This window comes from Nuphar pumila, chromosome 5, assembly GCF_984573655.1.
Source record: "Nuphar pumila chromosome 5, dmNupPumi1.hap1.1, whole genome shotgun sequence".
Lineage (NCBI taxonomy): Eukaryota > Viridiplantae > Streptophyta > Magnoliopsida > Nymphaeales > Nymphaeaceae > Nuphar > Nuphar pumila.
In genome coordinates, this window is record NC_143253.1 from 112,476,192 (window position 1) to 112,620,370 (window position 144,179).

Below are 144,179 nucleotides of genomic sequence, written 5' to 3' on the forward strand. Positions count from 1 at the left end.
ATATATGTGATTCGATCATGCTCGTATGTGTGCTAAGGCAGTAAAAAAATTGAATATGTGAATATAGCATGCTCATATGTGCTCTAAGGCAGGCAAAGCCAAAAATTTTATATGTGATTCTATCATAAATGATATATAACATGTTCATATGTGTTCTAAGGCAGTTAAAAAACTCTATATGTTATTATAGCATGCTCATATGTGTGCTAAGGCAGTCAAAAAACAGAATATGTGATTATAATATGCTCATATGTGTTCTTAGGCAGTAAAAAAACTGAATATGTAATTATAGCATGCTTATGTGTTCTAATGCAATAAAAAAAACTTTATATGTGATTCTATCATGCTCATATGTGCTCTAAGACAGACAAAAAGTTAAATATATATATATATATGTGATTCTATCATGCTCATATGTGTGCTAAGGCAGTCAAAAAATTGAATATGTGATTATAGCATGTTCATATGTGTTCTAAGGCATATAAAAAAACTCTATATGTGATTCTACCATGCTCAGATGTGCTTTAAGGCAGGCAAAAAACTATATATGTGATTCGATCATGCTCGTATGTGTGCTAAGGCAGTAAAAAAATTGAATATGTGAATATAGCATGCTCATATGTGCTCTAAGGCAGGCAAAGCAACTTTATATGTGATTCTATCATGCTCATATGTGTGCTAAGGCAGTAAAAAAATTGAATATGTGATTATAGTATGTTCATATATGTTCTAAGGCATCTAGAAAAACTCTATATGTGATTCTACCATACTCATATGTGCTTTAAGACAGTCAAAAAAACTATATATGTGATTATACCTGAGAGGGACCTGGAATCGAAGATCCCCTATCCTGAACAGCGGCCTTGATCTCATTTCGGAGAAAGGGGGCGACGGTGTATTGGAAGTAGTTATTCAGTGATTCATTAATGATCTCGCATACATCATCACCGGAAAGAATAGTCGGCTGCTTGGAGCTTATGTCGGCGCAAGAAGTCGGTGAGCCGTAACTGGAAGAACCAATAACTGGTGAAGTGTTCATATTACTCCCAAACCCGAACATGCGACCTTTTTTGGGTTCACCTGCTGCAGTCACCCATGCTGTAGGATCAAATGATGGATGCTGAGTAGCGTCTTCGCCATATCGCTCTACCATCTGTTGCTCATATGCCTCCTACAAAATAATGTTTAAAGTATTCATTAATAATTAATGATAACATTATGATAACTTGCATATATATATATATTGCAATGATTATTAATAGAATTAATACATACCGTTGTCGTTCTCGCCTTCTCTGATACGAAGACTCCCGTGGTCTTCCGTTTATGTGTTTCTACAAACACATCCTTATATGGTACACTGCCTCCTTTTTCTGCTTCCTGCGAAGTTAAATGACAAAAGATTTAGTACACAAATTTGCAACAATACTTATAAATACTGGCCAGCATGAGTATGGAGTTGATCTACCCTCAAATGGATTAAATCCATCTGTACATAGACCGAGTCTAACATTTCGCACTTCCATTGCGAAGTTCTGATGAGTACGATCAAAGTGCTTCCAAGCTTCAGCGTCAACAGGATGCGTGATCTTGTTTTCATCGTGTCGAACTTTATTTGCATGCCATCTCATGTGTTTAGCTGTCTTTGAAGACATATACAATCGCTGCAATCTAGTAGTGATAGGAAAGTAGCGGAGCGACTTATATGAAACTTCCTTTGATCTCGTGCTACCATTGCCTCTTGTCTTTGGCTTGAACCGAGGATGCCCACATGACGGGCATGATATGTCGTTTTCTTGCTCCTTGAAATACAACATGCAGTGATTTGGACAAGCATCAATCTTTTTGTAACCCATACCTAGAGCGTTGACCATAACTTTCGCACGATAGAAATTTTGTGGCAATTTCTCATCTTTAGGCAACATACTCTTCACAATCATGCACAAACGATCAAAACATGATTGACTCAAATTATACTCGGACTTCAAATTCATTAGTTGAAGAACTGCAGACAAGATAGTGTGACTCTCACAACCGTTCCAAAGTGGCTCATCAGCATCTTTAAGTAAATCATAAAATCTACTAGCTGCATCGTTTGGTGATTCTTCATCTACGGCAGTTCTTACATCACTAGAACTCATAGCAGAACCCAGTTCTGTTCCTGCAGCATCAAATATCAAATTCGTATATGGATTATCGTGCACCACATTTACCCGTGCATCAAAATCGTTTCTAAATTCTTCTCCATGAAACGTCCAGTTCTGATAATCACTCACAAAACCCTTCCTGTATAGGTGATGTCTAACGCCATGAGGTTCTACAAATCGATTATTCTTACAAATCTTGCAGGGACACCTAATCCGACCTGTGGGATCTACCGTACCGACACTCGCCGTTGCAAATTCAATAAAACTATCGACACCATCCATATATTCATGCGATAACTCATTGTCCACTATCCTACGGTACATTCATTCACGGTTTGCAGTCATTCTGTCGTATGATGTTACGAATAGTATCCTAACGAATTAAGAAAAAAACAATCAGAATGCTACGATGAAGAAAATATCAAATTTATCATGCAATATACTATGTCAAACAATAACAAGAATTTTGATGCATGCATTGATAACTTAATATTTTCATGTGCAAACTATTAATGACATGATACAATCATTTGAAGCATGCTTTTATTATAAAATTTCACATGGAAGTCAAAATCAAATTGAAAGTAACTACATGCAAGCATGGATACAATTACATCAAACATTGCAATACATCATAATCATTCATATCAAATAAATGGCAAACATGTACCTGCAGCAAACACACTTCAATATCTCACTAACTACTACCATGCTTAGCATGGACTCCGTACTCCAAAAATAAGAACACTTCCATATTTCTACATTAAAATCATGCTCAGCATGATCTCCGAACTCCAACAAAGCAGTCCTAGATATCAACAACTAAGTGAGTGTGTGAACAATAAAGTGCTGCTGCATTCAATAAATTAAATAACATGTGATACGTTTGCATCACTTACTCACCACGGGTATTTACCCGATTTGCATTGTTTTTGTCATTTACTTACCACAGGTGGCCGAGCACGAGTTGGTTCCGTTGAAAAATCTGCACAAAAACAAAACAAATTAAGTAACAAACTAACTAATCATGAAACAAGATGAAACACTAACTAAAAAACATTAAAACAAATTAAAACAACTCTAACTAATTGAAAGAAGAGAAAAGAAAAATAGTATATATGTTAAGCCAAATCTAACTAGATGATGCTAATTTAACAAACCAGCTATAACATGTTGAACCAGTCGACTAACATAAAGTCATAGACAATTTCTAATCTGAACTACTTAGCAAAGGAATAGTAAATCAATCAATTAGTTTACTAGAAAAGATGTGAACTCCGTTTAACCACCACTATCATAAAGAATTCAAATAGCTTTAATCTAACTAACTGATTGTGAGAACATTAAATACCAATCTATCTAAGAAAAATATAATTATAAAAGACTAATAGATTGAAATACTCTAACTAACCAGATTTCAAGAAAACAAATTGAAGTAAAACTAACTACCAGTGGACATTAACAAACTAACAAATTGAACAACATGGACAACTTGTATATATACATTACAAAACAAAATTCAACTTAAAATCCATATGGACAACATATATGCAAACTACACTTAAAACCATATGGACATCTTATATACACATATTACAAATTTTTTTTCAAGCTAATCACATGGACAACATAGGGATCACATAATAACTTTTTTTTTTTTAAAAAGAGATCACATGGGCAGCATAGGTATCCATAACAAAAATTCTTTTCAAAACAGATCACATAGGCAACGTAGGTATCTCATAACAATTTTTTTTTCTTCAAACAAACACATAGGCAACATAGTATTCCTACTAAAGATTTTTTTTTTCAAACTGATTTACATAGGCAGCATATGCATTAAAAAACAGATTTTTTTGAAACCAATTCACATAGACAACATAATATATCTCATAACAGATTGTTTTTTTCAAAAGCAATACACATCGGCAGCATGTTATTCCTACTACAGATTTTATTTTTCAAACGATTCATATAGGCAGCATAGGCATTCAAAAACAGATTTTTTTTTTGACAAGTCACTTAGGCAGCATAACGCAGGGGGTCGACCCCCCCTGCCGGAAAGCACGGCAGGGGGTTAAACCCCCTGCCTTTCCGGCAGGGAAGGGGGTTAAACCCCCTGCCGGAAAGGCAGTTCCGGCATGGGGGGTTGACCCCCTGCTGTGCCTTTACGGCAGGGGGGTCGACCCCCTGCGTTTCCGGCAGGGGGTCGACCCCCCATGCCTTTCCGGCAGGGGGTCGACCCCCCCTGCCGGAAAGCACGGCAGGGGGTTAAACCCTCTGCGTTTCTGGCAGGGAAGGGGCGTACCCTCTGCGTTTAGAAGAAGAAGAAGAAGAAGAAGAAGAAGAAGAAGAATATTACCTGCGCGTCGCCGAACGGTGGTGGGAGATTGACGGGGAGCGGCAGCTGGCGAGCGCCGGCTGGCGAGCGGTGGACGGGAAGCGGCGGCGGCGGCCGGACGGTGGCGAGAGCCGACGGGCGGCGGGAGGGAGCAATACAGCGAAACAGGGAAAAGAGAAAGAGGGATGGGATTAGGGATTTACGCGACATTTTGCGACGGCTTAGCGACGGAAAAATTCCGTCGCTAAGCCATCGCGAAACCAAAATACCAAAAAAGCGACGGAATATATTCTGTCGCTACTCCGTCGCTAATTAGCGACGACAGAGTTCCCTCTCTAAATCCGTCGCTAAAATGGTGTTCTTGTAATAAAAAGTAGCGACAAAAATATGTAGTCGCTAATCTGTCGCTAAGTAGCGACATATTAGCGATAAAAGTCATTTCCTCGCTAATCCGTCGTGAATTAGCGACAGATTCTATCTCTAGCTAATCTGTCGCTATGTAGCGACGGGAAAAATCCGTCGCTAATTTCCGTCGCTAATTAACAATTTTCTTGTAGTGAGCGGTCTTCACGTCCATTTGATGGACCGAGAGATCATAAATGGAAGCCAGTGCAATAAGCACTCTAACAGTGGTCATCCGGGTAACCGGAGAATAAGTATCAAAATAGTCTATTCCCTCCTTTTGTTTGAACCCCTTGGCAACCAGTCTCGCCTTGTACTTGTCAATGGATCCATCTGGTTTCAACTTCTTCTTAAAGATCCACTTGCATCCAATTGTGGAACTACCACGAGGGAGGTCAACCAGTTCCTAAGTACCATTAGAGATAATGGAGTCCATTTCACTTTTGATGGCATCTTTTCAATGCTTTGCTTCAGGTGAAGCCATTGCATCTCGGAAAGTGGGAGGATCATCTTCGATAAGGTAAGTGATAAAGTCACTTCCCAAATCCTTGGTAATCCTTGGTTTCTTGCTCCTTCTAGGTTCAACCACTTCCTCAGACTCACTGGGTCTAGGATGGGAACAAGATGGTTCTACCCCAACATCTGTCATCCTTTCTACATGTTCGGGAATGGAACCAGAAGTTGAAGGTATATCTAAAGAAGACAGATTCTGAGATACACCAACTTTCATGGGAAATACATCCTCAAAGAATGTAGTTTCTCGAAGCTCTACAATAGAGTTAACATCTATGCCAGATATCTCAGACTTAATTACTAAGAACTTGTAGGCATAGTTGTTCTCTACATAACCCAAAAAGACAGCATCTACTGTTTTAGGACCCAGCTTCTTCCTATTGTGCTCTGGGACAAGTACCTTAGCAAGGCACCCCCACACTTTAAGGTATTTTAAGCTAGCTTTCCTATTTCTCCAGAGTTCGAAAGAGCTACTATCCTTATGCTTCTAAGGTACTCTATTCAGAATATGGCAAGCCGTATTCAGAGCATCCCCCCACATATAGGTAGGCAATCCAGAACTCCCAAGTAGAGTATTTATCATGTCAGTTAGGGTTCTATTCTTTCTTTCTGCAATCTCATTGGATTGAGGAGAATATGGAGCAGTAAACTCATGAACTATTCCAACAGATTTGCAATATTCATTGAGTTTATTAGAGGTATATTCTCCTCCTCTATCAGACCTCAATCTTTTAAGTTTTCTACCAGTTTGTGTTTCTGCTTCATTCTTAAAGTTAAGAAACTTATCAAAAGCTTCATCTTTTGATTTTAGCAGATACACATAACAGTATTTAGTGCCATCATCTATAAAAGTGATAAAATACTTTTTATGATTTCTAGTTAACACTCCATTAAACTCACAGATATCTGTATGCACCAGATCTAATATTTCAGAATCTCTAACAATCGTATGGAATGGTTTCCTACATTGTTTTGCTTGCACACAAATTTCACATTTTTTAGTTTTATCAATGGAATGCTCAGGAATCATTTTCAAGTTCATCATGCGTTTCACAGAGTTGAAATTCACATGACCTAATCTATTATGCCATAAGTCAGATGATTCTATGTTATAAGCAACATTAGACAATGAGTCAAAAGAAACATCATTTTCTAATTTATCACTGCAAACATGTTCAACACGAATTTTAAATAAACCATCATCTAAATACCCCTTGCCAATAACAGTTCCAGAATATAAAATAACAACTTTATTACATTTAAAGTTAAATTCATAACCCTCTCTAACAAGACATGAACCACTAAGAATGTTCCTTCTAACTACAGGCACATGGTGCACTCTGTGTAAAGATAGAACTCGTCCTGAAGGAAACTTCAGATCCACGCGTCCAATCCCTAACACCTTTGCAGCCGTTGAATTGCCCATAGTCACGGATCTGCCTGCAGCAGCCTGGTATGAGACAAAGACAGACTTATCAGCACAAACGTGCACATTAGCCCCAGTGTCAACCAGCCACTCAGTTGGCTCATAAACGTGATATATTTGTGGGTTAACAGAAACATACCCAGTACTGGTCCCAACGACCTCAGTCACCATGTTGACTTGAGGCGTTCCTTCTGTGGTCCCATGAGCTTTGGTCTTCTTGGAAGGACATTCCTTAGCCCAGTGCCCAACCTGCACACAGTTCCAGCAAGGTTTGTTCTTTGCCTTTTTCTGGATTTTGGCCTTAGGTTTAAACTGGTTTTTCACTGCAGTTCTTGATTTTTGTCCTTTGCCCTTAAAAGCTCCGGTCATCATGTTCACCTTAGGCGGTTCAGTTGGCATTACGATCTGTTTCTGGCTCCTATGCTCCTCTTCAATGGCAATGGCTACCATAAGATCATCTAGAGAAATTTTTCCTCTACGGTGCTTGAGAGACATACCGAAGTCTACCCAAGATTTAGGAAATTTCTCTACGATGGTCATAACCTGAAACTTCTCAGGAAGTTTCATTTCAGCCTCAACCAAACTATGGAGCAGTAGCAGAAACTCGTGTGCCTGCTCAGTGACCGACTTGCCTTCTACCATCTGATATTTCAGAAACTTGGCAACGAAGTACTTTTCAAGACCTTGGTCTTCGGTATTGTAGTTCTTGTCAAGTTGATCCCATAAACCCTTAGCAGTGGTAGACGAAGAACAATACACATTTGAACAATGTGTTGTACAGACCTTTTCTTTCCACTCTACAGCCGCAGTAACTGCAGCAGGGTCAGGGTTAGTATCAGACACCGAAGGGCAGTCGACTTTCAGAACATTCAACAGCCCGGCAACTAGTTATCCGTTACCGAATCCAAAGAAACTTTGGGTAAAAAGTTACTTGTCTTGATTGGATATGGCCCTAAAGGGCCAATTACCCGACCCGACCCGGCACGGCGGGCGGGCGCGCGCATGTGTGTGGTGATCATCCCACTCCCTTGTTCTCAGGAACAAGTGTATGAGTTCACTAGTTGCTTATAAAGCCCTAAGAATACTCAAGCAAAAGCAATATGGGACTATTCCACCTCATCAAGACCTCTATCTCTAAACAACTCATTTTTTTTTTGAATTTCTCTCCCTTCTTTCTTACACCTAACAAGATATAGGAGGGTTTACTGGAGATTGGGTTGGAGAAGGTTTAGTTGAAGACTTGAAGTTTAATTGAAGTCTGGGTAATGGATTTTAAAATGAATTTGGATGGATCCAATAGATTGGATTCTTCGGCCTCTTTAAGAGATTTTGGATTCAAATCTAAAACAACTGGATTTAGTCATTTGAAAGGTTTTGGAGAGGGTTCATTTGGGCTAGCTTCTAACATGTCATTAACTGAGTTGAGGTACCTTTTCAATCCAAAGTGAAAGGTGGTGGTTTTTCAAACTTGACCCGCAACAATTGCTTCATCTCAATCCAGTTTGGCAGACCTTCACTCCCATTAGTATTAGTGGCTTGCACGTCCATCCACCACCATATAGATACTTCTCAAAAAGTAATGATGGCTATGAGAACTTTTTGATGCTATGGGATTTGGTGTTGCTGAAAGTTTCGCTCCATTACAAGAATCCAATCAAAGAATGTATCTCGGCCATGAGTCATGACCTGTGAACTCAAAAACCAAATTATTACTAAACCCAGCATAAATTCAATACTCTAACCATTACTCTCTACTTTTTGGTCAAGGCTTGGATCTTGGGACTTGTACATGTTTTGGGTGCTTGGTTATAGTCTAGGTTCGGTCTTGACATGGATTGGATTGGATTAGGGTTGAGGTCAAATCATGGGTTTGGTTGGAATTGTGATCATGGTTTGGCTTAAGACTCGGATTTTAAGTCATGTCGGTTCTGATTTATAGGGTTTTGAGGCTGATTTGGAGTGTTTTAGGTAGTACAGGGTTTGATAGAGTTGGGTACGGGAGAGTCAGGTTTGGATTCAAGTCAAATATGGTGTTGAGAGTGTTATTTGGGCTTGGAACCGGTTTTGGATGTATGAACCAGTTCTAGAACCACAACCAGGTGAACCGGTTCAGCACAAAACCTGTTCACTTCACCCCCCACGACAATCAACAATGTGTCATTGTTGGGAGGTAAAGGGTTGAGGTTAGGGTTGACGAGCCACCCACCTCCACCGGAGAGGGAGAGGCCGGTGGGAGTTTCCCGACCGGCCGATGGGGCTTCCGCCAGTAAGAAGTGGCCAGCGGCATGTCGCTGATCACAACCAGAGGGGGTAGAAAGGGTGAAGGAAGGTGGTGGAGTGATGGTGATGGTGGTGGACAGAGGAGGAGGGTCGGGTGATGGGGAAGACGATGGCCATTGTGAAATAGGGATGCACCTTTCCATGGGTGGCTGGGTAAGAAGGGAACAAAGAGGAGGAGAAAGTCGGGTCAAAAGGTGTGATAGGTGGTGGTGGAAAAAAAGGCAGAGTTGTTGGGCATATCAGAGGGGTTGGGGAGGAAAGGAGAGGTGAAACGAAAGTTGGGGTGAGCCTGGGAGGGCGGCTGCCGTTGACCGGGGATGTCGTTGAACATGGCCGGCCGACGGGTCCTCACTATACCCAACCCAACCTCCAAATGACCAAGTGGTGGACATTTACTGAGTCTGATCAAGGATGGGGTTTCAAAGGGTGTGCAAGGTTGGTAGGATGAGGAGAAATCGGTGGGTGATAAGTCAGGGGAAACTCCGGCCGGTTGCCTGGGATGCCCCCAGTCAGTGACGATCGAAGCGAACTCACCTGCCTCATTTTGGTTGACACTTGACAGTCACACTTCGTTGTGTCATCGATGACGAAAGAAGGGAGAAACGTTGGAGTATCGGATGCTTGCATGGACTTCTGCCGCTGGCATGAGAAATCCGTGACTAAAAAAATAGGATAAATATTAAATACAATAGAATAATAACATAAAAAGGAAAAAGGGATAAACACACCAGATATATAGTTGATTCAACCTACCTTCATTAAAAAAAACTCTTACACTGTTTCTTTTTCATTTATTTAATTCCTCGAGTTAGATATTTATATAGATTCAATATCTAAATAAGAAACTTTGTCTACAACTCATATATAATAACTAATTAAAATAAGATAACGATAGATTAAAGTTTCTCTAATTCATTAAATCTTAGGAAAGATGCAAGTGCAAATCTTTTTAAAATTTTGGATAAAACTTTCTATATCAATACAGATTACAACACACTCCCTTAAGTTGGATAAGTTGGAGGGTGAATAAAGAGAACTTCTAACTTGAAACTTGAAAATGAATGCTAAAATTGATGCAGGTTGAAGGCATCAATGTTTCAACAATGAAAGGGCAATGACGAAGTATCGGGATACAATCTTAATCAAAGTCGCTAGAAAATGCACAATGTGTCAATTGTAGTATAAACTTGTCGATGAAAAAAAAATTGTTGCCTTCAAGTTGGTGAAGATATGTGGAAGTCTCTCTCATGTATCATGTTGAAAAATAAAATAAGAATTGAATACAAATAAAATCTTAATATAAGAAGAAAATGATAAACACACTAAATATATGTGGTTCGACCAAAGGCCTACATCCACAAAAAAAAAACTCACACCTTATTTTTTTCTCATTTATTCAATACCACAAGTTACATATTTATACAATTTCAAGATTTAAATAAGAAACTTTATCTACAACTCGTATGGTAACTAATTAAGATAAGATAATGATAGATTAAAATTCATCTAATCCATCAAATCTTGAGAAAGTTGTAACTACAAATCTTCATATTTAGACAAAACCTTCTATCGTTATAGATTCCAACACCTTCATTCATGAGAATATTGTACCACCTAGGCGAACCATGGTTAACTGGCTCTCCGGGTTGATCATTTCACAATTTATTCAAACTAATTGAGGGATAGAACTTGTTATAATACCAACTGATGTAGATCCAATCTCAGATTTAGAGGAAAATTCTACCAAGTACAATATTATCTAAGATAGCAAAAAATATAAAGAAAATTACAAAAAGTGACTTATAATTAAAGAAATAACAAGAAATTAGTAAAAAACTAAAAATAATTAATTCAATATTTTTCAATCAACTGCTATATTACAAAATCTCTCACCTATAAATAAATAAAAAATTCTTTATTTTGAATTAAACAGACTATCTAATCCATTAACCTTCAATAAAAAGATAAAATTTATCCTAACAATATGGATTAGACATAATGATTCAATATCGATCAAAAAATAAAAAACTAAAATGAATTGAAATGGACCTAGTCTGCGTTCCTCCACTCCTACATCACTATGGCACAAACAAATTTGTATACCTTTGATCCGCATATAGTTGCCAAATAAGAAAACAATACAAGAAGTGGAAGCAGAAGTAATGTTATTGAAAGAAGATAAATAAAAAGTGTAAAAATTATTGAACAATTTAAAAAGAAGGAAGAAAATCACAGAAATTTCCAAGCTAAGCAAAAGCTTCTTGCGACCCAAAGAGGTTTGGTGCAGTGGGATGGGGCCTAGGATGCTAGGTTGGCGGTATAAGTTCAAATCCCATGAGCATCACTCCTTGCGCAAGCTTTACGTTGTCAGATCGTAAGTATGGCAGGCAGAGCCAACACGGCTAGGTGAATGATCCTGGGACGGTTTCTGTGTAAATATAAAAAAAAAATGGCGTTTCTTGCTTAGAGAGGCTATATATGAAATAATTATCAATTATTTTTTTCAAATGACTAACTTATTGAATTTCTATAGTTCTGAAATTGCATAGTGCTTATATGCTTTAGGAACTTTAAGCACAACTTAGTCCTATATTCGCCCTACCAGTTAGTATATCTATTTTGTTTATTTGTCGCCTTAGTGATGCTTTTGATTTTTATAGTTTTGAGCAGTGTTGTGAGAGGCGTACGCCTCAATACCTTAAGCGTACGCCTCATAGGCGAAGCGCACGCTCAAGGTATTGAGGCGTTGCATTGAGACGTTTCAGGCTTGAAACGCACGCTTCACTCATGTGAAGCGCAGGCCTCAAGTTGAAATGTGCTTCGCTTCTAAAGAGTACACATCTGTGTAGTCCCTACAAACCGCCCCTTTCCTGCCAAAATCCGCCACCGGGGACAGTGACGAGCAGGTTGGCGCCATTGTCAATGGGCTCGGACCACTTGCAGGAGAGCCGAGGTCAAGTTCGTAGAAGGTAAGATGCTTCTGAGCGTCGATGCAGCATGGCCGGAGGGGTCCTGGTTGGCTTCGGAGTAGTCGAGCTTGATGGTGGCAAAGATGGAGTTGTTGCAGTTGACGATGGAGTAGACGAGGGTGTGGGACTTGTGAGCCTCGAGAGGGGTGGAGATGGGGAGGCGGGCAGCAGTGTCGCGGTTGAGGGCGTAGACGAGCTTCTGCTTCTCGCAGGCGCCGATCATGACGACACGACCCTTGGGGTCGACGGCGAGGAACATACCCGGGACGATTTGGCGGTAACCGAACTTGCCGAAGGTCTCCTGATGGAACTTGTCGAGGGCGTTGCGCTCCTTGTTGTACTCGAGGATGCTACTGCAGTCGGAGTCCTTTTGAGAGCCGGTGAGGCAGAACTGGGCGAGGGAGGGGACGGTGCAGAAGACCTTGAGAGAGAGAGAGAGAGAGCTGTGTGCGGCCTGGAGTCTTCCTTCTCAGGATTGGTACTATATCTCTGATTCTATGATTTTTTTTATGCTTGGGGTGGTGGCTTTGAAATGGATTTTGACAAGACCAGATCCCTCAGATTTGACATTGAGCTGACGCCTTGACCGTAAGGAAACTGTTCATCTAAAATGAGGTCACTAGACCGGCTACCAGCTTGTATCTTATTCTTTAAGTGATGACAATACATTAACAGAAATTAAAATAGTCTGAAGTAGGCTTTTTTTAGCTACAATTAGGAGATATCATGCATAACAAGTAAATTTTGGTATCCTTTAATTACCTTGGTGATCTATGGTTGAGTGATGTCTCACATGGATTCATTAGGTAGATCAAGATCAAGGTTTTTCCTGGAGCACCTTTTCCAAATTTGAGGGATGATAAGAGGAAAGATATCCATTTGATGGAAGTCCACTGGCATTTGTCTTTTTAGATAGTCCTGGCTTTGAGTCTTAAAGTAAAGCTCGGTGATATAATATTCTATGTTTGATTACCAGCTAGGATTTGAGATCCATTTTTTCATATCTGCACATTTAGATTTTGTTAGCAATATAATATTGTCAAATATATATCTGAACCAGGGGATCATGAAGCTTACGCTCCAACACCTTGAGGCTTACGCCTCGCTTCATAACATGCTGAACGCCTCGCTTCGCCTCAGCGCATTTAACAACCTTGGTTTTGAGAATAAAAACAAGAATATTGTGAAGAGAAGAGTAAGTGCAACAAATCTCAGGTGGGTATGAAGAAAGGTGAACATTTTGAATGATGCAAAACTACTTTAGGAATATGTATCTTTTCTTTTCATACTTGTAAGTTTTTACATTCCAATTGGCCCTTAACTAAATAATACTCATGCACTCATAATTGCCTCTAAGTTTCAGTACAATTTCTAGATAGGCTACTAGACTAGGAGCTATGACCTGTGCACAAGATTTTGGAGCCAACGAGAGCAGATCAGGTCATATAGCATATTACCAATTATTCTGTTTTATTTTTTTTCTGTACCACTCCTAAGCGGAGTCATGTTCAATACCCACCGTGCATCTCACTTGATGTAGATTTGCACGGTCCCCCACTTTGCAGTAAGTGAGACGTGCATTGGAGATTGATGTCACTATTGATTGATTATGTGCATGATTAGGGGCATCAACGGGCCGGTTTACCTGCCGGGACCAAACCCTATAGGGTCTGGATATGGTGACAAATAAGAAGACCAAATTAAGAACTGGGTCCGGACCGGAATTTCCGATTAATACATGGACCAGGGTATAGTTGATCTGACCTGAGTTCTGATTAAGACCCGCAATTTGTCAATGTAAAAATGATAATAAAAAAAATTATTTTACCAGGTATATATGGTTCGGGTCTGGTTCATGTAGTTCTTATTAGGTCTGGGTATGGTTTTTCTTATAGTAAACCCTATTAGACCCAGGTCCAGACCTAATACCATACCCAAAAGTCTGATTTCACCTGGGTCCTAAACCAAACCCCACTGGTTGACACCCCCTACGCATACAGTGAATCCATTCCCTTTAATTATGAGGTGTAGTTTAAAAGGGGGCAGTACGCTGATTCCTCCCTTTTTAATAGGGGGGCATCCCCTTTTAATAAGGGGGCAGCCACCACGTGACTCCCTCTAGTTGGGCAGAACACCTTACAAGGTGTTTTGGGCCCAACACTGGATCTACTTTGTTAATTATGATGGCATGCGATATGAAGTGGGAGGAAGGAAATGATAGCCTTATTCCAATCCTTTTATCATGAATGCAAGGTATGCGTTTATGTGCAATGCACATGCATGAATTTTTTACTTTGTATTTTTTTTTTAAGATGAGGAATCCTCTCCAAGAACCGGATCACTTAATGGGCCGGCCGACCCACCCCGCAAAGTAAACCCTAAGTTGTTTGTAAGACTATAGCTGTTTGCTCATAATTTTATTCAAAGAAATAGCATAATGAATTGGATGCCACAAAAAAGTACATCCCTTCTTCCCAAAATAAAAATAAATAGTCACACACACTATGGTGTTGTTTATGCTAGCAGCATAACGAATCTTCTATATCAATGTGGATTGAATTGGTGAACCTCCTAGCTTTCATTTTTTGCAGTCATGTCTGCCCTCATATCATCGATGGCGCATTCAAGTAATGCTGCATATACAAAAAAAAAAAGTCCAGTCCTTCCTAAATTTGTTTTTGACCGGTGAGCTAGATCCCAAAAAATCTCATTTAATATCATGAGAAACCAATTTATTCAAACTTCCCTAAAAAAGAGAGAGAGAAATCACTTTATTGAAACAAATGATACAAAAGTGTTCTTAGGTGCTAAATAGATAAAAGATGATTCCATTATGCTCGAGATGTGATTAGATATAATAAATATGGGGGAAAATGGTACTTTTCTTTGGGAGGAATAGGGGTTAGATGATGTTTGAAGGCATCAATTTCAAAATCTTTAGGTATCATTTGTTGATGTACATAAACTACATTAACGTCATGTACTCTCACTCTCTTTGAGATGCCTTTGTCAATGGAATTGTGGGGTTTTCATTTTTTATTTCATGCCGAGGAAAAAGGAAATAATGTGAATAGCACTGTAATCCAGTCAAGATTTTTTGGGGCATTTTTTTTAAATTTCTTTAAAAAAGGTGCAAGTAGGGGCTCTTTTTAGGGCATTCTTTTCAAAACTTTTCTAAGGGCTCTTTGTTGGGCATTCTCCTTTTTGGAATTCCTAACAAAGGGTTGCACTATCAAAAAAATTGTTAATTTTTTTTTTTTTTTTAGCTTAAGCTCGGCGGCATCGCTTCAGCTTGATTGACCAGGCCTGGACTTCAAGTGGTGATGGCAAAGGTTCCAGCCAAAATAAGATAAGTTCTCCTTTTGCTTCTTCTCTTCCTGCATTCCGGCTCCAAATAGTATTTAATACTGTCTTGGAACCAAATTGAATTTGAAAAACTATGCCCAGTTTAATTAAACCCCTTCTCATCTCTTGCAATTTTGATGGCTCTAAGCCAAAACCCAAGGAGTTTATTGTTAAGGATGACAAGAGCACTTTGTTGGATTGAAGACTTCATATGAAGTTTGGAAAACATTGACAGACTTATATGCATCACATTCACATGCAACTAAAAGAACAAATCCAGTGCCTAAAAAAAAGACAAACAAAAAAAATATATGATTAAATTCAGCTGAGTTAATTAAGTTGATAGCTCACCAACTTGCCATGGTGGGCAAGCCCATTCAAGATGATGATCCGATTGTGCTTTATGTCCTTAGAGGACTTGTTGTTGAAGTCTATATATTTCTACTCGTGATGGTCAGCCTTCTCTTAGCTCATCTAGGAGATTATGTGCATTAAGCTAATTTTGTTCGTGTAGTGTAAGCTAATTTTGCTCCAAGGAATATATAGTCAAGGATACAATGGTGAGGAAATTTATTTAGGCTGAAATTGAACTTTCTCAATCTGTTTCTTTTTAAGAACCAAAAAGATTTGTGCCAGATGCTAAGAAGAACAAAAGGTCTTGAATATGCAATGGATCTTGAAGTACTATTTCCAACTACACAAGTTTAAAAAATAACTTATAATAATAATTATGTTATTTATATAATCCTATCATTTGAAATAGGATGGGTTTCGTGATACATTCAATCTTTGATTGGATGGCTAGGATTGATCCCATCCTATTTCAAATGATGGGATCCATGTTCATCCGGCTCCTATGATGATCTATCCAATCCTATTACTCCCTTACAGCAGGACCATAAAATATAAGATCTTTTCACCTTTAGTTTTCCTTTTAATAAGATTCCCAGAGAGAGAAAATAAATATTTAAAAAGATGAAGCAATAAAAGTTTCACTCTTCATTTTGTCCTGATGAGACAAAAAACTTGAAAAAGGACGATAAAACAAATCTGTCTCTCTCTCTCTCTCTCTCTCTCTCCTATCGTCGTCGTCATCAATAGAGGAAATGATTCACAAGTTAGGGCAGCGATCGTCGCGAATTCCGTTCTTCTCCTTCGTTTTCTTTCTGCAATTTCTCCTAGGTAAGTTCCCCTCGATTCTTTTTCCTTTAATTTCTTGCTATTTTTGTAATATTCTTTGTGGATTGTTCTTCCATGTGAATTTTAGATCTGTGTGAAACTTCTCTTCTTTTCCTAAAGTTAATTTCTATCCTCCGCTTCGTTTGAATTGACTAATTGCTAGATCTCGTTTGGGAGTTTGCATGGTCAATTAACGATTTTCTTGCCCTTTGCGTGATTTTGTTCTCGAAATTCTTTTGATTGTTGGATCTCGTTTGTGGAGATTTGGACTGCCTTGTTATATGCATTTTTTTTTTCATTTCGATTCTTTTTTTTTTAACGTTTTTTGCTCCATGATCCTATGTATACCAGAGCAAATGGTAGTAGGGGAGATCTTCCCTGTATGATTTAGGGTTACTAGCTCGTCAATTAAGGGATGATGAACGTAATAACATGCCTTGTTGTCGAAGACCAATTCCTTATTAGAAAAGTTTGGGATTTTTGGTTTTGATTAGTCCAATGCAGTTCCCGGTTTAATCTTTTGGGTTTTCGACAATGGAGATATTCATGGTGTTCACAATGAACTTTTTATTATCGTCATCATCATTATTACTTATTATTGTTCATAGTATTATCATTGTAGTGGTCCATTTATTAAACTTACCACCATCGTTTTTTCCATGGTACATTCCTTTGAATGGCACATCCAAGCTTAGAGATTGTGTCATGGTCTGTATGTGATCTATGGGCAGGCTGATTCTTATGTCTGTCTCCTTTTTGCTGTTAAACGTTGTTGCTTCTTTACATGCATTTCTTAATGGGAGAAACTTGGTTGAGGGAATTAAATTCTCACTATTAAGTTTGAGATGACAGCTTTTTCTTGAAATTACCATGGATGGCAACATAATGTGACTGCTTTAAGAAATAACTTTGTATACTGTTGCATGCTGTTACCAAGTCTTAGGGAATGCTGAAGGCACCTCTTACCAGATATGTGGTTTTGCTATGGTATCCCTGTGGGCTTCCTCACTTAAGATGGTGTTTCAGTCACAATACTTGTCACGCCCCAAAATTTCAAACTTTCAAACCTTTCAGAAAATAGGCAAGAGACTAAAAAAAATTTATTTCCTTTCATAGTTTGTTTATGTAATCAGCGGAAGATAATTCTTTTGTTGAATTTAGAAAGAAACGTCCAAGACGCGAGCTAAGAGCAAAAAAAAGAAATCTTGAAGTCATCTTGCAATCGCGCCATCGCCCGTGGTGTACCTAATCATTACCTGTACCCATGGTTTTAAAACTCGCCGAGTCAACTCGTTGACTCGGCTCGGCTCGGCCCTCCAACGAGTCAACCCGGCAAGGCAAACTCGGCTTGCCAAGACTCGGGCTTGACTCGGGCCTGACTCGGCTTGACTCGGGCGAGTTCTGGGATATTTGAAATTTGATTTTTTATTTGAGTTGAAACAAACATGGGACGAAGTACGATTGTTACAGACAGAACACATGTTTTGTCTGTTATGTTCTAAGGGTCTGTCCAATCTTGGACAAACAATCAGATAGACCCTTAGGGTCTCTTGTGAGTGTGTCCTTAGTTGTCCTTGTGTTGGCTGATTTGGTGGACTGATGTGCTCATTGGATTTGTGGTATGTGTGCTCTTGGATCTTCCCTGTGTGTGTGTTAACTTTGTAACAAGTACTAGGTATCACTATCATAGCATAATCAACTATAATATTCATCATGTATTATCAGAAGCATAAAATTAAGGAACTAAGTATATGTTGGAAACTGGTAATTGGCCTTGTGGTAGCCAGTAGCTAGAAGTCACTCAAGAGAGGATTCATAACGTTTCCATAAATTTCTACCAATAAGACAAATGCCAACAGAGCTTCACATAAGTTCTTGATTGCTTGACAATGCACAGAACCATCAAAATACAAAAATCCAGTTAATTCATAAGAAACAACATTAGGAGCTAGTGTTCTGTTTGGGAGTGAACAACCAGGATTTTATATGCTGCATCTCTTTCGAGAATTTTTGTCATGCCACTTAATTTCATATTTTTCAACTTACACCATCGTTATTCTTCAACTTACTCCATAGTCCTTTGTCTAAAAAAGAAATTTGAAGGCTATTTAGCAGGCTATCCTAGAGTTTGTTGCTACAACATTAGTTGCTTTTAATGACCTTTGTTCATTTGTCAAGAATGTACATTTATATATGGTCACATGGACAACAAAAAGGACACATGGCATGCCATTGTTCAATTTTTCATTAAGAATAATGTATAAGGGGGCATGACAACAAGGGTAACTGGTAAGTTGAGAATATTCCTGTGAGATAGTCTGGCAGCGATCAACCTATGCATTTTTCAATGCTAATGCTCTCTATGAATGGTTTAACTAGAAAATGACAAACCCAGGAAGTAATACAAGCAAAAACCAAGCTAATTTAGTCGATGCCAATTGTTATCAGTTCAAAAGCAACCTAAGAAAGAGTCACATCTCTCTCCCAGTTTCAGTGATTACATGCCTTAACACAACCCAAGGATCTCTTGTTTACTGAAAAACATGGTTTGAGACAAATTATAAATTGTTTTTCTTTTAAAATCAAAAGTTAACAAAACCCGGTCCGAGTCACCGAGTTGACCCGCCGAGTCACGAGTCAATAAAGAACGAGTCGAGTCCCGAGTCACGGGTTTTAAAACCTTGCCTGTACCTATAGAATGGGTTAGTTTCGCGAAAAACTAGTAGGTGCACAAGAGAGACTACAGGGAACTGAATTGAGCATTTAATTCAGCATGCTAAGCAGTTTAAAGCAGATCAGCAGTTCAAAGTAGGTAAGCAGTTCAAAGCAAGTAAGCAGTGCAACTGTCAAATGCGACATGACAATTCATTTGATCGTAAGCTGTGAACTACCCCGCAACTAAAAAGTCTTATGACCCATCAACCAGTGTGAACAGACTTATGTTTCGATATTATTGGCTTGTGGGTACGCGCAAAAGTGAATCGTAAAGACAACTGAGACTAGTTCGGGCGTCTGTTATTCTATGTATTTTCAATAACCCGAATAGCTAGTTGAGTCCACTCCTAAAGGGATGACTTTTAGTCGAGAGAAGATTCCCCAAAGGCAGTTACGTGGCAACGGATGCATCCAACTTCTGCAGAAGTCCATGAGATCTACCACCTAGGATAATGTCTGGTAGTCCCTTCTCCTAACTCCAATGACTGGGGAAGCCGGATCCTTTGCCCGTGGGGTGATTGTTAACAACCTGTCTATTGGAGTTTTTGTACTGATCAATTCTCTCCTTTGACTGAAACAAAGGGCGAATGAGTGCGTTAGGTGTTGCTTAACTAATGACTCATTCTACATGCTCTGGTCTTTCAATCGCTCGAGCATCTTGCCTGTGAAGGCGATCAATCACCATTTTATGTGATTATAACATTGTGTATTTAGCACTGTTCGAGGTCGCACGACCGTCTCATCCGATCATCGCAGTACTAGCATGCAGTGCATGACTACAAGTACTCTAGGATGAAAGGGATATAGTTCCTCAATAGGAGTCTCAACAAAAATAATTGCAAAGATGTAATGTTTCTCAAACTTTACTTTTGACATTCTTTATCTTTTGAAACAGCCAGCAGCTTGTGCTAACATTTGGCATGCGAGTTTTCAGAATCTCATCTGCTATCGTAGTATCTATATGTCTCGCATGACTCGATACTGGCCTCGATAAACGAGATATGGGTTTCTCAATAGAACTACGTTAAGAAGTTTGTTCAAGCCCCAATTCGGGGTTACCCAAGATATGTCGGATAGACGAACAGAACCAATCAATCACAGCCTTACAAATACTTTGATTTGGGCAGTCTTTGATGTTTTTGCGCAACTCCCTAATTTCTCAAGTCTACTTTGCAGGACTGCTCACTCGAAAAGCCAAGATCCTTGCTAGGGATCCCTCTCCTTAGACGAGGATGTATCGTTAAGCCCCCGACTCAACTCTAATCGCAAGAGGGAAAGCAGTAAATGCCCCTTGCATCCTCCACGAGGATGCCTTTTATAGAACATGCAATGAGCGAAAACTTGAGAGTCACCTGCAATGGCAAGGCAATAACGAAACATTTGCAAAAGCAGGACCCTAGGCGCAAAGCGCGACGACAAAGGAAAGATATGATGGAAAGTAAAGGACAAGGATCATAAAATCGCGTCCTTGAGTTAAATGTGTAGTCGTATAAATATATATATGCATATATATTTATTTAAATGTCATTTTTAGTTAATTGAACTCAATTCAATTGTCCAAGTCCTCTGTGCAATCTTCCCCTACCTCGGGGAGTTGCGAGCTTGTTGGCGTCTGCGGGCATAAGAGATTAATGGCTCGGGTTGCAGGGCGCGAGCAGAATTCACCGTACGAGCTGCAAAAGTGACATCCTTAGCAAGCAAACACCAAAATAGAAGGACAGGGGCACTGCCACTGTCTTGACGTGAAGGAAGCAGAGGCAGGGGCTTCGCGCCTCTGCGCACCTGCTATCAGCGCAAGAAGCAGGGGTTGCTGACCTGCTGTCAGCAAACAACGGGGATGCAGGGTGTTGCACCCCTGCCTGCCGATTGTTCAGACAGAGGCAGGGGTTGCGCCCCTGCCTGACGAAGGCAACGAGAGAGGGTGCAGGGAGGGGGCTCAGTCCCTCCCCTAACTCCAAACCAAGGGAGGAAGGGGTCTCGGCCCCTTCCCAGCAAAACAAGGAAGGAGCCGACCCCTTCCCTGCGCAATAGACAAAGGAGGGGCTCGACCCCTCCCCTAACATCAAGGGACCAAGGAGGGGGCTCGACCCCCTACTCCAGCGTACTACGAAGGTAGGGAGGGTCGAACCCTCCCCTGCATAGCACGTAGGCAGGGAGGGCTCGAGCCATTCCGCGCAACAAACAGAGGCAGGGAGGGTCGAACCCTCCCCTGCGCAACAAAAAGGAGACAGGGAGGGCTCGACCCTCCCTGTGAAAAAGAAGAGACTGGGAGGGGTCTCGACCCTCCCTGTGAAAACAAGAGGGCAGGCAGGGCCCCCAAAACCCCCTACCAGAACCCTTCTCACAGGCGGTAGGGGTTTTACCCCTGCCGACCTGTCGGCAAAGTGGTAGGGGCTAAAGCCCTTGCTGTAAAAGATCGACAGGTAGGGGCTTTTGCCCCTGTCGGTCGACGGAAGGAAGAAGAAAAGAAAAGGAGAAGAGAAGGCGGCAAAGAGGTGCGCACCTGGGCTGCCGACCTTGGGTTTCCGGAAGGGAGCTCGGCCTGTGCCGATCCCATCAACAGGAGAAGACAAGAGAGGTGAGGGGTGGTCACCTGAGGGTTGTCGTACGGGAGGTTGCCGATGGCGGTGGGTTGTCGCGGGGTATCTGGCGAACAGAAACAAGAGGGGGTTGGGGAGAGAGAAAGTGCAGAGAGAGAGAGAACGGGAGAGCAGAGGGGAAGGAGGTTTCGAGAGACCCCCCCCCCCCCTCTGCCGCTGCGTGCTTTTATAAGCACGCAGCCGACTAACCACCCTGACGGATCTGGGTCGGGTCCGGATCTGGCCCGGGTCCAAATTTTTTTTCTCTCGAGGGTTTTACAATACTAGTAATGGAAACTATTAAGACATTCAATCACACACACATGCACATGCACACATGCATTCTTACATGCATACATACATGCAAATATATGCACATAAAGTTCTATGAGGGATTTGGCAGCATCCCTTTTCTTGAGATGTTGGTTTAGTGCATGGTTTCCAGAAGTTCAAGCTGGACATTAGCCTGATTTCTCTCAGAAGAGAGTCCTTATGTATGACAGTGCCAAGAGTAGATATACTATGGGTCCTTTCATTTGTTCTACGAATTACTTGTTGAAGGCTTGAAGCTAATCTGCTATATCCTCCAGCAATGTTCCAAATTGCACAAGCAATTTTAGTGTTTGAATTCAGTGAAACAGTAAACTTTTGATCATTGAACATCATCACTCTAGATGGGACCCCAGGGATTGTCATAATACAATGCCACAGCCAACATTTCAATAGAATCCAAGTATTTTCATCCCATTGCAACTTTAGACAGTTTCCATAGCAAGCTGGCCATAATCTTACATTGAGTTCTTCCTATAAGGTAGGCTTCATCATCATGGCATAACTTGTTTTTAGTGGGCCTGACTTTTCATTACTACAATATGCAATACCTAGTCCTAGCACTACCTGATGCATCACCAAGGGAAGGGGATGGTGAACCACCACTTAACCTCCTGGATGAGAAGCTTCCAAGGATCATGTCTCCTGCCAAACCTATATATGATTTTCTACTGTACATTAGCTAGGGTGAACGAGTTCTTTCGCGAATCTAATAGGAATGAGTGTTCGAGAATCCTTTTTATGATTGAATTCATTACACTGCCTTTTCAAGCAAGCTGGTCCTTATTATGACTCAACAACATGCAGTTTGGGCAGTCCCAATTAGGAAGTATACTAGCTTCTGTAGTTTTTGTTTCTCTAGACAACCTCTACGATGGTAAAATGTAGATCATGTCAGATTAGTCTGTAGCTGATACCATCCAAAGTATTATCATTGTCTTGATAGAACCACAAATCGATGAAAATTTTGATAGTTCCTCCATCACCCAACCTCCAATATACTTGATGAGAGATATTGTGCCAATCCCACAGCATGTCTTTTCATGTTGGCAAGCTCCAGTTGAAGGCACAAAAGGACCAAAGACTTGTTAATATCATAAAATCTGACTTCTCCCTCCAATTTAGGCCAGCAGAGAGTCTCCTATTCCACTAGATGCATGTGTGATCTATTCTCTCCACCATTTCGTAGAAAGTTTTACAAACAACAATCTAGAATTTTGAGTATAGTATAAGGCAACTTATCATGAAAGTCAAGCAACTGTAAAGCTTGTCAAAGTAATTTACTCGATTATACCCTTTAGTGAGGTCCGTTTAAGGCATACTATGGGAACCATGTAAGATATGAGCGAATGTAATAGCTCATGTGCAAGCAACTTACTTTCCTTTATATTTTGATCTTTAAGAAATGCTCCTTGGTTAGATGAGATAATGTGCAGATGGATATCATGTATTATTGACCATCACTTTTGAAATGATTTTGTACAGGAATTTGCATTAATAGATAGGTCTAAGATCATAGAGTCCTAGTGTTCATCCAGTTAATAAAAACTATTATATTGATAGCATTCACCTTCTTGACTATCTTGCCTTTAGAAAAAATTCCTTGATTTCATCTTTCCCTACAACATCTTTAGTAGCTTTGTTAAAACTTAAAAGTATATTAAGAAACCGTTAGTATCATGTGCTTTGTTGCTATTAGATTGAAACATTGGTTTCCTGATTTCTTTCTCACCTACTAGAGAAGGAATGAATTTATCATCTTGACAGCCAAATTTAGCCCCAACCACTAGATGTTGAAACTTACCTCTACTTGGTTGGTCGTTAGTGTGAAGGTTCTTGAAAACAGCTTGAATTTTCTCAGTCATGTGGGCCCTCCATCATCTTCAAATGAATGGTATTTCTCTGTCGGCTACCCCACATTGTAGCATCAAAGGAGGTATTGGATCTCCATCACTTAACCAGGTTACTTTGGATTCTTGCTTCCAGTGTGGTTCTTATTTCTTAATGCCCAAAAATAGAGATTTCTTGAGCCCCATCTTGAAACTAATTGCCTAAAGATTTCCTAGTTTAGTGTCTTTTTGAATAGCTTCCAACTCACCTTTAATGGATTCTACCTTTGGTTTAACATTTTCAAAGAAATTTTTATTTCATAAATGATGGTTACGTTGGACTTTATATTAGCTCTTGGAGAACCCATTTCATAGAGTAGTCTTGGCATGAGATTCACCAACTATTTGTGATGATACCTCTACATTCTTGGTGAAGCATCAGCATCTTGCAATTGGACTAAAAGTTAGCCTTCAGGATAACAAATTTCTTTCATCTACGATGACTTGAGGAAGAAATTTGGTTGATGTGTTTCAGTCTCATAGTGGCAAAGCATTTAGTTGGTCCTAATGGATTTCTCACGTCTTTACAAAGATGGACATTGTGAGGAATGATGTCACCAGGGCTATTAAGGAATTGTTTGCAAAGTGCAAGATCACTTGAGAGGTAAATGCTACCAACATAGTCTTGATTCATAAAATGTCTAAGATTTGCAATCTATCTAAATTTCGAGCTATTTTTTTATGTAAATTCTTGTATAAAATTATTTTCAAGGTGATGGTCAATCTGATGCATGGTATTCTCATTATAAATTATTTCCTCTAACCAAGGAGCTTTTCTCTGAGGCTAGGATACAAAAGAAAGTATTTTGCTTGATCATAAGTTATAAGTTCAATCATATGCTCTATGGACCCATCGGTATGGTTTGAATGAACCTTGGTATGGCATATGTCAACTTGATTGAGATTTTGATAAGGCTTATAATTGTTTGGTTTCCATGTGGAGTTAGTAAGAAGATATTGCTTTGTGTGTCCATTCTTTTCTATGCTCATTAATAGATTCTCCTAGGAGGTGATTCAATAGTTCGTGCAACATTCAACAAGATGATCTGATATCTCCTTATTTATTTTTTATTGTTATGGAGATAGCCAGGAGGATTCTGAAATTATGACTCCCTACATTCCCTGCTGTAGACAGGCTCTAGATTCTTTTTTCTTTTCTAATGATACACTGTTTTTCTGTGATCCTAGTGCCTTTTCTGTTGCCAAGCTACAGGATGTATTCACACTGAATGGTATGCAGGTATGAGACTAATAAATCCTTTCAAATGTCTTTTCATTCTCATTAATGTTTCCTAAGACCAAGCTCAGAGCTTAGGCACTTCGATGGGTTGGACCCACCCATGGCTCATTTCCTTTCAAATAACTGGGTCTCATTCTATTTCATGGAAAGATAAAAGTCAACCTATGGAAGGATTTTTACTCAAAGTCAATTTTCATCTGCAGAGTTGAAAATCCAAGTTGTTATCCTATACTGGTCGATTGTGCTTAACTAAGCATGTTTTATCATGTGTACCACTTCATTAGCCTATTTCTTTAAGTTATCTCATGTCATTCTCAAAGCTCTAGAGTGTTGTTTTTCGTTTGTAGGATAGTGGTGAGGATCAGTCACTTGTGCATTTAGTGAAATGGGAAACTCTTTGCCAACCTAAATTGGAGGGAGTTGCTGGCCTTCTCAGCCTTGAAGGTTTACAAAGGCTAATCTTGTTAGAAAACAACGGGTTCGATAATGAACCCATAAATGCACACTAAAGGTGCAAATACACAAACCCACTAAGGGGCAACCAAAAGCACATAAAGTGCTAAACCCATAAACCCACAAAGGGGTTAAGCCAAAAGGCTGAAAGAATATCTTTTTATTATGAAAAATAAGGTAAAAACCCTTTTACAATGGAGTTAAAGTTCCCTCAAGAATATCGAATTACAAGGGGGAGACCCTTATTTATAATACAAGAGAGGAGCCACATAGGGGGCTCCCAAAGGAGTCGTTGGGAGCCCCCAACGACTCTTTTGGGGAGCCTCCCTAGGTAGCGCAAACCACAAAAATAAAAAAGGAAAAATAAAAAATAAAAAGAAGATTACAATCATATTCCAAATGGAATATGCATAAAAATAAGTGAAATGATTAAACTATCCCTACGGCTAATAATTGAGAAATATATATTTTATATATATAATTAGGAGGATACATATACATATATACCATATATGTATATGTATCATCCTTTATATATATAAAATATATATATATAATTACAATGATTGAAGAATACATTTTAACACCCCCCCTCAAACTTTGCGTGGGGGAACGAAAAGATTGAAGAATATAAGAGGAAGAAACTCAAGGCTCCAAGAGTCTTCAGTAAGGATGCCATTGAAATTTGCAAATGTCTTCCTCCAATTGTCTTTAATGGTGAGCACCTTTCATTATCTATCAAAGGTACTTCTTTTCATCTAATCTTCACAATCCTGTGGAACAAACCAAGAAAAGGTCCAAGTAAAAGATATATTTGCACTTTAATCAAGTGGAATATTCCAAACAAGATGAATCATCCAAGAAACAATGGTGCAAAAAGATATTCTATGCATAAATGAAAGCATAACTATTTTATTTAAAACACAGGATTCATCAGGACAAGATAATTACTTATGCATGCAACATGATTTTTGAAGACCAACTTTCAAAATCATATACTTAAAAAGTAATGAGAAAATTTTAAAGTGTACGCGAAAATGTATAATAAGAATGCTTAATGCATTCATACGATTCAATGACGAACAACCAAGACGCCACAATGAAGAATATTGAAATAGTTCATGAAGGGACAATATAAAGAGCCTTCAAAGAGCCAACTCATAAGAAAATATATGAATCTTAATCAAGTGAGAGCTTAAAAAGACATTATGAGCATATGCATATTGAATCAACACTTAAAAGAATTATTAATGAACATGCTCCAATTATACTTTAATCAAGTAATATTACTTGAGCTTACAAGATAGGAAAACAAGTGTTATTGATTTGAGCAATTTTCTTGAAGGCAATTTCACAAAGGAAATGCTCAAGAGCATCTGATAAAAGAGAGTGTATAAAACACAAGAGTTCAAAAGTTTTAAGTCTACTTATAAGACAAAACAATCAAAATATATTCTTTGATTTGAACAACATGTGCACATAGCAATTGTACTATAAAAAGAATATGAGTTAGAAAAACTCATATCAAAACCAAATTTCAAATTCCCATAAATATGAAATTTTGTAAATCTCAACAATAGCTTATCCACTACAAGCAACTACCTCATTAGTCATCCAAAACCCATAAATCAAGTGTATAAGCTACTAGAACAAGAACATAATCATAATGCCATTAAAGGCCAAAGACACACACAAAGGTGTATACAAAACACCTCTTGTCTACATGTAATAATACTTGAAATGAGTGTATCAGCGACTAGAACAAGAAAATAAATGCCAACATGGAATAAAAACATCTCTTGTCTACATAAAATAACACTAAAAAACAAGCATGTTTAGCTACTAGAACAAGAGTACCAAGTCAACCATGGGCTAAAACACACACGAAGATGTGACAATACATCTCTTGTCTACATAAAATGACACTTAGATAAGGGGCATAAAAGGAGAAGACACTTGAGACAATAAAGCTTGTAATGGAAATACAATTAAAGAACATCAATTTCTCAATATACCTTGAAACACAACTTTAGACATCCATCACAAGTATACATAATTAAAAGCATCCATAAAAACAACGACAAAAAAACAAATGAGTGACACACTCATAATTAGAAATCTCAAAACAAGTCATTTTAGAGTCAAACTACAAGTTGACAATCTAACATGACATAACACAAGGTGCCCATAACTCACCTCGATAAACATCTCTAATATAATAATAAGGCCAAAAAAGATTGATGCATTATATAACAACTTGTGATGGACAAAATAAATGCCATAAAAGGCAAAAATACTCTTTTAAAAACATAATGACATATAAAGAAATTCTTGGGATAATCAAGAGAAGAAAACCAAGCTTTACAAAGAAATCACAAGAACCATAACGATTCACAAAGAGAGCTTTAACACAATACTCAAAGAAAGAATATTCAAAAGTACTTGAAAATTTATAAAATTGAGATTAAATCCCATACAAGTTTTAATATTCTTTGATTGTGATGAGATATGCGGAAACATACAAAGTGCTATAAACACTTACAATGTCTTATAATGATTAAACAAAAGAGTCAATATCCAAGTCCATTACACTTTCACAAAAAGAAATGTACACAAAAGCTTCACAATGTAAAAATGTCTACTAAGAGACAATACACATACAAGCACAAAAAGCTTTACAAAAGATGTGCACGAAGGCACTCACACAACACTTGAATAAATACGCACAAAGGCGTAAACATAGCAAACATGCACTAAGGCATGTATTTCATATAAAAGAAATGCTTGAGACTCTCAAGCTTTAATTATGCAATTTAAGACAAAGGAGACCATATTACGGCCAACATAGGCATCCTTTAAAAGAAGGGATGCAATCAAGAGGTTTTGAAATCTTATGTGAAAAATACGAACAAACAAGTTTATAAACTTGCATCATTAGAAGAAAATCAAAACTAATGAAATCTTTTATACCAAAAGATGCAATAGACACACTATGCATATTAAGATTCTATATAGTGTGGGAAGTTCTTTTAAAAGATCTTTCTTAATGAACACAATGGTTCATACAACATATTTATCACAAAAAAAAATTCAAAATTCTTTAAATAAACCAAAAACATTGAAAGACCTTTAGGAGTTCTCACAAATAGTTATCATTAACAAGAACTACTTAGGATTTATAAAAAAATGAACAACAAAGATTTAGATGTGAGAAATTCTCATACAAGAATTATATCAATTTTTCACAAAAAATGCACTAAAATCCATAAACAAGAAAGGACCTCAAAACAAATTAGGCTTCATATGACGGTCAAGAGCCTTTTAAGCAAAAATCATTAATTTAGCAAGAAAACATATATAATTTTAGAAGTTAACTTATAGGTCAATCATGAAACAATTATGTAAAAAATCATAAATCTCACATAATTGAAGACAATTTTGAAAAACATAAATTACTATTATATGTGATGGGTAATCGATGAATGCGTAGAGAAGTATGTGAATTATCACAATCCTTCATATACAAAAAAATTCAATCTCATCCAAACTTTTTTTAAGAACTTATTACACATACAAAAGATTTTTATCACAACCATGTATGCTCATTTATATAAAAATCTCTAAAAAATATTCGTGTATAAACACAATGCTAAGAAGTGTGCACAAGGGCACAAGGAGAACTCTCACAAGTGCACAAAGGCACGGATACACATGCACAAAGACATGGAAAATATGAACTTCAAGCTTACATAATAGAAAACACCTAAAGCCATACGAGTTCAAGTAGGATTGACATCAAATTTTAAAATAATATACGACCCATTTTTGAGCAATCATATATTTGAAAAACAAACAAGTTTACCAAATTTAAAAGGAGATATTTTAAAACATGCGAACACGTGAAATGTGAAATGTGAAAAGAAAGGATTAACTATCATAAACACTAAATATACAAAATATATGCAAGAAAAATAGTTTCATAATGCATAATACTTTAAGAAAAGGAATACATACCGAATAACTTCAAAAAAGAGAAGAACAATGAATACTTCACCATTTCTTGAGTGACATGCTTTCCGATGCACCAAAAGACAACCCGATCGTAACCTTGCTTTGATACCATGTTAGAAAACAACGGGTTCGATAATGAACCCATAAATGCACACTAAAGGTGCAAATACACAAACCCACTAAGGGGCAACCAAAAGCACATAAAGTGTTAAACCCATAAACCCACAAAGGGGTTAAGCCAAAAGGCTAAAAGAATATCTCTTTATTATGAAAAATAGGTTAAAAACCCTTTTACAATGGAGCTAAAGCTCCCTCAAGAATATCGAATTACAAGGGGGAGACCCCTATTTATAATACAAGAGAGGAGCCACATAGGGGGCTCCCAAAGGAGTCATTGGGAGCCCCCAACGGTCACATTTGTGACCGTTGGGGGCTCCCCAACGACTCTTTTGGGGAGCCTCCCTAGGTGGCGCAAGCCACAAAAATAAAAAAGGAAAAATAAAAAATAAAAAGAAGATTACAATCATATTCCAAATGAAATATGCGTAAACATAAGTGAAATGACTAAACTACCCCTACGGCTAATAATAGAGAAATATATATTTTATATATATATAATTAGGAGGATACATATACATATATACCATATATGTATATGTATCATCCTTTATATATTTATAATATATATAATTACGATGATTGAAAAATACATTTTAACAAACCTATCATACCAAACGTTGGAAATCTTAGGTAAACACTCTTTGCGGACGTTATTGATGAAATAGAAGTACTTGAAGCATGAGTCTTATGACCTTGAGGAACTTGGACAGGGAAGGGTATGGTGTGGGAATGGAAACATATCTCTTATCATATATCTTGGAGATTGGGTAATGATCATGTAACCAAATTCTAGGTCAAGCAGCCCGTTATTGCTACCGTTGATGGTGGGAATTATGACCTGATCCAACAACAACCACACTTATAGTAACCAAGGCTCTCTAGTGATATGAAAGTCAAGGGAAGCTACTTAGTCTTTTTGCCTCTTTAGGAAGAATGCAATGTGGAGACATGGCATTAGCATATCTGGTGCAAGAACAACCTTCTTGGGGGTGCTTGGGTGTTTTTTCTACCCTACAAGACAAACACCCTACTCTAGACCAGAGTTACTAGAAGCGCCATAGGACTTGGGGAAACACGCTTCCCCGAAGCGCGTTTTGGAAGCGCTAAACGTGGCGCTTCCAAAACATGTTGGGAAGCTCCAAAAAAAATTGGGAAGCATGCTTCCCCATTAATGGGAAGCTCGCTTTCCCCTCGCTTTTCCTTCTTTTTTCCTTTTTTTTTTGTTTTTTCCTTCTTGTTTTTCTTTCTTTTTTCCCTTTTTTCACTTCCACCTCCCTTCCTAGGTCACTTCTGGTTCGCTTCTCTTCTCACTTCTGAGATGATTCCTGGTTCGCTTATAAGTCGTCCTGCACTTCTCGCTTCCTAAAATTTTGGAAGTACCTCGCTTCTCGCTCTTGCTTACAACTTTGCTCTAGACAGATTACAAAAATGGGTGTTCCATGGGACAGTCGTTCTCACCTCTGCCCATGAGCGGTGGAGACTAACCACCAGCTTGTTAAATTATGTAAATCAATATTGTAATTTCGTATATATATTTTATATATATAAGGTGATACATATACATATATTATATATATATATGTATATGTATCTACCTATTATATATATATATATATATATATATATATATATATATAAAGTATATATATTGCTAAGGGTAGTTTAGGCATTTTACACATTCATTTTCGTGAATATGTTTTGTATTTTTTCCTTTTCTTTTTCTTTAATTAATGCAACTTGTACTTGCCTTGGGAGGGGCCCAACCCACTAGTCGTTGGACCCCTCCAACGGTCACATTTGTGACCGTTGGAGGGGCTCCAACGACTATGTGGAGCCCCTTCCAAGGCCTCCTAAATGCCCTATAAATATGGGCAGCTCCTCTTGTATTTTCTCAAGGGTTTTGGGATTATAGCCCAACCTTTTATTTGTTTATGAATCTTATGAGTGCATTTGCACATTTGTGACTCCGTGTGTTGTTCTTGTTGTGCACAAGTGTTCTTGGTGTGTGTATGTATGTTCACACATTTATTCTCAAGGATATTGTGCTATCGATTATAGTATCTTGTTGAAGATATTTTTACATGGTATCAGAGCCTCGTTGAAGAAGAAGAATTGCGGTTCGCTTTCACTTGCATTCCTCGAAAAACGTGCCTTCAAGCTTTTTGAAATCAAAGTGGATCATCTTCTTCGGGCAATATTTTAGGAGCCTCTTTTGTCAAGAAAGACACGAAAAATAGTTGAGGTACGTATTATTTATTGTCTTCTTTCCTCTCTAATGGGCGAAAAAGACTCTCATTTCTCTCTTGGGTTTAAGCTTAATGGCTCAAACTATCATGTTTGGGCCGGTAATATGGAAGCTCATATTAAAGGAAAGGGCCTTTGGGGTTACATTCATGGATCCATACCGGAACCGGAACTGGAACCCAAAATCACCGTCGTTGAAGGAGAAGATATTAAGATCCTTGAAGGGGATGAAAGACAAAAGGCTCTTGAAGAGTATTCTAAAAAACATGATGATTGGGAAATGAAGAACTTCAAGATCTTATCTTGGATTTTCTCATCCGTTGAGACCAAGATAAATGCCAATATCATCAAATTTAAAAAAGCTTCCGAAGCTTGGGTGTATCTTTAGAAAATGTACACTTCAAGAGATCTATCCCACAAGTACTTTCTCCAAAAGAGGGCTTTGACCCTCCAACAAAATGGAATGACCATTCTGGAGTACTTTGCCGAATTATCCTCTATTTGGGACGAGCTCGCAATTCTTGAACCAAAATGGAGTGGAGAAGCAATCGAATTAAGGCACAAACAACTTGAGGAAGATCGGTTCTTCAATTTTATAAATGGCCTTAGACCCGAATTTGAACAAGTTCGGTCCTCTCTTCTCTCTGCTTTCACATCACCCTCACTTGAAGATGTTATCACCAAGCTAAGTGGTGAAGAAACCCGTATGGAAATTAGCAAGAATAATTCTAGCATTCTTGTTACCTCTTCTACTCAAGAAGATGGTGAAATGGTTAATGCCGTGTCAAGACCGGGGAATAACATGAAGACCTATAAACCTCCTCATTTCAAGAACCAAGGTCAAGGAGGAAATGATCGGTATGGCAAAAGAGACTATAGCAAATTGAATTGCTACTTTTGTAAAGAACCTGGACATATCAAATCTATGTGTCCTAAATGGAAGAAATTGATTGCAACGGCTATGACATCCCAAGCAGAAGAACGACCTTCATCATCAAGTGAGTCTCTTTCCCTTCAACAAATCGTAGAGGCATTACAACCTCTTCTCAAGGGAGGCACTTCCTGAGCCGCTATGTCATCCTCTTCCCCCGGTAAGACATCTTGGCTTTTAGATTCCGGGGCATCCTTTCACATGACCCCTAGCTCTTGCTCTCTTTCAAATTTTTCTAAAAATTCTTTTCCATCATTTGTCTCAACCGCGGACGGAACATCTCTTGAGATTAAAGGAATAGGTAATTTTGAAAGACAAGACTTCTTTGTTCCAAAAATTCGTTTTATCCCAAAACTTAATTTAAATCTTTTTTCCGTCTCTCAACTCTCAGACCATGGTTGCGATATAAAATTCTCTTCTAATAAATGTTGGATACAGGATCGTCAGTCCGAGAGATTGATTGGGGAAGGCTCTAGAAGAGGAGACCTCTACTACGTAGATTTTCTTCAAGTTCCCAAGAGTCAATTTTGCAACGTCGTCCAAAACAAAGATATTCATGTATGGCATAAGAGATTGGGTCATCCCAATATTGTTAAAATCTATTTTCCTTTTGCTAAACATCTTTGTAAAAGTGATTTTCTATGTAAGGAATGTATTCTTGGGAAAATGAAATGTTTGCCTTTTCCTCAAAGATCCATGTTTACGACAAAACCATTTGAAATTGTCCATTCCGATGTATGGGGTCCGGCTCCTGTAATGTCAAAAGGAGGATTTTCATATTATGTGATTTTTGTGGATGACTACACTAGGTTTTGTTGGATTTATTTTATTAAACATAAACATGAAGTTTTCTCAACTTTTAAAAGTTTTCACATGATGATTTCAAATCAATTCAATGGATGCCTAAAAATCTTTAGGTCCGACTCTGGAGGAGAATACCTCTCAAATGAATTCAAAGTTATCTTGAAAATTTTGGTATTCTTCACCAAAAATCTTGTCCGAAAACCCCTCAACAAAATGGGTTAGCCGAACGAAAGCACACGCACATCATTGAAACAACTAGGACTTTACTCATTTCACAAAACATTCCAAAGAATCTCTGGGCCGAGGCAGCCCTTACCTCTGTCTATCTCATAAACAGACTTCCATCGAAAAATTTAAACAAAATTTCTCCCTTTGAAAAACTATATGATAAGGAACCTGATTATAGCAGGTTAAGGGTCTTTGGGTGTAAATGTTTTGTTCTTACTGATAAGAATGACAAACTTTCTCCTAAAGCCATTCCTTGTGCCTTTCTTGGCTATTCTGAAACCCAAAAGGGTTTTCGTTGTTATGATGTCAAAAGTGATAAACTGTATGTTTCCAGAAATGTGAGTTTTTTGGAAAATCTTAGTGGATTCGAACGTTGTGACCCTCATAATGAAAATGTAGATTATTCCTTTTTATTTGATTTATTGAATAAAGACGATGATACTAGTGATGATGAGTCAGATCAAAGTAACCCAAATGAATTTGAAACTGAGGAAAACATCTCCTTGCTTCCTTCATCACATCAACATATTGATGAAGAATTACCTAGAGACCCTATCACCTATACTCATAGAGATCGAAACAACTTTAGGAGTGCTCTTGACAGATATGATGATGCTAGTCCCAGTGCCTCTCAGAATGAAGTGATCCCTCGTAGAACCGAAAGAAGTAGAAGGCCTCCTTCTAGGTTCATTTCCTATGACTCTTTTTCACCAAGATATAGAGTCTGCCTTAGTGCCATCCACTCCTATATAGAACCTAGAAATTTTGAAGAAGCACGTAAGTGCCCTGAATGGATTAGTGCAATGGACAATGAACTTGAGGCTCTGAGAAGAGCCAAAACTTGGGAGTTTCAAAATCTTCCTAAAGGTAAGAAAATAATAGGGTGCAGATGGGTTTTCAAAGTAAAAACTAAAAGTGATGGATCCCTTGAAAGGTATAAAGCTCGTTTGGTTGCGAAAGGATATAGTCAAGAATATGATATTGACTATGAAGAAACTTTTGCTCCTGTAGCTCGTATGGTCATTGTCCGATGTCTTATAACCGTTGCTTCTATCAACAAATGGAACATCTATCAAATGGATGTTAAAAATGCATTTTTAAATGGCGATTTAAGCGAAGAAGTTTATATGGGTGCTCCACCTGGAATGGAGACTCCTAAGGGAAAGGTGCTTCGTCTTCAAAAAACACTTTATGGTCTAAAACAAGCCCCCAAGGCTTGGTATGATAGGTTTAACTCTGTAATGATTGAAAATGGATTTTCCTCTTGCTTTACTGACACTGCTCTATTTGTTAGAAAATCCAATGCAGGAATTGTAATTTTACTATTATATGTTGATGACATGCTCATCACCGGGAGTGACTCTAACGGAGTTAAGAGTATAAAATCTATCTTAAAAGATAAATTTGAAATGTTTGATCTGGGTTTTCTAACTTATTTTTTGGGGATTGAAGTAGCATACTCCCTTAGAGGATATTTATTATCTCAAACTAAGCTTGCTTCTGAGATCATTGACAGGTCAGGTATTACAGATGAGAAGCTTTGTGAAACTCCTGCGGTAGTAGGGGCAAAAATGAAAATTGATGATGGGGTTCCCCTCTTGGATCCTACACCCTCGAGACAGCTTGTAGGATCATTGATGTATCTGAGTATTACCAGACCAGATATATCTCATGCAGTCCATACTGCAAGTCAGTTTCAGCATGCGCCTACATCAATTCACATGAGTGCCATCTTACGAGTCGTAAGATACATAAAGGGTACTCTAAATAAGAGAGTTTTTCTGTCTTCTTCTTCCGACTTAAAATTAATTGCTTATACTGACTCTGATTGGGAAGGTGACCCAAATAACCGTCACTCCACCACTGGTTTTTGTGTATTCTTAGGAGACTCACTGATTTCGTGGAGATGCAAGAAGCAACAAAAGGTGTCGCTCTCCTCAACCGAAGCTGAATATCGTGCTATGACAACTACTACCATGGAGATTGTTTGGATTCATCAATTGCTAGAAGACATGGGGATCACAATAGAAGGGCCCACTAAGCTATGTTGTGACAACAAGAGTGCAATCTACATTGCGAAAAATCACACCTTTCATGAGCGGACTAAACACATCGAAATGGACTGTCACTATGTTCGTGAAGCATATCTCAGAGGAGTCATTGATCTTCTTTATATCACGTCCGAATATCAGTTGGCAGACTTCTTTACTAAAGCCTTGTGCGCTCTGCAGTTCAACTTCCTTCTTGGCAAACTATCGGTCATCTTGCCCTAAGTTTGAGGGGGGGGTGTTAAATTATGTAAATCAATCTTGTAATTTCGTATATATATTTTATATATATAAGGTGATACATATACATATATTATGTATATGTATATGTATATGTATATGTATCTACCTATTATATATATATATATAAAGTATATATATTGCTAAGGGTAGTTTAGGCATTTTACACATATTCATTTTCGTGAATATGTTTTGTATTTTTTCCTTTTCTTTTTCTTTATTTCTTTTTCTTTAATTAATGCAACTTGTACTTGCCTTGGGAGGGGCCCAACCCATTAGTCGTTGGACCCCTCCAACGGTACCGTTGGAGGGGCTCCAACGACTATGTGGAGCCCCTTCCAAGGCCTCCTAAATGCCCTATAAATATGGGCAGCTCCTCTTGTATTTTCTCAAGGGTTTTGGGATTATAGCCCAACCTTTTATTTGTTTATGAATCTTATGAGTGCATTTGGACATTTGTGACTTCGTGTGTTGTTCTTGTTGTGAACAAGTGTTCCAAGTGTTCTTGGTGTGTGTATGTTCACACATTTATTCTCAAGGATATTGTGCTATCGATTATAGTATCTTGTTGAAGATATTTTTACACAGCTCTTTATATCGTGCCTTGTGGTTGCTAAGGCTTGGCAAGGCCTTATGCACAAGTTTGGCAAGTGATGTGCTCTATGGAAGCCTTTGTCCAAGAAATAAAGTGGTTGTTCAGTATCCCCGTCACTTGGAGATAGATTAAACAATCTTGAGACGAGGCATTGCACATTGTTATATGGAAAATCTAGTTCATTTGAAACAAAATATGCCATGAGGATCAGAAATATTCCATCGGTATATTTCTGCTTGAGATATGATTAAGCCTGTTTTGAGAACCTATTAAAGCTAAAAATGGGACGAATAAACTTGGCTGCCAGAGAAATGTTGACTGTAACATGTTATCCCAACTTCCTTGGAACCCATACCAGTCTAAGATTGGTAAAGCAATCCTACGGCCACACCGCCACCCATGTCACATGGGTGCGGGTGCGGGGGTGCAGCACTTTCAAAAAACTTGGGTGGGGGTGCGGCAAAAATATAAAAAATTATATATATAGTCGAAAAGTTGGACGTAAATGACCCTGGGTGCGTTGACTGCACCCAGGGTCAGGTTGACCACATCGGGTGCGGGTGTGGGTGCAACGCGGGTGCGGCACCTAGTTGAAGAGTCCCTGTGACATAGACCGCCACTATTCAGCATTGCAAAAATTGTAACCGCTCCAACATCTGAATAAAGAAGACTGGATCATTCTTCACCTTTCAAATTGTTACGATTATGATGAATTAAACAGTCTTTTCCATCAATACTAGATGCAATGAGCGTATTGTAATGCAACAGCTCTAACGGTGGCCTTGTTAGGTTGATGTGTTGTAGAGAGTGTTCGTGAAGTGGCAGCATCTGGTTATAGGAACTTCAGTGGGTCATGGATAGAATTGCAATTTTATTTCATAACTCTTGACAAAAGCTTGTTTTGATTGGCAAAGAGAAAAATTAGGTGTATTTTTAACAATTTTCAAGACTTAGGTGCATTTTTTAATTGCAATTTTATTTCATAACTCTGGACAAAATCTTGTTTTGATTGGCAAAGAGAAAAATTAGGTGTATTTTTAACATTTTTAAAAAAATTTAGGTGCATTTTTTAAATTCCCCCGCCCCCAAAAAAAGTTAAATGGGGAAGAATCCCATCCCCAATCTGTAAGATCATATCAGGCCCCTGGGTATTTTGATGCTTGACCAAGTTAGAACACCCCATCAATTACAACCATGAAGGTCAAGATGGATGATCCACTGTCCTCCAAAAACATGGTTGTTATGATCTTGTTTAATTCTTCCATGATGTAGAAAGAAGCCACAAGGCCTTTTAAGCCGCTCTTACCATTCTTGAGATTTTTTGTCTTCTTCCATTGTTTGCTAATAGTTATCTTGAGCTACACCTTTGGGTATTTGGTCTGACATCCCTCATGGGCATGTTAATGTAAGCTATTTTACAAGAACTGAAGATATATTTCACTCGTATTATGTTCTGTTTATTTCATTTCCCATGAGGCCATCCTTTTGATACTTGCTGTATCAAGTTAAACTTAGAAACCTATACTGTTGACATCCTTATGATTAGGTGATTTTTATAAACCTACAGATCAATGCATCCTGTACATCACTGGTTTGCTATTTCTTTCTTCTTCTTTTTTCATTCGTTCATTTTTATCCAACTCTCTTAATTGTCACTTGTATATCTATTTAATTCTGTATAGTTGACATCTTGATGTAGTCTTTTGATATTGTTGACATTCTTCCATATCGTGTGTATACATGCATGGCCATTTATATTCATGTGTGCATTATAAGCAGTTGCAATGTGTCAGATATTCATCATGATACATCATTTGATTACTATTTCTTGTGAACTGAAAGACAAGAACTGAAAATAAAAAGAAAAACCATCAAAGAGAGAAAAATCATGTTTTGTTGAAACTTTCCATTATTCTTCTTCTTTGGTCAAAGGAAGCCGGTAACATTTTAGTGTTGACAGTTGGATATTGGTCAAAATGAAACAGGTAAATTTTGAGTTTTCTTGAATGTTGGATGTTGGCTTTCTTGGTGGCACATGCAAGCTGTCACACAGACACTTCACTTAGCATGTGTATCTGTGTTGATACGACACCATACTCAGACATTTCATGGATACAGTTACACCAGTTCCACACAGCACAATCAACATTGCAACATTAACTTTATCTTCTTTTTTTATGATCTTGTTTACTTATTTTGTATTCGCTGTCGTTTTTCTTTCCTTCAAATTTGTTATCAATTGCATCATGTTTCATTTATTATCTGATGTTCCTAATTATAGTGATTTAAAATTGTCATATTATACACACATACATATATTTGTGTACATGGCCGTGTCTCCATGTCCTAATTTTTGAGAATTATCATATCATACCAAGTGTATTCGCATTGTGCCTTGTTCCCACATCTGTATCCATGTGGCACACCATGCAAGCAGTATTAAGCTGGTAGTTTCATGTATGCAATCAATGTTTTTGTTGTATCATTGTACGGATTATTCAGTTTTGATTTTCTACCTGCATTAAGGGCTTCAATTTTCCTGATCCACAGGTCTGGCTGGTGATCCATCAAGTTCCAAAAATGAAGTAAAATCAAAGACTCATGATGCTTTTAGTGGTGGTCCTGGTCTTAAGGTTTTTGTTATATGTTTCGGGGTGGTAGCGTTTGTGGCATTCTGTGTGTTCCTCTTCAAGAAATGGCAGAAGAAGAAGAGAGAGGAGCAGCATGCCCGTCTTTTGAGACTATTTGAAGAGGATGATGAACTTGAGCTTGAGCTTGGCTTGCGTGAGTGAAGCCATCCATCCTATCATCGTATAAGTGTAATATACTCTTGAGATTTTGCTGTGTGTATATAAACTCAATGCCTTTTTCCTTTTAATTTTCCTTATTTTTGCACTCCCATCTTTTTGGTTCTGTCAAGTGACACCTTTAAACACTATTTGTATTTTCAGACCAAGATGTTTTTATTGTCACGGTAGGAATAGAATGATCCTACTTATGTATATGGTTAGTGCACTGAAAAAGTAAAATTAGACATGCACGTTTTCATCTGCTCTAGAAAAGATTGGTTCATTCTGAGTGTTTTTTTCCTAAGATTTTGGCAGTCGCACGCACTTTGAGCTTGATAGGCCATACCCTAAAATAAAAGTGAAATAAAAAGGAATTCGTTTTTCTAGGAGAATTTCCTAGCATTCCACTGTAATATGTTTTGCTCCCATCATGTGTTGGCTTCAATTCCATGTTATATGTTCTTCAACAATCTATATGCTATCTCTTATTTTCCCAGAAAAAAACTTACAAGAAAATTGTAGTTGGTGATTTTGTTTTGCCTTTGAAGAATATGCAGTTAATATATTTTTATCAGTAAATGTTGCCATCACCGGAAATATTTTCTTTTAAGGTTGCCGTTGATGGCTTCACATAAAGAGTAAGAAACTACTACTCAAATTATCATTTAGTATAACATCCATTTTAAATATCAACTAGTGAATATTCATCATATATTGGATAAGTATTCCAAACATGTTAAGCATTCTCTATAAGAAATATCAGAGGCCATGAAGCATGCAACCTTCAGGGTGAGGATACTTCATAAAGATGCCCCATCCACACAATAGGTATGCAGGTAATCCTTGATCCATGTCATGAACATTAGTCAGAAAAAATTGACATGCATAATTGCATAGAGCTCCCAACACAGTGATTCACAACCAAATCCACATAAACATATCGAAACTTTGGAGTACTTGGTAGGTTGAAGTGCTCAGAGTTTGCGTTGGTGTGAGTCCAATCGTCCAATCTTGGACCTGGATCTATCGTAGGTCAGATGGACCCAGCTTGTGGCTGCACAAGTGGGTCCTACATCTAAAATCATTTGATACTTGAAAAATGCAGGTAAGGAATCGAACGAGTAGCAGTGTGAAAAAAACTAGTTTTGAGAAATGGTACTATAGATCTGTTGACTGAACATCATCGTGATTATATTTTGATAAGTAACTAGTAAATGATGTGTCTGTATTTTTAGTTAGACAAGCCTACCTGTATTATGTAGTAGAGTACTAAAACATTCCTAGATAAGGAGAGAGAATTCCAGAGACTAGCTAAAAAATTCCTAGGCTCATCTTTAGCTAGCCCCATGAAAATAAATGTGAAAAAGAAAGAAAGGGATGGTGATGATGCAGAGTTGTATCTGCAAATTAAATAAATGGAGTCGATTAGAAATAGGTGAATAATATGTTCTAATTGGCCTCATGAAGTTGACTTGATCTCCGTTGTGAACTTCCCTGATTTAACCTGGCTGGGTTGTGTCCAAGGAAAAACCATAGTTGCTAGCTTGCGAAGCAAGTACAGAAAAGAGGATAATTGAAGATATGGTCAGCATTGGTAGTTCTACCTTAATTTTTTTTTTGAAAGGAAAGCTGGGGTTAGGCAGACCGCTACCAGTTATACAACGATACCATGGAATTTGAACTTAGCAACGTCCCAACACAAGGAGACGTGCACTAGCTGCTCCTACCAAACAAGCCCCGTTGGTGGTAGTTCTACCTTAATTGATGGTATCTTTAACACACACACACACAGTAGCTTTTTCTTCTGAACTGCAATAGAGAAGACTCTCTGAAGGTAGGTGGAGAAAATTCTGACATATCTTTCCCATGCTTTATTGTTCACTTCTTTCCAAACAGGTTCATGGAATTGATTTAGATCCAAACGATTCCTAACTTCTGGTCCCGTCCCCAACTAGAACCTTTGCAAAGTTTAAGGGAGGAACCAGTCAGAAGCTTGTGAATTACCTGTCATAGTAACATGACATGGTTAGTTATGTGAGGCAACAATGTTATGGGAAGGGAAGGAGAACCTTGGACACAAGGCTGGGCCTTTGGAGCTGGTCTCTGGTTGGAACCCGTTCAGGCCCATTGAACCAGGGGAAGTACAAGGCCCAAGCCATGAGACTTTGCCTAGGTCTACTGCTTAAGCCCAAACTGGAGAGCCAGGGCCAGGCCAGAATGTTCCTGGCTGAATAGGAAACATTTTGAGCCCAGGCTTGAGGCCAGCAGGTCAGGTGTATTTGTTGGTCAACCAAGGTTTGGTTATCTAAAACCATCAGGTCACCCACCCAACCTGTCCTGCTTCCCTACTGGGGATGGAGTTCTCATCCAATGGATCTTGGAGCTTTCAGTAAAAAGAAGCCTGTTAACTAAATTAGGACAGGCCAGATCACTTTCACAATTTGATCTTCCTGTAGTGTAGGCAGTAATGACTAATGAGGCAGGCATCATATTAAAGAAAGCACCACCGAGGTGGTATCCCATGTGGTAAGTGGGGTCCTGTGTCAAGCTGAAGGCCCAAGATGGAATCCCTCTGTCACATGGGGTGGCTGTTGTTCTGATAGGGGTCTGCCTAACCCCAGCTTGCCTTTCAAAAAAAAAATCATATTAAAGAAAGGTACTGTATAGCTGCATACGTGATACGTGTAGCAGTTAGCTTATTGTCTTATTCATTAGAATATACCATTTATAGTCATGTTGTCAATGTGTGCAAGCAAATAGGCTGGGTTGGAAAGAAAAGGTTAAAGCTCCACTTTGGGGCTCAGCTTGGTTGCCTGGCCCAAGTAATCTTTTGGATCAGTTTTTCCCTTTGGTTAAGTTGGACTGAAGTGATGCCTACGCCTATGCTTGGTAAGACTGAGTTTAGTTTCTACACAATGAGCTGTTCAGAAAACAACCTGAAAAATCAATACTTTCCAGTTTGTGTGTGTGTGTGAGAGAGAGAGAGAGGGAGATTTCCTGTTCTTTGATTTTGATTCCAAAACTCTGAAAAACAGCGATGAAAGAACGGTTCTCTTCTATGAAGGTGAGATGGAAATGTGTCAAACTTCCACGAATCTTCCAACTTACTGGGTGATCTCACAGGGGAAGCTGTTGAAACCATCTTTGAATATATTGGGGGTTAAAAGAAATTATGTGCCGTGTGTGGTAAGTGATTAACTGACATGCGTCCTAAGGCACTCCACATGCATTTGCACCAAATATGGCATGCAGCCCTCCTGTGCAGCTCTGTTTCGACGTCAGCCAGATTTCAGATGGATTGCAGATACACAAACCTTTGCACCTTTACGTGTGGCAGAAGAATTTGGGACATTTGACTTCAGGACACAACAAACATTACCATGAAAACGTATTCAGATTTCAGGGGTGGCTACATCAGGAAAGATAATAGGCTTTTGTTTCTCATCTTTCTTTTAGGTCAATGAACTAGACAACTGTCCTGGTTGCTTAGTTTCTGAAATTCAGGAAGCCTATATAAAAGAATATAAAAAAAAATCAATAATCTCAAGATTCCTTGATTAAGATTTCATTTTTCTCTTTTTTATTTTTATTTTAGTTCTTTGATAGAGCCAATGTGGGGATTAAGCAGGCTGGGAACCTGCCAGTTCATTCAAACAAACAAAAAAAGCAAGCTTATAATCCAAAGTTCTTTGTTTCCTTAAATATATTTATTCTTTAAAACTAATTCTCCATCAAATTTCACAATTAGGCAGCCTAACTCTTTGCATCCAATTCTAGATGCTTCAAATCGAACCATTGAAGTTTGACGGTCTGACTCATAAAAGAGGTCGTTGGCAGTAAATCTTTTTTTTTTGGATTGTCCAAGGGGAAAACCCCTCCATCCCAGACCACACATTGGCTGGCCTCCCGTTGGTAAGTAAAACTAGGGGTGGCCATCAGGCCAGGCGAGCCCAGTACGGGCTCGTGTAGGATCAGATCGGAGGGCACCCGACCCAGTTAACCGGTTGGGCTTGTCAGGCCCTGTACATTTTGCACATGGGCCTGACCTGAATCGGGCGGGGCCCCGCCTGAGTTTAATCGGTCCCAATCTGCAAAATACAGTCTGAGCCTGACCTGATTCAACCGGGTACCCCACAGCCTGTCGGGCCGCCCGGCCCGATGGCCATCCCTAGGTAAAACCCTTGATATCCCTGCCCACTAGAGAGTACACCCAGCTTCAACCTTGCTCTCAAGGGACACCACCCGTGAGTTTCGAACTCGTGACTTTTAGTCAAGTTGGTAACATTCACAAGTCTCACCTATCAAATAAGTGGAGTGGGCCGTTGGCAATAAATATTTGTAAGTGGGCAATAATCACTTTTCACATCAAAGATTGATATGGTGATCAAGACTCAAGAGGTAGTTTTAATCACAACACACCTTGCCCACGGTGATTGCATTAATGGGGTTACTACTAACCTGAAAACCATCTGTATGATGTTGCCATTTGCTGATCAAACTTGACCCCTTGTTGTCTAGATTTTTTCCCCCATCACCATGTGGTAAGTTCCACTTGGTGTCTTCAAAACTAATAGATGCCTATGAATTTCCAGAATTTCCTTTGCTTCTTCAATGACCTAACATGACTTGGAACTTCAAAAGCCAAGAGTTCTGAAGTTAACATCCAAGTGTATGTTTTGTATGCATTGAGAATTTAGGAAACAGAATGCCAAAAATCAAGAACCTCTAGATTTCATGTGGCATCCAACCAACCAGGGAGGTGGCTGGAGGTTTGCATGCCCCAGTTATCACAAAATCCCCACAACTTCCTATCATTTTGAAAAAGGGCATCAAAATGATTCACTACAGTATTGCTGCACAGGCTGAGTCAAACTCTGGACTCATACTGGGTCAAGATTTGATATACAAACCCAGCTATGCTTGATCAACCTTCATTTATTACCACCATATACTCGATCCCATGACCAACTTCAATCTGCAACAAGATGACCCAATTCAACGAGCCGAACCAACTTCAATCTCTACAAGGTTAAAATTCAAGTCCAATTGTCGGCTTGTTTGGACCTGCTTTACCACTTACTGAGTCAACCTTCCACTGGATCTCAACCAAGATTGGTCCATACCCAACTGCTACCATGCAGAGATTTGACTTGGAAGCCATACTTTATTTTCACATCCTATCTTTGGTCCTCCTTCACTCCATCCACCATGGTGAACTACAAGTTCATCTCAAGTGAAACAAGTCAGGCCTAAGAAAATTGTCCATGTTGGACTGAATTATTAATCTAACTGGGCTAAGTCAACCTTCCTTGGCACTCAGCCAAGTTCATGATACAACCACCTTTTACCGGCACATAGTTGGATTGAGTCAAACCACTGAAGTGGTCTCGGAAACCATACTTTATAGGGCCGGAATCATGTCAAAGCTGCCCGCAGTGTGGCCTACGGCCATGTTGACCCCAGCCATCTCATACTTTTGACGGGATGGGTTCGACTGAACTCAGCCCATTGACAGTCTGGTCAGACCGTTTAGAAAACAGATCGAACCGGCCTGTTGCACACCCTTAAATTACTCTAGCTTCCCATAGTCACAGCCTTTAACTATTGTCCTCTTTTTACGCCACACCATTCAACATGGTGTGTCTGACTTTGGTGAAATAAGTCATCTCTTGGAAATGAATGAACTCTAAAGTTTTGGTGAATAATGGAGCATATTTCCCTATGTTTATGCGCTTCTTCATGTCTTTTGCAAGACAAAGGAAGTGCAAATCCATCCAAAGTTCCCACCCAGAGCTTTACCGTCACCTTCTCAAACTCGAGAAAAGACAAAGGGTGCGAAAAACTGAAGTAATTATACCGCTCCACCGTTGCACGTTACTTTCATGCATTTCATTCTCAGCCAACTGATGGCCCAACATAGGCTTCTAATGCGCCTGCCTCCTTCACACGGCAGCATGGTTTCTATGGTCTTCAGAGAAATATTTTTACATGTGACCAACTGTGTGTGCCCTCGTGAACAGTGGTCCAATTTTAAAAGCAAGCAGACATGTAGCATTTTCCCTTCATTTCTGCTGAAATTGGGGACACCCAAATTCATATTATTCCATGTCTTGGCTTTTCCCAATCACAAAGCTCAAGACCAACCAAAATCATGTGGGTACCTAAGAATAATTGCACATGTTTCATGTTAGAGTCTGTGAGTTTGGAATCTCTCTTGAGTGGTTGATTGGTATTTGGAGAGAGAGGGGTGGGGGTGTGGTGTGTTTTGGGGAGCAGAGGTGGGGAGTGTTTCTTGAGATGGGTAATCAGGCAACATGCATGCCTAAGAAGGATGAGAAGGATGTTGTTAGATCAGGGAGTACGAGGGTGGCGAGGTCTCAGAGGAAGATGGGTGCTTAGGAATAGGCTTTGCATAGGCAAGCGTTAGCAATGGCCATCCAGCATCACTCTCAGAGGTTTGATGGGTCCATGTCAAGGAGGATTTTGGGTGCCAATGGGAAGCAGAGCCTTCCTGGGGTGTCCAGCTCTAGGAGTATCCTGTCGGAGTCATTCGCACACGTCAAGTTGGTTAGTCCCGGAACGGTTCGCTTTTTTGTTTCATTTTGTTCTTATTGGAATTACTTTCTTCCAGGAGAATTGAACACGGTAAACATGAATATCTGTGCTTTTTGTGGTTGCGCTCAATAGCTTTCCGGTGTGTCTGTCTATCGTTCAATTTTGCTGCTTGGTTTTGGGGTTGGTAGCTTGGTTTTCACTTTAGATTATGGACCACCGGTTTTTCTTTGTTGTGTTATTTTCATGGTGGAATATATCGAAAGGTGTGCTAGGTTTTTGATATTTGTGTTTCTAAGTTCTGGTCCGTTCTTCTCTTCTGTATTTGCTTCAATTTTCAGTTTAAGTCTTTGGAAGCAATAGCATCATTATGAATGATGAATCTTTCTTCAAGAAAAAAAAAAGAAATATGACTCGATTCTCAAGCCTTAATGGACGCCTAGGTGAAGTGCCACTGGGTGTGGAATGCTACTAGTAAGACATGCATAGTTTGATTGTGAATTATACCAGTAGCATTCCAACTTCGCATACTTGTGAATATGGACTATAATTATCCAATGGCTTTGAAGCCATCTAAGTGGGTTTTTTTTTGGCATATTTGTTGTTTTACTTTGATCAACTTTTAGCTTTTAGAGTTCATTATGTGTTTACTGATTCTGGCTTGTTTACTTGCCTCAATCCACCGACTGTGATAGTATTTCATCTCATATTCATGTGTATGCATAAAGTATGTGCCTGTTTGGAACTTTTACTGTGCTCATATTTGTTCAATGTTGGAACCTCATAACAGTTTCTAGCTTATCATTGGTTAGGTGGTGATTCCATTTGAGGCAGTGTATTCTTTGTTACCAAAATGAAATGCGTAATCGTGAACTAGCAACATGTTGATCCACAACATGGGATCAATTGTCTGTTTAAGGTTGTGCTAAAGTCCAGCATCATCATGATCCTACATTGTCATCTTTAAGTTCCCAAACGTGTATCACACAACACAATTAAGCTATAAACAAGTCAACATTACCCATAAAAGAGCTGAAGTATGATAATGCTATAAATTATTTACGGGATATACATTCCAGACTCCATTAAATGATTATGAAGGGCCATGATGACAACAAACTTCCTCCTGTCCTTAAAGCACATAACTGTAGCATGAAGGTCGAACATGTGGGGCAGCATTATTTTGAAGTAGCAAGGACCAAACCAAGATATATCATGAAGTTGCTAAGCATTTGAATCCATCACAATTACCAAATAGCACTAACACTTTTGCATAGTCATAAAGCATGCATTTACTAGCAAGATGTTTGCACATTTCTGTAGATGCTCATCACACACAAGTGTCTTCAATTGAAGATTGGTTGGTGAAAGGATTTCACTATCTGGATGGTCCCAAAGTCCAGATAAATCTTTGAAGAGAAAATAGTTCATCAATGGCTGTATTAGAGTGCTCGCATCCCAATTTGACAAATAAAAAAGGAACCTTAGTCAACCAAGAGTGGAAAGTTCACTTGATGCATGCTTCTCTGTTGGGACCTAACATACTGGAGTAAACATCATTGTTAGGGATGGCAGTGGACCGGGGGGAAGCGGGGATCCGTCCAAACCTGCCCCATTTGGGGCGGGGATGGAGGACATGAAACGGGGAATGGATCGGGGATGGAGGTGAAAATAAAAAACCATGCGGGGATGGAATCCCCCATTAGTAAAATTACTAAAATACCCTTAGTTATTTTAATAAATTTACATATAACTCCTATATATTCCTAATACTAAATTTCTAACCTTAAGGCCTAAAATGACCCTTTCGGCTTCTTCAGTTCTTCTTCCTCTCCTTCTTCTGGTCACTGTTGTCGACCCTTTCAGCCTCCTCTCAAGGCTTCTCGTGCCACTCCGCATGACAACTCGACCCTCTCGGCGGCTCGGCCTCTCATTCTTCTCCTTCTAACGAACTCAACGGTAGGAGATGGGGATGGTAAATTTGGTGAGATGCGGGGACAGGACGAGGGTGGGGATAGAGACAAAGACGGTAAATTTGAGACGGGGCGGGGGTGGAGGGCCAAAGTCCCCCCATCACGGGGATGGAGGTCACTATTTTGAGATGGGGTGGGGATGGAGACCTTGTCCCCCACACCTGCCCCAGTCCACTGCCATCCCTAATCATTGTGTACTTCTGAATTACAATGACACATATACGACATGGTATGAGGTATTGTATATTACTGTTTCCAGAGTTTTCCATCTAACAGTTTGATGGAGACAAACTGTAAGTACAGTGGAATATCAACGTAGAATAGATTGACACTGTGATGTATATAGATATTGTGAATGCAAGTCTGTCTCTGTTTATTTTTTTCTGAAATTTTTGTTAGAAATATGGAGGTTTTGTGCACCAGACAGTTGATTGCCCCATTCTGTTCAAACAACAAGTGCTTTATGCATTGTGTTTTTGGTGGGTGCAAGCATGTTCACTGTACTTATGACACAATTATATTTAGCCACTTTGGTTTCTTTTTAAGATCTTTTTTTTTTTTGCTTCCACTGAACTGTCATGTTACAGCTGCTTTCTCCAATCAGAACAACAGAAGATTCCTTTGTTAATTAGCGTACAAGTTATGCACCATGTTTGATTGACAAAAGAATGTTTCTAATTACATGCCCTCACTGAACTTCTCTAGGCACCAGAGATTTTTGAGAATTTGGAAACAAAAAAAATTGTCCTAATTCATGGAGAAGGATTTGGAGCTTGGTGTTGGTACAAGTCAATTTCCTTGTTGGAGAAATCTGGATTTCTTCCCACTGCACTGGATCTCACTAGATCAGGTATCAACGAGACTGACACAAACAGTATAGCATCGTTAGCAGAGTATGCAAGGCCTTTGATGGATCATTTATGCAGCCTACCTGAAAATGAGAAGGTGAAATATGATAGGTTCTTGACTGTTGCTCCCATAATTTTTGGAACTTTTAGATTGCAGATTACCCTGCAGTTTATATATAAACCATGTGTCTATACAGGTTATTCTAGTTGGCCACAGTTGTGGAGGAGCTTGTATATCTTATGCCCTTGAGTTGTACCCAAAGAAGGTCTCCAAAGCAGTTTTTTTAAGTGCAACGATGGTATCAAATGGACAGAGGCCATTTGATGTGTTCTCTGAAGAGGTATGCTATCAATAACCTGCAGGTTATAACATTGTAGTGACTTTAGCCAATTACAAAACATTGAGGTATAGTTCAGAATTACTGCCTAGTTCAATTAATACCAACAGATATACTGTTTGTCCCAAGTTTGTTGACCATCCTAATTGGCTGCCAAGTTGTTTGGGTAACAAGCTCAAAGTCTAGGCAGATCAAGTCCACTAGATCCAAGTTTGCTAGTCTTTCATTATAATTGTGCATGTGTTACTTCTTATGTAGTGTTCTTTAATGGCAACCCTTCTTCCTCACATCTGGGATCTGCAGATATTTTTACACAGGAGTCACAAATGTTGATGTATGGGAATGGTAAGGACATGCCTCCTACAGGACTGAAGCTGGAAAATCACCAAATCAAGGAATTGTACTTTAATCAAAGCCCAGCTAAGGTATGATGGAATTTTTCAGCATTTCTTTTATGTTATTTATGGTATATTCATTCTGACATTTTGAAAGTATCACGATGCTGTCTTCATGAAACAATGTTAAAGACACTCTATCTTGCTTTCTGAAAATATCAGCATTTTTCATCATATCAAGATGTTTGGAAAAAAAAATTAGTGAAATATTTTCCATATTTTATAATCTAGAATCCTTATTTTTAGTTGTTGTTTTCCAGTTTCTTTTTCTAAAAGGTACTGAAATATTCTGAAGATTTCACCAAGGAAAAGATTATCCATAAAATAAAATTCTCTAACTAAGGAAATTGGCTCATCAAGAAGTTGCTGATACTGATATAGATGATTGTGTTTGCTGAATTCTTAGAATCCAACTTTGAAGCTACTCAGAGGTCCTTGCAAATAGGAGATTTAAAAGTTAAAAAGGAATTTCTTTGGATTTCTTTTTATTCTTCAAGTGCATGCATCATTGTTGTTAAAAACGCGCCTCAAGGCACAAAAGGCATGCCTCGATGTGAGGCGCTGTCTTTGGTGCCTTGAGGTGCATGCCTCATATTTTTCTTCTTTTTAAAAGAAAAAGAGGGAGGCCCCGTAGGTCTCTCTCTCTCTCTCTCTCTCTCTCTCTCTCTCTCTCTCTCTCTCTCTCTCTCTCTCTCTCTCGGCGGAGGAAGAATAAGATCGGCAGGTACGTACCCCTCTCTCTCTCCTTCATCTCTTCTTCTTCTTCTTCTTCCTTTGCCGATCTTCTCCTTCTTCGTCTCTTCTTCTTATGTTCTTTTGTTCTTCTCCTCCTCCTTCCTTTGTAGATTTTCTTCTTCTTCTCCTTATTCTCCTTTTTCTTCTTCCTTTGTCGATCTTCTTCTTCTTCTTCTTCTTCTTCTTCTTCTTCTTCTCCTCCTCCTTGCATTGTAGTCATTGTATGGAATTAGTTCTATAATTTAGTTTAGATTCTCCACTTAATATCCAATTATTCATTAATAGTACATAAATGATGTATCTTTATTTTTGTTTTTTTATTTGGTCAATTCTTTAATTTTTTTGTGAAGCTTATGCCTTAGGCCTTGCTTCATGAGTGGATCTTACGCCTCGCTATGCCTCAACGCTATTCACAATATTGGCATGCATATTTGGACATGGAAATCATTAAACAGATTAACGTTTATAACTGGAATTTATCCAGTCTTACTTCTATGTAAAAATGTAGGTAAACGGATCCAGATTACAATCTATTTATTGGCTGAGGCTGATCTACTGAAAAGCATTAAGTACTAGAATGTTCTTTAATGAAAAACAGAAGTATGATTCAGGAAAAGTGTGCAAACCATGGTTGCCAGTTGAGGAAGCGGGAGCGGGAAGCGAGGCACTTTCAAAATTTTAGGAAACGGGAAGCGTGGGACCACTTAGGAGCGAGTCGGGAATCATCTCGGAAGCGACCTAGGAAGCGAGGGGGAAGCAAAAAAATAAAAAAAATAAAAATACAAAAAAATTGAAAAAAAATTGAGGAAGCACGGGGGAAGCGTGCTTCCCATTTAAAAGTGACGCTTCCTCGCACGCTTCGCGCTTCCCCTTTTACCTAGGTGCTTTCGGCAACTCTGGTGCAAACAATCTGAATATCATAAAGCTATTCAAAAGGGAGAAGTTAATATTAGAATAGGGAAAACACTTGTATGTAAATCAATAATGCATCCAAGAAGAAAAAGGGCAGTGAACGATTTAATTTTTTTACATAATTGAATATGATTATTTTTCTTATTCCCTATATTTTTTCTACCCTTCAATAACTTCCATAAGTTCCTTTTATAATATTGTGAAGATATTTATCATAATCTTGTTTCTTATTTTTCCTTTTATTTTTTATATGTTTTCCAAAATATCAATATTTCCCAAGACTTTTAGGAAAACGTGTAATATTCCAAGAATTTTCCTCATGGAGATATTGATGAAGGATACTAGTGACCGGTGAGTATGCATTCAATGTTGACATTTTTGCTAACTTAGTGGGTCAGGTAACTGAGCTTGAACCAGGTATGCTCGGAGGCATGCGTATGCTATCTTTCAAGCGATAGTTGCTCCACTTAGGATCAAGTCCTCGGTACCGGTACAATGAGTACTTGTGCAACTATGCTCTCAGGATACAACTGAGCTTTCGCCTACTCGCAAAAAATTGGTTCACACCCTGCACTAGGTGAAATCAATAACCTTGATATGAACCACCTTGAATAGCCTCTTGACTATGATAGGAAGACCTAGGTTTGAATTGGGTATGGATCATGGGTTTGGATATGGGTATGGATCCAAATTGTGAGTATGGATCTAAATCTAAGTAATAGATCCAAACAACAACCAAATTTGGATAGCAACTGAATTTGAATCTAAATAGTAACTGGATCTGAACTGCAATAGGATTTGGATCTCAAAAATGGATCCAAACTCGAAACTTGAGAACCAAAAGTGGAGAGAGAGTTGAGCTCACGGAGGGAACACGAGAGAGAGAGAAAGAGAGAAAGAGAGAAATGGGAGATGGTTGGGGTTTATATAGGCCCCAGCCTGAGGCCACCCATAAAGGGTCTTTAAGAGGCCCAAACGGCCAGCTTAATGGGTCATCGCTTGCTAAAACGGCCAGCCATAAAGGCCCAAACCGTTATACAAAGATGGGTGCCAAAAATAGGACAAAACTGACCTTGAAAGGGTCAAGATCGACCTTGACTGAGTCAACAGGTCAACAGATCAACGGTCAAACCATGCTGAGGATAAGGGGCGGCTATAGACCATTTTTGGACTATTAAATCCCCATGCAAAATCATTGGGCTTGGTTCATACGGATCGAGGTTAGATCTAGGAAGATTCGAAGAGGTTTTAATATAAAGTCAAGGTCCATAAATTGGCTCGTCAAAGTCGGTTTTAGACTTGGGGATTAAATCCATTCCAAATACTAAAAAGAAAGTCAAAGCCAAGCCAAACCAAACTAGACCGATCGGACCGAACCGAATTCAAATTCAAGTCCAAAGTCAAAGGTTAGGGGTCAAGATCAAGATCCAAGATCCAAGGTCCAAGATCCAAGAATAAAGAGATGCACATGCCCAAGGTTTAATGCCCTTAAGGGCCTTGCCCTTTAAGACACCACCCATCTATATAAGGACAAGAGTTTTCCCAAAATCTTTTAATGTGGAACTAAACTTTTGTAGAGAACCCAACATCCACAAACTTAGGGGAAATGAAAAATAGAGGAAAAAACATAGGGATAGTTTTGAGCCAAAATCCAACAATCCTCCACGTTGATAGCTATGCGTTAGTGAAAAAACATAGGGTTGTTCGCGAAGATTCACCGCATAAGTGAAGGTACCTTTTGGGTTTGAATCCCTACGTTAGTGTTACTTAGTCTTAGTCAGTCTGGGACCTCAATAGTATTAGCTTTGAATTAAGAATCCTAATTGACCTTTCAAACACCATAACACACACTTTCACTTCAGGTGGTCATAATGTGTCTATCAATATATAAAAGCCGCACATTAAGGGTCTTGTGTTGTATCTCAGTTTCATGAGTGCTCTAGAAACAAAGTCCAAGTCCCATAGAAGGCAACCCTCATCTTCACACTCACATAAGTAAGTTCATCAAAGGTGTAAACCTTTTTTAAACACCCCAGCCATAAGACCTATGGATCTTATTAAGAGTTCAATTTGAACTCAACCTCCGTACACAGGTTTCAAGCACTTGACATTAGGAATGGAAAAATTATCAAGTGTTCAATCCAATCACTCAAAGACTTGTTCTTCTCATTGAACCACTAGATATGGTTTTACCCTTATCATGTGGTTAGGTTTTTGTCAATGGTGATTGCTTTTATAGACTTTAATCTCATTCTCCTTGATATCTTAAAGATGGTATCTCGAGAAAGTCTCTTTGTCAACGAATCCGCTAAGTTTTGATAATATTTCATATATTCAACTGAGATTACTTTTTGCTCTAGTAAACTATTCACATAATTGTGCTTTATACTGATATGTCTAGATTTTCTACCATAAATATTACTTCTCGCTTTGGATATAGTTGCTTGACTATCGCAACGCATAGCTATCAGGGGTACTGGTTTATCTCCTAACGGTATTTTCATTAAGAGATTCTTTAGCCACTCAGCTTCCATACTAGTTGATGTTAGTGCTATCAATTTTGCCTCCATTGTAGTGGGATTGAGTTATTACAGTTTGCTTTTTAAATCCCGAAGCAATTGTTTCAGATCCAAAGGTAAATATCCAACCATTTGTGGATAATGATTCATTAGAATTATAATTCCAGTTTGCATCATTGTACCCTTCAAGTACAGCAGATTCTCTCTCATAGAATATTTCATATTTTAAAGTTCCTCTCAAGTACTTCAGGACTCGATATATTGCATCCCAATGCTCTTGTCCTTGATTACTAGTATATCAACACAACTTGTTCATACTGAAAGTTATGTCTGGTCCAGTTTTATTCATAGCATACACGAGACTGCCAATAATACTTGCATACTCCAATTGGGATATACTTCTTCCAGTGTTAGTCGACAGTTTAACACTAGGATCAATAGAAGTAGTAATATGCTTACAATCATAATGATTATATTTTCTTAATATTTTGTCAATGTAGTGGGATTGAGTTAATGAATAATCATTCTCATGTCTAATCAATTTAATACCAAGTATAATATTAGCTAAATTCATATCTTTCATGTCAAATTTAGATTAAAGAAAACTTTTAGTATTATTTATGCATTCTACGTTATTACTCATGATTAGCATATTATCCACATAGAGACATAATTATAACATGACTACCTTCTATTTTGCTATATATGCATTTATCAAAGTCATGGATTCTAAAACCATATGAAATGATTACTTGATCAAATTTCTCATGTTATTGTTTAGGTGATTGTTTCAAATCGTTCAATGACTTCAACAGTTTACAAACTTTTGTTTCTTGACTTTGTGTTATATATATCCTTCAAATTGTTCCATATAAATTTCTTCTAAGACACCATTCAAAAAAACGGTTTTGACATCCATTTGATGAATTTTAAAATTGTAAACTGATGTCAAAGCAACTATGGTTCTAATAGATGCTCTCCTACTTACAGGAGAGGAGTATAGGTATCAAAATAATCAAGTCTAGGTTTTTGTTTAAAACATTTAGCTACAAGTCTAGCTTTAAATTTTTCAATAGTCATTAGTTTGATGTTTCCTTTTGAAAATCCATTTGCATTCCAAGGGTTTAAAACAAGGGGGTAAATCAACCAAAATCTAGGTTTTATTTTCTATAATAGAATCTAATTCTCTCTCTATAGCTTCTTTCCAAAAAGGAGTATCAGGAGAGGTCATAGCATCCGAAAAAGAAACATTGTCTCTATCTATCATGTTGAGATAAAAATCATGACCAAAATCTTTTGGTTTTCTTGATCATTTACTTTTTCAAATTTCAAGATTTTCAGGCTCACAAATTCTTTTCCTTGGATTGTTTTTAATAACTATTGGAGTTTTAAGTGATTTTAAAGTTAAATCTTCTCTAAATTTGGCTTGGATAGATTCTAAAATCACTTTTGTTTCAGTATTCATAAATATATGTCTTATTATTTTGAGAATATCCAATAAAGACACATGTTCTGGTTTTTTGACCAAGTTTGGTTAATTTTGGTTTAGTAAGCTTTACATAAGCAATACAACCCCAAACTTTTAAATAATTTAAATTTGGTTTTTTATCTTTTCAAGATTCATTTGGTATAGTGTTTGACTTAGAATATGAAATTTTATTTAAAATATAACATGAACTAAGCAACTCATCACCCTACAAATTATAATTTATACCAAAACTAATAAACATTGCATTAACCATATCATTCAGAGTCCTATTTTTACGTTCAGCTACACCATTATATTGTGTAGTATATGGACCAATATCTTGTCTATATATTCCATAAATCTCACAAAATTTAATGAACTCATTTGAAAGATATTCACAATCTCTATCTGATTTAAAAGACTATATTTTGCAATTATGAAAGTTTTCAACCTCAGCTTTGAAAATCTTAAAATTTTCAAATGATTCATCTTTTGTTTTCATGAGATAGACATAAGCATATTTTGAGAAATCATCAATAAGGTTATAAAATAATTGTTACCTCCATGAGACAGAGTATTTTTCGAATCACATATATCATTGTGTATTAAATCTAATAATTTAAAAGTTTTTTCAATACTCTAAAATTGTTTTTTCGCAAACTTTGATTGAATACAAACATCACATTTTTTAAGATGTTCAGTTTTGCATCTAAGAAAAAGTCATGAGTTACCCATGCTTCTCAAAAACTTATAATCAACATGTCCTAATCTAGTATGTCATAAATCATATGAGTCAAGTATATAAACATAAGCAAAATCAACTTTACTCGTCAGATTGAACTTGAACAACCAATTGATGGCCTAGCCTTTGCTTACAGACTTGTGATTCTTTGACAATATAATATTGTTAGATCCATTACAACTTTGAAACCATGAGTTGTAAGCAGATATGCAAGATTTTTCATGACGGTAAGTACGTGATACACATTTTTTAGTGTTAAACATTTTTCGAAGGTGAGATGAAGTTTCACACTCTCTTTTCCATGAACCTTAGCTTCATGTTTATCTCTCATATAAATCATATGGTCTTCTCTCATGGTTTCATATGTTTTAAACATACTTCTATCATTGCATAAATGGATCATTGATCCAGAATCCACGTACTACCCTTTATCCAAATTAATCATGAATACCTCACTAATTACAACCACCAGGTTGTCATCGGTTTACTAGCTTTATTGCCTTGAAATTTCTTTTTGTGTCAGCATTCTCTCGCATAGAGACCCGGTTTTCCATAAGTATAGTAGAAAACAATATTTTTCTTCTTAGCAATAAACTTGGATTTCTTATTCTTGTTCTTAAATCCGAGTTTGAAACTTGGTTTGCGTTCAATCATGTTTACTTTAGTACAAACTTCTTTTACCTCAACTTTCTTATCTCAAGATCAAGCTTCTTCTTCGATTCTAAGATGTTAAAGAAGTTGTTTTAAGGTAAACTCTTTATTCTTATGTTGTAATTCATTTATATAATCTTTCCAAGATGAGGTCAATCTACCAATGATTGCAACTACCTGGCTTTGATACCACTTGTCACAAGTTCAAACTTCAACCTTGAAATTTACCTTGTGCCGGCACGAGGGTCGCCGCGACCTCGTTCAGCCCCTTGGCAATTGAAGACTTTCTTTGACACAAGCCAAAGGTAAAGGACTCCAACATTTGTATTACTCGCACATATAATACAATTTCCTGGGTCTGGTTCGCTTTCTCGCAATGCTCAGACTTTACATATTTAAACTATACAAGGGTTGCACCCTCTCATGGCTTTGGCACTGGGCCTTCGACAGCTTTTTGTCGCATACCTTCGCAACGCGGGCGTCACCTCGCCGCGCGCTGCACAGTCTTCCGCACATTTGCCTTGCAACTGCACGTCACGCCCCTTAGCAAATGCAGGCGCCTCCTTGCCAAGCGTCGTGTCGAAACACCACACCGCATCACACTTGCTTTGCAACTGCATGTCGTGCCCATTGGCGAATGCGGGCATCTCCTCGTCGCGCGTCGTGCAGAAATGTCGCACCGCGTTTCGCACGCTTGCCTTGCAACCGCATGTCGTGCCCCTTGGCAAACGCAGGCGTCCCCTTGCCGCGTACCGCATCCCGCATTCGCGTGTCGTGTGTCGCGCCCTCTTGACTCACCTGCGTAGGTGCCTGAGAGTGTTGCCGCGCGACCCACTGCAGCCGAGTCGTGCCTCAGCCCATTGCTAAGTCGCTTTATTGAGGGTCTGACAAGCCTTCCCCACCAAATGAATCTGACATCCTCGTCAGGTTGATCTTCTTTAGGTAGGCCTGGATCAAATCCTCAAACTGTCATAGAGTAGTGTCTTTTTCCCAAGTTGCTTCCTCTATCAGGAGTCCTTTCCATTTGCCAGCAAGACAAGACGGAGAGGAAAAAAACTGCTAGATTGCTGGAACCCCTACCGACGCCAACCAGACCATGGGAAAGTATATCGATGGATTTCATTTCCGGATTACCCAAGGTGGATGGGTTTATATCTATTATTGTCGTGGTGGACAGGTTCTCAAAGTATGCAACGTTCATTCCTGCTCCAAAGGAATGCACAACGGAGATTATTGCACAATTGTTCCTAAAATATATTGTGAAGTATTGGGGATTGTCGCTAAACATTGTGAGTGATCGGGATGTTCGGTTCACGGGAAGGTTTTGGATTACCTTGTTTGAGATGATGGGATCCACCCTCAACTTCTCGACAAGCAATCATCCACAAACAGATGGTCAGACAGAACGCATTAATGCCTTGCTGGAGGAATATCTCAGGCATTATGTGTTGGCTAACCAACAAAATTGGGTGGATTTGCTGGACATTGCTCAATTCTGCTACAATTTGCAATAGACCTCAACGACTGGTCAGAGCCCATTTGAGTTGGCAACGGGACAACAACCATTTACTCCTCATGAGGTAGTGAAGCAGAAGGATCAGGGTCGTTGTCCTGCGGCATACCGGTTCGCAAAAACGCGGCAAGAGAGGATAGAGGAGGCGCAAGATTGCTTGGCAAGGGCTAAGAGGCAAATGAAAAAGTGGGCAGACGAGAGGCGTCGACCACTTGAGTTTCAAGTTGGGGAAACAGTATTACTGAAACTCACTCCTCAGATTTGGAAAAAGATCCTAAGGAAGACGACGCACAAAGGACTCATTTCTCTGTATGATGGGCCTTTCAAGGTAACCAAGTGATCATGCATATATTTTAGGGATATTTCATATAAAAATATGCATGATTTCATGAGAAAATGTTTTAAATACTCAATTTTATGTTAGTTCTCGAGTAAATGTGCTAAAATGAATTAAAAAGAGAAAATGCTTGAAAATTAGTGTTATTTTGCAATTTAATGAATATTTTAATGTTTGTCATTGTGAGTTCCTAAAAAAATAAAATAAAAATTAGAGTTGAGAATATAGTTAGTTAGTTTTAAAAATAAAAAATAAAAAATTTATAAAATAAGTTGAAATGAGGTTTAGTGTAAATATTTTTAAGTAGTCTTTAGTTTAGTTGAGTTTTGAGGTTTTTAGCAAATAAAATTCTGTAAAACAGTTTTTAGATTTTTTGAGAATAATAAAACAAACTGGGTTTCACGGTTTGTGAGTTTGAAAATTAAAAAAAAAATTCTGTTGCAAACCGGTTGAACCGGTTTGGAGTTTTTTTAAAATTGAAAAACAAACAGCAACAAACCGGTTCAAACCGGTTTGCTTGCTGTTAAAAACCCAACGGAGGGGAAATTTTCCCCCGTCTTCTTCTGTACGCATTTCCCTCTTTCCTAACCCCTCCCCTCCACCTCATTCTTCTCTTCTTCTTCTCCTTCTCCCTAATTCTCTTTCTCGTTTCAGGTGGAGGTGCCTTCAAGCCGGAGATGGTGTACAGGAGGGGGCCAACTCTTTCCTAACCCTTCTAAGGTTCACGGTGAGTTTACAGATTTCTTCTTCTTCTTCTTCTTCTTCTTCTTCTTCTTCTTCTTCTTCTGCTTCTTCAGAACTTCTTCTTCTTCTTCTTCATCTTCTTCAGATCTTTTTCTTGTTGCTGTTATAACTTTAAAACCAAAATAAAAAGAGAAAAATTGAAAAAACAGAAAAAAAAAATATATCTGAAAAGAAAATTCCGGTGATCAACAGAGATCTGCCGGGCAATCGGCTGAATCTCTGCCGGAATCCCCTGCGTTAGCAGGGGCATGCTGGAGTTTGATTTACCGAGTGCTTGAATTTGATTGACCGGATGCCTGAATCAATTCACGGATTAGCAAAAATGTGTTAATGTCTATTTTGATTGCAGATTAATGGAATTTCAATCGATTGAATGTGAGAATGACTAGATCAACTGCTACTTACGGTTTCTTGGTGATGATCTGGATTAATTGAAAATCCGGCGAGTATTGTGTCCAAAGCCATCGGATGGATTGATTTTCTGTATCAATCAAAGAAAGAGAGCAATTCCAGCTGATTGAATTGCCTTGATATCTATCGGTGTCTGGAATTTCTTGCTTAAGCTAGAGTCTTTCATCATGAACAGCATTTTCAAAATAATTTTTTTAGCCATCGTGAAGTTCACTAGTCATTGATTTTCAGGTAAGAGTGTTAATGTTGGAATGTTGACTTCAGGTGAATGGACTGAGTTAACTAAGTTTTTTTATCTTTCTTGATCAAGGTTAACCTCAAGTAATCAATAAGTATTAAAGTTGATCGGTACCTCATAGTTGCCTTGAAATTGCCTTCTGGATTGCTCTACAACAGAAGTCGGGTATTGGTGGTTGATTCACTAATTGTAGATTGTTATATCTTTACTGATTGTTAACTACTGATTTTACTGAATTTAAATGTTGATTTTCAATGAGCTTCATTGCATGTGTTCATTAAGTGTTAGCTGGAGTAAATTTGAGTTTTACTGAGAATTGATTGTTGATGCTTCATTTTAATGAATATTAATTCATTAGCTTGTAGTTGTGTAGTTAACATACCAATAGTTAATTGTTAGTTTAGTAATAGTTAGTAATTAGATTAATCAATTAGTTAGTAGTAGATTTGACTAGCATCTTTGTAATAGTTAGCATTTTGTTTCATGTCACTTAGTAGTGAGTAATCAATTTTAATTAGAAGTGTCATTTAGATTTTATAATTTTTTCTAGTATAGTTTATTTCTTTTATGGTATACTGCTCGTGTTCTTTTGATTTGTGTAGAGGAGTGGAGCTCAAGCATATGTGATATGAAGCACAAGAAGATAAACGATTTTTACTTTTCAGTTTAAAATTAGAATTTAATTCTGGGTTTGTAAATATTGCACTTTACGCCCTCTGCGAAGGGTATTCATTTGTTGTAATAGTTAGTTGTTTTTTTTTTTTTCTGAACATTTTACATTTCAATAATTCGGCAATAAAGATTAGTTTAGACTTGTGTGTTTGAATACAACATATTCCCGTTCCCTGAGTTCGACCCGGTCTCATCCACTAGTGAGAACCGGTTTTTATTATTTGATGTCTGGTTTTCACATGTTTTACATTTAAAAATCTTTTCAAAATTACAACGATTTAAAAGAAGACATCACCAAGCGAATTGGCCGCTCGGCTAACTGGCTAGAACTTCCAGAAAAGATTAAGGTACATTCAGTGTTCAATGTTAGTTTTCTCAAGGAGTACCATGAAGACTCGGAGGAACCCTCGCGGATAGTGCCATGGCGGGCTCTACCAAACATACGAACACAGTTTCAGAAGCAAGTTGAGTTCATCATGGACAAAAGGGCGGAGGGCCAAAGCAAGAAGAACCGGAGGACCTACTTCCTAGTCAAATGGAAATGACTCCCGATAGAGGAAGCAACTTGGGAAAAAGACACTACTCTATGGCAGTTTGAGGATTTGATCCAGGCCTACCTAAAGAAGATTAACCCAACGAGGATGTCAGACTCATTTGGTGGGGAAGGCTTGTCAGACCCTCAATAAAGCGGCTTAGCAATGGGTTGAGGAACGGCTCGGCTACAGTGGGTCGCGCAGCAACACTCTCAGGCACCTATGCAGGTGAGTCGAGAGGGCGCAACACACGTTACGCGAATGCAGGATGCGGTGCATGGCAAGGGGACGCTTGCGTTTGCCAAGGGGCGTGACATGCGGTTGCAAGGCAAGCGTGTGAAACGCGGTATGGCGTTTCTGTACGGCGTGCGGCGAGGAGATGCCCGAGTTTGCCAACGGGCACGACATGCAGTTGCAAAGCAAGTGTGATGCGGTGCAGCGTTTCGGCACAACGCGCGGCGAGGAGGCACCTGCATTTGCCAAGGCGTGTGACGTGCAGTTGCAAGGCAAATGTGCGGAAGGTTTTCAGCAATGGTTTCATCCTCTCGTTCTTCAAGACAGTCCTCCGTAAGCACGTACACCATATTTGCAATCGTGAAGAAGATGAGCACCTTGCATTGCAATCATTTGAAATTGGTGTCATCGAATTGGGATAACTTAGGCAGCTCCTGATTTTCAACCTTCACAGTCGTTATTTTGCAGGACTATCGCTTCAAAATTGTTGAAAATTTTGCTAACTTAATGGGTCAGGCAACTGAGCTCAACCAGGTATATGCTCAGAGGTACGCGTATACACGCGCTATCTTTCAAGCGATAGTTGCCTCACTTAATATCAAGCCCTCAGTGCAATGGGTACTCATGCAACTATGCTCCCAGTATACAACTAAGCTTTCGCCTACTCGCGAAAAATCCGTCCAGGCCTTACATTGGGTGAAATCAGAGTTACCGGAAGCTTTTTAGGTAGGTGGGAAGCTCGCTTCCCGGAAACTCGCTTTGGAAGCGCGATACTCCTCGCTTTCGAAACTTCATGGGAAGCTCGATTCCCCCACGCTTCTTCTATACTTCTCGTATACATGGTCTATGCATACTATATACTTTTCTCACATTTCTTTTTATCTTTTTCATGTATTTTCTCTCACGCTTTCACTTACTTTCCATGTACTTTCTTTAAATTGGTAACCATCATTGTTAGATTTTAACAAAAATTTAACTCTTTTACAGAAAAATCATGAAATATAAGAATGATCAAATTTTATTTTAGTTTTTATTTGTTTCTTGTTTGATTCCATATTGCTTCATCTTTTATTCATATTTCGCTTTGAAATTGAAACTTCACTTCCCACTTCGTATAAATTTTTAAAATGCCTCGCTTCTCGCTTCTCGCTTCTCGCTTTCGCTTTCGCTTCCCGTATCATTTCCTGCTTCTGCTTCCTAGTTTGGCAACCTTGGGTGAGATCAATAACCTCGACATGAACCACCTTGAACAACCTCTTGACTAAGATAGAAAGATCTGGGTTTGGATATGGGTATGAATTTAAATTATAAGCAGCTATGAATCCGAATCATCAACTAGATCTAAATATAACTAATGGATCCAATCAACAATCGGATCTGGATAGCAGATGGATCTGAATCTGAATAGTAACTGGATCCGAACTGCAATAGGATTTTGATCTCAAAAATATATCCAAACTCAAACCTTGAGAACCAAAAGAGGAGAGAGAGCATAGCTCATGGAGTGAGTACTCATGAGAGAGAAGAGAGGAGAGAATGAGATTAGAGAAATGCGAAAGGGTTGGGGTTTATATAGGCCCCAGCCCCAGGGCACCCATAAAGGCTCTTTAAGAGACCCAAACGGCCAACTTAATGGGCCATGGCTAGCCATAAAAGCCCAAACCATTATACAAATAGGAGCATAAAAATAGTACAAAAAAGGGTCAAGATTGACCTTGACCGAGTCAACTGGTCAGCGGTCAAACTAAGCTGAGGATAAGGGGCGGCTATGGACCGTTTTGGACCATTAAATCTCCATGCAAAACCGTTGGGCTTGGTTCATACAGATCCAAGTCAGATCTAGGAAGATCCGAAAAGATTTTAATGCAAAGTCAATGTCCATAAATAAGTCGATTTTAAACTTGAAGATTAAATCTGTCTCAAGTAATAAAAAAAAGTTAAAGTCAAGCCAAATCGGGCCGAATCTGAATCCAAAGTCAAAGGTCAAGGGTCAAGACCCAAGAATAAAGAGATGCACAAGTCCAAGATCTAATGCCCTTGAAGGTCTTGTCCTTTAAGGCACCACCCCTCTATATAAGTTCAAAAGGTTTCCAAAAATCCTTCAATGTGGGACCAAACTTTTGTAGAGAACTCAACACCCATAAACTTAAGGAAAAATGGAAAATAGAGGGAAAACCATAGGGGACAGTTTTGAGCCAAAATCCAACATTCAACAAACCATATGATGAAAATATTATAGACAAAAGGGGAGGTTTACATTTCTCCCTATTTTTTGGGCTAATTCATAAACGGCTAAACCCCCTTAGGTTTGAGAATGCCAAATAAACCTCCCAGTTTGACCATCGTTCCAAACCCTCTCAGGTACCTTATGAGAAAAGAATTCAAATAGGAAAAGTAACAAAGGTTTGTATGTGCTTGGGATTTTGGGTGTTGAAGAATGTAAATCTCCAAATAAAACAAGAAAATTCAATGAACAAGGAGGTAAATTTTTAATTCAATAAATTCTTTTCACCCTGATAACTTTTGCAGTAAAAACAAAAAGAAAATGTTTAGATAGTCCTCAACATTTTCTGTGGTCCAGCTTCTTGCCACTAAGTTTGTCTTTCACCATTGAAGCTTAACCAGGGGTTGATTTGTGCGTATTTAGTCTTTATCCTAGTTCCTTCAACTGTATATGACCCATTTGCACAGCCATGTACTACCAACTTTTTGGAGACCTCCACTTTTGTTTGATTTTGATTATAGTGGATATGCTTCTTGTTGTGCATCTTGAGAACAGCAGCACTGGTCCACATGATTCTTTCATAAATCTATGGAATTCCCCATAATTGGAGAAGTGAATACAATTTGGTTTGCGTTGGAAGGTCTCACTTCATGTGGGGTAGGAACAGCAAACTTATCTCACTTTGTCATCTGTGTTGATATTGTTATAAATGGCTTCAGTTCCATGATTCCATCTCTCATTTTATTATAATACCATTTCCCCCCTTGTTTTTAAAGGAATCTGTCTCCCTTCATTATTCAAGACTTTGATAGGGAATGCGGAATATCCCATATAGTCTTCTCTTTGATAGGGAATGTGGAATATCCCATATAGTCTTCTTTGCAAGGGGACCAGTCCTTATTTTGTTTACATGATTCCCCTCTTAATCTTTTATATTATGTATTTTGTAAATTATAATTATAATATAATAATAGTAATAATAATAACAGGTAAGAAGTTACATCGATGCAAATTATCTGAATTTTGCATTTTGCTTTGATGATTTAGGTTTTTTCACCATTCAGCATAGTTGTTTGCAAATTCATTGGAGATGTAAGTATTTTTTTTCTTTTTAAATGTTGTTATACATAGTATGGGGTTATGCGCTCACCATTGCAAAAAAGATAAGAATTTTGACAGGGAAAAACCCTACTTGCATTCAGATCTATTGATAGTGAAAACCCCATATGGAAACAAAGATTGCATCACTGGAATGTCTATTGGTACAACCGATAACAGATACTTGTGCAAGAAGTAATGCCCCAGGCCTATGTCACATGGACACTTCAATGTGTGTGTCCTGTGTCGACACCACATGACAGTGACAGTAAACACACCATGGTACTCCATGGACAGTCAAACCTGAGACATAGTCAACATTGTGTCCCTAGCATCATCTATTTCTTTTTATGACGTTGACTGTATTTGTGTCCTTCCATATTTTTTTTTTAACTTGCCATTGATTACATTGTATTTCAGTTTTCAGCTTGGATTTATTATTAATTTTTTAATCATAATTATTTAGAATTAACATTCAATAATTTTCACTAAAAAGTGTATGCTTTATTTTGTTAGTTTAAGAGTTTTGCATGTAAACTATCATATGGACACAATATATATATATATATATATATATATATATATATATATATATATATATATATATATATATATATGTACAAACCCTTAGGAAATCCTTTTTTTTCTAACTTTTCTTAGAAAATCAGACCCCCATTTAGTGGGGAACAGCATTTGGATCGTTAGATTCTGACACCAGAGCATGTTTTTCCACCGATTGAAAAATCAACTGCCATAAGGGCTTTGAATTTTTTACTAAAAAATGAAAACAATTTTTTCATCAAAAATCCACAATCCAAGAGTGAATTCCGACTCAATTCTGCATGTTGAACACATCTATGATGTCAGATTGAGTCAAAATATTGTAGCACACACACACACACACACACACACACACACACATATATATATATATATATATATATATATATATATATATATATATATATATATATATATATATATATATATATATATATATATCGGATAATATTTACTACCCAATGTGTATAAGAAACCAAACCCCCTAGTTGGAACTCATAGAGAGGTTTTCTGACCAAATCTGACCCTATGGATGTGTTCAACGTGGTCAAAATAGTAGGAATTGACCCTTTGATCATATTTTTCAATATAAAAATATTATCTTTTAGGGTTAACATTTTGTATGTTGTAGGCTATTGATTTTTCAACTCCTAGAAAATCTGACATACATGCAAAAAAAAACATGATCCAAGGGTCGGTTTCTACTAAACCAAACATATAGATACATCTGGAGGGTCAGATTTGGATTTAAAAAAAAAAAGCAAGAGTTTTTCAGTAGGGGGTTCCTTACCCATGAGAGTAGCATATGATATCCCTACACACACACATAAAACAGATGATTGTATCCCCATGTCCTAGTTTTACAAAATTCTCATGTCATCCCAAGCACATCCATGCCCATGTCTGTGTTTGACAAACGCCTGATACATCCTAATTTGTGCCCACCTGTGCAAATAGGAACTTATTTTTAAAACTAGACCCTAAGGTCTAACACATGCACTTAGGACTTAATAATTAGTCCCAAACTCATCTGTTTCAAACGCTTGTGATTCCCTGTACACCTTTTGTGTATCAGCTTCTTTTGTCCCAAATATGAGCATTTGGAGTGAACGCAGTGTCACTTTGTTTTTTTCCCTTCAGTGTTTTTTTTTTCTTTTTCTAGTACTGAAGATATTTATTTTAATGGTTTCTAAAGAGGAAAAGCATGTGGAAGGACTACAGCACATCACAAATGAAATTCTTTCAGCTTGTTGACAGCCACTGTTTGTGTTTTTCGTGTCTTTATGACTTTGAAGAGCTCCATGCATATGGCTTTGCTTGTACTTTTGATGTGTATGTTGGTACATATTTACCAACTTTTACAGGTTTAATTTTAAAGGAAGAAACATTATCAAGCAGAACCACAATCACAACTTGCACTTTTTCATGTTTCACTACACTTTAGAAAGTGTCGTGGTTGTGATTTGCAATCATGGGAAGCTGAGAAATTCCCAGAATCGCAGGGAATTTCAAACGTGCCCATAAATCTCCCCAATGTTTGGATTGTACATTGATTTTGTCGTAATCGTGTCTTCTTTCCATGCCCCAGGATATTGCCTTGGCTGGTGTTGCCATGCGTCCTGTACCTTTGGGACCTATAATGGAAAGGCTGTCGCTAACTCAAGAAAATTATGGAAGTGTCAGGCGGTTCTTCATTCAGACGCTCAAGGATCATTTGCTCTCACCCCACATTCAAGAGAAGATGGTGAGAGAGAATGCACCAGAGAGGGTGTACAATATCAAAGGCGGTGATCATTGCCCCTTCTTCTCAAAGTCACAGTCATTGAATAAACTTCTAGTTGAGATTGCACAACTGCCATAACAGAAACAACGGAAAGCTTGGCTACTAAATTTTTTGGTGCATTCAGAGAAAAAGAAATGAATCTTGATCAACGTTGACCGGATCGTTCTGTTGATAGCTGCTGATCCAGAGAGGCCCGGACTTCCAAATAGAACACTCAAAGAGTGCTTCCACAATATACAGTTCTTGAACAGAAAGTTCGAAATCATTTCAATGCAGAATCAGTGAATGAGTTTTTTTTAGTTGAGAGTACCATATTCTCCTATTGGAGAATGATGTTGCACAGTATGTAATTATATAGTTGCATTATGATCTGTGTATGTGTGTGTGCTCGCACGTGCACAAAAATTCACGTGCGCAAAGGCCCTTCAGTCTATGATGGCCAAATCTAAGCAACTGAGTGGCTAAGACTGGCTTAAAGTAGAGGTGCAAAATGGATCAGATATAATTGGATATTTGATCCGAATTTGACACGTTATTTTTTGGACATGGATACTTAAATAAGATATCAATGTGCATTATGTTGGATATTGATATGTTATATTGGATTGTTTTTGCCATGAGGGCCCTTCTCATCTGGTAGGAGTGACTTGTGAATGACATCAACTTGACAGGATGTCATGAGTTTGAAACTCCTATGGTTGTGCCTCTTTGATGCTAGGTCAAAGTGGGTGCACTCCTTGGTGGGCAAGGGGAACCTAAGGTTTTATGCCAATAAACATGGAGAGTGTGGTGGTTTTTCCTCATTTTTTTTTTGAGATTGGGTAGGATGAACCAAACTGTAGACCTGAAAGAGTAAGAACTCAATAGGACCTCAAATCCATATAATCAGGGGTTGGGTCCTGTTGAGTTCTTACTCTTCTACTGAGATTCTTGTTGAAGTATGTACTCGGGGGTGGGTTCAGGGTGGACAATTTCAAAACGGGCTCCTTCATTCATTAGATAGAAAAGATTGTCAAGTTCATCTCTTACAAAGAAAGGTTCTTTTGAAAATCCAAAGAAAAAGAAATCTCAGGACTTGGAATGTTTCTTTAGTACTTTAAATGAACTGACACATATCCGTGTCTTCCAATAAGATACTGTACGGAGGACGGTTGGGATAGCTCAGTCTGTTTTATTGGATGAGATTTCATTAAGTTAGGTCCATAAGAACCGATAAGTCCTAACTTTCAATAAAAAAAAAGAATCATTTAGGTCATCTCATTCTGTTTGGTAGTTCAACCGTGGAATTCTTTTGTTTTCTGGAATATGAGTGTGAATTGAAAAGAAAAACATGGATTATTTTCAGATTCAGATTGAAATTAGATTAGTATTTTAAATCAGCTCTAATTTAAATCGAACAGGACCTAATCTAATTGCAGTTTTTTACAAGTAAAAATTTTCTTTTTCAATCTTTCTTTTGCTGATCCAATATTACCACATCATATATGGGATCTAAGTTCAACCCTACCTCATCGGATATATTGTTCACATCTCGCATTCAGATTCAGATATAGCACGTTTACACCTGTATCTGATCCGTTTCAATTTCCATATAGAAAAGACAAAGATCAAAGTAATCAAGCACAAAATTTTCAAAATTGATGTTCACACACGCAAGAGCCCGCACAGACACACACGTGAAAGGACTAACAAGTCAGTTTCCAAAGAAAATTCACTTTAAACTCCGACATTCATTCGATGATACAGTTTCGACCCACTTCGTAGAGTGTTTGAAAATGCACCCGAGGAATCAAGAATGGGTTTGGTAGATAAAGTCAAATGCAGAAATTGGAGATCCATGACAAAATGAAATGAGGAAAATGGACGCCACAAAATGAAGGATTCTCATTTCTTGAAAACCAAGAATTGTTGATTCCATCAAACGTAACATGTAAAAAGCATCGCCACGGAACCAACCGGATAAAATGGAGCCAGATAGCACCTGCATCAAGGGTGCAAGCAGTTCTGTTCTGGTGAATCACGACTGATGTGGTTCAGAGCCGACTCTTAGTGCCGAGCCCATAAGTCAACATCCAAGCATGGACAAGCTCAGCCCCAAGTCAAATCTTGACTAAACCGAGAAAAGGTGGATCATGAGATAGCCAAGATAGTCAAAGTCCAGGCAAGAAAATGTTCTTTACCAGCATAAGAACAGACTTGATCAAGACCCAACTCAAGTATACGTACCCAATTCCAACTACGTTCAAGAGGACAAGAACTCAGCCTGAATATGCAGACTACCACGTTCTGAGTTGGACTCAAGTCAAGTCTCTCTCTCTCTCTGTGTGTGTGTGTGTGTGTGTGTGATTCACATGCATGCTGAATGTAATAAACCATTTTTGGTGTTTCACAAAACAAGACTGATTGATTAGATACCGGTAACCAAGGCTTAGTATAAGCATTGTCAGGACTCAGGCCACTGAAAAAAATATACAGCATCACCTGAAGACTAGTTACAATCACTAGAAATATTCTCATTTAGCCACACCAAGAGCACCCAAAAACCCAATTACCATAATTTTTACCGAGCCATCTGGTTAGCATGCACACCAGGCACCTAATCTTCTGGCAACGGCCACCACTTACATTCAAACCCAATCCAAGACTCTTATTTACCTTAGTTTAACAAGTTTTCCCTGTTATAATGCCTCCCAACTTGATCTGTATCTGGGTAAATGCAGCACTTTCTGATTCAGTATGTACAATGGTCAAGTATGAATGAATATGCCCTTCCAGATCCCAGCCAAGTAAGTTAGGCCGCCAGGAAATAGATCAAAAGGAGGAAAAACCAAATCAGATTTGTAACTTTACAGAACCCAAAACAAACTCTCACTGCAAATGGCATAGAGTGAAGCTTTTCTGTTTGAATCTTGCATGATGCAGCAAGCTCTTTTTGTATACTTCATAATACCAAGGGCCAAGAGAGTCCATATTCCCTTCTTCCAATACATCAGCTTCATGAACACTGTATGTCTATCTACAAGACCTTGACACCATATGTTCGGAAACTTCTCTCCAATCTGCAATGTTAATTTTGATGCCTTCTTGTTTATCAGAAAAGAATTTGCTCCCCTTGACTCCCACAAAATTACGGTAATTCCATATCTTGCATGACATAAAACCATCACGGGTTCAAGTCACAGAAAACCCAAGACCTATGGGAAAGACAAGGTCCAAAAACGTCTTCACTTTGATAATCCTGCTCAGGAGATAAAATAATCAGACAGCAGCCATTCGTTCGGCCATTTTATTGCATCAGTGAAAACAGCCATAAAAGCAAATATGGAAAAGAGAGCATCTTCTTCTCCATAGAGTTTATTGCATCATGTTATATGCCAATGCAGGCATGCATGTGCTCTGAAAGGGAGAATTGAAAGGAAAGCAGCAACCTTAGTCATTACAAATGATATTTGGAACAGTCACAGATGTGAGCAACATTTTGAAAATATTGCGATAATATCACTGAAATTTTCTATAACAATATTACAGGCAAAATCCCGTGACATTTTGCAAATATCAGAAATGTATAGATGTCATAATATCACGATATAATCAGTAATTTTTACTTGTTAGTACTTTTCTACATCCTTAATATGTTTTTCTTCTTTTTTATATTTTTTACTTGTTTTTTTGTCACGTGTATTTTATTATTTTCTCACCTATTTCTCATATTTTTATATTTTTCAAATTTTTAAGGCCTGATTTTTTACTAAGATTTATCAACTAAACCTATATTATCATGAGAAATTGCCTTTTGAGAAGTAGCCAACAGCGACATTTGTGACGATTTGGAAAATGTTTGACAATGTGAAGTGGCATAAACTATAAGGATGGAGCAATAAAATATTATTTTTTATATCTTAAGAGGCTTCTGGTGTGTGCCTTAGTGGCATTTGTGTGTGCCCATAGTGACCATTTGTGATTGTCCACTTGGATTCTTTGGTAGACTTTTGTTCGTGCTCAAAGGCCCTTTGTGATTGTTCACTTTGATTCTTTGGTGGATTTGTGTTCATGCTTGAAAGCCTTTCTTTCTTTTCATGGTTTCAGAGCCTTGGTGCTGTTGACTTTTGGAGGTTGGTCATCACATGTTTGCGAAAAGCTTCCCAAAGTGTTTGTGTGCTCGTGGTGTTGTGTTTGTGGTGACTCAAGTGGGTGTGTTGCTCTTCCTCCACATCTCCATCTCTTTCTTATCTTTTGTCTTTCTCCGCTCTCTCCCTATCTTTCCTCCAAAGTAGAGAATGGGAAGGATATTATATTACAAGACGATGAGATGACCAAACCAATAACCGAATATGAGAAAAATTGGAAGGAGTGGAGAATGGGTCACGAGAAGATTATGCCTTAGCTCATTAATAGCATAGACATTAAGTGTTCTAATCTAGCTAAATTTGAGCATACCAATAATGCATAGGAATACCTCAAAAATATGATTTTCCTCAAAGCTATTGAACATATGTGCAATCTTCAAGATAAAATTAGAATCATGACACAAGGGGACATGAGCATTAGGGAATACTACAATGCTCTATCCAAACTTTACGAGAAATTACCTATTTTTTAACCCAGGTGGCAGTCCCTTGGACATCGAGCTCCGTAAAAAACAAGTTCGTGCAGAGGACTTCTATCAATTCATAAATGGTTTGTGACCCGAATTTGAAACCACTAAATCAGCTCTTCTCCATAGAGGAAAATTTTCTTATATTGTTGATACTATTAAAGAGCTAAGCATGGAGAAGAATAAGTTCCTGAAAGAATGATGATGAATCTGTCTTAGCAGTATCTAAGCTAAGGAATTATACTCGTCCATACAAGCCACTTCACTTTGAAAAACAAGGCAATGAATATAACAACAAGAGAAAACATTTGTCATTATTGTCATGAACAGAGACACATCAAACCTTTATGTCCAAGTTGAGAAGGAACGAGAAAAAAGTGGCCTCAATTGGTCCATCTCAAGAGACTAAGGACATGAGCAACTCTCAAGACACATCTGTTGAAAGCATGTCTTTATCTCAATCGGCGGAGTCTCTTCAACCTCTCTTTAAGAGGTCATCTTTTTCAACTGGAGCTGCAGTCTCATCCTTCTCGGATCCCAATAAGTCTTTTTGGCTTCTTGATTTCGGTGCATCTTTTCATGTGACTCAATCTTGGTGTTTTTTCTGAATGTCATACTAACTCAACTATGTCTAATGTCTTCATTGTTGATCCTACATCTCTTGAAATAAAAAAAATAAGAAATTTTGAAAGTAATTTTCAAAACTCCAAAACATTTTTTATTCCAAAAATTAGATATATTTCAAAACTAAATTTAAACATTTTCTTTGTTTCTTAAATTTTGAACCATGGATATAATGCCCAATCATTAGATGGTTGTTGGGTGCAAGATCGTCACTCAAGAAACGGAGGTCATAGAGAACGAGGCATTTTTTAAAATACCCAAGAATACATTTTGTTATAATGTTCAGAAGTTAGATTAGGATTTGTGGCACAAAAGATTAGGATATCCAAATGTATCCAAAATTCCATATTTTTCAAATTTTTAAAAAAAAATTGTAATATTGACAACTTCACTTGTAATGATTGTATCCATTATACTTGGTAAAATGAAGAAATTACCATTTCATGAAGACTTTTTTTCTACTAGACCATTTGAGTTAATTCATTCGAATGTTTGGGGTCCTGCACCGAACATATCTAAAGGTGGATATGCATATTATGTTATATTCGTGGATGATTTTTCTAGATATACATGGATTTACCTAAACATAAATCACAATATTTTTGCATTTTCAACATTTTCATAACTTTGTCAAAAATAGGTTTAAAATGACATTTCTATTTTTTGCACTAATTTAAGGAGAGCGTTTTATCAAAAGAATATAAAAACTATCTTAACTTGCATGGCATTGCACATACATCAAAGATCGCGACACCACACACCACAACAAAATGGTTTGGATGAAAGAAAACATCGACATATTGTAGAGACCACGACAACTTTACTTATTGCAAGCCATGTACTTAAAGGTTTTTGGATTAAAGTTGTTTTTGAAAAGAAGTCGTTATTCATATCTGGGTTTGGATTCAAGATCCAGACCCAACTCAAGTTTATTTAGTCACATGTTTATTAATGGTCCATTTGTATTTTATCCTGTTGTGTAAAGGGTATTTTAGTACCCTAATATTTGTATTAGCCAATACTTAATGATAAGCCTCATACACAGGTCCCTAATTGAGGATTTTGCAACAGCCACGTTCTCTCTCTCTATTCTATGCTTGTTCTTGTGATTGAACGACAAAATCCATGATTTCTAACATGGTATCAGAGCTTAAGATCCAGTCTTGAAGATCGTGTCCTTATAAGCCTCAAGTCGAGTTTCTTTGTCTCCTTCTAATGTACCTCTCTATCGAATCTCATCTATTCTTCCCGTCTTCTTTCTTCTTATTGCTTTTATCGATTCTCCATTTCATTCCCTCGTTCTTAAATCAAATCTTGAATCTATTTAAGTTAACGTGTTTCCTTTCTTCTAAAATCCAAGCCTTGGATTTGTTCACGTTGACGTTTCTTTTCTTCTCTCTGATTTTCTGTTCTTCCTTTCATATTGTTGGACATGATCTCACCCAACAGCAGTTTAAATAATCACGCAAGATCAAATTTGATCTATGCATGATTTCAAGAGTTGAAATCACATCAATCTTATTCTCTCTACGTTTTCAAATTGACGTCAGATCAAATTCTGATATGGCCGTGATCTCAGATCTGTTTTGGTTAATCAATATTATCTTTGAATTTTTTTCCTCTCTCCTTTGGATTTCTTCACTATTTCTTTGTAATCCAGAAAAGATAACGTTATTTTCAAAAATAATGTGCTTGTTGACTTTTATTCAGAACAGATTTTATTGCATAGTCTGCTTTTCTGCCTCGGGTCTGCAAAAAGGCAGCAAAATTCTCTGAAATTAAAATCTTTGTTCTGAATTTTATTCAAATTCAATAGACCTTTAATTGTTCTAAAATAAATCTTATTGTTTCTTATTGTTTCTCGTTTTTTATTTCAATAGATTATGGATTCATTTCCCTCTTCTTGATCTGGTCTTTCCTCAAACTTTCTTAGTCAACTTGTGTCTGAAAAGCCGAACAATTTCAATTTTCTAACCTGGAAGAGACAAATTATTTCGTTCATAAGAAGTCAGGATCTTTCTGGACATCTAGATGGTTATGTTCATGTTCCTCCAGAGTTTATATCACAAGAAAGAAAGAATGGTGAGGGAGACACTTCTATTACTTTTGTTAGAAATCCAGAGTATGTATCATGGATGAAGCGAGATCAGGCGTTGGTTGCTTACATCACTTCCACTCTGTCGCAGGGGGTGCTTGTGGCAAACCCAGATGACTGCTCAGCTATGCAGTTATAGCATCGACTAGTTCAGACATATTCTCAAGTTTTTCAGGCCAGATACTATTTTTAAAGAAAGTTTCAAATGTTGAGGAAGGACTCCATGACTATCATGAAGTACTTGAACAAAATGAAGACTATTACAGATCAGTTGGCCATCGTAGGTTGCGCAGTCAGTGACAAAGATATGGTGCAGCAAACTTTGAGCGAGTCGGGACCTGATTATCATATGATGGTTACTTCCTTATTGTGTTTGTCAGATTTACCTACATTTGAAGATATTGGTGCCAAGCTTTTACAGTATGAGATGACTTTGAAGGGATTTTCTGAAGATACATTTACATTGGAGCACAAGACGTTCTTGCTACATGGGTTACCTATGAGCGAGGACATGGCAGGTATGAATCTCAAGAAAGGGGGGTCAATAAAGGAATGGACAAGGAACTCATGAAATATTACCTACACCCAATATTCCTCCTAATTTGCAGAGACAAAGAACAATACCAACTTGTTTTCTATGCAACAAAAGGGGGCACATCAAAGCTAATTGTTGGTTTAATCCTCAAAACAGAGGAAAGCAATCATAGACAAGGGAACAAATAAATTGAAGAACGGTAGAAAAGTCAAAGAGTTATTATTATCTGCCTTGGCTGAATTGAATTTAAAACAGAATGATCAGGGCACTTGGTATGTTCATTCTGGTGCAGCCACTCATGTTACTGGTGATGCTGGTAAGCTCCTAACTCTTGTTCCTTATTGTTGGTAGAAATAGTATACTCTTTCATCACCATATTTCTCACATTGGAAACTTTGTCCTTCCTATGTCAAATTATTCCCTCGCTCTTTCAAATGTCATTCATACTCCTAACATCAAGAAAAATATTGTTTTTGTCTCTAAGCTTGTAGATGACATTAATGTTTCAGTTGGGTTTATTCCTTTTTCTGTTCGTGTCGAGGACCTTCACACGAAGGAAACGTTCGTTGAAGGAAAACGACAAGGGAATATGTACATGTTCCAAGAGAATCCTTTCACTCGTGTTCAGCTCGTTGATTCCACCTTGAAGCTCACCTCACCATCTTCTTCAGTACTTCCTAAGAGTGTTTTTAGTCTTTCTAAATGTATTGAGGCGAATTTTTGGCATGGTCGTTTGGGTCATTATAGCAATCGTTTTATTGAAAAGCTTGTTTCAAGCAATCTTATTCCCAAGTCAAGTCTAAGATTAATTGTCGATGATAAAAAATGTGTTAGTTGTCTTCAATGTAAGAGTCATGTTCTTCCATTTCATTCTATCAATAAAAGGCTTCAAGACAGATTGAACTTTGAAATTATCTGCTCTAATGTTTGGGGTCTTGCTCCAGTTTGAAATTGTCTGGAATTAGATATTATCCATATTTGTTTATCGCTATTTTCATTATACATGGATCTTCTTTATGAAATGTAAATCTGAAACCTTCAAGTCATTTCAAATTTTTCATTCTTTTGTTCAAAATCAATTCTCTGAGAATATTCTCTGTTTCCAATGTGACGAAGGGGGTGAATTCTCTTCAAATGACTTTATTAATTTTCTCCCAACAAATGGAATAAGTAGGCGGGTGTCTTGCCCACATACACCCAGTTACTTTCTCGGCAAAGGCTTTTCATTCAACGGTCTATGTCATAAATCGATTGCACATGAATATCTTGAAAGACAAATCACCTTATTTTTGGTATGGTGTTCATCCAAATTATCATGATTTGCGTGTACTTGGGTGTGTATGTTATGTTCATGTTGACAGTTCAATGCAACACAAGTTTCAGGATAAGGCCTTGAAGTGCAAATTTCTGAGATACGCTGATGATTATAAAGGGTACAGATGCTATGATCCCATGAGTAAGTGCATCAAAATATCCAGGAATGTTGTCTTTGATGAATTAAACTTTGTTCATAATGTTAATACTTCTATTGAAATTGAGGTTTATCACCCCTGGTCGAACTCTGATTTCTTTTATACTACTGATGATATTTGTTCTTCATAATGTAATCAAAGGAATGTGGAAAACATGTCTGATGCTGCACAAAAGACTCAGAAAATTGTGATGTTGAAACCACTCTTGACTCCCAAAAGGTATAAGGGCATTGTTTACTCTCGACATGAGAAGGAGGCACCCCCTAGCTTTAATCAGGAGATGAACTCTTCTTCTGTTTCTTTTTCATCCTCTGTGCCCATAAGATCTACCCGCTCTCAACATCCGATATTTGCTTTTAATTCTTTTTAACTTCTTTAGGTAAGGAAGATCAACCCACAACATTTTATCAAGCAACAAATTTTAAGAGATGGATCGAAGCTATGAATAAAGAAATGGAGGCTCTTCATGAATGCGGTATTTGGGATATTGTTCCCAGACCACACGATAGAAATGTGGTTGGGTCAAAGTGGGTGTATAAAATAAAGTACAAGCCGGATGGTACTATTGAACGATACAAGGCTAGACTGATTGTCAAGGGCTTCACACAGGAGCAAAGACAAGATTAAGATGAGACCTTCAGTCCGGTTGTGAAAATGGTCACTATAAGAATTATACTATCATTGGCTATTGAGCACCAGTGAACTCTCAGTCAACTGGATGTGAAAAATGTATTTTTACATGAAAATCTGAAAGAGAAAGTGTACATGGAGCAGCCCACTGGATATGCCGAAGGAAATTCTAAAGAATACGTGTGCAGGTTAAAGAGAGCTATATATGGTTTCTAAAGAATACGTGTGCAGGTTAAAGAGAGCTATATATGGTTTGAAGCAGGTGTCTCGATCTTGGTTTGACAGTTTTTCTCTTGAAGTAAAAAAATATGGCTTTAGTCGATCTCTTCTTGATTATTCTCATTTCATATTCAAATGCAAAGATATAGTTACCCTGTGTAGATGACATTATCATTACAGGTAACTAATGAACATATTGAGTAGGTCAAGCAGCTCCTGAACCACAGATTTAAGATGAAAGATCTTGGTAAACTGCGGTATTTTTTTGAAGTTGAAGTTGACAGGACTATTGAAGGCATGACACTTACCCAACATAAGTATAACATTGATGTTCTCAGCAAGGTAGGCATGAAAGATTGCAAGCCTCTAATCACACCCAGTGTACTCCATCAAAAACTCAGTTTCCAAGATGAAGAATTGTACGAGGACCCTACAGGATATCGCAAGATAGTAGAGATGCTTCAATATCTCACTTTCACTTGGCCTGATATTGTCTACTCAATTAATCAGGTATCTCAGTTCATGCATGAGTTGTATATTGGGCATATGAAAGTTAAACACATTCTTCGATATTTGAAGGAAACTATCAAAGATGGTCTTCTGTACCGAAAGAGTAGGAATGGGCATCACACGCATGAACTTTTAGATTACACAGATGCAGACTGGACAGGAAATCCAGATGAGCGCAGGTCGGTCTCAGGATACTGTGTTTTCATTGGTTTAAATCTTGTCTCTTGGAATAATAGGAAACAAAAGACCATTGTCAGGTCAAGCTCAGAAGTTGAATATAGATCAATGGCAACTGCCATAGCCGAATTTACATGGATCAGACACCTTTGACAGAAGTAGGAGAATCGATATTTCGATGTCTTCTCTTATGTGACAATCAAAGCGTCATTAACATGTTTAATCTCATCTACCACAGTCGTGCCAAGCATATTGAAATTGATCAACATTTTGTAAGATAGAAGGTTGAAGAAAAGGAAATTGGACCTGAATTTGTTTGTACTACTGATCAAGTTGTTGACTTGTTTACAAAAGGGCTCATCAAGGACAAATTTTGGATGTTAAAAGGCAAGTTGTTCATGGTTCAGAACCATGTACAACTTGAGGAAGGATGAAAAGAAGTAGTCATTCATATCTGGGTTTGGATTCGAGATCCAGACCCAACTCAAGTTTATTTAGTGACATGTTCATTAATGGTTCATTTGTATTTTAGCCTATTGTGTAAAGGGTATTTTAGTACCCTAATATTTGTATTAGCCAATACTTAATGATAAGCCTCGGACGCATATCCCTAATTGAGGATTATGCAGCAGTCATGTTCTCTCTCTCTATTCTATGCTCGTTATTGTGATTGAATTGAAAAGAAGTCACGACTGGGTTTGGATCTTATCCAAACCCAATTCAAGTTTATTTAACTACATATTTAAGCACATGTTCATTAATAGCATATTGTAAATTTCTCTTGTTGTGTAATGGGTATTTTCGTACCCTAGTAATTGTAATAACATATATTTAATGGGAAGCCAATACTGCAGCCTCCAATTGAGGATTCTGCATCTCTCACGTATTCTCCCTTCATTTTGTGGTTAGTCTTGTGTATGAGAGAAGGAACCCACGAATTTTATCATGGTATCAGAATGCCAGATCCAACTTTAAGGATCGTGATCTTCTTATGAACATCCGGTAAAGCTTCTTCATCTCCAAGATCTTTCTTCTTACCCTTTTTCTTATTGCTCTTACTCATTTCCTCCTTCATTCTTCTTGTCTTCAAATTAAATCATTCAAATAACGTGTTCCTTTTTTTTTACAAAATCCAACGTTTTTCTCTTCCAAAACTTGGATTCTCTGTTTGTTGATTCTCCTGAGTGGTTGATTCTCTGTTTGTTGATTCTTTGTTCACGTTTTCATAGTCATATTGTTGCACATGATCTTATATATATTAAGAGCTTAAATAATCACGCAAGATCGGATTTGAATCATTTGATCTTTGCGTGATTTCAAAGCTTGAATAGGATCGTGTCATATCCTTTTACACATTGACGACACATCAGATTTAGATCTGGAAGTGATCCCAGATCTGTCTTGATTAACTAATATCGTATTTGGATCCATTCTCTATATTCTTCTCTGTTTTGGACTAATATTTGTCTTTATTCTCTCATATTCTGAAAGAAAACACGTTATTTTCAAAGTAATGTGCCTCTTTAATTGAATTTTAATTCAGAAGAGATTCTTACTGCAAAGTTCTGTTTTCTGCATTGAGTTTACCATACCAATCGATTAAAAAAAAGGACGGTGGTAGCAGAATTCTCTGATATTAAGTTTATGTTCTGAATTTTATTAGAATTCAATAGTAATTGGGTCTTTGTCGTACAGCCATTTTCTTATTTCTTATTTCTTATTTCTTATTCCTTCTTATTTTTGGTTTCGATAGAATATGAACTCATTTCCTTACTCTCAGTCTGGTCTTTCCTCAAACTTTTTTAGTCAACTCGTGTCTGAGAAACTGAACAATTTCAATTTCCTAACTTGGAAGCGACAAATCATACCATTCATAAGAAGTCAGGACCTGTTCCTCCAGAGTTCGTACCATAAGAAGAAAAGAATGGTGAGGGAGATCTTTCTATTACCTATGTTAGAAATTCAGAGTACGTATCCTGGATGAAGCGAGATCAGGCATTGGTTGCCTATATCACTTCTACATTGTCACAGGAAGTGCTTGTGGCAATTCCAGATGACTGCTCCGCATTGCAATTATGGCACCGATTGGTTCAGACATATTCTCAAGTTTCTCAGGCCAGAGTATTATTTTTAAAGAAAGAGTTTCAAATGCCGAGGAAGGACTCCATGAGCCATAGGAGTTGCCTATGGACGAGGACGTGGTAGGTATGATTTTCGGGAAAGAGGGGGTCAAGAAAGAAATGGACAAGGAAGTCGTAGAATATTACTTACACCCAATATTCCTCCCAATAGGCAAAGACAAAGATCAATACCCACCTGTTTTCTATGCAATAAAAAGGGGCATATCAAAGCTAATTGTTGGTTTAATCCTCAAAATAGAGGCAAACAACCAGAGACAAGAAAGGGGTCAGATAAATTGAAGACTAGTGGTGAAGTCAAGGAGTTGCTACTATCTGCTCTAGTTGAGTTGAATTTAAAACAAAATGATCAGGGCACTTGGTATGTTGATTCTGGTGTAGTCACTCATGTCACTGTGATGCTGGTAAGCTCCTAACTCTTGTTCCTTATGCTGGTAGAAATAGTATAGTCACTGGAGATGTGTCTTATCATCGGATTTCTCACATTGGAAACTTTATCATTCCTATGTCTACTTCTTCTCTTGCTCTTTCAAATGTCATTTATGCTCCGAATATCAAGAAAAATATTGTTTTTGTCTCTAAGCTTGTAGATGACATCAATGCTTTAGTTGAGTTTACTTTTTTTCTGTTCGTGTCAAAGACCTTCACACGAGGGAAACGTTTGCTGAAGGAAAACGACAAGAGAATATGTATGTGTTCCAAGAGAATCCTTCTACCTTGAAGCTCACATCATCATCTTCTTCAGTCCCTCCTGAGAATGTTTTTAGTCTTTCTTAATGTAATAAGCCGAATCTTTGGCATGGTCGGCTGGGTCATTGTAGTAGTTGTTTTATTGAAAGGCTTGTTTCAAGCAGTCTTATTCTAAAGTCAAGTCTAAGTTTAAATGTCAATAATAAAAAATGTTTTAGTTGTCTTCAATGTAAGAGTCACGTTCTTTCATTTCATTCAATTAATAAAAGAGCTTCAAGACCATTTGAAATTATTTTTTCTGATGTTTGAGGTCCGACTTCAGTTCCCTCCATGTCTGGCATCAGATATTATCTCATTTTTGTTGATAGCTATTCTCGATATACATGAATTTTCTTTATGAAATATAAATCTGAAACATTAAGTTATTTCAGAATTTTCATTCCTTTGTTCAAAATCAATTTTCCGATAATATCTTTTGTTTCCAATGTGATGGAGGGGGTGAATTATCTTCAAATGACTTTATTAATTTTCTCCGGACAAATGGAATACGTAGGCAGGTGTTTTGCCCTTGTACACCTCAACAGAATGGAATTGCTGAACGAAAGCATCGCCATATTGTCTAGAGTGCAATGAGCATGATGCATGATAGTAACCTTTCAGTTACCTTTTGGGCAGAGGCTTTTTATTCAGCTGTTCATATCATAAACCAATTGCCCATGAATATCCTGGAAAACAAATCACCCTACTTTTCTTTACATGGTGTTCATCCAAATTATCATGATTTGCGAGTATTCGGGTCTGTATGTTATGTTCATGTTGACAGTTCAATGTGACACAAGTTTCAGGATAAGGCCTTGAAGTACAGATTTGTGGGGTATGTTGATGATTATAAAGGGTACAAATATTGTGATCCCGTGAGCAAGCGTATCAAAATATCCAGGAATGTTGTATTTGATGAATTGAATTTTGACCACAATGTTAACACTCTTCCTGAAATTGAAGTTTATCACCCCTGGTTGAATTCTGATATCTTTTCTAGTGTTGATGATGTTTGTCCTTCAGAATATAATCAAAGAGATGAGGGAAATGTGTCTGATGTTGTACAAAGGACTCAGGAAAGTGTTATTTTAAATCCATTCTTGCCTCCCGAAAGGTATAAAGGCATTGTTTACTCTCGACGTGAGAAGGGGGCTCTCCCCAATTCTGATCAGGAGATGAATTCTTCTTCTGATTTTGTTTCATCCTATGTTCTCAGAAGAACTACCCGACCCTGACATCCTATTGATAGATGGGTAAATTATGAGAATTTCACTATGGATTTTCAACTCTTCTTAACCTCTCTAGGTAAGGAAGATCAGCCCACAACATTTTATCAAGCAGCAAATTCTAAGCGATGGATTGAAGCTATGAATGAAAAAATGAAGGCTTTTCATGAATGTTGTACTTGGGAGATTGTTCCCAGACCACATGATCGAAATATGGTTGGGTCCAAGTGGGTGTATAAAATAAAGTATAAGCCGAAAGGTACTATTAAGCGATAAAAGGCTAGACTGGTTGCCAAGGGATTCACCCAAGAGCAAGGATAAGACTATGATGAGACCTTCAGTCCGGTCGTGAAAATAGGCACTATTCGAATCATACTATCATTGGCTATTGAGCATCAGTGGATTATCAGTCAACTAGATGTAAAAAATGCATCCTTATATGGAACTCTGAAGGAGGAAGTATACATAGAGCAGCCCACCGGGTATGCAAAAGGAAACTCTAAAGAATATGTGTGTAGATTAAAGAGCTATATATGGTTTGAAGCAATACTCTTGATCATGGTTTAACAGTTTTTCTCTTGAAATAAAGAAATATGGTTTTAGTCGATCTCTTCTTGATCATTCTCTTTTCATATTCAAATGTAAAGACGCAATTACCTTGCTATTGATATATGTAGATGACATAATCATTACAGGTAACTCTAATGAACATATTGAGCAGGTTAAAGAACTCCTGAACCACAGGTTCAAGATGAAGGACCTTGGTAAACTGCAATATTTTCTTGGAGTAGAAGTTGACAGAACTATTGAAGGCATGATACTTACCCAACATAAGTATACTATTGATGTTCTCAGCAAGGCAGGTATGAAAGATTGCAAGCCTCTAAGCACGCCCAGTGTACTTCATCAGAAACTCAGTTCCCAAGATGGAGATTTGTATGAGGATCCTATAGGATATCGCAGGATAGTAGGGATGCTTCAATATCTCACCTTTACTCGCCCTGATATTGTTTATTCAGTCAATCAGGTATCTCAGTTCATGCATGAACCGCATATTGGACATATGGAGGTTGTTAAACGCATCCTCCGATATTTGAAGGGAACTATCGGGGATGGTCTTTTGTATAAAAAGAGTATGAATGAACGTCACATGCATGAACTTCTTGTTTACACAGATGCAAAGTGGGCAGGAGATCCAGATGAGCGTATGTCAGTCTCAGGATATTGTGTTTTCGTTGGCCTAAATCTTGTCTCTTGGAGCAGTAGGAAACAAAGGGCTATTGCCAGGTCGAGCATAGAAGCTGAATATAGATCAATGGCAGCTGCTACAGCTGAAGTAACATGGATCAGACATCTTTTGACAAAAGTAGGAGAATCGATATCTAAATGTATTCTCTTACATGACAATCAAAGTGCCATCAACATGTCATTTAATCCTATCTACCACAGTCGTGCCAAGCATATTGAAATTGATCAACATTTTATAAGACAGAAAGTCGAAGAGAAGGAAATTGAACCAGAATTTGTTCGGACTGTTGATCAAGTTGCTGACTTGTTTACCAAAGGGCTTATCAAGGACAGATTTTGGATGTTGAAAGGCAAGTTGTTCATGGTTCAAAACCATATACAACTTGAGGGAGGATGAAAAGAAGTCACGACTGGGTTTGGATCTTATCCAAACCCAATTCAAGTTTATTTAACTACATATTTAAGCACATGTTCATTAATGGCATATTGTAAATTTCTCTTGTTGTGTAATGGGTATTTTAGTACCCTAGTAATTATAACAACATATATTTAATGGGAAGCCAATACTGCAACCTCCAATTGAGGATTCTGCAGCTCTCACGTATTCTCCATTCATTATGTGGTTAGTCTTGTGTATGAGAGAAGGAACCCACGAATTTTATCATGAATGACATAATCCATGATTTCTAACAGTTTTGACCGCTATGCGTCTTATAAACAGAATACTTTCTTTACTTCAAAACATATCACCCATTGAAAAACTTTTCAAACTTGCCCCTGATTATTCCAAATTGAGTCTTTGGATGTAAGTGATTTGTTTTCACCAACAAAAATGACAAATTTTCTTCTGGGGCCATTCCTTATGCCTTTTGGGGGTATGCAGATTACTAAAAAGGTTATAAGTGCTTTGATTATAAAAATGAAAAAGTATATGTTTCAACTTTGAAGACATGTCCTTTTTGAAAAATGAAAATTTCTTTGATTTTCAAAAACCTAAGGAAGTAAAATGAGTATTCTTTTCTATTTGATTTTATTTCAAAGCATGACATTGATCATTGTGATTGTGATGATGTTGATCTTGATATTAATGAATCAAGAGATGATTTGATTAGGGAAGAGCAACCCCATAATGAAAAAACTTATTTGCAATAGGGTTCAAAACCCTCCATGTGCACTTAAGAAGTACTCCAACAATGAAAATGAGCTTGAGGGGAAAACTAAGAGATCTTCTAGAGCATCCAAGCCCCCAGAAAAAGTTTGTATCTTATGAGTCTTTTTCATCCAAATATAAGGCGTGTATTGCTTTGATCCATTCCTACGTAGAACCAGCAACCTATGCCCAAGCCAAGGGATTTTGAATTGGTAGAAACCATGAGAATAAAATTAGAAGCATTAGATAAGGCCAAAATTATTGGTAAAAGCCACGAGAATAAAATTAGAAGCCTTAGAGAAGGTCAAAAGTTGGACTCTTCAAGGCATTTCACAGGAAAAGAAACCTATAGGATGTAGGTGGGTATACAAAGTCAGATTAGTATCCAAAGGATATTCTCAAAAATATAGGATATATTATGAAGAAACCTTCGCACCTATTGCTTGTATGACCATCGTTATGACTCTTGTAGCAGTAGCTTTCATTAGGAACTGGCCTATATACCAAATGGATGCTAAGAATGTTTTTTTCTTAACGGAGAACTTGTGGAAGTGTACATGGAGGCACCTCCCGGTATGGGCAGAGCATCCCTGAAGGAAAATCTCTTTTCTTGCATAATGCTCTTTATGGCTCTTGCATAATGCTCTTTATGGCCTAAAACAAGAATCAAATGAATGGTATGATAGATTTAGTAGAGTTATGCTTGATATTGGATTTTGATTTTGTTTGAGTGATATGGTTTTGTTTGTTAAGAAATCTAATACAAGTATTGTTATTCTCCTTTTGAATGTGGACGACATGATGATCACAAGAGACAAACAGGAAGTTGAAAATATCAAAAAACTTCTTAAAAACAATTTTGAAATAATTGATTTAGGCATTTTAAGATATTTTCTAGGAATTAAAGTTGTTTATTCTCCTAGAGGGTATTTGTTATCTCAGTCTAAATTTGCTTTTGACATTGTTTTTAGGTTTGGTATTACTGATGACAAGAGAGTTGACACTCCCGAGGTTACACATGTCAAACTGAAAATTGATGATGGTGAACCTCTAGATGATCCAACGATATATCATCAATTGATTGGATCACTCTCTTATGTCTATCACCAGACCAAAAACATCTCATGTTGTTCACACAACTACCCAATTTCAGCATGCTCCCACATCCATTCACATGAGAATTGTTTTACGGATAGTTAGATATATTAAAAATTCAATTTCTAGAGGTCTTTTTTTTGTCTTCTTCGTTAGTTTTGGATTTAATAGCTTATACTACTAGACATAGCTCATGTTGTTTACACAGCTAGCCAATTCCAGCATGCTACCATATCCATTCCCATGGGAACTGTTTTACGGATAGTTAGATATATTAAGAATTCTATTTCTAGAGGCTTTTTTTTGTCTTCTTTATTTGCTTTGGATAGGCACTCAACCACAGGTTTTTGTGTTTTTATAAGTGAATCTCTAATCTCGTGGGGATGCAAGGAGTAAAAGGTTTCACTTTCATCGACATAGAATATCAGGTTATGGCCACAATTATGATAGAGGTGTTTGGCTAAGAAGATTGCTAACAAACATGGGGATTCATATACTAGGAGCTTCAAAAATATGATGCAACAACTAGGGATGCACACGAAACGAGCTTCACATGTACAAACTCGGCTCAAGCTCGGTTTGAGCCTGAACCACTAGTGTTCAAGCTCAGCTCGAGCTCGTCCCAGGTCAATGTTTCATAGGATGCACACGACCGACCTCAAGCTGGGCTTGGCATGTACTGTAATGAAAATAGCGAAAACACCAATAAAACAAAACACATTTTAAAGAAACCAAGAACACAAGCACAAAAAGTGCATACATAACCCCCTAAGGGGTAAAGTGCCTATAAGGCATAAGATTAATATTACTGAAGAGAGAAGGTGGGTGAAAAACCCATACAATGCAAGAGGGAGAGCTCTCTTTTTATAGAGGAGAAAAAGTAGGGGAAGGGACCACATAGGGGCTCCCTTCTAGTCGTTGGGGCCCCAACGACTAGAAGGTGGGGCCCCTAGTGGTCCTATTACAATAATAAAAAGAAAAAAAGAAAAAATAAAAAGAAAAGAAAAAGAGAAACAAAAAGAAAAGTTAAAAAATACATGGGGAATTACACAAATACCCCTCTCAGGTATTTAAATTATAAATAATATGTATATATATATACTTATATATATACGCATGTATATATATAAGTATATGTATATATATACATATATATATACATATTTTAACACGCCTCCTCAAACTTTACGGGGAGAAGACCGAAAGTTTGTCAAGGAGAAACAAAAAAAGCGGAGTTGGAAGCGCTTTGGTGAAGAAATCCGCCAACTAATATTCTGAAGTGACATATGGTAGTGTGGTTGTTCCTTTGAGAAATTCGTCTCGAAAATAGTGACAATCCATTTCAATATGCTTGGTACGCTCGTGGAATGTATGGTTGCTTGCAATGTAAATTGCGCTCTTGTTATCACAACACATCTTGGTGGAGGAAGAAATGAGGACGCCCATGTCACATAGGAGACTTCTAAGCCACATAATTTCCATAGTTGTCATCGCCATGGCCCGATATTCGGCTTCAGTGGATGATAGAGAGACTTTTTGTTGCTTCTTACATCTCCACGAAATAAGGGATTCACCTCGGAAAATGCAAAAACCAGTAGTTGAGATACGATCATTAGGATTTACTCCTCAATCTGCATCAGTAAAAGCAGTTAATTCAAGAGATGAAGAAGAGGATAAGAAAAGCCCTTTTGAAATGGTGTTTTTGATGTATCGCACAACTCGCATCACGGCCGCCATGTGAACTGTAGTAGGAGCATGCTGAAATTGACTTGCAGTATGAACCGCATGAGCAATATATGGACGAGTGATGGATAAGTAAGTAAGGGATCCAATCAATTGCCGATAGGAAGTGGGATCCTCAAGTAGAACGCCATCCTCAAGTCTCAACTTTGCATTAATAACTTCAAGAGTTTCCACTTTCTTTTCATCAGATACTCCTGACTTGGTACAAATGTCTGCTGCTAATTTCATTTGAGATAGAATATATACTCGTAGAGAGTATGTCACTTTAATACCTAAAAAATATCTCAAAAATCTAAGGTCAGACATATCAAAAGTTTTCTTTAACATGACGTTAACTTCATTTACTCCCTTTTTTCACTTCCAGTGATGCTCATATCATCAACATACAAAAGTAGAATAACAATGGAGTCACTTGTTTTCTTAATAAAAAGAACAGTGTCAGTATAACAAGAAATAAATCTCAAATTGATTAATACATTACTAAACTTGTCATACCAAGCTTTAGGAGTTTGCTTAAGACCATATAAGGCCTTCTTCAATTTCAAAATTTTACCATTTAAATTTATGCCAGGAGGTGGTTCCATATAAACTTCTTCCCTCAAATTTCCATTTAAAAAGGCATTTTTAAAGTAAGTTGAAAAATTGACCATTTTTTAATAGAGGCTATTGCAATAAGAGCTTGAACACTAGTCATTCGAGCAACGGGGGCAAAAGTTTCATCATAATCCACCCCATATTCTTGGGCATATCCTTTGGCTACTAACCTAGCCTTATATCTTTCTAAAGAGCCATCACTCTTAGTTTTTACTTTGAAAACCCATCTACATCCAATGGGTTTCTTGCCACTAGGAGGATCAATAATTTCCCAAGTTTGTGTATTTTTAAGTGCATTAAGTTCAAGTTCCATTAGTTCATTCCAATGAGCATATTGTTTAGCATCATTATAATGAGATGGTTCATGGAATAAGTGATGGGCTAGCAAACATGCTCGAAAATTTGGAGAAAAAGAATCATAAGATACAAATCTATTTGGTATTTTAGAAATACAATTTGATCTTCTTTGAGAGGATTCTTCAATTGACTCGTTTTGAGAGAATTTTTCAAGGCCACAAGGAGGATTACTTTCATTCCTTCTAGAGTAAACTTATGTTTGTCTTTGTATATTTTCTTCTAAATTTTCATGTTGGCCACGTTGCCCATCATTTGGAGGTTCAAAATGATCCTCTATGAGAGTTTCACTAGATTCAACATGATCATCTATAACCTTTTCTTGAGGTAACAAGTCAAATAAAAATGAGTAATCAATATTTTCATTTAGTTTATGTGAAAAACCATTTTCTTCTTCTAAGAAAGTGACATCTTTTGAGATATAAAGTTTGTTATTGAATAAGTCAAAACATCGATAGCCTTTTTGTTTTTTCGCCATATCCTAAGAAAATACATTCAATTGCCCTTGAAGAAAGTTTATTGTTTTTGTGAGTTAGAACAAAGCATTTACACCCAAAAATTCTTAGTCTTTTATAATCGGGAGGCATATTGTAAAGTTTTTCAAACGAAGAAAGATTTTTCAAAGAAAATGAAGGGGTTCTATTCATAAGATATGTTGAGGTTAGAACCGCTTCGGCCCAAAAGGATTTTGGAATGTTCTTTTAAATTAATAAAGTTCTTGTGGTTTCTATTATGTGTCTATGCTTTCTTTCTGCAAGACCATTTTGTTGCGGAGTGTTTGGACAAGAACGTTGAGGACAAATATCATTTTCTTTCAAGTAGATTTCAAACTCATTGGACATATATTCGCCTCCCGAATCAGATTTAAGAATGGATAGGTTTCCTAAAAATTGATTTTTAACCATTGCATGAAATTCTTTAAAAAAAGAGAAAACTTCGGATTTGCGATTTAAGAAGTAAATCCATGTAAATCGAGTGAAATCATCAATAAAGACCACATAGTATGAAAAGCCTCCTTTAGATAAAATAGGGAAAGGTCCCCATACATCGGAATGAACAAGTTCAAAAGGCCGAGTGGTGACATAATTTCTTTGAGGAAATGGAATAGCTTTAGATTTCTCAAAAATGCAATCTTTACAAGTCATGTGTTTGACTTTACAAGTATTGTTCAAAAAAGGAAAAAGAGACATCTTTACAAAATTTGGGTGACCAAGTCTCTCATGCCAAGCTTCAATACTTTTGTCCTTTATAAGATTACAAAATGACTTCGAAGGAAGAGTCAAAAAGTCCATAAAATAAAGATCACCCCTTTTATGGCCTTGCCCAATCAGCTTCCCTCACTGGAGATCCTGCACGGTGCAATCTTTAGGTGAGAAAGAGACTTGGCATCCATGATCGGTGATTTGGGAAACAGAAAAAAGTTTTAGATTCATTTTTAGAACGACTCTTACTTTAGGAACAAAAAAGTTTTTGAGAAGTTTTAAAATCAAGTGTTCTAATACTTTCAATTTTTTAAAATGTCCCATCGGCCGTTGAAACATAAGAAGATATGGGTTCGGAAAAAACATTAGAAAGAGAGTTTTTATGAGATGTCATATGAAAAGAAGCACCGGAGTCTAGTATCCACTTACCTGGAGGTGATGAAGAATAGGCGATGGCGGCTCCTGATGTTGAAGATGAAGAAGTCTTGAGAATATGTTGGAGAACTTCAGAGATATGGTTAAGAGTTTCTTTGATATCTCCTTCTTTGACACTTTATTCTTCCTTTGGAGAATTTTCTCCAACCGGGGCCACTTTTCATTTAAGCTTTGGGTCAACCGGCTTATATGTCCCGGTTCATTACAATAGTGGCAAATCACTCCCTTTCTATATCCATTATTTTTGTTAAAGTAGGGAGGTCTATATGCTTTTACATTTGATTCGGGCCTAGTAACGGCCAAAATTCCATCACTCTTAATACTTATGCCAAGACGAGTTTCTTCTTGGCATACTTCGGCAAGAGCGTCTTCAATGGGTAAGGCTTTACTTCTATGGAGAAAAGATGCCCTAACTTGTTCAAATTCCGGTCGAAGACCATGGAGGAATTGGAAGAAATGCTCATTTTCAATTTGTTCTCTTCTTAACTCAATATCTTCTGGAGTCACCCATTTGGGCTCAAGAAGAACAAACTCATCCCAAAGAGGGGTTAAAGTAATAAAGTAGTCACGGACACTCATATCCGATTGTCTACTAGATCAAATTTTTTCTTGACAAAAAATTTGTCTAGCTAGATCCTTTTGGGTATACATACCCTTAAGAAAGAACCATGCCTCATTGGCTCTTCTAAACTTAGCAATGTCAACACAATTTTTGAGGTCAGCATTATTCATAAACCATGCCAAGATTTTGGCATGGTTACTTTCCCAATCCTCAACTTTGAATTGATGGTCATTGATAGCTTTGATGCGCTCATCGCCATCTAAAGCTTTTTCAATCCCACTTTCAATTTTAGTGAGAACAAGAGAGGGTTCGAGATTAGTTCCCATAACAAAACCCCAAAGTTTCTTACCTCTTAGATGATTTTCCATAGCGGAGGCCCACATAAGGTAATTGGATCCATTGAGCTTAAAAGAGAGCTCGACTTTAGATTCGTGCTCCATAGGTACCGAATAGCCTTCCTTTCTTCAAAAGCTTAAGAGGCACACGTCCCAAGACACCAATAAGAAGAGAAGTCTCATCACCAACCTTGCTCTGTGTTAAAATATGATGTATATTTATATATATATATCTATATATATCGATTACGACACATATACATATATATGATATATATATGTCTACGTGTCTATCTATATATATAAATATATATATATATATATTGTATAACCCCACAGGGGTATTTCTGTCATTTCACCTGTACACGCATATCCTTGATATGCTTTTTCCTTTCTTTCTTTTTCCTTTTTTCTTTTTCCTTTTTGTATTTTTTACTTTTTCTTTTTTTTACATTAGAGAGGGGTCCACATAGAGTCGTTGGACCCCTCCAACGGTCATAAATATGACCGTTGGAGGGGCTCCAACGACTCTATGGGAGCCCCTCCTTGGGTCCCTTGCTGTGTATAAATAAGGGGCTCAGCCCCATGTATTCCTTAAGCTTCTTTTGAAGCATTCTATGAAGTGAGATATATTTTTTTATCTTCTTTTTGTGCTTGACCACTTTTGTGGTTTATTTTGCCCTTTAGTGGCATCTTGTGTATGTGCGTGCTTCCGTGATTTCACTTGGAGACGTTGCTCTTTTCATTTGGCACTTCATTACATGGTATCAGAGCCTTGGCTAAGAAGGCTTCATTGGATCCTCCATTGACAAGTAATACCTCTCCTCTCTCTTGTCTTATAAATTTTTCTTCTAATGGCCAACAAAGATGCAAAAATCGATCTCTCATTCAAATTGGATGGGACCAATTATCGTATGTGGGCGGCCGCTATGGAGAATAATCTCAAAGGTAAAAGGCTTTGGGGTTATGTATGTGGAACCATTCCGGAACCACAACTTAAGTTAACTAAATTTGAAGGAGGTGAAGAAAAGGCCTTAAATGAAGAAGAAAAAGAAAAGGCTATTCTTGATTACTCTTCTAAAATGGAAGATTGGGAAAGTGAACATGCTAAAATCTTAGCGTGGTTCATGAATAACGTCGAATTGAAGATTTGTGCAAATCTTGCTAAATTCAAGAAGGCTAATGAAGCATGGTTTTTCATGAAAGGTATGTACACTCAAAGAGACCTTGCTAGGCATTTTTTTCTTCAAGAAAAGGTAAGAGCTACCAAGCAAGGTGATATGAGCATTAGAGACTACTATAGTGCTCTATCCTCTTTATGGGATGAACTTGTCCTTCTCGAACCTCAATGGGAAGGAAGTGCTATTGCTATGAGACAAGAGCAAATGGAAAAAGAGAGGTTCTTTCAATTTATTCATGGGCTTCGTCCCGAATTTGAACAACTTAGAGGATCTCTACTTCATAGAGCCTCTACTCCTCTAAGTGATATTTTGGCCGATTTATGTCAAGAAGAAACCCGTTTGGCCTTAAAAAGGGATGTTGATGAAGTACATGCCGTGTCTAGACCCGGCAACAATGTAAGATCATATAAACCACCACATTTTTGGAAGAACAATGGTGGAGGAAGGAAAATCATTTGTCATAATTGTAATGAACCGGGCCATATTCGTCCCGATTGCCCTAAATTCAAGAAGAAGGTAGCTTCTGTGGGAGAAACTCCTTCAAACATCAATGAAGATTCAAAGAAGGATGGTGACATAAAGGATTCCATCGCTCATCTAACCGAAACTCTCCAACAATTTATGAAGATGAACGCCTCTACATCATCATCCTCACCTTCCACTTCCGGTGCCGCCATCTCTTCATTCCCAGGTATGTCTTCTTGGATTCTTGATTCGGGTGCCTCTTTCCATATGACTCCAAATGCATCACTTTTGTCAAAACCAAGTCTCAATAAGTTTAAATCATATGTATCCACCGCCGATGGAACTTCTTTAAATGTTGAGGGTATTGGAAACCTTGAGAAAATTTATGACCAAAACAAAGAATTTTTTGTTCCCAAAATCCGAATCATCCCAAAACTTAATCTAAATCTTTTCTCCGTCTCTCACATCACCGATTTTGAGTGTAATGTCTCTTTTTCACCAACCCATTGCTATGTGCAGGATCTCCGGTCCGGGAAGCGGATTGGGCAAGGCCATAGAAGAGGGGACCTTTACTATATGGATTTTTTGTCTTTGCCATCCAAATCATTTTGTAATCATGTTCAATCCAAAGATATTGAGACTTGGCATAAGAGACTTGGGCACCCTAGTATTTCCAAATTGTACCTTTTTTCATTTTTGGAAAAATTTTGTAATACAAATACATTTACATGCAATGATTGTATTCTTGGGAAAATTCACTCTCTTCCATATTCTCATAGCAATTTTGTGTCAAAAAGGCCTTTTGAACTTGTGCATTCCGATGTATGGGGACCGGCACCCATTATGTCCAAAGGAGGCTTCTCTTATTATGTTTCTTTTATTGATGATTTTACTAGATACACATGGGTTTATATTATCAAGAATAAATCTGATGTCTTCACTAATTTTAAAGAGTTTCACGCTCTTGTTCAAAATCAATTCCAACACAATATAGCCATTTTTAGATCCGACTCAGGAGGAGAATACATGTCTAAAGACTTCCAAAATTATTTTAAAACAAATGGAATTTTGCACCAAAGATCTTGTCCTAAAACTCCGCAACAAAATGGTCTTGCGGAAAGGAAACATAGGCATTTAATTGAAACCACAAGAACTCTTCTTGTGTCTAAATGTGTTCCTAAAAACTTTTGGGCCGAAGCTCTTCTTACCGCAACATATCTTGTGAATCGTATGCCCTCTTCCTCTTTGAAAAATGTTTCGCCCTTTGAAAAATTATTTAAAATTACTCCCGATTTTAATAGATTAAGAATCTTTGGATGCAAATGTTTTGTACTTAGTTTAGGACAAGATAAGTTGTCACCTAAAGCTATTGAATGTGTATTCATTGGCTATGGTGAGAATCAAAAAGGCTATAGATGTTTTGATATTCGAAACAATAAATTATATGTGTCGAGAAATGTAAACTTTATTGAAGAACAAAATGGTTTCGATATCCACACATCTAAGGAAGACATCGATTATTCTTTTCTATTTGACTTAGCTCCTAGATTTGAGTCTCCTGAGGCTATTTCTTGTGATACTAGTTGTGATGGAATTTCACATTATAATATACAACAACATGACAATACCTCCCAAAATGAAAACCTTAATGATATAAATGTTTATACCCGACGGATAGGAAATGAACATCAACCTGCTATTGACAGATACTCTCAAGACTTCTCTTTAGAAGAATCTACTAACAACAATCTACCTAGGAGATCTTCTCGTACCAGTAGGCCACCACAAAAGTTTGTGTCCTATGAATCTTTTTCTCCAAATTATAGGGCCTGTCTTATGTTAATACATTCGTATCACGAACCTACATCTTTCAAGGAAGCTAAAGATCACCCACATTGGATTGAAGCCATGAAAATCGAATTAGAGGCTCTTAACAAGGCCCAAACCTGGAGCATTATTCCTCAACCTTTAGGGAAGAAGGCAATTGGGTGTAGATGGGTATATAAAGTCAAAACTAAAAGTGATGGGTCTCTTGAAAGATACAAAGCTCGTTTGGTAGCAAAAGGCTATGCCCAAGAATATGGGATTGATTATGAAGAAACTTTTTGCTCCCGTGGCCAGAATGACTAGTGTACGAACCTTAATTGCTTTAGCATCCATCAAACAATGGCCTATATACCAACTTGATGTTAAAAATGCTTTCTTAAATGGAACTTTATGTGAAGAAGTTCTTATGGATCCTCCGCCGGGTCTTGAAATTGGGAAAGGCAATATTCTAAAATTAAACAAAGCTCTTTATGGGTTAAAACAAGCGCCAAAAGCGTGGTATGATCTCTTTAGCAAAGTAGTTCTTGATAATGGTTTTTCCTCATGTTACACTGATACTGCTTTGTTTGTTAAATCCTCTAATGAATACATAACCATTTTGTTATTATATGTTGATGATATGATTATCACAGGTAATGATAAGAAAGGTATTGATCTTATTAAAAATATTCTTAAGAAAAATTTTGATATGTCTGATCTGGGTTTTTTGAGGTATTTCTTAGGAATTGAAGTTGCATACTCACCCAAGGGGTATGTCCTATCTCAGATGAAGCTTGCCTCTGATATTATTGCTAGGTCTGGGCTAACAGATGACAAAAGGGTGGAGACTCCAGAAGTGATCAATGCCAAGATGAGAGCCAATGATGGCACTCCTTTAGCAGATCCCACGCCTTATCGTCAATTGATTGGATCATTAACATATTTATCTATTACCAGGCCTGACATTTCCCATGCAGTTCATAGTGCAAGCCAATTTCAGACTGCTCCTACCACCACTCACATGGCAGCATTAATGAGGATTATCAGATATCTAAAAGATTCCATAACTAAGGGAGTATTCTTATCCTCTTCTTCACCTCTTACTTTACTTGCGTATACTGACTCTGATTGGGGGGGTAACCCCGATGATCGTATTTCTACCACAGGTTATTGTGTGTTTCTTGGGGAGTCACTTATCTCCTGGAGGTGTAAAAAGCAGCGTAAAGTTTCTCTCTCATCTACTGAAGCTGAATATCGTGCGATGGCCACCACCACAACTGAGATTATATGGTTAAGAAGCTTACTTAAAGATATGGGTGTCTCATTCTCAACTCCCTCAAAGCTATGCTGTGACAACAAGAGCTCCATTTATATCGCTAGCAATCACACTTTTCACGAACGAACGAAGCATATTGAGATGGACTGTCATTATGTTCGAGATGAGTTCCTACGTGGCACCATTCAACTCCCATATGTTCCTACCGAATATCAGTTGGCGGACTTCTTCACCAAAGCCTTGCCTTCGCCTCGCTTCTATTTCCTCCTTAGCAAACTCTCGGTGATTTCACCGTGTGTTTGAGGGGGGGTGTTAAAATATGATGTATATTTATATATATATATCTATATATATCGATTACGACACATATACATATATATGATATATATATGTCTACGTGTCTATCTATATATATAAATATATATATATATATATTGTATAACCCCACAGGGGTATTTCTGTCATTTCACCTGTACACGCATATCCTTGATATGCTTTTTCCTTTCTTTCTTTTTCCTTTTTTCTTTTTCCTTTTTGTATTTTTTACTTTTTCTTTTTTTACATTAGAGAGGGGTCCACATAGAGTCGTTGGACCCCTCCAACGGTCATAAATATGACCGTTGGAGGGGCTCCAACGACTCTATGGGAGCCCCTCCTTGGGTCCCTTGCTGTGTATAAATAAGGGGCTCAGCCCCATGTATTCCTTAAGCTTCTTTTGAAGCATTCTATGAAGTGAGATATATTTTTTTATCTTCTTTTTGTGCTTGACCACTTTTGTGGTTTATTTTGCCCTTTAGTGGCATCTTGTGTATGTGCGTGCTTCCGTGATTTCACTTGGAGACGTTGCTCTTTTCATTTGGCACTTCATTACACTCTGATACCATGTAATGAAAATAGCGGAAACACCAATAAAGCAAAACACAATTTAAAGAAGCCAAGAACACAAACACAAAAAGTGCATACGTAACCCACTAAGGGGTAAAGTGCCTATAAGGCATAAGATTAATATTATTGAAGAGAGAAAGTGGGTGAAAAACCCATACAATGCAAGAGGGAGAGCCCTCTTTTTATAGAGGAGAAAAAGTAGGGGAAGGGACCACATAGGGGCTCCCTTCTAGTGGTTGGGAGCCCCAACGGTCATATTTATGACGATTGGGGCCCCAACGACTAGAAGGTGGGGCCCCTAGTGGTCCTATTACAATAATAAAAAGAAAAAGGAAAAATAAAAAGAAAAGAAAAAGAGAAACAAAAAGAAAAGGTAAAAAATACATGGGGAATTACACAAATACCCCTCTCGGGTATTTGAATTATAAATATATGTATATATACTTATATATACGCATGTATATATATAAGTATATGTGTATATATATATTTATATATACATATTTTAACATGTACAACCTAGGCTTGCCCAAAAACAAAAAAAGATGTACAGGCTCGTCCCGAGCATGAACCTAGCCAAGGTTAGTGTTTCACACTAAGCACAATGGACCGAGCTGGAGAGACACAGAGAGACAGCATACCCACCGACCGCCGGTGTGAAAACACTGTCTTGAAGTCCCTCTGGCGGCCAAGGAAGTCTGCGACGGTCGTGAATGACGCCTTGTCGAGGAAGCTTGGCCTCTTCCCGGCCCACTCGTAGAACCCAAAGATCTTCCTACTCGTATTGTTGGAGAGATTGAAGGTTTCAACGAAAAGATAGTGGTCCAGGTTAGGGTTCAAGGCATCGAGTCGCTCCTGCAGGGCATCTGGTGTCTCGTCAGGCTTTAACAGCCCGTTGGCGATCGCCTGGGTGGTGGCAAAGCGGTGGAAGAGTCGTTGGACGATGGAGGAGGATCTGCCGAAGGTGGAGCGCCTATCTATAAAGCGGTGGCAGCATCGTGGGAGGGAGTGAGAAAGGGGAAGAGAGAGAGAGAGAGGGGAGGTGGGGGTCAAGAAGGGGCGGGACGAGGATGGGGCTTGAGAAGGGGAGAGAGAGCGAAAGAGGGGCGAGCGAGGTGGGCTCGAGAAAGGGGTGGGCGAGGTGGGCCCGAGAAAGGGGCAGGCAGTGTGGGGCTTGAGAAGATGTGAGACGAGGGTAGGGCTCGAGAAGGGGCAGGCAGGGTGGGGCTTGAGAAGATGTGGGACGAGGGTAGGGCTCGAGAAGGGGCAGGTCGGGGCGGGGCTCGAGAAGGGGCAGGGTGGGTAGGGAGTCTGAAATACTCGTAAGCCCGAGCTAACTTTTCGTTGTACATCCCTAGCGACAATAAGAGCGCGACCTACATTGCCAGCAACCATATGTTCCATGAAAGGGCAAAACATATTGAGATGAATTGTCATTTTGTACGAGAGGAGTACCTTCAAAGAAACATTGTTCTGCCTTATGTCACATATGAATACCAATTGGCAGACTTTTTCACCAAACCTCCCTCAACTCCTAGGTTTCACTTCTTTATTAGCAAACTTTTGGTCATTATATATACATACTAGTATGCTATGTCACATGGGTGCGGGTGCAGGTGCTGGTGCGACACGGGTGCGCCGCAATTCCAAAAAATTTGGACACAGGGACTCAGCTATATATATATATATATATATATATATATATATATATATATATATATATATATATATATATATATATATATATATATATATATAACAATAAATTAACACATAAAGATTGTAAATTTTAAAGCAAAAATAAAAAAGCAATTCCTAACAACACAAACTTACCAAAATATAACACATAAAGAAGCTTGTGAGTGTGATAAACAACAAAACTTATCATAAATCTGCCTCATCGTCTGAATTAGAGGGAAGAACAGGATCGAGGTAGTCCATGTTGAGAGTATGTAAATTATGTTCTCCCTCCAAGTCAAAATCTTCGGGATTTACATTCCAATTCTTGGATGGTCCACAACTGCATCAAAAAATGACTATATTAGTATCTAACTTAAAACTTTGAATACAAATATTTAAATACAAACTTTGAATACAAAGAAAAAAAAAGTACATATACTCTTCTTTGGTGCGGCAAGAAATTAATCGTAGATTTGAGTGAACATAAACCAAATCCTCTGTTCCTTTACTAGTGAGTTTGTTTCTTTTAATGTTGTGAATTTGAGCATATGTACTCCAATTTCTTTCACAACAAGATGATGTAGCAGGTTGGGATAACAACTTCATTGCAAGACGTTGCAGATTTGGTGTCTCTGATCCATATGTTGCCTACCAATTAAGGGGATCTTCTTCGTCCCTTGCCACAAGTGCTGCTAAAGAATCAAATCTCCCAGTAGAAAATTTGTCAAACTCACTATTTACAACCTTAAACATGTGAGGATCATTAAAAAGTCTTCCCAAATATATCATTTTATTTCTTGATATCTCGAGATCTTCATTTGGAGAAACACGACCAACACCTGTTGTCAACCATTTTTTTATTTTGGATTGAGAGAGTGTGCCATGCAATGCAAAGGTGTATTGCTTTTATTCCATCTTCTCACTAAAACTGAATCTACATGATTGATTGTAAATTTTTGAATCATCAAGTGCAATATTTTTCTTCTCATGTTTTAAAATGATACTTTGAACTTTTTCAATCATATTGTCCCATATTTCATAAATTCTATGAAGCATGAGTACATCTCTGTCAACTTCTCTCAACATTTCCCAAATAAACTCTGTAAATTCAACAAAATATGTAATTTTATCCCATCAAAAATCATCACAGATGCATTTTTTGATAGCTTGAGCCTTTACATCATCTTCAGTACGATAAAAATCTCAATCTTGATCAGCGACCATCATCATCAATGCATTCTTGAGTTGCTTAATTCTTTTTATCATAACAATAAGAGAAGCAAAACAAGTTTCAGCAACTTTCAGTAACTTGAGATCAGAATGCCTATTAAATATAGAAAGGGTATGATGATGGTTTACAACAAAATTTCTAATATTTCGAACATCATGCTCTATTTCCTCAATCCATAAGCACATTTCATGTGTGTGTGCATCATCTTTTGATGGATTGCATATACTCTTAAGTGTCAAATTTAAACTGTGTGTTGCACAAGGAGTCCAAAAATATGTAAATATGTATCTTCACTTGCCAAATTCATTCTTGCACGACTGCAAACTGGAGCATTGTCAGTAATGATTTGCACCACACTTTCTTCACCCACTTCTTTTATCACTTCAACAAATAATCTCTTTAAATATTCAGCATCTTTATACTCTCCAGATGCATCAACAGTCTTCAAAAAGATTGGCCCATTAAGTGAGTAAGCAATGAAGTTTATCAGTGGTCGCCTTTGTATATCAGTCCACCCATCAGAAACAATCGACACTCCATGTCGTTTCCATGCAAATTTTTTGGTCTCAAACAAGTCTTCAATTCTATTTTTTTCCTCTGCAAGAATGACTACGAATGATTGTTCTTAGTTTTTCTGAACTAGGAGGCACATAACCACTCAAATTGCAATTAGCCAAAGATGTAATCATATCTTTCCAGTATAGACTTCTAGCTACATTAAAAGGAATTGAGCTTGAGTAAAAAAATCGACCAATCTTTTTATCAATTTCTGCTCTTGCCATGTTTTTGAATGACGATTGTATTGATTTATTGCTTTTCATCTTTCTTTTCTTTAAAAGTGCTTGTATATCACTAGCAGTAGGAAAAGACAAATTAATCGAATTGCTTCTCATCTCTGCAATTTTCTTCTTTTCAGCTTCCTCTTGTTCTTTTTTTAATTGCTTTAACATGTCTTTGTCAACCCCAGAACTTGCCCTAATTCCTTGACCACGAATATGCAAAAAACGTGTTTTCACACGCGTATAAGAACCTGTGAAAACAATCTTACATAGATTACAATGAAACTGCACATTCCCACCACCACCACTACTAGCTTTTACCCCTTTTGTCACAAGCCTCCAAAGTGGTTGAGAAACTTCTAATTCAGGGTTAGAACTTGAACTAAATGTATTGACACTACCGCTAGAACTCGCCATTATATCTGAAAAGTGAAAACCGAAAAAAAAAAATAAGTAAATAAAATAAAGTTAATAAACACTTCAAAATAATAGTAATAGGAGCTCCAGGTTCGTTCCCCCTGTGCAAATCAGGTTCAAACCAGGCCCTCCTCTGCAAATCAGGTTCGAGATAAGGGGCCTACCCCTATCTAACGTAAAAAGGAGGGGCAGGGCAAGCCCCTGCTGAACCTTATCCATGCCAAGGGCTTCTCCCTTGCCAAAAAGCCAAAGGCAGCAGGGGAAACGAGGAGGGGCTCGGCCCCTCCTCGTTTCCCTTGCTGTTCGGCGGGGCAAGGATCGGCCTGTCAGTAGAGCCCCCTCCTTCCCCCACTCCTACTTCTTACCCCTGCGATAAAAGGGAAACGAGGAGGGGTTGAGCCCCTCCTCTATGAATCGGAGGCACAGGGAGAGGTCGAGCCCCTCTTCTGCGAGCAGAGGGTGTAGGGAGGGGGGGCGAGCCCCTCTTCTGCGAGCAGAGGGTATTGGGGGAGGGGCATGCCTGACATAAGCGAAACGAGGAGGGGCCAAGCCCCTCCTTTGTGAACAGGAGGCACAGAGAGGGGTCGAGCCCCTCTTCTGCGAGCAGAGGGTGCAAGGAGGGAGGCTGCGAGCAGAGGGTGCAGGAGGGTCGACATACCTGTTGAGCGTTGACGGAGGGAGAGACGGTGGCTGCCTGTGCGTACCGTCGCCGGAGTCTGGATCGCCGGCATGGGTGTAGGAGAAAGTTGCAGGGGCTGAGAGGGAGAGGCAAAATCGAGAGGGTAAGCCCCTCCCCCTGTCAATAAACCCCTTTTAGGGTTCGGTTGCAAAAGAAATTTGGATCTGGGACGGGTTCGGACCTTACCCGACCCGGATCCAAAACGTAATTTAAAAACCGAAATGGACATTTTTGGACTCGGTCAAAGTTGACCGAGTCCAAAATGTGGACGGACTCGGCCTCGACTCGTTGACCGAGTCCGACTCAGCGTTGACCGAGTCTGGGCCGAGTCCGAAGCCGCACCCGAGTCTGCACCCGTGTCGGGGCGTGTCGACTCGGGTGCGGCACCTCCTTAGCCGAGTCCGTGTGACATAGATAGTATGTATATGTGTACATATACGTTATACATATAGTATACATACATATATACTAAAAATCTAGCTGTTGGGGAGCTCCCAACAGCTATAATGCCAAGGACTAAAAAGCCCTTGACAATACCAACAAAAGACAACATAAAAATTAAAGAAAAATAAAATATAGAAAAGGTCAGTTCTGCCCCTAATGGCAGACCCTAATTACATGTACAGAATTACCAAAATAACCCAAGAGGGTATTACCTATTACAAGAAAGAAAAATACATATATATGTAACGAATATATATACATACAATACATCATATATATATGCACACATAAATACACTTTAAGTATGACATAACTGCTTGTGCTAGGAGAAAGTGGAAGAATAACGTCTAGACCTGACACTTTATGAAGATAAGAAAATGTTTAAGCTACCAATATTGACAACAAATATAACCGTCAAAGTTCACGAAAATGTAAAGTAATGAAGAGAAAATCAACAAGAACGAAATGAAGACAGGCGTCTATGTCGTCCAAAGATGAAAGACTCGTATCTGAGATCCTTGTTCATTTTCTCTGTAAGCACCACATATAGAAATTTAGCATTTAAAGGATATCTGAAGGCTTTACAGGCATTTCCTGGTCGCAAAAATTTGACATTCACAATTTGCACGTGCAGATTAATAAACATAATATTCGATCTTCACAAACAAGTATAGCATAAATATGCTAAAAAAGAATAGAAAGGCCTCACCACTTTTTAAGATATTAAGAACCTGATCCTGGTTTTTGTACCCATATTTGCTTCTGCAGAAAAAACAAAAACATGAACCAGAATAACATTAAAGCCCAACATGAAGACATATTTGGGAATCAGAGTCAGAAAGCAAAACAAGATAGAAGACAACATAAATTGGGAGTTCTTCCCATACCTCATGTGCGCCATATCCAGGAGAACCTCTCTTTAAAGGCTTCCCATCAAGTGTACCAGGCAAATTTTCAACTTCTTTTGACCCTGGTATTGGGCCACGGCGACTGTATCTATGAGAGCCTAACAAAATGCCAAAACTCCATACTCAATATGAATTGGAAAAGCATATGCCTTTCTTGACAGCATGCAGTAAAAACAAACAGGTAAAACAACACAATGATTCCAGATAGTTGAAGAGTTATACCATTCTCTACAGACACACCACTACTGCGTCCAGCCCCTTGGGCCTTAGCTTCTCCGCTCCGGCTAGTGCCTGCAGCATCAACTTTAGTGTCACCTTGATTTAGTGAAAGATCAGGATATGATGAAGTACCACGTCCTAAACGAACATTCTGAATTCCTGCATCCTGGCTTCGAGGTTTGCCTGTTGTGAAAGATTGATTAGCAACTATGCTGTCGACAGCTTCCAACCCATCATCTCCATGTTTACCAGTAACAACTTGTTTGGAAACATAAATGGCATCTATAATTTCGGTTGACGACCGGCTGGGCAAACCAGATGAAGTAAGAGAATCATCATTTGTCTGCAATCCATCAGAACGACGAAGAGGAGCCCACACTCCTCTATCAGGTCTCTCCTTATTTCTTGTTTTTCTATCAGGCTTGTCGCTAGCAGGGCTAATACCATGTGAATCACTGCCAACAGTCTTCTCATCCAAAAACCTTTTAGTATCAGACTCTAACACAGAAGCAGATGATGCATTGCTAGAAAAATGATCCTTTGAAACTGAACGAGTAGGCCGAGGTGGCCGTTTTTCCTTCTCCAGATGTGATGCCTGCAATTGCTGTTCAGCCTGGATAGATGCATGTTGTGGTTGATTATGACGGGCATCCTTGTTTGAGAGTATGCTTTTGATGATCCTTCCACTAATCTCACGCCTGTGATTCTGTTTGAAAGATGTTGAGCTAGATGAGTTCTTTACTGGATACGTTACAGTCAGCTGTGATACACCACTAGATCCCTGAGTGGAAAATAAATTTGGTTATTGATATTGAAACTCATTGATAAGTTTCCTGGAGAAAAAAAAAAAGCGAAGTGCCATGTTTACATGAGAAACTTCTCCCTCTTTCCCCTTTAAAAGTAAAAGTTTCTTCTTTCCAGTTTCCACATGTCCAGATGCACCTGCATTTGTTATGTTGGAAAAGCACAAGACACAATTGCCATTCAAAAAGTGCATAAAAGAGTGGCTGCAGCTTTAAAATACATAAACGTGTAGAGATCAAAAATGACTTGTTAAAGTGAACCCCATGTAACATCAGATTTTTCCAGCTGAAAGCACATGCAATCTTAAAGATGACAACCAAAACAAAAGCAAGAAAATAATCCGGGCTGGAGATACTTTCACAGCTAGTTCATTCAATATTTTGTCCGCTACTGTACCATCAGGCATAAAAAAAAAATCAGAAACAAAAACATTCATCTCTCATCCTTTTGCAGATTGTGACTTGACAAATGAGGATCCAACCATCATACTTGAGAAAAAGATATTCTGAACATAATAAAAATGTCCAACAAATTTAGGACAAAGTAACAACAAAGAAAAATATCCAGTGCAATGAATATCCTGACATCCATGATATTATGGTGGAAATTTTGGTGAATTAGATCACCTAGATTAGAACATGGAGAACATTGAATTATACAGAGGAAGAATAAGAGCCTATTGTGTACCCCTAACAATACTTGGGTTAGCATGCAAAACTAAAAACAGTGTTTGATGATCATAAAAATAGATAAAAGAGCAGATTCATGAGGTGTCCGACTCCTGCAGGCCAGTGACAGAACACTAGAGTGACATCATAAAATGCTCTTTAGAATATCCAATATTAAATGAGCATGGTAAAATGTAAACAGCAACTTGCTAATAAATTTAAGAATCAAGAAAAAGAATATTTGATCAGGCAAAGATGAACCTAAAACCAACTTGAAAGGCATCAAGTTATCAACAATAAGAGGAGAATGAGCACATAGCAGCACTAGAAATCAAAGGATGTGACAATACTCATATAATCAGCCTCCATGCATACCACTTTCATCTTCTAATGTTTCTGATCCAGCAGCAACTGCAACAGAACCTGAGTTGTCCAAAGTCCGCTCATTCTTCCTTGCTACTACGATGTAACTTGACTTTTCCTTGCCACTTGAAGCCTTAGCACTGCCCCTCAAAACATACTGCACATGATGAAAAGAAGTATAGTAGCCCATATTTCATCGTCTCAATGTTGCCTATTGTACAAATGAAAAACTACAACTTAATATGGATAAAATAAAATTTTGGAGACAGCATGCCAATAAATTGAATATAATGAAGGAAGTGCCAAATGATAAAATACGATCAAAAGCAAAAGCATAATGAAAGAAAACCAGGTAATCAAAAACATAATAGTCTATTTCTAGAAAAAGAAAACAAATTCCTCAAATCCAGATAGAAGAGGGAGGTCATAATTTGAAATACTATGAAGATGCCACAGAGATATCAAATTGCAGTACATGGTCTTCTCCAGCTGCCAGTCTGATCACAAACTTTGTCAACTAAGAAGAAATAAACCATTCAAGCACCACCACTACACCTACTAATGCAGTAGTCTTTTTAGAAGTTTGCCTGTGTCAACCCAAGGCTGCAAAAACCACTTCCACAAGGAGCACCTATCATGTAAGCAATATATTCACTCATACAAATAAATTTTTTTCTCATGGATTATAGATAGGCGCTCTTCAAATACTCAGAAAGGATTAGACAACATCCTATATCTAACATGGATGCTCTTGCACATTAAGGTCTCAAAATACATCTAATAAAATGGAAAACATAGGGCAGACAAGCATCTGATCCTACAAAAGCCAAAATTGAAAGAAACAAAGATATTAGCTCCAAATCCCACATGAAACATTGAAACCACTATTTGAGTGATCCACTGATGAGGATGCATCAAAAGGAAAGCTGCCCTCAGCAGCAATGTTTGTGAGGAGCTATATCAACATATCACTCTTAGGAATGTTTTTACATGAAAACATTTTAAATATTTCTAGGAAATTTGATTTTCTCAAGGAACTTCAGACAGGAATATAGCATAACTTTGGACAAAAGATCGCCAACACATGAATCTGAATCTAATGGCTCAGTAGGAAATTTTCCATAAGTTATAAAACCACCAAAGATTTTAATAAAATGCACTATATAAGCAAACACTGAAAGAACCTTCTGCAGTTTCTTGATAAGCAGCTTCATAAAAGAGATATATAATTATCCACAGTTATCAACTACAGGAAATTCTGCAACTTTCTCAATAACAAGAATTCATAAACAAAAAGAAAAATTCTAAATTCCCTTGCAAATTTATCATCATCATGAAGGGTGCCAAAAGAGTCGCACTGCATGCAGCAAACACTCTAAGACTGTTAGAAGCACAATAGAATACCATGGAACTTCTCCTCTTCTCAGGGCCTCTCTTATGAGAGACCGGTGTGGAAGTAGCAGCTGAAAGTCCCCCAGTTCGCCTGCTCAGCTTGCCGTTGGATGATGTCCTCTGTTACATTTACCATTCAATCCAAACATGAAAATATGCAGAAGTCATAGGGAGGTCATGATAATTGCAATATCCAAATGAAATATCCTAAATCCTGAAATGTGAAATGGAAATGATAAAAAGTACCAAATAAAATAAAGAACTAGATACCGCATAAATGCAATAGAGAAGACCCAACTATAAACTTTCAGAACGAATAGATAAAGGAAGCAAGCCCCAAAAATTGCTCAAAGAGAGATAAACTAAGAATTCATTGCCAATATATGTGAACAAAATGAAATGAAAAGCAATACAACTTTAAGTTTCAGATAAGCTACATAAACACTGCATGATGAAAACCCAATCGCAAAAATGGAAAAGAAACAATGACACAATTGACGTCACACAAACAGAGGAAAAGGCAGTGACTAGGTCCTAGTAAATGAGTCACATAGCTCCAACCTTGTCTACAGATTCAGGACAAGATAGCATTCTGACCAAGTTAAAAGAATTGAACAAGTCACAGAAAAATCCTACGTAAAAAGAGGAAGAAAGGCATGTTCTCATGCATGACCCACACCACTCAATGAATGATATACATGTCCAAGTTTTATTTTCTTACTGAGCCTCTTCAAAGCTTATTAAGCTCTTAGCAAAGCCCAAATTCAAACTTGAGTTCCTGGACCTGATGCAGTTAAGCACCCTGTAAACACCCTAAATTTTCACCTTCATCCAGTGCTTACATTTCATATGTCACTGCATATCATTGCATGCATTCGACATATCATTTCATTGCATTGCATAATATTGCATGTCATTGCATCTCATTATCGAGATCCAGAACTCCTGTTTTCAAAATATTAATCCAGATTCGAGCTTTTAAAACTTTTATTTTGAAATCAATTTCAAAACCTGGGTTTTAAGTCGATATTTTTGCCATTTGCCAAACCCCAGGATCTTATATTTCGAAATGTTTCCCTCAGAAAACAATTTGGATTCATTTTAAACTCAATTTCAATTGATTTCAATTCTCAGATGAGACCCATTTAGGTGGTGTCGCTTCTGGATCCCTTTATTTATCAAAAATCTAACAAATTTTAGAGTCCTAGTCGGATCAGGACTCTGTATTTTCATCTTTTTGAATCTTTTTAAAACCCCATTCTGATTTTAAACCAACTGTGGTCATATCCTTGCCCATTCTCTTCATTTTTTGCCAAAATTTCAGAATCTCAGTCCAATCAGGACTCTTTTTCCAGAATCATAGTTGGATCAGGACTCTTTTTCCAGAGTCCTAGTCGGGTCAGAACTCTAGCTTTTACTACCCTTTTTACCTATTTTTTAGAAAACCTATCAAAATCCTTTGTTTTTGGCCAAAATCCTAGAGTCTCAGTCGAATTAGGACTATTTCTCAGAGTCCTAATCGAATCAGGACTATACCCCGATTTCATCCTTTATTCTTGTTCTTCACTTGTTTTCAAAACCTTTTCATCTCATTTTCAAAATCTTCCATTTTAGACAAAACTTTAGAGTTTTAGTCGGATTAGGACTCTTCCTCAGAGTTGCAGTTGGATCAGGACTCTATCTTTCATCGTTATTCTTACCTGTTTTTAATCAAATCTTTCAAAATCTCTCAAAGAAAAGTCAAAAACTCAAAGTTTTAATTGAACCAGGACTCTGTTTGAAGAGTCTCAGTTGGATCAGGACTCTGACCCTGATGTCAATTTTGAGAGAATCTTTCAAAAATCCTTCAATTTATCTATTCAAGAATCAAAATTGTTACACCTTTATCACAGAATTTCAAAATTGTGAGGTTTTATCCCAGAGTCCTGATCGAATCAAAACTCTATCCAAGGTGTGTTTTCGCACTTCATTTTCACTGGTTTTCAAAAGCTTTATTTAAATCTCATCATTTGTTTCTCAGAAAACCAAAAATTTTTAGAGTCCTAGTCAATCTTATGAGTCCTAATCAGATCAGGACTCTGAACCAAGCTTCAATTTTATCTTGTTTTCACTTGTTTTTCAAAATTCTCTCATTCGTTTTCTCAGAAAATCCAAGATTCTAAGAGTCCTACTTCAATTAGGACTTTATCCCAAGAGTCCCACTTGGATTAGAACTTTGTTCTGATTTCAATATTTGTCATCATTTTCACTGTTTTCACAAGTCCTTTTATTTGTTTTTCGAAAAATACCAAAAAAAAATCTAGAGTTTCAGTCTGATTAGGACTCTGTCCCAGAGTCCTAATCCAGTTAGGAATCTGTTCTGAAGTCTGTTTTTACTTTCATTTTCATTCATTTTCATTTATTTTCAAAAATTAGGTCATTTTGTAGAGTCTCAGTTGATTCAGGACTCTATCTCAAAGTTTCGGTTGAGTTAGGACTCTAACCCTGACTGTGTTTTCTAACTTATTTTTTTACTAGTTCTGATAAAATCTTTCAAAAACTCCTTCAATTGGCTTTTAAAATCTAAAATCTCAGAGTCCTAAAATTTCAGGACTCTAGCCCAGAGTTTCAGTTCGCTTATAACTCTATTTTTAAAACTTTGAATTTCAACTGTTGATTTTAACCCTTTTTTAAAGCCATTTTTAATATTTATTTCAAATTTTTCAAAAACTTCGATGGGGTCCCCCTCAGTTGGCGCCATATCCAGAGGAGTTCTGACTCAGTCAAGACTCTGTACCATTTCAAAACTTTCAATCTCAAATTCTACTTTTGAATCTCTTTTGAAAAACCTCTCATTTTCAAGTTTTAAAATCATTTTTGAAAATTCAAGTGGGGCCCACTCAGGGTGGCGCCACATTTGAAGAAGTCAAGGTTAGACTAGGGTTAGTCAATGTCCTAGTTAGGTTAGGGGTTTAGAGGAGTCAAAAGCAATTTTGAAAATCCATTTTATTTAAGTTTTAAATCATTGGTTTTTAAAAGTAGTTCGGAACGCGAGGGATAAGATATATAAGGAGGTTTATGACGAGTTGGATACCAAAGAGGGTGAGAAGGGTATTTATAGGCTTGCAAAGATGAGAGATAGGAAATCGAGGAATCTGGGTATGGTTAGATGTATCATAGATGAAACGCAAAGGGTTTTAGTCAAAGATGAGGAGATTAAGGAGAGATGGAAAGATTATTTTGATAAGCTATTTAATGCAAGTCATGCTCAGGATCTTGGAGATTTTTCAATTCATTTTCATGAGATGAATGGTGATTTCATGCGCAAGATTCAAAAGAAAGAAATTGCAGAGGCTTTGAAGAAAATGAAATCAAGAAGGGCAGTTGGCCCAGATGGTATACCTATCGAGGCTTGGAAATGCTTGGGAGAGAAAGGTTTAGAATGGTTGACAAATCTTTTTAACAAGATTTGGCGGACAAATAAGATGCCTAATGAGTGGAGGAAGAGTACTTTGGTGCCTCTATATAAGAATAAGGGTGATATACAAGATTGCACAAACTATCGTGGTATAAAACTCATGAGTCTATGAAACTTTGGGAGAGGGTGATTGAGTCTAGGTTGAGGAAGATTGTCATGATATCGGAGAATCAATTTGGTTTTATGCCTGGAAGATCAACTATGGAAGCTATACATCTTCTTAGACAACTTATTGAGAGAAATAGAGAGAGGAACAAAGATTTGCATATGGTTTTTATTGATTTGGAGAAGGCTTACGATAGAGTACCTAGGGACGTTCTCTGGTGGACAATGATGAAGAAAGGTGTTTCTATCAAGTACATTAGTATAATTAAAGATATGTATGAAGGAGTAGTAACCAATGTCCGCACTTGTGGAGGGGTGACAACCAATTTTCCTATAACGGTTGGGTTACATCAAGGATTTGCTTTAAGCCCTTTCCTATTTGCTACAGTGATGGATGAGCTTACGAGATCAATTCAAGAAAATGTGCCGTGGTGTATGTTGTTTGCTGATGATATTGTTTTGATTGATGAGTCTAGAGCTGGGGTTAATGCTAAGTTAGAATTATGGAGACAGACATTTGAAGCAAGAGGTTTTAAGTTGAGTAAGAGTAAGACAGAATACATGGAATGTCGATTTAGTAAGCAACGAAGTAGTGATGGGAGTGTAGTGAAGCTTGGTGAGCACGAAATATCGGTGGATGATTCTTTCAAATATTTGGGATCTATCATTCAAAAGTATGCAGAAATTGATGGAGATGTAAATCATAGGATAAAGGTTGGGTGGATGAAATGGAAGAGTGCAACTGGAGTGTTGTGCGATCGTAGAATGCCATTGCGGTTGAAGGGAAAGTTTTATAGGACGACTATTAGGCCCGCTTTACTATATAGTACAGAATGTTGGGTTGCCAAGAGACATCATATTCAAAAAATGAGTGTAGCTGAGATGCGTATGCTGAGATGGATGTGTGGAAATACAATAAAAGATAAGATTCGGAACGAGGAGATGCGTAAGAAGGTAGGCGTTGCAACCATTGAAAATAAGATGAGAGAGAATCGTTTACGGTGGTTTGGACATATTCGACGAAGGCCTAATGATGCTCCAGTTAGAAGGATGGAGAAATGGGAAAATATATTAGTTAAAAGAGGTCGGGGTAGGCCTAGGAAGACATGGATGGAGATGATAAGAAAGGATATGAATGCTTTGAACCTCACCGAGGACATGGCATTGGATAGAAATGAATGGAGGAAAAGGATTCATGTGGAAGACCCATAATGATTTTCTTTGTTGGTTCATATCGCCGACCCCAATTGTTTTGGGATGAAGGCGTAGTTGTTGTTGAAATTCAAGTTTTAAAAACCAAATGTGGGTCCATACTAGGTGGTGCCACATTTGGACTTTCTAGGGTTTAATTAGGGTTTAGTTAGAGTTCATTTAGGTTAGAAGTGTCTAGGAAAATCGTTGCCCTTACTGGATTTATTAGAAAGAGTCCTGAAAAAAAGAAAAACCTCTTAATTAACCCTAATTAAGTGACTTTTTGAAAACCTATAAAATGGGGACTTCAAGAGGTCAAAGGAGACTCTTTTTCTCTCCCAATTTCGTGGCCTCTCTCTCCTCTCTACAGCCCTCTCATTCCTCCTTGCAGCTTCATTCATCCTAAGGGATATTGAAGACTTTATTTTCCTGTATTTAAATTCAATTAGTGATGTAAATTAAATGTAAACTTTGGAATAAGAATTTCAATTTCTGCTTAGATTAGGATTTGCATTGCATATAGTTTGAACTTTGATATATAATTGTTATGCTTGTCATTCATGTGCATATTTTTACAAATTCACCATGGTCTACACGAATGACATGTGCACTTGCTCTTAGGGAGTTGACAAACTTGGTAGAATTCGTATTTATGGCCATAGTCAGAATACGAATGAGACCTAGATTTGTGATCTTCGTATTAGCCACATTCAGCCTACACTCTTAGGCTAACTTCAAAAAGCACTGCATTTCTCAAAAATACAAAAGGATTTTCTCAATTCCTCAAAATCATGTCTTTCAAATCCATATTCATTCATTTCATTCAATTTGCAAATTCCAATTCTAATCCAGAGAAATCAATTTTCTCAAAATTTCTAAGTCTTTCTCAAAAATTGATTTTCTCAAAACTCTGAGCTTTCAAATGGTATTTCAAGTATTTATCAAGTTTGAATCATGATTTTCTAAGTTATATATTCAATTTCAAAGTTTAAATTCAGAAAAATCAAGTTTTTCCAAAGTTATTTGAAATTCCTTAGAAATCGATTTTCACAAAACCTCTAGATTCTTCAGAAATCGATTTTCATTTTCCTCAAAAAATATTCTTTCACCATGATTCACAATTTTTCAAGTGACATCTTTTCCGAAAATTTTCCAAGTATTTCAGTTATTCTAAGCAAATATCATGTTTTCAAATTTGCATTTTCAGAAATTCATAGCACATGCCTGATTCTTTATGCATTTAGGAAATAGAACACGATTTAGACAAGTTGAGCAAAGCTAAACACACTTTTGATCATTGGTTCAATTACCCCTGGTAAAGGCGTCAGGAACGGTTGAACCTCGTACCGACAGGCGAGTCCCATTCTACGGAATTATCCCGCATTTTAAAAACGAATGCGAGTTATTTTCAAAATCTTTTTCAAATGTCAGTTTGACTTGCAAAAGTAAAATTTTGCGATGATAACACACCCATAAACTATTAGATTACTACCAATGTTCAGTGCCCTTCATGCAAGTTGTTAAATTTCAAGACAACAATGAGAAACCACAAGTTTATGCTTCTCAGAAACCAGCTTCAAAATTAAACCAAAGAAGAGTGGCACAGGTTCCAGTCCAGCACCTTCCCTGATATCTTGACTTAGATCTATTAGCATACACTCCATGAGCTGAAGGTTGAAGCATATAACTGACCAATGAATCCATGACACTAGCGGACAAATTCTTATCCATATGTAGATCCTTATTGATACACTTACCTCTTTCCATCTCATTCCCTACCGAAGTTCTAATCTTTTACTTACATCTTTCTATTTCCACTATTAAGCCACTCCCTTATAACCTTCCAATTGATGCGTAAGACTGCATGCTCATTCAATTAACCCTATATGTGATTCTTTCCTCTCCCTAAAGGCCTAAACAAATTTAACAACAATTATTCTTTATGTGCAGTACATTTATAGCTAAGGCAATCACAGGACTTAGAAAAAGCCACTCCAATCTGAAGTTCAATTTGACAAGTAGCAAAAATACTTTATCGTATCTTCCCACTATTGTTTGTCCCGCATTACCTCATTGATTGAATGTCGTTTGGAATCCCTTCATATGTTATGTATCCAAAAATCTACATCAGCTAACGAATAATAGTTAGCAACTAACCGATAAGTTTAAGCTCATGTCTTAATTACTTCCTCTTGAAAAAAGAAGAGAAAAGAAGATCTTAATCTCCAAGCAAGTCCATTGATTAATAAACAGAGAAGAAATTACATAATTATATTTTTAATTTTCTGATCTCAATAGAATAGAGTCTTAACTGCTAAAGCATCTTCAAACTTATAGTGTCATTACAAAAAGGATAACCAAATGCAATTTCTGCTGATCCAAAATATCTATCAACCATCTGCTAAGAAAATGGTGAATCAACAGACTCGGGATGTTTCTCACTTTTAAGCCAATCAAAAGAAACAGAGGCCATTTTGGTACTATTTATCCCAAGTAATGATCAAAATCACTAAGGACCACCAAATTTTGACTATATTAATCAATACAGAGCATATGCTCTTTTAGTCAAAGCCAGTAAATGTATGTTGATGCCCATTCTTTACATTACTTATGTCAACTAAAAAGTCAACCTGTTTATTGCAACTACAAAAGAAAACATGCACAGCAGGGGGAAAAAAAGAAACCTGACACTAAGGGTTTTCCTCACCTGAGACCCACTCTTGGCAGCCCTTTTCTGCCGAACAAACTCCATAAGAGGAGTAACAATGAGTGTCTCCTTTGCTCCACCTGCAGAGACCGGACACATGATGTAATCAAGAAAGGAAAGGACAATAAACCAACAACTTTCTTAGCATGTTAAAAGCTAACTAGCTCGTTCTGCTTCTCTTCTTTCCAATTGTATCTCTGCACTTGGAAGATTCTCGGCTGGCTTTGCAAGCATCTCCAAGAACTCCAAATATTCACTGTCTGGTAATTCATCAAACAGCATATGATTAAAACATAAGAATTTTGATACACATGAATGAAAGACAACATAACAGACTTTGGATTGGTAAACGGAAGACACATACACACCAGGAAATGACAAACAAATAGATTTTTATTTTTCCGAAAAGTCAATGACAAACGAGAAAGATAAATATCATACCCTTGAAAATGGTCCCCTCACGACCGTCCTTCTTTGACCATGACTTTGGAACATGTTGTGAAGGTGCATACTCAACAATGGTCTTAAACTGAGCACCTGGAATAGCACAATGTTTTACTGAATATGCACAATATACAGCATGCTTCAACCAGCAACAACCAGTTATACAAATAGAATAAATAAAATGAACAAAAATTAAAAAAAGAAAGTTTAAATTTCAAGGAATCACCTTTCTCATTGACAAAAACATGCCCATCAAAGAACTCAGCAAACTCGAGAACATCATCAGGTCTTTTGAAATCGATATAAGCTCGAGCATACCGCATGTTCTTATGGCTACAAAATTCAGTAAAATAAAGCATTTCACTTAATGTTATATCAAATCACTCGCATGAATTAGACCATGATGAAATGATTTCTTCTATATTTTTGTCTTTTTATAAACGTATTCCATAGTGGTACAATTTCTACCTTATATTGCAATTTCACAAATTAATAATGCAATATACTGGTGATATGATTAAGATTTCCACATAACCGCCATAACAGAGAAAGGCGACGCTGACAATCAGTACTTAGAAATAAAATAACAAATTCTGCCATTACAATTTATCTAAAGCTACTCAGTAAAATGGCCCAATTTGTAACATGAAACCCATCAATCAATTCTGCAGAAACCGCAATGTGCTGTGCAAAATCGAAGAGCGAACTAATAATCACAATCTGGTTGACCATTTCTTATTTTGATTGGAGCACTAAAATGCAAAATATTAAGAAACAGAAGGAACCTCAACAGCAGGCTCTGCCACTAGACCACATCTCTTCCACAACGAAACCAAAAAACAGAAGAAAAAAAAGAGTACTCCATGAATCCAAACTCTACAAAACCATCGAAAATCAGGAATTTAAAGGCACCAAATCACCATTGATAAACCCTACCCATCACTTTCCCATACCCCCAAAAAACCCAACATTACAAGAAGAGAACAATCGCTTCGATGCCCATACCCACCAAAACCCTAATTCCGATCAAACAGCCACGATGTAAAGGAACCAAAACAATTTCACCGAGAAATCGAAGAAAACTAGAAAGAACGACCAAGCAAAATTATGATCACTAAGAAATCAACAAGAAGACGACGACGATGAAGACAGACGATGAGGAAGGGGAAGGAAAAAAAAAACGGACCCGGTTTTGCCGGGGCAGAAGGCGGTCCATCTGTAGCGGCCGGAGAAGCGGGAGTCGACCTGCTCCATCAGGAGGGCCTGCGAGATCGATGGTGGCAAGTGCCTCAGCACCGCCTTAGTGCGATCCAGAGAGTCCTTCATGTGCGCACCACGAAAACCCCAAACAAATGGGGGGAAAGGGGGAGGAGGTGTTGAACAATAGCAACGTGGGGAGGCGAGTTTTCCGCGGAATTCACATCTTGGGGAATTACCGGGAGCGATGATTGGGATGGGCGAATCGTAGGCGGGGATTGATTGGGAGGAGAGGGGAAGGGGACGTTTGCAGGTGATCAATCTGGGGTTCGATCCGTAGACAGGGGGGCGACCTAAACGTAGAGGAGGCCTCTCAGACCAGTGGGGAGCAATTGGGGAGAGGTAAGAGACGAGGCACCGTTACAATGGAGAGAGAGAGAGAGAGAGGGTAGGGGAAAAAATTCCGGGGAAGTAAATTTTATGATATTTTAACGTGTTCTTTCCCTAATCCCCAAAGACACATGCACTCTCTCTCTCTCTCTCTCTCTAGGATAACGGGTCATATCCGACCCGAATCTGACTAATCGGATTCGGTGGCCAAATCCGGATCTGATTAAAAATCGGATTCAGCTTCGGTATTAATTTTTCATTGAAATCTGAATCCAAATCCGATTAAAATCCGCTAAGATCCGAATCCAGTTGTGCAAATATCGGGTTTGGGACTAGTCTGATCCGGATTTGGCTTTATCTTTTTTCATCTAATAATTGGGTGTCGGATTGTACTTTTTTAATAAAAAAATATAATTTTATACACCTTGAAATTTATGAAATTCTAGGTCATCTATTTTTGAAGTCTTATAAAAACATGCTCAAATATAGTAATTGATCCAAGAGTTGATTCCTACTAAAGAAACCACACATCTGTATGGCTAGATTCTAAAAAATGAATAGAAATAATGAACAAATTGAAATTTTAAGAGAAACAGGGAGAGTAACAAGTAGTTCATATACAGCCTTATCCTTTAAGCCATCTTAAACAACTTCAAATGATAAAGTTTAGGGTATTTTGCTTAATTCATTGTATTCTCTATGTTTAGTGGAAAAACTTGTATTTCAATAGGCACTTTTCATGTTTATATATAAGATCATAATACAAAATACAACTTAGCACCATCGGCAATATACGGATGTTAGGAGCAAACAACTAGAGAGAGAGAGAGAGAGATTGGCTCCTCTTAATGTTCCTCTTAATGTTAGGAGGGTGCAGATAACACCATTTTTTCAATGTTTTCAAGCATAATTTGCAAATTTATTTCTCATAGATGTGTTGAGCAATGATCCATTTTCTAAGAATCAACTCTTGAATCATATATTTCAATGGAGAATTATGACTTTTTGAATTCTCAAAATTCAAAAACCGGTGGGACATTGATTTTTTAAGTCTTTCAAAAGTTTGCCTGTGCGTTAGAGTTGAAAATTCTAAAAATCGGTTCCTACTAAATAAATTAACTATAGATCACATAAGTATGGTCTTATTAAAATATAATAAATATCTAGCACCATTTGCACCCTCCTAATATTAGGTGGCACTAATATATATGTGTGTGTGTGTGAAGGGGATCATCTAAGCCAATAAAGTTACAAAGCTCCATACCTCCTTCAAAAATCATTTGTGAAAGTGTGTTTTAACAAATCTGACCATACAAATGTGATTTCAGTGACATTAAAAAAAATCTATGCATAAATAGGACTTATAATCTCAAAAATTTCAAACTGTTGAATTTTAGTACACTATAAAATTCTATTTATGCATAAAAAAATGATCTAAGAACCACTTTCTAAGTATTTTTACCATGAATATCACATCTATTCGGTCAAATTTGTCAAACTCTTTTAGAAATGATTTTGAATGTATATATAAAAGGAGGTTCCCAAACTTTTTACTTGGAGTCGGATTGATGCATAGGAGTTCTAGTGTCATTGTACATGTGCTGAAACCGACTTTTTTGGATGGAGGAACTTGAAGTGCAGTCAGTAGTGGCCTTTCTACGTAGTCAGCCCAATTAGGTGCCCGTCATCTTTGAGATGGCCAATGTTAAACGGATCATATGATAAAACCCTCCAGGGCTCCACATTTTTTCAACTCATCTACAGAGTAATGGGTCCGTGCTAAACCCATTTGGTGATAAACCGCGTGCTAAATAGGTTTTTCAGCTTCTCCAGTGCTTTCTATGCGGTTTCTGCCCTATAAATGTGTTGGGCATGGTCGATTTACTAAGAATTCACACCTGGATCATGTGTTTTCAATGAAAAAATGATGTTTGGAGCCTCGAAAAATTACAAAGATTTTAGAACTATGATTTTTCATACTTTAACCCATGTGTTAGAATCAAACGCTTCAAAAGCTGATTCCTATAAAATCAAGTACATAGATCACATTAGGGATGACAGTGGAACTGTGCGGGGGACAAGGTCTTCACCCCTGCCCCATCTCAAATCCTACCCTCCATCCTTGCTTCCATCTCCACATGAATTTTGATTTTAACCTCCATCTCGGCTTTCATCTTTGTTTCATGTCCTTCATCCCCGGTTCAAATGGAACGACGGAGGGTGGAGCCGGTCCATTGCCATCTCTAAAGAAGGATTGGAAACGAGACGGGGTGAGGCAAGGTGAGGATGGGGTGGGACGGGGGAAAGTGTAAGTCTATCCCTGCCTCCATCCCAGCATGGTTTTTTATTTTAACCATCATCCCCGCCTCCATCCCTGGTCCAAACGGGACGAGGAAGGGTATGGCCCCATTTTCCCCCGGTCCACTGCCATCCCTAGATCACATCCCATTTAGCACCAAATAGGTTTAACACCCACCCATTACTCCTCATCTACCTACCTTGCCGACTCTAAATGTATGCATACAACCCACTTCAAGGGGAACTGGTCCAGGATTTACTACTGGTCTTGCTCACTTGATTCTGCTCCTGTGCGAGGACAAATACAAACCAGTCGGTGTGTCTCTTTGTCCTTGTAATCTGAAAAGAGGACTTCATAGAAAAAATAACAAAAAAGACTTGGAAGTGAGGAACGAGACAACCGTTCATATCAAAATGTGATAAGAGGAAAGAAACAGAAAGACTCCATCCTTACCACTCCAATTAAAGTTATTCAAAAGAGACGTGCAAATCAGTTCCTCTCATCCCCTATGTCATCCCTATCTTTGTACCCCCACTTGAGATTTCATTGATGCAAGTTGTTTGGATCAAATGGACTCTAAATATGGAGAGATGTAACCACGGAGGAAGCGGGTCCTGTGCCCCAGGTTCGGATCCCTCGGACACATGGGGCTTAAGAGATATCAGGTAGGATCTGCCTAACCCGAGCTTGCCTATAAAAAAAAATGTACAGATGCAATCTACATTATTTATTTAGTGAAGATTGATATTTAAATCAAGGTTGTTAAATGCGATGACCTCGCTTCGCCTCTGAGGCGTACGCCTCTCACAACTGATATGGAAGTGAAGCGGTGAGAGGGGAGGCAGGGAGCGGCGGAGGAGCAGTTGGCCGGCACGTGGCGGTGGATCCACCGGCACTTGGGGTTAGCACAGCCGACGAATCGGGCGGAGGAGGAAGACTTGCGGATGAAGGAGGGGGTTCTGGAGGTTGATGAGGGGCAATTTGTGCATCACAGCACGCCTCAGTACCTTGAGCATGCGCCTCGCCTCTGAGGCGTACGCTTCAGGCACTGAGGGGTACGCTTCAGGCACTGAGGGGTACGCCTCTCACAACACTGATTTAAATTACCCAAATCCCACTTTTTTTTACAGAGAAAGCTAAGTTTAGGCAGACCCCTACTAATTATACAAGTAATACCATTGGGATTCGAACTTGCAACGTACAAACAAAAGGTAACCTGCACTAACTGCTCCTGCCAGACAAGCGAAAACCGTAGGTACCAAAATCCGACTTGTGCACAAGATATTTTTGCAATTGAAAAATAAACTGTTGGCAAGCACAAAATTGTGATCACTTGGTTTTTGTTAAAAAAATACTTCATCTACAACGTCAGGTTTGACCAAAACAACCTGCGTCATAAGATTTAAGAAGCTATGGATATCGGGGATGACATAGGGGATAAGTGAAATGGAAATGTCCCATATGTGTAGGATGAGTAGGACTGAAAGGGAAGGATTGCTCTATCTCTAAGCAAATTAGAGTTGCAATCAACGGGCATAAGGAACTTTAGACTAGTGTTATGTGTTTGAACTGGTGAATTAAAGGATCAATCCAAATAAGTTTTGTCAGTTTTAAAGGAAGGGCTTGAGGATGTCGCAACCATAGTTACCAGGAAACGAAATTGATACGGGAAGCAAGGAATGAAGCAAAAGTGGAAAAGTGAGTGTTAAGAAGTAGTATGAAGCAGGAAGAGATTTCGCAAGTGCGTGAAAAATGAAAACCAAACACAAAGAAAGCAATATGGAGCATGGATAGGAACAAATAAGAAATGACTTAAACACAAATACAAATAGATATAAAAACCAACACAAAATGACCGTATTGTATGACAAAATAACCGTATTGTATGACAAAATGACACATTTTCATAAACAGTCTATAATTTTTGAAATCCATGTAATGTTCAAATTCACAAATTTCTAACTTTAAAAGAACTTTCTTAGCCTTTCGCACAAGCAAATTTTCTCAAGACATGCGAACTTCCCCCCAAACATGAGAATATGCAATTTTTTTCCTAATTATGTGAATTTCCTATCATGAATTGCGAAGGTCCCCATAATGTGAGCACATTTTTTAACTAAATGCTCTCGCATTTGTGAATGTCTTGACATTCACACGTGAATGTCCTCAAACATTTGTGAGTGTCCTCGTGCTTGTGCCACTTATGCAGCTTTAGTAAAATAAGGTATACACATTTTGGAGACCTTTGCAACTCATGGTTGCGAATATCATATTATATTTGTAAATGTCAAGATATGTTAGGCAAAGGGTCTCATGTCTGATATTTTGCAAAAGTGTTGCTAAAGGTAAAATAAACTTTAGTGGTGCTTTAAAAGTGTGATAAAGCCTTTAGCGACACTTTGAAAGCGCAAATAGTCTCTTTTCTTTGCAAAAGTATCGCTAAAGCCTTTAGCACCGCTTCAAAAGCACAAAGGGTCTCCTACCTAGTATTTACAAAAATGCCGCTAAAGATCCTTTGCCTTTTAGTAGGTACGAGTTTACTTGCATATTGCCAGGTGAGTGGTAATCAGTTACCACTCACTATATTCATGTATATATAGAGAGAAATTGACCATACTTTTTTGTTTGTAAATATCCCCAAAATGTATGATCCTCTTTTTACTAAATACTCTCACATCTGTGAATGTCCTCACACATGTGTGAACCTCCATAAAAAATGGCACAAGCAAGAGGACGTTCTCAAATACAATATGATATTCACATATTTAGGAAGAAAATCACATATTTAGGAAAAAATTTATATATTTAAGAGCAAATTCACATATTTGGGAGAATTTTTGCATATTTATAAGAAAATTCACATGTTTGAGATAATTTTTGCATATTTAGGAGAAAAGTCACATATTTTCATATTTGGAAAGAAATTCACTTGTGTGAAGGGTAAAAGATCCTTTTTAAAACCAAAAATTTACGAATTTCAAAAATTATAGGTTATTTCAGGAAACACATCTTTTTATTGTACAATGTGATCATTTTTCGTAAAAACCAACATGTAAGTTTGTTATAAAAAATAATATTTTTCTAATATGAAAAACATAAAAAGTGGAGAGAAAGTGAGTGGAAAGTGACAAGAAACCTGAGGGAACATTAAGGTAGCAAAAGGGAATTGTTTTGGGAAACAAAGAGTAAGCGAGCTTCTTGCTGAAGAGAATCAAGCTTCTCATACTTCAAACGCATGCTTCCCAAAGCTTCCCCTCCTTTTTTGGGAAGCGAGGAGTTTTTCGCTTTAGGGGAAACAAGCTTCCCCATGTAGCAAGAAGATTCCAGCAACTATGGCGACAACTAACAATTTTCAACCGTATAAGACACCCAATCTAAATATTCAAGGCTAGGGAGGTCATCCTATCTAAATTTAGGAAATAATCAATATCCAAATTCAGTAATTGTGCTTGTGTTTATTAAGGGAACTTTGTTGTGTAGAGGGTCAAGACAGGGGTGTCACCCAATGGTCATGTAGTGCATCTAAAGGTTAGATATTGTCAATATCCATTAAGGGTCACTATTTCTTGCACATCTTCACTTCCTTATGGAGTGGGTTAGGTCAAGGGTGCCCCTTGATGGTCAATATTCTTAGGTGCCCCATAGACTTCGTTCATCCTGGTGATGAATGACATCCTAAACCATTGTTTTCCTATTTGTTTTCAACCATTCATTCTATATGGTTTAGGTGTCATTCATCTAATGCACATGTAACAACCCTAAAACATTCAACATTTTAAAACTTTTTTCAAAACCCAAATTTTTGAAAAAAAATTAAAAAAATTATTCAAATAAAGTTTTACATGACTTCCAAAAATAATGTGTCAACGAGTTCATCTAGGGTCATATTTCAAATACTAAGTGACCCGCCTGAGCGCAAGGTGAGCATATATTAACCTCTCAGTATCGGATACAATACAACACCATCCATAGACACAACATGATTGAGTTTATTACTTTAGAAGAATTCATATATAAAATGCGAAAGACAAAATTATTTAAGAGTTAAGACATTTGAGGAGTTACGTAAATATTGAGATTTGAAATACAATTCTATTTTTTTCACATAAGAAAAGAACCACACCACAAATTTATCTCATTTCAAAATATTTTCAAGTCTTTAGAATAGTAATGATCCAAAACAATAAAGTTTAATGTGTATAAGTCTATAAAATATCAAAAGTTTGGATCCCTCGGGGATCGTAGTGAGTAAGAGTATATCTTTGAGTGCGCAACAACCCGTCCTTCGCTTTAATCTTTGAGGATGATATCTGTAATGTTGTAAATCATTAACAATATACCCGTATAAAACCCAAAACCAAACTTGAAGAATACAAATCAAGTTTATAATGATACAACCATAATATGATTCCATCATTTATAAAATGATGGTTCAAGAGAATCCACATTCATTCACATAACATTCATTCATTCTCATGACATTTATTCACATAAATGAATAACAATAAAGCAATTCACATATAATTGCGTAAAGTAAATGTGTCAAATCTCATTGACCATATATAGCATGAAACAATAAAACATACAAGTCTAGGTAAATGAAAGCATTCACATTCTTTTTCTCAAACAAGCATAACATATTCATCTCATGACTATGATAAGCATTATTACATTCTATAAGTAATAAGTCAATTTTTATTATCGCTTTTGCATTTTTCTCAAATAGGAATAGGTTATTTCTCTCAACCTTTCTCATGTGTCTCACACACACATATGCACCTTGCGTGCATTTCAATCAAGTCAGTGACTTGAATCATCAAATCAATTTTTTGACTTAATACTTGTCTTTTTCATTCATATATAATGACATATATAAACATTAAAAATTCTACATGTCTATATCTATATGTTTATGCACATGATAAAAAAGATTCTACGAATTTAACTCATTATTTCTCTTGATTAATTTAAACTCATCTCGTATAATAGAAGGTATAGTCGCCTATAAATAACTATAGAGGTATTTAGTATGCTATGTGTTTTATTTTTTCTTTTATGACTTATCTGTATCTATCTTAGGTAGTTAATCTTGCAATACAACGATTGAGAGATGAACATGAAGTTTTTGTACCAGTCTATGCCCACGTACGTCGTTCTAGCTAAAAACAAAGAGAACGTCTTCCTTTACTCTCAATAGTTTTTTTACCATACCTTGTGAATATCTAGGTAGGCTTGTCCTCATGACCTCCGTGGGGCAGGTACGAGGCACACATAGTCCTCCAACAATATAATATCTTACGAGGTTTGTACTGTCATTTTCTATCCAATGAAAACATGAGATCGGGATAGACCCAGCTATTTCGTTGAGATCAAGATAGACCCAACCATCCTTGAGAGCTCGATTTCACTGACGCTTTATTTAGACCCGTGATCCTAGGGTTATCTTTTATTAAAGTCAAAGGTCATATTTCAGTGTCATTATCTCATAGGATAACTCTCTCGTGCTCTTATGCATGATTTATTTACAACATGTTTTTTATGCATGATACATGTCATATTTGATTTATACTCACATGCATGTTTCATTCATATGCATGATACATTCATTACATACATGACATGCTTCACGTACAAACAATTTGTATATTCAATTCAGTCATACATTCATATTATTCATGCATGCATTCATATGAGGCATGCAAGAGCAAACATGTACCTGCAAAATACACTCTATATTATGTTATAATACAATCATGTCAAGCATGATCTCCGTACTATAACAAGAAAAATATTTTAATTCACATACATTCAAATCATGCTCCATATAATCTTTGAACTTCATTCAATATTTTGCATGATGTTTTGCATCATATTAACTTACCATGGATAATTACCTGATTTCTTAAGCAATTGCATTCACTTGAATGTGCTTTGGCTTTTAATTGCTTACAATACCTAGCATTAAATATTGTATTATTTATGATACCTGTATAATAATTCATACATTCACATAGTACAAATATTTAAGCATTTAACACATGTTTAAACTGAATTAACACGTGCATCTATGCACACTCAATTGCGAACATAAATAATGCACGAGCACTTGCACCAAACTGAATTTATAATGTGTGTGTTAACATAGTTAACTACGCACATTTGCGCTTGCTCGTATGCATTTTACACATAATCAAAACCATATCTCAAATATGTATAGAACCCCTTCAAAACCGAGTTTTACATACACATGATTGATATTTAAAAACTGATTTTGAATCTCGTTCTAAACCATATCAAAATCTAGAATTTTCTTTTCCTTAAGCATTTTACTGAACATTTATCATGCAACATAATTCCCAAGGTAAAATTGAAATTCTAAAATTGATAACATATAAAATATAATTAAATATATTAATTAAACAATTCTAATTACATGCTTGCATCACTTAATTAATTAAAAATTAACATAATCAACTATTAGTCATGTAAAAAACCTAACTATTCAAATATGATACTACACTACAAGCATAGACTATCTTAACGCTAAAACACATTAAATTACAACAAAACAACTTAAATGAGCATTCTAAAAATTTAGTTAAAGGTTCCTACCCTCGTATATCTGGTATGTAAGTGTGGCAAATCCGAGATTAGGTAGGGCAATTTTCTCAAAATTGACCCATACAACTTCAAAAATGGTAACGAATGGGATGGATGACTGTGGTTGGGCATTCTCCACACTTTGCATGCAATCCCATGTGCTACAATCATTGATGCATGGTTCCCAATGCATGATTTCCAATGTAGAATCCATTTCCTTGGAAAACCAATTCAAAAGAGAAGAGATGGCATAAATGTTGATGTTGATGAAGAAAATGGTATCAATCTGCTAGGACATGATTCTCAAGGCTAAAAATGTGCATAAATCCCAAGAAACCCCATTTTAGGAAAATAAGTTAGAAGAAAACAAAAAAAATAGAAAATAGGTGAAGAATAAGGAGATGAGGGAGAATAGACTCACCTAAGGCATCAATGGTGGTCATGGGTGGCACCAATTCCTAGAAAATGTTGGCACAAATCCCAATGTTGGTTGATTAGGGTGAAGGAAGAAGAAAAGAGGTTTTTCTCAAAATGACAAAGAGAGAAAAGATGAGAATGGGGGTGTTGACCCTATGCTTGAGAAAGAAAAGGGATTAAAGGGAGTCATGTGCCCTAGTGGGCAACACCTAGTCTATATTAAGTCCCTTGTGTGCCTATTCTAAACCAGATCCAAATTGAATCCGGTTTGGATATGTTTTGCTACAAAACCTTAAATAGAAAATCCTATACTAAAATAACATTATAAAATCTCAAGTATATGTGTATTATTTCAATTTTACAAATATAAATAACTATGAATCTATTTACTTATTTAAAATCCATAATAATCCTAATTTGAGTTGACCCATTTGGATCCAAACCCATATGGACTACTGGTCCGAAGATCCATTTCTTTTACTAAACCAAATCCTAAGTTTCTCTAAAATGAAATAAACTATTCTAACTCTAAATAAATTATCATTTTAGCGAATCCTTAATTAATAATTATATTTGATTAAAATATCCACTTAAATTGTTTTTAACCAAAATACCCTTTTAATTAAAAATTCCTTAATGAGCTAATTAAATATATCTAATTAAGCTCAAAACACTTTGAAAACACTTTAATAAGTCATAGACACACTTAAATATATAGTTTTAAGTATAAATTAAATATTTTAATTAGTTAATTATCTAAAATAATTCTAAAAATGTTAATTGTACCCTTATTGGCCAGAAATGAGTATTTAAGCATGTAATACATCAATAAATGAAATTTAAAAGCCAAAAAAATAAATTTCTAAATCGCTGATAAAGATGTTTTCTTTATTTATTTATAATCCTAAAAAATTATAGGTTTTACAACACATGAATAATTTAAGTAATTTGAGGGGCTCATCTAGAAGGTGAGCAATCCACAGGTGGTGTTCGAGATGTCGTTCATCACATAAATGAATGGTGATGACATTTAATGGAACTCCTGACGGATTACCGTCAAGTGTACCCTTGACCTGATTCTCACTATCTTTATTATGCATGAGATCACTACAATAAATCAGTCCTTTACTAGTGCTAAATTAGCACCAGTAAAAGTCTGCCTAGCGTCGTTAGTTTCACCAATAAAAGTGTTATTGGTAATGCATTTATTGGGGATAATGTGTAGTGCCTGTGAATGGCCTTTACTGGCTCTTAAATAGTGCTAGAAAAAACTTTTTGTCACTATTTTACTGTCAGAAAAAAAAAACATTTTTTGGTGCTATTTTAGCACCAGTAAATGTGTTTTTTTAAGTTAATTTAGTGCTAGCAAAAAGTTTGTACTGGCGCTAAATTAGCGCCAGTTAAAGTGAATAATAGAAAAAAAACATATAGTTCTTCGCATCGTAAGTTCAACCTTCTTGAACACCTCAGAAGCAATTGGCATGGTGGAATTCACCGGGTTGCTTATCATATTAGCAATCACCTATGAGAATTTAAGAACTCAAATCAACATCCACCAAACTAACATACTCACACAGATTAAAATGCACAAAGAAACTCACAATCACAACAAAATTCACGCAAAGGAAATATCGACCATCTAGAAATTCACAACCACGGTAAGATCAACGCTTGGAATTACCAGTTATCTAGAATTTGGGGATCAAAATTTGCAGTTTGGGGAGAAAACAAAAATTAGATCAATCAGAAACATCAAGAGAGAGAGAGAAACTTACATTAGGGCAATACTTAGCGATCACAGTGCAGAGGGGTTTGACGATGCTAGCATTGATCTTGAAGAGATAATCGCCCATCATGTTGGGTTTGCAAGGAACGCCGACAGGGATGATGACCACATCAGATCCATAAAAGGCCTGCCCTAGTTGATCCTCACTCATGTACCCGGCAACCTGAAACCCAATTATTTCAGAACAAAAAACAAAAGAAACCAGGAAAAACAAAAACCCCAAATCAAGGAAAAAGGCTTTGCAGGTTAGGGGAAGAGACTTGAGCTCTGGAATAATTGATGTGGCTGACGTCGGCGGGCGACGTCAGAGGTCCCGACAATATCTTAGAGGGCGAGGATGGAGATGAGGAGGATGAGCTTCATGAGGAGGGCAAGGGGTTGGTCAATAGCTCCCGTCATGCCCATCACAACCACCTTTTGATCGGAGGCGTTCTCCGAAGAAGAAGAAGAAGAGGAGAAGAACCTACCATTTTCGCTCTTCCTTATAGCGGTCTTGACAGCTCGGAGTATCGCACCCTTCATCTTCCACCCTCCTTCAGACCACAATGAACAACAGAGAGTGAGAGGACGCCGACGATGGTGGCTGGTGAACATATATATATATATATATAGAGAGAGAGAGAGGATGCTGGCGATGGTGGCTAGTGAACACAAAGAGAGGGAGAGAGAGATAAAGGGAACACAAAGAGAAAAAGAGAGGGAGAGGAGAGAGCCCGCAAAATTCAAAAAGGCAATTTTTTTTAAAATCCGTGTGTTTTTACTGGCGCACTTTTTTATGCGACAGTAAAATCTCTTTTTTACTGGCCCATTTCTGTGTTGAGCCAGAAATTTTTTACTTCCTAACACATTTTTTATGAGCGCCAGAATTTTTTTATTATACAGACAATATATAACACACGTTTTCACTGGTGCTAAGTAAAATAGCGCCAGTGAAAATGCTTTTTTTATTGGCGCGCCAATAAGAAGTGGTTTTTATTGTAGTGAGAGAAAGCATAACTAGGGATGGGAAATAAGCCAAGGTGCTTGTGATTTGACTCATGTTTGGCTTGTAAAGAGCTTGTTCAAACTCGAAAAATAGGCTCAACAAGATAGGAACATTAGATACTCGACTCAAACTCATTTAACCTTGTTACACTACAAGGATGAGCGTTAATAGTGGTAATTTTCTGATCACTATTATTCTATTTGTCATCGCTATTGTCCTATAATAATGCAAATAAGTTGCTGAAAGAAAATAACATTTATTGACTAATAATGGTGACATTTATAACGAATTGTTAAAGGGTGAACCAATACCAGTGAAGAATCTCGCAAGAATTGAAAAAACTAATAGCGTCGAGGTATCCTATAACAGTAAAGTTGTTTTAACGGTGACATACCCTATAATGGTGAGCCAGAGTTCTCGTCTTTATAAGCTACCTATAGGTTATAACATTCCTATCTAATGGCGAGCATTAACTTTCCATTATAGATGATAGCAACGAGACAAGATCTAGCTTGCCTATAACGGCGAGAAAGAAATGTCGTCGTTATATGCTATAAACTTGCAAATTGAAAACTAAAAATTAGTTTACAAATTTTGTTTTTATATTCAAATACATAAACTTCAAATATACTAAAATTAACAACTGAAACATATATTCAACAAAAACTTAACAAAATCTTCAAATACACTTTAAAAAACAAATATACACTTCAAAAATACAAACCCCCTACATTCTCTCCAAGCCTGCAATAAAGACACTTCAAATACAAACCCACTATATTCTCAAACATTCATCCTTAAACATTCAACACACTTCAAATTGTTGACATATACTTCAAACATATATTATACAAAAATTTCAAATAAAATTCAAAAATGCAAACCCCCCTATATCATCTCCAAACATGTACTAAACACACTTCAAATGCATACCCATTATATCCTCTCCAAGCTTGCAACAAACACACTTCAAATACAAACCCTTTATTCTCCATTTCATCATCTTCAATCATGCAACAAACATATACACTTCAAATATTCACATAAATTAAAATTTAATTATATCAAATATAACAAAGAGTTTATAAATCAAAACATATATATATACTTCTCGTATAAGCAAAAAATTCAAATTTTGTGTCTTTGCACATCAATAAAGGTTTGTATCTTCTTTTTGAGCTTCCTAGTTGCTTCCCTATCGCTCTATTTCATGTCTATTTACTCCTCTCTTGCTCAATTTTCTATCTAATTGCTTGATGTTGTCTCTCAATTTTCTCTCTTAATTGTTAGACCTTCATCTGCGTCACCTCCAACTGAGAAGATAACTATGAAATTCAGGTCTGATTGGAGTTGGATGGTTTAGATGGAAGAAAAAATGCATTCATCCCCTCACATGTCCATATATACCATTCTCCGAGGACCTTGGCAAAGATGTCTCATTGCATTATCGATGGGCCTCCTTATGAAGAAGATGTTGAATTCTCAATCTCCATATATTTCAGCTTTGTCTGTATGATGTTAATAATTGTTATATATCAGTAACTAATGATAATATACAAAATGAAATGAATGAATATGCGCTATAAAGTGTGAGTTACTTATAAAGGTATCTTTTGCTTTGCTACAAATGAATGTTGTGCGATCTGAATGGGTATGTATCTCTTTATAGAATGCACCCATTGTCGGTTCTTGTTCATCTATTCGAGTATGCAAATAATAAATTAAGAAATTATTAGATCAAACATATTTAGCATTATAAGCATATGAAAAAAATAAACTTACACTAAAGAAATTTACCATCATATGATACCTCTAAAGGTACAAAGGTGATCTATTGGTATGTTGAACCATGTATTTTGCTTTATTTGTTGAATTTTTCTTTGATGTTTGCTATTAACTAAAAAGGCAAAACCCGACCCGACCCCGACCCTCCCACTCTCTCTTCCCTCCAAGGAGGTTATATGTCCCCCCCCCCCCGAACAGGGCCGGTACTGAGATCTCATGTTCGGGGGTTCCAAATAGCGCCACGTATAAGATGCAGACCGGCATGTATCCCCATGTGTGTCCGCATCATATTGCATCGGAATTTGGTGCTGCAGCAAAGACTTAAGTAGCCTTTACCGCCATTCGCTTCCTCTTCCTCAAAAAGACATAAATGCCCTCATTCTAGAAAACTGAATCGTTGGTTCGTGAAAAGGACAAAACTGCCCTCCATCGTTATCGCGCCAAAACGTTCCGCAAAGTTTGCGTATGTAGCAAGCCTTATGTTGTAGGATTTAAATAGTTCAAAACAATTCATTCTCGCTCTAAGCAGAAAACTCTACTTGAGCATACTCTGCTTTCATGTGTTGTCGCCGGAGCATCCTTTCCTTTGTTCCAGAGCATCGGTTTCCGTCTTACGCGCAGTCGCAACATCGTTGCCACCTTCTGTTGCGTATTAGTTGTTACTGTTGCTTACTCTATAGTTGGAATATCCAAAATCTCATCGTTTTGGTGAGTTTCGTGTAAGGTTTCTTTCTTCAATCTGAAGATTGCTTCTTATACAACGATTTGTAAGTTTGATAAATCTTACAACGATGTGTACTTATGAACCCAAATATTCTGACGATTTCTAATTATGATGATCGTGTAATGTGTTGTGCAGGTTAGCAATGTTTGCGCCTCATCAGATTAGAGATACTCTATCGTTCTATGGGTTATCTATTAGAGAAGTGATATGTCAGTCCCATCTATCTAAGGTTTTTGAAAGATACCAAAATATACTTAAGATTGAGAACAATGAAGACAGGGAAAAAGCCATGGAATCGTATTATGCGGAGGATTATCCATCAAATATCGAGGTTGCAGACCAAAGGAAGACCTCTGAAGAACGAAAGATGCAGAACAAGGATGACGAAGAGAAGGCAAAGCAAAGAAATATTTGATGAGAATATAAATAAAAGGCGGAGGATTAACGCAGAGCAGATGTAAAGGAAGAAGAAGAATGTGGAGGAGTGTGAAAGGTATTTTAGCAATATAGTGGAGGAGACTAAGGCGGAATGTCAGAGGAGAGACTTGGAGCATAGAGCAATGTGAAACAAGGCAAGGCTACTGAAGGAGGCGGAGGAGAGGCAAAGGCAAATGAATAAGGAGGAGGAAGAGAAGGAACAGAATATTCCTCAGTATGAGGAAGAAAAGGAAAGGCGAATGAGGGAGAAGGAGTTTGAGGAAGCTAAGGAAATGCAAAGGCAGGAGAAGGAAAATGAGGAAAAGAAGGAAAGGCAACGGAAGAAGAAGGAGGAGGAAGAAAAGGAAAGGGAAAGGGAAAGGGAAAGGGAAAGGAAGAAGCAGGAGGAAGTGCAAGAAAGAGAAAGGAAGAAGAATGAGGAAGAAGTGCAGGAAAGAAGGAAATAAGAATTAGAGGAGATGAAAAGGCGGCGGAAGGAGGAGGAGGAGGAAGAAAAGGAAAGAGAAAGAAATAAGCAGGAGGAGGAAGTGCAGGACAGAAAGAAACAAGAATTGGAAGAGATAGAAAGGCGGCAGAAGGAGGGGGACGAGAAAAAGAAGAGAGAAAGGATGGAGAAGGAGAAAGAGAAAAGGAAGGAGAGAGAAAGGAAGGAGGAGGAAGAGAAAAGGGAGAGAGAAAGGAAGCAGGAGCAGAAAAAAAAGGAGAGAGAAAGGAAGGAGAAGGAGGACGAGAATAAGGAGAGAGAAAGGAAGCAGAAGGAGGAAAAAAAAGAGAGAGAAAGGAAGCAGAAGGAGGAGGAGAAAAATGAGAGAGAAATGAAGGAGAAGGAGGAGGAGGCGAAAAAGGAGAGAGAAAGGAAGCAGAAGGAGAAAAATAAGAGAGAAAGGAAGGAGAAGGAGGAGAAGGCGAAAAAGGAGAGAGAAAGGAAGCAGAAGGAGGAGGCGAAAACGGAGAGAGAAAGGAAGCAGAAGGAGGAGGAGAAATGGGAGAGAGAAAGGAAGCAGAAGAAGGAAGAGGCGAAAAGGGAGAGAGAAAGGAGACAGAAGAGGAGGAGAAAAAGGAGAGAGAAACGAAGGAGAAGGAGGAGGAGGCGAAAAAAGAGAGAGAAAGGATGCAGGAGGAGGAGAAAAGGGAGAGAGAAATGAAGCAGAAGGAGGAGGAGAAAAGAGAGAGAGAAAGGAAGCAGAAGGAGAAGGAGAAAAGGAGAGAGAAAGGAAGGAGAAGGAGGAGGAGAAAAAGGAGAGAGAAAGAAAGAAGAAGGAGGAGGAGAAACGAGAGAGAGAAAGGAAGCAGAAGGAGCATGCGAAAAAGGAGAGAGAAAGGAAGCAGAAGGAGGAGGAGAAACATGAGAGAGAAAGGAAGGAGAAGGAGGATGAGAAAAAGAAGGATAGAGAAAGAATGGAGAAGGTGGGCGAGAAAAGGAAGGCCAGAGAAAGGCAGGCGATGGTGGAGCCGGTAGAGATGGAGATTGAAAGGCAGTTGGAGACTGTGGACCCACCAGAAAGTCCTAGGTTGAAGGGAGAACAAGAGAAAATAGCGACCAAGGTAAATATATTTGTTCTGTCTGTGAAGATTTAATAATATGTTTAGTGATTTTGGTATAGCGATTACTGTGTTACGTATTAATATGTATAGCAATTACTGTGATAGTTTGTGTGCAACCAATATTATTTATAGTGATTAGTAGAATACTATTTATAAGTACAAATAGAACTAATTTACAATTGATAGGAATAATATGTTATTTTGTGTTACAGGGAGGTCACAGGAGAAGTAGAGCACCAGGTGAAAAGCTCGGAGGTCTGTGTCAATGGCCTGTAGTTCTGTCATGGTATGGTCAGCTGAGTGCATATCAGAAGGACCGATTACGACATATGCACTTCGGTGGCCTTTTGGACCATCAATATTTTGAAACTTGTTGGAATACCATGACCCACCTGGTAAATAAGTGGAATGATAAGACGAACACATTCCAGTTTGATTCTTTTGAGATCACCATGACTCTAGAAGATGTGGCGAGGATCACTGGACTTAAGTGCGATGACAGTGTTGTCCTATTACGACATTCAAACTATAACGCAAGGGAAAAATGCACGGCCCTTTTAGGAATGTCGATGGACGAATGGAGTCAATGTATTTCTGGTGGAATCAATTCAACATCAATGAAAGTGTCATTCTTTCGTAATAAATGGGGAGGTCACTCCGCTACTTGTGCATCTGAAATAGCTGACCAAGAGTTGCGTGACTTCCTTCTATATTTTTTTGGTCTTACATTATTTTTCGATTATTCTGGTTCGAGAATAAGTTTCATGTGGTTGCAGTACCTGGCAGACTTAGACGAAGTCGACAACTATGCCTGGGGTGCCGCTATGCTCGTACACTTATACAGTCAACTCCACCGTTCGAGTAATGGTACGAAAACAGTTGAGGGATTTTGGCCATTTGTTTAGGTATTTGTTGATTACATACTTAGTAATTGTAGACAAATCTCATTGCAGGTTGTGGTGTTACTAATAATATTGTTTTTGTTAGGCCTGGGCGTTGGAACATATTATCCCATTGCGTCCACGTTGTGACCCTCCGATTTGTGGTTTTCCAAAAATCGGTCGCTGGGCTAGAATAAACGTCACAGTTCATAATGCTAATTCCATTTTAGATGGGCTGCAACTAAATGAGGTAAGCGTTCTAAAATTGTTTACAATCGCATCAGCATTTACCATTAAGTATTATAAATCGTTGTAATGTTTAGCATTCTTAAGTATCCATTGCTGCATGATTGTCTTCCGTAGTACATATCGTTGTTGCCATATCATGCGTAAATAAATTGTAATATATTTGTCATTCGTTATTAAAAAGAATTATCAATGTACAGGTTTTGTGGATACCTTATGGAGATGGGAAGGACGATAATCTAGACGTTGTTGCAAAGGCTGCTAGATTGTCTTACCGCAATTTGTGGCTGTTCTGCAATTTTGAAGCCGAGTTGCAGCAAGGTAGTCGAGTTCTCCTACAATCTGGCTTGGGGCAGTCTATCACAAATAAGCCTTTGGAAGTGAGAAAGAAGATGAATAGTGGTGGAAGTAGGAACGTGAATTGGCGCGATCGCTACAGTAACGAATTATTAAATTGGAACTCAGGTGGTTTCCTTGCCGTATTGTATAATCATGAAGGACGACAATTTGATCCCTTCTATTTTGAAAGGTATTGGGAACCAATGCGGCGAAATCGGAAGATTGAGAAAATTGTGAACTCATGCCTCTCAACTGCCCCTTCTCATGTTGCAGCCTAGCCTCTACAACCAAAACGTCGTCTCTCTCTGGTTATTACGACTAGTCCCTCAGTAATAAAGTGCGAGGAAGAGCGAACACTTGCTCCAAAAGATAACATTGTCTCTGCCGCAAGGTTCGAACTTATGAAAAGGGAAAATAAGAAATTAAGGACAAAAGTAAGCACTATGGGGATTCAATTGAACTCAGTGGTAGAGATGATGACTAGTTTTCTTAATAAGATGGGCGCAACCAAGAGGCCACACAGGATAGATAGTCCACCAATAAAAAGTGATAGACAAGTCTAGGATATTTCATCTGATTCGTCAAGTGTCTCGGAATAAATCTTAAATTTTCATTTTTATCACGCTCGGTTTTTGTTGTAATTGTATAATGAATTGTCGTAACGTGACATTCTTTTATTGTTTAATTCTTTATTATTACATCCTTTCGTCTGTGGATCTCGGTAATAAATAAACTTTAATAAAAAATAGATGTTTATTCAGAAATCGTGGCATTGCCTAACCTCTTTGGCATCGCTAAGATAAAGCATTTCTGTTTAGCAATCGCTGTATTTGTCTCCGCTTCGAAAGAATATCGCAAAAAGGATTGACGATGTAAGTTGTGAACCATAATTTAACGAGTTCAGACGGCGTAAATGATAACAGTCAATAGCGATAAGAAAAGGTTGATGCTCCAAAATCTGTACAATACGGTTCCCGGTCAGCAATTGTTCATTTGGCAGAGAAACCTTCAATGCAAATCACAATAATGAACGTTTGTTGTTAAAAAAATGATAAGGAAAGTATGTTGCATGAATATATCGATGTATCCATGTACGATAATCAATAGAATAATCGTGAAAGAGTATTCATACCTGAAAAACGGGTTTGTTCGGGTCGTGTCAATCTCTCACAGAACGATTGTTATAATGCGACCGACAAACTACGTTTTTTTAATTATTTAAAACTCAATCATTTAATTTGCGGGGTGTTTCCGAAAAAGGTCGGCATGTGAAAGGACGTATTTTTAAATATTTAAAATGCAAAGGGCGGCGTGTGGAAAGACGTATTTTTAAATACTTCAAACGCAATCATTTAATTTGCTGACGGTTATCGAAAAAGGTGGCATGCGAAAAGACGTATTTTTATTTATTTAAAACACAATCATTTAATTAGCGGGCTATTTTCGAAAAAGAGCGACACGTTAAAAGACTTTACCTTTGTATTTGACTAAGGACGGCGTTTCTGTATCTGCGTTGCAAAGGTGCCATCGATATTTCTGTCGAGGCATGGCGCCGAAGAAGGGGACAATCGGAGTAGTACGACCAGCCATGGCAGCCAAGAAGAGGACGATGGGAGCAATACGGTCACGACGCCAAAGACGATGGGAGCACTACGATCGGATACGACGGCAACAGAGAGCACGATGGGAGCAAAACGACCAGGCACGACGCCAAAAGAGTGGACGATGGGAGAAAAACGACCAGACACATAGCAAATAGAGAGGACGATGGGAGCAAAACGACCAGGCACGGCACCAACAGAGAGGACGATGGGAGCAAAACGGCCAGGCACGACGCTGAAGAAGAAGACAACCACATCCACAGTATCAGCACTAACGCTTAAGACGTATATTTTTTGAAACGCCTGAGCGGTTTAGTCAACATTTGCCTTTTCATGTCGTATTTTGACTTGTGTTGTTTACTGTTGACAATAATTTCAATGTCGAATCCTGAATACCACGCTCATGGTGCACTCAGTGCAACATCCACAGACAAGAGTGGGCGGCAACGCTCTAACGAGTTCGTAGATGACATCGAGAAGATGCAAGATGAATTTGCAGACGAGAACACTATCAGTAATTTTGTAAGTATTTAACCACTATCAATTTCTAGGTCATCGGTTTGTATGTTTTGAAGTTCATAAATTTGTGCAACCAAACAATGTGTGATTTTGTCAATTACATTCAGAGCAACCCAACGAGCAATACAGTATGCATCATCAGCCCTTATTTCATGGTATGTCTGGTCCGTTGTTTTGTTTGCTTTTATGACGTACTCACGTTTCTTGGTGGTTAAACCTTACTATTTCGTGCAACAGATGTACGTCCGACGAAAACCATCTGGCATTGGATTCACAGATGCACTACCTTATTGGAACAACGATGATGAGTGCCTAGACATTTCTAAATTTGGAAAGGTAAGTGAACAAACCTCTTCTCCAAGGTTTAGTCGTAACATCCCCATCACAATATGTCTCTGAAATGAAAAATTATTTTATCGATTCACAGATTTTACTTCCTACACTCTGGCAAAATCCTGACCATTGGGTCTTATACGAGATGAATTTTCTGGAAAAACAACTATGGTGCTACAACTTATTGGACTGCCATAATGGCGTAGAACGCGACACTATGCATTTGGTAAGCTTCTGCCCATAGGTGAATTGTAGCTATTCGAGGTAGATCGGACTGTAATATATTATCCCTTTATCACAGGCGGGATTCCTTAACGGGCTTATGGGTGTCGACATTGCTGAGTGGATGTTGCTCTGTGCTGACGATGCTCCTTTACAAAGTAATGGGGTAGATTGTGGCATATTCGTAATGAAGCATATTGAAGCAATATACAATGGAGAAGAACATTGTTTTTACGTTGTATGAGCTTTGTATCTGATGTTATTGGGTATTCTTGTTATATATTGGTTTCACATTACATGTTTTGTTGCAGGAACATATGTCAGAAATACGCTATGAAATATGCGGAAAATTGATTGAGTTTAAAAAGAACGGCAAACAAAATATGTAAAGTGAAACCTATCGATTGCTCTGTCTGTACAACCTAACGAGCTCCGTCATCACCGTTCTCGCCCTCCTCCTCGACAACAACCCAGTCGGTGCAGTCGCGCTGAGGGTGGCCAGTAGAAGCTCCACCACGTCCTCTTTCTCTCCCTAGCGAGGAGGTCTCAGAGGAGCTGTCGTTCCGGTGACGGGGGTTCATCTCGCCGCAGTATGATTCGTCTGGTTTTCTGGTATTAACACAATTGAAAAGACTCAGACGGAGAGAGAGAGAGACACAGAATGGAGATATGTAGGAGGAAGTCTGATAGACCAATTTTTTAAGACTACAAATTTTGTAAATCTGTCTCCGTTGAAATATAATTCGAAGATTACAAAGCACGCTTGCAAATCGTTGTACTGCTTCTTCTACGAAAATTAAATCGTATTCAGAAATAGTTTTTTTTTGTATATGCATAATCAATGCTAGTAAAGTTGTTCTTCAGTAATGAAAAATACTATATGGCGGAAGATATTTTGGTGCGGTTTTTACGACGAAAGATATTTTGGTGCGATTCCGAAATCTTTCTAAAAATCGCATTTCGTGAACTTATCAATAAGAAAGGTTTGTTCTCAGAAATCGCTGTATTGTTGAACCTACGATAATGTACACCTAAGGTGATTTCTTGGGACGCGTGTGGACGTACTTGTGGATTTATTTAAGACCCAAAAATTCGGTCCAATCACATTGATTACTATTGAGAATAGCCCTCTGACATGACATTGTTCAATTTCATTAATGTGAAGTGTATTTTTATTTAAGATTTGCTTTTGGTTTAATGAAACTGACGTATATACTTGAAAACTGACGGAGGGTGATAGGACGTTTCATTAATATTTGAATGACACAACACACAGTTCCACTTTGCTTCACGAATAAGAAACCGACAAATCGACAATTCCTGCATAAATGACTTGTTCTTGGATCGAGTATATAGGCGGCTTCGACACAGTCGTCGTATCCGTCTATACTTTTTTCATATGTCTGCAAGATCATAATTAAAGGAAACATCGTTTAAAATTCAAGAAATTTTTAAATTCTTACACAAGTTTTCATGGTAGTAGCAGTGTAGTTGGCGTTAGACCACCAATTCTGAACATCAAGCATGTTGTATCGCTTTGTCCTATTCATAATTACGAAAGCGACATTAATGGCTCTTATTCACCACTTTTTTCATATGCCAGCAATAAAGCGATGTTTAAGCATCAAACATTTCATAGCGATGTTGAATATTATCATTTTGAACATTAGAAGTCTTTGTTCATTGCATACATCGCAGTCTTATTCTGCGACTGTCAATCACGCTGGTTGAGCGCATATCTTTTATCAATTACATACCTTTTAGATCATCGCGACGCCTCCGTCACTTTCTCCTCCGCAATTAGAAAGGACGTCAATTTTTTGCAGAGTTCTTCGCGGAATCCGGGTATATCAACTTGCAAGGAGAGATTGTAAAGTAGAACCAATAGACATGCACTTAATCTCCAATAACAGAGGCCAAGAAATGGCATATAACGTCGAAACAGGATTCTGCACCATTGTATATCGCTTCAATGTACTTCATTACAAATACGTCGCAATCAACGCCATTATCTTGTAAAGGAGCATGGTATGTCGTGCGATAGATCTACTCGCTAACATCGACTCCCAAAATGACTTTGAGGAAACCGATCTGAGAATAATGCGACCGACAATAAATTCATGACCCCAGTACACGACACAATACTCATATAGATGGAATCTTACGAGATGGGAAATGTCTAGCCGTAAATGTCTGTCAACTTCCAACGAATTGTAAAACCATAGTTGTTTTTCGTGTAAATCCATCACGTATAAGACCCAATGCTTTTCAGATTGCCAGAGTGTAAGAATCAATATTTGCAAATAGATCGAAAGAATGTTGTTAGCACTATTATGCTGTAACCTTGGAAGCTAGGTTTGTTTGCTTACCTTTTCACATGACAAAAGGTCTCTGCAATGATTACTGTTAACCCAATAAGGTAGGTCGTCTTTGAATCCACTGGAGTATGGCAAACGCCGTAAGATTGTCTGCATACTGGAGTATGGGATATTCTTCCAATTGTCCACCATATAATTTTCCTCCCAATCCAAAAATTTCCTCAGAGTCTAATCAAGACCTTATCCTGCAGAGAGCCTTCGCAACATTTGATGGTTCAGACAAGGTCAGGGAAGAAGACCGCACCAATTCAGCGTATCAGTTACTCATCAACATCAGAAGGAGAGATGAATTCGCCAAGGTCAGACAAAGACCAAGAGCAGCCAGAAGATGATGGTATCGACCCTCAGATGTACGCAATGTTTCAGAAGATGATGAAGAGGATGATGAGTGAGCAGGCTGGCACCAGCTCAGACAAAAATCCATTCAGTCAGAGAATTAGAGATCGTGTGGCCAAGAGGTCAACCAAGTCCTCTGAGGAGAATGTTCAAGATACTTCAGACGAAGATGATACCGATGAAGAATATGAGGTGCCTCCGGCATTTCAGAAACGTGGCCAAAGGAGGAGTCATAAATCAAAAAGTCAGGTCGCAGAAGAGCCCCTGCAAGCACAATTCAGGGAAATGGCCAGAGTGGTCAAGGATCTGCAAGCCCGCGACAAGGGCAAGAAAGTCTTCACCAGCGAGGACTTCTACGACAGTTTAGAAGGGGATGATGATCTGGAGAATCTTCCCCGAAAATTCATCAAGTTCGATGGTTCTGGCGACTCAAAAGCCCATCTCGCCATGTTCTTCGCTGAATGCTCTAGATTCAAGAGAGACAACAGAGCATTGTTCTTATGCTTTCCCCGCAGCCTGGAAGGAGTCGCGGCCAAATGGTACGCGGAACATGTCAATCCTATAGAACTGAAAGAGTTCGACAAAGTCGTGAATTTGTTCGTTGAACGATTCTTGTTCAATACTGAAGCGCTCCCAACATTGAGCCATCTCTGCAACCTAAGGCAAGAATGAAAATGAAAAGGCAAGGGACTTCATTCGCAGATGGAGAGAGACCTGCAACAAAATGAGGGATCCTATATCAGAAAGACATGCTTTATCATTGATCCTCAATAATTTTTCGCAACCTCTGAGAGGATTAATTTCTACCTCACCATCCAAATCTTTCGTTGAACTCATTGAACGAGCAGAATGGCTCGAGTTGAGTGTGGAGAATGGAGTCTATGAAGGCTTCACATTTTTCAAGAATAACTCTCAAGGTGAACAAAAGAAGAATGCTCACTTCACTTTTGCGGCCAAATCTTTCAATAATAGCAAAGGCAACAAGAATGATCATAGTTTGGAGAGAATCAAAAAGCAAAAGGGGAAGGACATCAACAGTGATAAACCTCTCCAATCCAGCCCTCAACATCAAAAGAAAGATCAGAAAAAATCAAAGCGCAAGGACTGGAGAACTGATCGAGAATTTACCCCTCTGGATCAGACACTCGAGAGTATCCTCGAGTATATGCTTGAGAAAGACCTTGTCCGGTTGCCTAAAGTTGCTGATCCTCCAGCAATTATGAGCAGATTCAAAGAACAATTTTGCAAGTTTCATCGAGCAGTAGGGCATGATACAGAAAGCTGCTTCGTCCTTAAGAACATTGTTCAAGACTGCATTGACAAGAAGCTCCTCGTTGAATATGAAAAGGAAGACTAGTCATCCTGACAAAGATTTTTTCTACAATCATTCAAGAAGATGACAATGCCAACAATTTCCCATTTCCCATCTTGCTTTTTCAAAAGAATAATGTAATCCCATTCTCTTTCCTTGATTTTAAAGCATCAATAAAGTCATCAAATTTTTTTCAATAGCTTGGTGTCATCTTATTTACTTCCTCTTCCTTTTCATAATGTCTCTCTTGTGAGGAATGATCTTGAGGACATCTATCAGTCAAGAAACTTGTCGCCTTATTCATCAATTGTCCTTCTTCTATTCAAAACTTTCTCCCTAGTTACACTGGGGCATTTTTTTGAAAAATTTATCTTTACCTCAAAACATCCTGTATGCAGGCAGGATAAACCATTCTCTCATTTTGCATATATATGCACTCATTTGCACTTCATTTGCATTTCATGTGCATGTGCATTGCATTTGCATTGACTATGCACCCAATTCCATTCCCCTTCAGGTTAAGGGATAAACCTGAATCATTTTCCATAATTCTTCAATTTCGACCCTCGGGTCATCCAATTCTTCAATTTCGACCTCCGGGTCACCCAATTCCCAATTTTAAAATCACCAAAATTCTCAATTTCGATCGCCAGGTCATCCAATTTTCATTCCCCGTTCAGGATAAGGGGATAATCCTGAAACCATTCATAGAAGCGATTCAACTCTCTATAATGGTCCTTGTTCTTCATTGAACTGATAATGTTCCAAACGAACTGATAGTCGTTCTTCATTGAACTGATAGTGTTCCTAACGAACTGATAGTCGTTCTTCACTGAACTGGTAGTGTTCCAAGCGAACTGATAGTCGTTCCAAACGAACTGATAGTTGTTCTTCATCGAACTGATAGTGTTCCAACCAAACTGATAGTGTTCCAAGTGAACTGATAGTCGTTCTTCATTGAACTGATAGTGTTCAAGTGAACGGATAGTCGTTCTTCATTGAACTGATAGTGTTCCAAGTGAACTGATAGTCGTTCTTTATTGAACTGATATTGTTCCAAGTGAACTGATAGTCGTTCTTCATTGAACTGATATTGTTCCCAGTGAACTGATAGTCGTTCTTCATTGAACTGATAGTATTCGAAGCGAACTGATAGTCGTTCTTCATTAAACTGATAGTGTTCCAAGTGAACTGATAGTCGTTCTTCATCGAACTGATAGTGTTCCAAGCGAACTGATAGTCGTTCTTCATTGAACTGATATTGTTCCCAGTGAACTGATATAGTTTTCAGCGAACCGATGATCGTTCTTAATTGAACTGATATTATTCCCAACGATGAGCGTTCTTAATTGAACTGATATTGTTTCCAATGAACCGATGGTTGTTCTGACACTGTTCCCAGAGAACTGATAGTCACCTCCTTTGGGGAAAAAGAGAGGAGAATTTTCGTCACGGATGTGTTGAGCCGGATTTCAAATACTCACTTTCACCAAGGATTTCAAGAAAATTTTGTCAATTTGTCAACTAATTGTTGATTTCAGAATCTTTATTGTACGAATCTTTATTTCAGTTTACCTTCAACATCACTTCCAAAAGAGTGAAACTTTGGCGAAAAGGGATTCAAAATTCAAATTATTTTTATTGGCCAACCAAAAGGATGAAGGACAAGTCCTCGGTATGGCCAGAAAAGAAGATTCAATGTTATTGAAAAGTCGTAGATGATCGATATTGATCGCAGTCAATGACGCATCTTTAAAGGCTATTCTTGTAAGGACGAGGCAGTGAAAATACCCTGAGTGCTAGAAAAGAGAGAATTTACCCAAGCCCCGTTTCCTCAAAATCACCTAAGCTGCAATTAAATATCCGCAAAAGGGATCTCTCACCTGTCGTCAAGATGAAGGCGAATTAGGCGAGTAGACCCCCGGAGCCAAAGAAGATTCGAAACATCTCCAAGATGACGGAGTTTGTGACGGATCCTTCCAGGGAAAGTCCAAAGCACTGTCGAGATGAAGGCAGATGCGATGAACCTCTCGACAAACCCTAAAAGATATTTAATTTCAGCTATCACCCAAAGATCTCCAAACCCATCGTCCAAGAAGGATCGAAACATCTCCAAGTTGAAGGAGTTTGTGACGTACCCTTCCCAAAAGAGAAGAAAGAGAGGAAAAAGAAAGAGAGAAAAAGTAAGAACATCTCCAAAATGAAGGAGAATGTAGCAAAACACCAGAGGGCCAAAAGAGTGCAGAAAGATTACCATGAAAAAAGCTCTCAGGATATCAAACTGCCAAATTTATCAAGAATCCTCTTTAAATTTGTGAAATTCTATTATCAATATTCTTTCATCAACTGCTTTCATAATATCAAATTCTCTTTTCTGCTCATATCAAGGAAATTGATAGCTTCCTTGAAGAAGGTCAATTGCAAACAATTTGGGTTTTCAATTTCGATTCTACGAAGTGAACCTTGTTTGGAGGTAATGCTTTGGGTAGAAAAGAAAGAATATCTTCGCAATAATGTGTAATATTTTCAAAAATTTTGAATCAACAGCAGAATTTCCAACATTTTGACAATATTTTCCAGCTACCCTGACGTGAAGTGAGAGCTTGATATCCGTTTTTGATACATCCTGACACCAATTTTAAATCCCTCTTAAGGACTTGATTCCTTCCCTTCTTTGAGAGCATGAACTCTCAGATTGCACACTTCCCTGTGTCCCCACTGTCCCACCATAGACAGTCCCATTTCGGTTCGAGGTCAAACCACCAATCATTTTCTCGCAAAAGGCAATTTTAAAAGCTGATTTTAGTCTCAACAAGGAGACGCCCAAGATCAATCCCTTTTCAAGCTTTAGGGACCCCATTTTCCTTCCTTTTGCAAAAAAAAAAACCTGTCGGATTTATTGTGCAAGATCCGAAGGTTCCATCATGGTCTCTTCCTTCGAGAATTCCATTCATTTTCCGCCCGATCAAGATAAGGGTACAAACCTGAGCCTCAATCAAAGAGGTATTTCATTTTCCGCCCAATCAGGATAAGGGTATAAACCTGAGCCTCCTTTGATGAGGTATTTCATTTTCCACCCGATCAGGATAAGGGTACAAACCTGAGCCTCAATCAAAGAGATATTTCATTTTTCGCCCGATCAGGATAAGGGTACAAACCTGAGTCTCAATCAAAGAGGTATTTCATTTTCCGCCCGATCAGGATAAGGGTATAAACCTGAGCCTCAATCAAAGAGGTATTTCATCTTCCGCCCAATCAGGTTAAGGGTACAAACCTGAGTCTCATTTCGATGAGATTTTCCATTCCCCAATCAGGTCAAGGGTCAAAACCTGAGCTTCGTTCCATGCGAGGTATTTCTGTCCCATCCAGGTTAAGGGCAAAAACCTGAACTTCGCTCTCATAGAGCAAATCTTTCCTCTTTATTCTTCGCTTCATATCTACCATCTTCCTCGGGCTAATTTCTTCACACCCAGTCAGATCCTTCTAACTGGGGCATTTTTTTTTATAGCCCAAATTTGGTGTGTTTTTCTTTGCTACTAAGCTCGGCCATGAGCCGGCTTAGCAGCAAAGAGGGGCATCTGTAAACACCCCAAATTTTCACTCACCTTCCCGACATTTTCACCAAGCATCAACATCCAGCCTCTGAAATCGCAGAAGGGCAAAACGGTCATTTTCTGAGCCCGGACCTTGCAAAAGTCCAAATTTCATCTGGAACTCTCCAAGTCTCCCTATTTTAGCTCAGATGTTCAAAATTTTATTCCTGACAGGAGACAGGCATC

The 144,179-nt window shown here is 37.9% G+C and overlaps 1 protein-coding gene, 2 long non-coding RNA genes and 2 pseudogenes across 8 annotated transcripts in view; 2 read left to right on the forward strand and 3 right to left on the reverse strand.

Moving 5' to 3' along the window:
- The window catches only part of LOC149838167 (uncharacterized), a 3,607-nt gene extending 458 nt beyond the window's left edge, over positions 1–3,149 (reverse strand). The window contains exon 1 of the long non-coding RNA XR_016432165.1: positions 3,095–3,149. This is a non-coding gene — a long non-coding RNA (uncharacterized LOC149838167). The remainder of the gene's footprint in view (positions 1–3,094) is intronic.
- An 8,879-nt stretch (positions 3,150–12,028) lies between these two features.
- LOC149838168 (spliceosome-associated protein 130 A pseudogene) lies at positions 12,029–12,747 on the reverse strand (annotated as a pseudogene).
- Positions 12,748–16,476: 3,729 nt separating this feature from the next.
- Positions 16,477–39,712, forward strand: LOC149838169 (uncharacterized). Its single transcript, XR_016432166.1, has 3 exons — positions 16,477–16,605; positions 24,052–24,719; positions 39,580–39,712. It is a non-coding gene; the product is annotated as an uncharacterized LOC149838169 (long non-coding RNA).
- Positions 39,713–45,910: 6,198 nt separating this feature from the next.
- Positions 45,911–67,853, forward strand: LOC149838170 (putative methylesterase 12, chloroplastic; annotated as a pseudogene). The gene is made up of 5 exons (XR_016431943.1): positions 45,911–46,385; positions 49,049–49,288; positions 49,389–49,532; positions 49,820–49,954; positions 67,105–67,853. The product of XR_016431943.1 is annotated as a putative methylesterase 12, chloroplastic (transcript).
- A 1,821-nt stretch (positions 67,854–69,674) lies between these two features.
- Positions 69,675–115,691, reverse strand: LOC149838171 (regulator of nonsense transcripts UPF3-like). 5 transcript variants are annotated; one of them, XR_016431940.1, is made up of 13 exons: positions 115,254–115,691; positions 114,294–114,400; positions 114,065–114,160; positions 113,785–113,883; positions 113,624–113,703; positions 106,176–106,283; positions 104,784–104,928; positions 103,805–103,878; positions 102,940–103,717; positions 102,697–102,815; positions 102,519–102,571; positions 98,413–98,599; positions 69,675–70,537 (listed from the first exon to the last, which is right to left on the reverse strand). XR_016431940.1 is itself a non-coding variant. In XM_090006431.1 (12 exons), the coding sequence occupies exons 1-11, from the start codon at positions 115,391–115,393 to the stop codon at positions 102,533–102,535; spliced, it is 1,785 nt and encodes a 594-aa protein (XP_089862557.1). In that variant the 5' UTR covers positions 115,394–115,691; the 3' UTR covers positions 69,675–70,537; positions 102,519–102,532. The 5 variants fall into 5 exon arrangements, 2 of the variants coding, with proteins under 2 accessions (XP_089862557.1, XP_089862558.1); XR_016431941.1 differs by lacking the exon at positions 98,413–98,599 and having other exon boundaries at positions 102,697–102,805; XM_090006431.1 differs by lacking the exon at positions 98,413–98,599.
- Between the last annotated feature and the right edge of the window lie 28,488 nt (positions 115,692–144,179).

Bases quoted from the DNA above. Each gene is read 5' to 3' on its own strand.
- LOC149838171 (XM_090006431.1), bottom strand. From the start codon at position 115,393: ATGAAGGACTCTCTGGATCGCACTAAGGCGGTGCTGAGGCACTTGCCA. The intron at 106,284-113,623 runs GTGAGGAAAACC...TAAATGTAACAG, and splicing joins CTGCCAAGAGTGGGTCTCAG to AGGACATCATCCAACGGCAA. The intron at 102,816-102,939 runs GTATAACTCTTC...GCATTTTGTTAG, and splicing joins TGGTGTGTCTGTAGAGAATG to GCTCTCATAGATACAGTCGC.